This window comes from Tachyglossus aculeatus, chromosome 4 (genome assembly GCF_015852505.1).
Source record: "Tachyglossus aculeatus isolate mTacAcu1 chromosome 4, mTacAcu1.pri, whole genome shotgun sequence".
In the NCBI taxonomy this organism is placed as follows: domain Eukaryota; kingdom Metazoa; phylum Chordata; class Mammalia; order Monotremata; family Tachyglossidae; genus Tachyglossus; species Tachyglossus aculeatus.
In genome coordinates, this window is record NC_052069.1 from 62,604,598 (window position 1) to 62,748,776 (window position 144,179).

General features: G+C 44.5%; 1 protein-coding gene across 2 annotated transcripts; it reads left to right on the top strand.

Moving 5' to 3' along the window:
- Positions 1-11,971: 11,971 nt before the first annotated feature.
- On the top strand, positions 11,972-102,729 carry KIF14 (kinesin family member 14). Of its 2 annotated transcripts, none has more exons than XM_038746043.1 (29): positions 11,972-13,079; positions 14,576-14,830; positions 22,863-22,950; positions 24,447-24,545; positions 30,467-30,519; positions 31,097-31,127; positions 32,303-32,410; positions 33,149-33,265; positions 33,750-33,868; positions 36,796-36,968; positions 44,976-45,123; positions 45,651-45,714; positions 45,918-46,102; positions 47,325-47,427; positions 48,054-48,214; positions 53,871-54,018; positions 54,605-54,757; positions 56,458-56,581; positions 57,948-58,041; positions 60,226-60,364; positions 61,997-62,097; positions 71,601-71,695; positions 85,577-85,801; positions 86,076-86,260; positions 89,480-89,638; positions 90,438-90,560; positions 91,821-91,895; positions 99,328-99,466; positions 101,380-102,729. In XM_038746043.1, exons 1-29 carry the CDS (start codon positions 11,980-11,982, stop codon positions 101,769-101,771), a joined length of 4,956 nt encoding a protein of 1,651 aa, XP_038601971.1. In that variant the 5' UTR covers positions 11,972-11,979; the 3' UTR covers positions 101,772-102,729. The 2 variants fall into 2 exon arrangements, with proteins under 2 accessions (XP_038601971.1, XP_038601970.1); XM_038746042.1 differs by having other exon boundaries at positions 85,619-85,801.
- Positions 102,730-144,179: the final 41,450 nt, after the last annotated feature.

The following is a 144,179-nucleotide window of genomic DNA, read 5'->3' on the forward strand; positions in this document are numbered from 1 at the left end:
ATTCAGTCGTATTTATTGAGCGCTTACTGTGTGCAGAGCAGCCTCCCTCTCCCCCCTCCCCATCCATTCATTCATTCAGTCCTATTTATTGAGCGCTTACTGTGTGCAGAGCAGCCTCCCTCTCCCCCCCTCATTCATTCATTCAGTCAGTCGTATTTATTGAGCGCTTACTGTGCGCAGAGCAGCCTCCCTCTCTCCCTCCCTCTCCCCCCATCCACTATCCATTCATTCATTCAGTCGTATTTATTGAGCGCTTACTGTGTGCAGAGCAGCCTCCCTCTTTCCCCCTCTCTCTTCCCCCCTCCCCCCCCTCTCCCTCCCCCTCCCTCCCCCTCATTCATTCATTCAGTCCTATTTATTGAGCGCTTACGGTGTGCAGAGCAGCCTCCCTCTCCCCCCATTCATTCATTCATTCAGTCGTATGTATTGAGCGCTTACTGCGTGCAGAGCAGCCTCCCTCTCTCCCCTCTTCCCCCCATTCATTCATTCACTCGCATTTATTGAGCGCTTACTGCCTGCACAGCAGCCTCCCTTTCCCCCCTCCCCCATTCATTCATTCACTCGTATTTACTGAGCGCTTACAGTGTGCGGAACAGCCTCCCTCCCTCTCTCCCTCTCTTCCCTCTTCCCCCATTCATTCATTCATTCAGTCAGTCGTTCCCTCCTCATTCATTCATTCACTCGCATTTATTGAGCGCTTACTGCGTGCACAGCAGCCTCCCTCTCCCCCCTCCCCCATTCATTCATTCATTCACTCGTATTTACTGAGCGCTTACAGTGTGCAGAACAGCCTCCCTCTCTCTCTCCCTCTCTTCCCTCTTCCCCCATTCATTCATTCATTCATTCAGTCGTTCCCTCCTCATTCATTCATTCACTCGTACTTATTGAGCGCTTACTGCGTGCAGAGCAGCCTCCCTCTCCCCCCTCCCCCATTCATTCATTCATTCATTCAGTCGTTCCCTCCTCATTCATTCATTCACTCGTACTTATTGAGCGCTTACTGTGTGCAGAGCAGCCTCCCTCTCCCCCCTCCCCCATTCATTCATTCATTCACTCGTATTTACTGAGCGCTTACTGTCTGCAGAACAGCCTCCCTCTCTCCCCTCTTCCCCCATTCATTCATTCATTCATTCAGTCGTTCCCCCTCATTCATTCATTCACTCGTATTTATTGAGCACTTACTGTGTGCAGAGCAGCCTCCCTCTCCCCCCCTCATTCATTCATTCACTCGTATTTACTGAGCGCTTACAGCGTGCAGAACAGCCTCCCTCTCTCCCTCTCTTCCCCCATTCATTCATTCATTCATTCATTCATTCATTCATTCATTCCGTCGTATTTATTGAGCGCCTACTGTGTGCTGAGCGGCCTCCCCCCTCCCCCGCCCCGCGTGAGGGCGGGGCCGGAGCGGTCCGGGGGCGTGGCCTGCCGCGTGACGCAAGCGCCCCTGGGCCAATCAGAAGGCGCGGCGCTGATTCGAATGTGGGGCGGCGGCGGCGGCGGCGGCGGCGGGGGGCGTCCAGCTAGTTGCCCCGGCGGCCGCTGTGGTGGCCGCTCCTGCTGTGAGAGGTGAGTGATGCGCGGGGCGGGACCCCCCCACGGGACCCGAACCCACCGACAGACCGACCGTTGGGATATTCGCCGTGGGGGGACCCGCTTGGGCGCTCAGTACAGTGCCCGCCACCTTGTAACTCATTCATTCCATCGTACTGATCGAGCGCTTCCTGCGTGCGGACCACTCGACTAAGCGCTTGGGAAGGACAAGTCGGCAACATCGAGAGACGGTCCCCACCCACCACTTATTCATTCATTCAGTGGTATTTATTGAGCGCTTACTGTGTGCGGAGCACTGGACTAAGCGCTTGGGAAGGACAAGTCGGCAACATCGAGAGACGGTCCCCACCCAACATTTATTGAGGGCCCGGAATGCCCTCCCTCTGCCCATCCTCCAAGCCTGCTCTCTTCCTCCCTTCAAGGCCCTGCTGAGAGCTCACCTCCTCCAGGAGGCCTTCCCACGCTGAGCCCCTTCCTTCCTCTCCCCCTCGTCCGCCTCTCCATCCCCCCATCTTACCTCCTTCCCTTCCCCACAGCACCTGTATATATGTTTGTACGTATTTATTACTCTATTTATTTATTTATATTATTTTGTTAGTATGTTTGGTTTTGTGCTCTGTCTCCCCCTTTTAGACTGTGAGCCCGCTGTTGGGTAGGAACCGTCTCTATGTGTTGCCAATCTGTACTTCCCAAGCGCTTAGTACAGTGCTCTGCACATAGTAAGCGCTCAATAAATATGATATTGATTGATTGATTCATTCATTCAGTCGTATTTATTGAGCGCTTCCTGCGTGCAGAGCGCTGCACTAAGCGCTTGGGAAGTCCAAGCTGGCAACATCTAGAGACGGGCCCTACCCAACATTCATTCATTCAGTCGTATTTATTGAGCGCTTACTGTGCGCAGAGCGCTGGCCTTTTAGACTGTGAGCCCACTGTTGGGTAGGGACTGTCTCTATATGTTATTTTGTCTCCATATGTTGCCAATTTGTATTTCCCAAGCGCTTAGTACAGTGCTCTGCACACAGTAAGCGCTCAATAAATACGATTGATTGAGTGATTGATTGGGCTAAGCGCTTGGGAAGTCCAAGTGGGCAACATCTAGAGACGGTCCCCACCCAACATTCATTCATTCATTCAATCGTATTTATTGAGCGCTTACTGTGTGCAGAGCGCTGGACTAAGCGCTTGGGAAGGACAAGTCGGCAACATCTAGAGACGGTCCCCACCCACCACTTATTCATTCATTCAGTCGTATTTATTGAGCGCTTACTGTGTGCAGAGCGCTGGACTAAGCGCTTGGGAAGTCCAAGCTGGCAACATCTAGAGACGGGCCCTACCCAACATTCATTCATTCAATCGTATTTATTGAGCGCTTACTGTGTGCAGAGCGCTGGCCTTTTAGACTGTGAGCCCACTGTTGGGTAGGGACTGTCTCTATATGTTGCCAATTTATACTTCCCAAGCGCTTAGTACAGTGCTCTGCACACAGTAAGCGCTCAATAAATACGATTGATTGATTGATTGGGCTAAGCGCTTGGGAAGTCCAAGTTGGCAACATCTAGAGACGGTCCCCACCCAACATTCATTCATTCATCCAATCGTATTTATTGAGCGCTTACTGTGTGCAGAGCACTGGATTAAGCGCTTGGGAAGTCCAACTGGGCAACATCTAGAGACGGTCCCTACCCAACATTCATTCAATCGTATTTATTGAGCGCTTACTGTGTGCAGAGCACTGGACTAAACGCTTGGGAAGGACAAGTCGGCAACATCTAGAGACGGTCCCTACCCAACAGCGGGCTCACAGGCTAGAAGGGGGAGACAGACAACAAAATAAAACATATTAACAAAATAAAATTAATAGAATTCATTCATTCCATCGTATTTATTGAGCACTTACTGTGTGCAGAGCACTGGACTAAGCGCTTGGGAAGTACAAGTTGGCAACATCTAGAGACGGTCCCTAACCAACATTCATTCATTTGTTCAATAGTATTTATTGAGCGCTTACTGTGTGCAGAGCACTGGACTAAGCGCTTGGGAAGTCCAAGTTGGCAACATCTAGAGACAGTCCCTACCCAGCATTCATTCATTCATTCAATCGTATTTATTGAGCAGTTACTGTGTGCAGAGCACTGGACTAAGCGCTTGGGAAGTACAAGTTCCCTGCTTGGGAAGCAGCGTGGCTCAGTGGAAAGAGCCCGGGCTTTGGAGTCAGAGGTCATGTGTTCAAATCCCGGCTCCGCCAATTGTCAGCTGTGTGCCTTTGGGCGAGTCACTTCACTTCTCTGGGCCTCAGTTCCCTCATCTGTAAAATGGGGATGAAGACTGCGAGCCCCACGTGGGGCAACCTGATCACCTTGTAACCTCACCAGTGCTTAGAACAGTGCTTGGCACATAGTAAGCGCTTAATAAATGCCATCATTATTATTACAAGTTGGCAACATCTAGAGACGGTCCCTATCCAACATTCATTCGTTCATTCAATCGTATTTATTGAGTGCTTACTGTGCGCAGAGCACTGGGCTAAGTGCTTGGGAAGGACAAGTTGGCAACATCTAGAGACGGTCCTTACCCAACATTCATTCAGTTGTATTTATTGAGCGCTTACTGTGTGCAGAGCACTGGACTAAGTGCTTGGGAAGTACAAGTTGACAACATCTAGAGACAGTCCCTACCCAACAACTTTGTAATAATCATAATAATGATAATAATGATGGCATTTCTAGACTGTGAGCCCACTGTTGGGTAGGAACTGTCTCTGTATGTTGCCAACTTGTACTTCCCAAGCGCTTAGTACAGTGCTCTGCACACAGTAAGTGCTCAATAAATACGATTGATGGTGATGATGATGACTAAGTGCTTGGGAAGTACAAGTTGACAACATCTAGAGACAGTCACTACCCAACAACTTTGTAATAATAATAATAATGATAATAATGATGACATTTCTAGACTGTGAGCCCACTGTTGGGTAGGGACCGTCTCTATATGTTGCCAACTTGTACTTCCCAAGCGCTTAGTACAGTGCTCTGCACACAGGAAGCGCTCAATAAGTACGATTGAATGAATGAATGAATTTTCCTGTCCCGCTGTCGACCCCCGGCCCACGTCCTCCCCCTGGCCTGGAATGCCCTCCCTCTGCCCATCCACCAAGCTAGCTCTCTTCCTCCCTTCAAAGCCCTACAGAAAGCTCACCTCCTCCAGGAGGCCTTCCCACACTGAGTCCCCCCCTTCCTCTCCCGCTCTTCCCCCTCCCCCCTGCCCTACCTCCTTCCCCTCCCCACAGCACCTGTGTATATATTTGTACAGATTTATTACTCTATTATACTTGTACATATTTATTCTATTTATTTGGTTTATATGTTTTGTTCCCTGTCTCCCCCTTCTGGACTGTGATCCCGCTGTTGGGTGGGGACTGTCTCTATATGTTGCAAATTTGTACTTCCCAAGCGCTTAGTACACTGCTCTGCAAACAGTAAGCGCCCAATAAATACGATTGAATGAATGAATATGTATATATATTTGTACGTATTTATTACTCTATTCATTTTACTTGTACCTATTCTATTTATTTTATTTTGTTTTGTTCTGTTGTCTGTCTCCCCCTTCTAGACTGTGAGCCCGCTGTTGGGTAGGGGCCGTCTCTATATGTTGCCAACTTGTACTTCCCAAGCGCTTAGTACAGTGCTCAGCACATAGTAAGCACTCAAAAAATACGATTGAATGAATAAATTTACTAAGAGCTTACTATGCGCAAAGCACTGTTCTAAGCGCTGGGGACGTTACCAGGTGATCAGGTTGTCCCACGGGGGGCTCACAGTCCTCATCCCCATTTTACAGATGAGGGAACTGAGGCCCAGAGAATAATAATAATAATAATGATGGCATTTGTTAAGCACTTACTATGTACAAAGCACTGTTCTAAGCGCTGGGAAGGTTACAAGGTGATCAGGTTGTCCCACGGGGGGCTCACAGTTTTAACCCCCATTTTACAGATGAGGTCACTGAGGCCCAGAGAATAATAATAATAATAATAGCATTTATTAAGCGCTTACTATGTGCAAAGCACTTTTCTAAGTGCTGGGGAGGTTACAAGGTGATCAGGTTCTCCTATGGGGGGCTCGCAGTTTTAACCCCCATTTTACAGATGAGGTCACTGAGGCCCAGAGAACAATAATAATAATAGCATTTATTAAGTGCTTACTATATGCAAAGCACTGTTCTAAGTGCTGGGGAGGTTACAAGGTGATCAGGTTGTCCCATGGGGGGCTCACAGTTTTAACCCCCATTTTACAGTTGAGGGAACTGAGCCCAGAGAAGTTAAATGACTCCCCAAAGTCACACAGCTGACTGTTGGCAGAGCCAGGATTTGAACCCATGACCTCTGACTCTAAAGCCCGTGCTCTTTCCACCGAGCCATGCTGCTTCTCCAAAGTGAAGTGACTTGCCCAAAGCCACACAGCTGACAATTGGCAGAGCCGGGATTTGAACCTATGACCTCGGACTCCAAAGCCCATCCTCTTACTACTGAGCCACACAGCGCTGAACAAATACCATTCATGCATTGAATCATTCATTCAATCGTATTTATTGAGCGCTTATTGTGTGCAGAGCACTGGACTAAGCGCTTGGGAAGTACAAATCAGCAATGGATAAAGACAGTCCCTACCCAACAACGGGCTCACAGGCTAGAAGGCGGCGACAGACAACAAAACAAAACATGTAGATGGGTGTCAAAACCGTCAGAATAAATAGTATCAAAGTTATATGCACATCATTAACAAAATAAATAGAATGGTAAATATGTATAGGGAAAATAGTGATAGATCTGTACAAATATATACAAGTTCTGCGGGGAGGGGAAGGAGGCAGGGCCGGGGGGATGGGGAGGAGGAGAAGAAAAAGGGGGCTCAGTGTGGGAAGGCCTCCTGGAGGAGGTGAGCTCTCAGTAGGGCTTTGAAGGGAGGAAGAGAGCCGGCTTGGCGGATGTGGGGAGGGAGGGCATTGAAGGCCAGGGGGATGACGTGGGCCGGGGGTCGACGGCGGGACGGGTGAGAACGAGGTACGGTGATGAGTTTAGCGGCAGAGGAGCGGAGGGTGCGGGCTGGGCTGGAGAAGGAGAGAAGGGAGGTGAGGTAGGAGGGGGCGAGGTGATGGACAGCCTTGAAGCCGAGGGTGAGGAGTTTCTGCCTGATGCACAGATTGATTGGTAGCCACTGGAGATTTTTGAGGAAGGGAGTAACATGCTCAGAGCATTTCTGCACAAAGATCTGGGCAGCAGAATGAAGTATTGACTGAAGTGGGGAGAGACAGGAGGATGGGAGATCAGAGAGGAGGCCGATGCAGTAATCCAGTCGAGATAGGATGAGAGATTGAACCAGAACGGTAGTGGTTTGGATGGAGAGGAAAGGGCGGATCTTGGCGATGTTGCGGAGGTGAGACCGGCAGGTTTTGGTGACGGATTGGATGTGTGCGGTGAACGAGAGAGCAGAGTCGAGGATGATACCAAGGTTGCGGGCTTATTAGACGGGAAGGAGGGTAGTGCCATCAACAGTGACAGGAAAGTCAGGGAGAGAGCAGGGTTTGGGAGGGAAGATAAGGAGTTCAGTCTTGGACATATTGAGTTTTAGGTGGCGGGCAGACATCCAGATGGAGAGATCCCGAAGTCAGGAGGAGATACGAGCCTGGAAGGAGGGAGAGTGCGGGGGCGGAGATGTAGATTTGGGTGTCATCAGCGTAGAGGTGATAGTTGAAGCCGTGGGAGCAAATGAGCTTACTGAGGGAGTGAGTGTAGATAGAGAACAGAAGGGGACCAAGAACTGACCCTTGAGGAACCCCTACAGTAAGGGGATGGGAGGGGGAGGAGGAGCCCGCAAACGAGACTGAGAATGAATGGCCGGAGAGATAAGAGGAGAACCAGGAAAGGACGGAGTCTGTGAAGCCAAGGTTGGAGAGCGTGTTGAGGAGAAGGGGGTGGTCCACAGTTTCAAAGGCAGCTGAGTGGTGGAGGAGGATTAGGATAGAGTAGGAGCTATTGGATTTGGCAAGAAGGAGGTCATTGGTGACCTTTGAGAGGGCAGTTTCGGTGGAGTGTAGGGGACGGAACCCAGATTGGAGGGGGTCGAGGAGAGAGTTGGCGTTGAGGAATTCGAGGCAGCGAGTGTAGACGACTCGTTCTAGGAGTTTGGACAGGAAGGGTAGGAGGGAGATAGGGCGATAACTAGAAGGGGAGGTGGGGTCAAGCGAGGGTTTTTTTAGGATGGGGGAGACGTGGGCATGTTTGAAGGCAGAGGGAAAGGAACCAGTGGAGAGTGAGCAGTTGAAGATGGAAATTAAGGAAGGGAGGAGGGAAGGGGCGAGAGATCTCATAAGGGAATGGGGTCTGAAGCACAGGTGGATGGAGCAGCACTTGAGAGGAGGGAGGAGATTTCATCTGAAGATACTACTGGGAAGGATGGGAGAGTAGTGCAGAGGGTTGAGAGCAGGGGGGATGGAGAAGGGGGAGGGGTGACTTTGGGGAGCTCAGACCTGATGGAGTTAATTTTACTAATGAAATAGGAGGCCAGATCATTGGGGGTGAGTGCCACCAGTGGTATTTTTCAACGTGGCCCCAGATCACAGCCCTGAACTATGCCATTGAGGGAAGACAACAGAAGTGAAAAACACATTACCTCTCTCCTGCCCCCTTTTTATGATATCCGTTAAGCGCTTACTATGTGCCAGGCACTATACTAAGTGCTGGGGTAGTTACGAGTTCTTCAGGTTTGGCACAGTCCATGTCCCACATGGGGGTCACAGTCTTGATCCCCATTTTTTACAGAGGAGGAAACTGAGGCACAAGAAAGTTAAGGGACCTGCCTAAGGAAATCGCCTTAGAAGAATGCCCTGATCCAATGCTGGGAAACGGAGGAAACATTGTTTTATGAACTTGGTGTGGCCAGGGAATGTGTCTGCCAACTCAGTTGTACTATTTCAAGTGCTTAGTCCAGTGTTCTACACATAGTAAGCGCTTAATAACATCGATCGATTACAAGTAGTGCAACATAAGTACAAGGATTTAACGTGAAATTGGCCACCTGTATCAGAATGAAATAGCAGAATAAGTAATATACATGTGTATGTAGGTGCTAAGGATGGTTGTTGGGTTGTTGCCACCAGTGGGTTTTGAATTATGGGGGGGAAGACTTCCTGAAAGAGGTGGGATTTTCAAAAGTTTTCAGAGGATGGTCAAACAGATTTGTCAGTGGTAAAGGAAAACCAGACCAGGGGAACGGCAACTAGGGGAATGAATTCAAGAAAGTCAAGCTCGAAATGCAGAAGAAGATCTAGTTAGTGCCTTAGCTTTAAGATTGAAAAATAGTTTGATTTCTGCTCTCTGGAAATGACACTTGAAAAGCTATTAAGGGGCCCCAAAATTCTCCGAGTTTTTTTATTTCCTCAAACTTTTAAGGACTTTCAAAGTCTTTCAGGAGAGAAAGGTCATTTTTAAATGGTATCTGCTAAGTGCTTACTATCAATCATATTTGATAAATTTGAATGAATTTATTAATAAGTTAGATTGAGTACTATATTGAGTGTGCAGAGCATTGTATTAAGTGCTTGGGAGAGTAAAATATAACAGTAGACATGTTCCCTTAAGGTCTAGAGGGGAAGACAGATATTAATATAAATGAACAAATGATGATTATGTATATATGTGCTGTGGGACTGAGGGAGGGGTGAGTAATAGAGCAAATTCAAGTGCAAGGGCCTTGCAGAAGGGAATGGGAGGAGAGGAAATGAGGGTTTAGGGAAGGCCTCTTGCAGGGGAAGTGCTTTCAATAAGGCTTTGAAGGTGGGGGGAGTGATCATCTGTCAGATAAGAAGATTGTTCCAGGCTAGAGGCAGGATGTGGGTGAGAGGCGGGTGGTGAAATAGATGAGATTGAGATGCCCAGTGCTTAGAACAGTGCTTTGCACATAGAAACCGCTTAACAAATACCATAATTATTATTATTAGATACAGTAAGTAGGTTGGCATCATCATTATTATTATTAGAGGAGTGCATTGTGTAGGTTGGCTTATGGTAGTAGAGCTACGAGGTAAGGTAGGAGGGGGCAAGGTGATTGAGTGTTTTAAAGGCAGTAGAAAGTAATTTTCTGTTTCACGTAGAGGTAGATGGGCAACCACTGGAGGTTCCTTGAGGAATGGAGAAACATGGAATGGATGTTTTTGTAGAAAGATGATCTGAGCAGCAGAGTGAAGTATGGATGGGAGAGAGAGAGGAGAGAGATATCATCAAGGTGGGTTAGGATAAGTGTGTGAATTAGCGTGGTAACCGTTTGAATGGGGAGGAAAGGAGGATTCGCAATATTGTGAAGGTGGAACTGACGGGATTTAGTGACAGATTGAATATGTGGGTTGAATAAGCGAGATGAGTCGAAGATAATACCAAAGTTATGGGCATTTGAGAGAGGAAGAACGGCGGTGCTGACTTCATTAGTGCATTGATGCAGATGCATTTTTAAAAAATCTGTACAATTTTAAGATAATCTCTCCTTCAGGAGGGCTGATCCCTTCCTTGTACCTCTCTGTGACTACTTTACTTCGATTTTATGCAATGAGAAGTCTCTCATTAAATCCTCTGATCGCACTGGTTGGGGGCACACCAAAAACCAGGGGAAATTGGCAAGATATTAGTGGTTTTCAGGGTTTTCTTTCCCCATATGACACTCCCAGAAGCTCCTTTCAGAGCAGGGATCATGTCTGTGAACTGTATTATACTCTCCTAAGCACTTAGAGCTGTGATCTGCAAAAGTAAGGGATCAGTAAATACCAACGATAGGTTGACTAGGTTGATAGGTTGAGGAGATGAAGCAGTAGGTGCTCAGCTAGACTGGAGGAGAAGAGCTGACGTACATCACAGAGAAGCAGCATGGCTCAGTGGAAAGAGCCCGGGCTTTGGAGTCAGAGGTCATGGGTTCAAATCCCGGCTCTGCCAGTTGTCAGCTGTGTGACTTTGGGCAAGTCACTTCACTTCTCTGTGCCTCAGTTACCTCATCTGTAAAATGGGGATGAAGACTGTGAGCCCCCCGTGGGGCAACCTGATTGCCTTGTAACCTCCCCAGCGCTTAGAACAGTGCTTTGCACATAGTAAGCACTTAATAAATGCCATCATTATTATTATTATTATTATTATCCACCAGGAGATAGGATGCTATTCTACCTCAACCATCAAACAGCCTGCTCAGAGTCTTCCAACTTTGCTCTCTAAAATTAAAATTACTGAGAAATAGTACACATTTCTCCCCTCCTCCCAACTTCATTAATCAATGAATCAATGGTATTTATTGAACTCTTACCATATGCAGACCCTGTACTGAGCCCTTGAGAGAGTACAATGCAACAGAGTTGGTAGACACATTCCCTGCCTACAGTGAGCTTACAGTTTTAGAGGACTTCATTGAGAAGCAGTGTGGTTTAGTGGAAAGAGCACGGGCTTGGGAGTCAGAGGTCATGGGTTCTAATCCTAGCTCTGCCACTTGTCAGCTGTGTGACTTTGGGCAAGTCACTTAACTTCTCTGGGCCGGTGACCTCGTCTGTAAAATGGGGATTAAGACTGTGAGCCCCACGTGGGACAACCTGATTACCTTGTGTTTACCCTAGCACTTAGAACAGTGCTTGGCACATGGTAAGCGCTTAACAAATACCATTACAATTATAATAATTATGATTATTATTCATTCCACCAGTCTCATAGCCAACAATTGGCGAATCTTTAAAAATAAAAAGGCAGGGGACAAACACTGTTTGTAGTTACATTAAGAGCAGGAGAAGCTAGCAAGCTGAGGTTCAGCATTATAAGGGAAGGCCACAGGGTAGCCTGTCTTCCTCTTCAGAGCAATCAATCAGTGGTATTTATTTACTGTACAGAGCACTGTACTAAGTACCTGGGAAAGTACAGTATAACAGAGTTGGCAGACCTGTTCCCTACCCACAACAAGTTTACAGTCTCAAGGGAGCAGGGAGGGACAATTATTAAAACATGTAATTATTCTGGCCTGCACCTTGACTTCCAGCTCTTTCCTGAATCCTGATGTTCTCTCTTCTAAGTGGTGGTTGCACCTCAGGAGTCCTTGTGACATTTCTGCTTTTGAGTTTTTGTTTTCTTTTTTTAGACCTTTACCAATTCGTGATTGAAACGTCCTGTCCCAAACTATAATGATCAATAATTGTTTTTGTTGGAAATATTTATTCATTAACTAGTAAATTCATTGTAGGCGGGTTTACATATCTGGAGCCCAATTCTTGGTTTGATCTGGAAAATTAACTTTTTACATTTTTTCCTTTAACAGATTTCTCTGAAAAAGTCTAAATATAATGCATATCCAAAGAAGAGCTTGGGCTCTGTACTTTGACTTCCAACATTAAAGCTCCTTTATCAGAATGTCTGTGTATACAGCTTCTATTCGAAATCCCACTAATGCCCTGGGAATTCCTTCTTCACGAAACAATTCTTCAGCAAATATCGTCACCAAGAGCGGCCGGCTTGGGCAGCAGTTGAAGACGCAAATCTCAGTGTGTAAAAATGACGATCTATTATCCCAGTCTATGAATAAAATACGAGATGTGAATCGGACCTATGTTGTTTCAGCCTGCAAAAGAATCGGTGACAATCCTGTCACCCCTAAGACTGATGGCAGATTAACCCTCCAGAGAAGGACTGTGAAGAGTACAGAATCACCATTTCCTGGCGACCAGTTGGCGAAGGAACCCGAGAAAACAAGAGAGAGACCTCTTACATTACAGCATCGTGAAAGGACAGATTCCCTGGAAAAATGCAAAATAAATAAGAGTGTGGGAAGCGGAGGAAAAAATACGATCTCTGTTGCCCAGCAGAATTACAAGGAAAAGGTAGCAAATGCCGCTAAAGATTCATACCCCAGATTGACCGGTCCTTCAGTTGAAACCCAAAGCTTAAAAGTGAAGCCTAATCCGAAAAGCACAGAGTCCTCTTCTGCTCCCAGAGAGGAAAATGGGACTGTTTCCTTAAAATCCTTAACAAACAAGGTATCTACTTATTTACCAAACCCAAATGAGGTTGTTCGGTTAGACCATTTAAATGCAACAAAATCTATTGAAAATACAGTAGAAATACAAATACCGCCCCGGGGAACGATGAATGACAGAATCCCTGGGGAGGAAACTGCGTGCACTCCAGATAATAAATACGGCAGCTTGGAAAGATCAAGAACACCTCGCCAGCGTGTAACAGGACTCAAGATTTCCTCGAAGAGGAGTGCTTCTCGGGTTAATAGCCCAGCTACATCATGTCTCAAAAGCAGGGCTTCTTGCCTTCAAGTTATGACAAATAAGAAAGGTAACTCCAAGTCTCTTTCGGCAAATAAAAGCGGAATATCACAACACAGTACACTGCTGGATCAAGAAGAAATCGCCAGTCGGATCTCCAGTACTGAAGCAGGTCTTGTAAAAGTAGAGAATAGTACAGTGACGGTGGCTGTTCGCGTAAGACCTTTCAGCAACAGGTATGTGCCAGACGGCCTTAGGTACTAAATGATAATAATAATAATAATAATAATAATTATGATACTTAGTGCTTGGTATGTGCCAAGCACTGTTCTAAGCACTGGGGTGGATACAAGTTGGACACAATCCCTGTCCCACCTGGGGCTCACACTCTTATCCCAATTTTTTACAGATCAAGTAACTGAGGCACAGAGAAGTTAAGCGATTGGCCCAAGATCACACAGCAAACAGGTGGAGGAGTCGGGATTAGAACCCAGGGCCTTCTGACTCCTAGGCCTGTGCTCTGTCTATTAAGCCACAAGCCGATACATTTGAATGCCTCTAATATTCCACCTCCTAAGAAAGAAACATATGTTATACTTTCAATTGATTGGTCACTGTTTACGTAGTGAGGAAATAAATCGTGTTTGGCTAAATTCATTTGTAGGACTATGTTTTTGAATCAGGTTTGTACTAAAATTTCATATGAAATATGACATGCTTTCTAGGTTCCTAACCCAGTAACTATCATCCTCTGTGTTGAGAGAGACTCACCTGATTAAAAAAATCCAGGAGTTTGTTGTCTTTGGGTTCCTAGGAAAATTAAGGGAGGGGGAAAAAAACTCAGACTCTATAAAATGGACTTTAAATATTTCCCAGAAAGCACGTGAAGAAGTGGTGAATAAGCATAAGGATTTTATAGAGTGGGAGTTTAGCAAGAAAATGTGTTTGAAGTGTTGCTTTAATAATGCATTTGTAATGTCCTACTTTTAACAGTTTACAGTAGTATTGTCAAATGTAAACTTGAAGAAGTTTAATGCTGTCAATGTCTAAGCTCCTAAAATAATTGAGCTAATTTAATGGACTAAAGCTTTGTACCAGTTTGCAATATAAGATAATGGTTACATGAATATAAATATGCAGCAAATGTGCATGATTTAATTAACATCCACAATTGAATGTTGGCTTCACTTTAAAGTTACAGAAAGCCTTTCTGACCTGACAAAATCAGCTTCTTTAAATGCAGTGCTGATTAGCACTTTTAGTACTACATAAACAGGATAATTTGTCAGACACTTTTGCCTTTCTTACAGCAAGGCTTTTAATAGAGATATATAGTGGGAGTCTCATGTTATGAATACGTGATTGCTCTTAGTATCATGTAAAAAACTTTTCTCAGTGTTGTCATAAAAGTGAACTGTAAAACAATTTGCCCAAAGTAGATTTCTGAAGTGTGCTGCTTTATTTTGTTCACTTACTGAATTGAAAAATTTCAATGATCCGCCGTCCCCTCTCCAGTCTTAAAACTAATCTTTGGAGGAGATGTTTGCACAACATTTCATGAATAGTCATCTATTGTGAATTGTAAATAGGGGGAAAATACATTAAAATACATTGTCAGTCATCTTTTGTGTCCAAGACACTTGAAAGTTTCTTAATATTCAGAAGGCTCATGAGAAACTAACCAAACAAAAAAATTATTATTTCTCTTTCTGTCTCTCCTTTTGTTTTCTAGAGAGAAAACCGATAAAGCATCTCAGGTAGTTTTCATGACTGGCCAGGAGACAACTGTGCAACATCCCGACAGGAAACAAGTATATAATTTTATATACGACTTCTCATTCTGGTCTTTTGATGACTGTCATCCTAACTATGCAAGCCAGATGACAGTTTATGAACAGTTGGCAGCTCCACTCTTAGAAAGAGCTTTTGAAGGATACAACACCTGTCTCTTTGCTTATGGACAGACTGGCTCTGGAAAATCATATACGTAAGTTTCCTTGGCAGTGCAATTTTCCAGAAATTGTAAAAAAACTTCTGCAGGTAGTACATGTGACTTTTTGCTAGTTTTTGAGATTAGGCTTTAGAATGGTTTGCAGAAAATTACGCTGTTGGATTTCTGTAAATGTGATAAATAATTGATTCATAATTATTTCTACTTCTATTCTTTAAAGAAGTATTTTTTTCCTAAACATAATGGCTGGGAGCTACTGCAAAATGTATCCACATTACTACTATATTTATTATATATTATATCTCTTTATTCTGACGGTTTTGACACCTCTCTACATGTTTTGTTGTTTGTCTCCCCCTTCTAGACTGTGAGCCTGTTGTTGGGTAGGGACCGTCTCTATATGTTGCCAACTCGTACTTCCCAAGCGCTTAGTACAGTGCTCTGCACACAGTAAGCGCTCAATAAATACAATTGAAAGAATACTATAATTTTTAGGCTCCCTGTGGGCAGGGACCATTTTGTACCTATTCCTTTCTATGGTACTCTCCCAAGTGCTTAATACAGTCCCCTGCACGCAGTAAACACTCTATATATACACCACTGATTAATTGATAGAGGAGTATTCTATTGTTGTATCAAATAATAACACAAGGACAGTGTTGGCTATAACATAAGTAATACTAATGGGGAGACTTGTGGGGACGAATGACTACATGTAGTCAGTCACTCAGTCGTATTTATTGAGCACTTACTGTGTTCAGAGCACTGTACTGTGTTAGTACACTATAACAGAGTTGATAGTTTCCTGCCCAGAACGAGCTTACAGTCCAGAGGACATTACAGTCTAGTTACGTACGGAATATTAAAGCATGGTGGATTTTCTTCATGTAGTATTTGAATGTTCCAAAGTTTTAAATGGGAATATTTTAAAATATCAAGTTGCCTCAGTGCACCTGTGTAAATATTGTGAAACTAAAGACCTAGGGTTTAAGGAAAATCCGACTGTGGGCAAGAATTTTAAGAAAACATGGAAACTATAATTTGTAGCACTATGCTCCTGGTGTCTGCTGCTGTCAGGCATCAACTGCGCCGTGGCCATGGCGTGAATGAAAATATCTGTCATGCTGTTGGAATTTTGTGAGCTAAAATCACATCTTTTTTAACAGTGACAATTTTCTTCTATTCCTGCAAATGAGTGACTAGGTTAACATTTGGATTTTCAGCAGAAATTTAAAATCCACTTGGTTATAAACTGGACCGAGGAATTCAATTAACTGTATTTTTCCGTGTTAGTGTAATATGGAATTGAATCCAGCTGCCTCCGCTCTTAGAGACCAGATCAGATCTAATTCAAGCCCATACGTTTTCTAATGTGATGCAGGGAAAATTCCACATATTTGTTGAAATGACTGATATTTGGACAGTGACGTGAACTGAAAATACTTTAAGAAATGGACTTGGGAGGGTATTTTCCTGCTTAGCTGTTTGTTTACTTTGTGTCTTACGTAATCAGTCAGTACTATGTATTGAGCTCTTAATCTGTGCTGAGAACTGTACTAAATGCTTGGGAGAGGTCAATATAATTGAAAGGCACAATTCTTGCCCTCAAGGAGCTAGTTTACAATCTAGAGGGAGGGACAGACGCTGTAATGGGGAAACAATCAAGTACGAAGATGTGTTCATAAATGTTGTAGAGAAGCAGCATGGCCTGGTGGATATGACACTGGCCTTGAAGTCAGAAGGACTTGGGTTCTAGTCCCAGCTCTGCCACTTGTCTGCGTGTGACCCTGGGCAAGTCACTTAACTTCCCTGTGCCTCAGTTACCTCATCTGTCAAAAGGGAATTACGACTGTGAGACCCATGTGGGACACGGACTGTGTCCAACCTGATTACCGTATATAATAATAATGGCATTTTTATTAAACGCTTACTATGTGCAAAGCCGTGTTCTAAGCGCTGGGGAAGCTACAAGGTGATCAGGTTGTCCCACGGTGGGGCTCACAGTCTTAACCCTCATTTTACAGATGAGGGAACTGAGGCACAGAGGAGTTAAGTGACTTGACCAAGTCACACAGCTAAGTGGCAGAGCTAGGATTTGAACCCATGACCTCCGACTCCAAAGCCTGTGCTCTTTCCACTGAGCCATGCTGCTTGGTGCTTAGAACAGTGTCTGACATGTAGTAAATATTTAACAAATACCATAAAAAAATTCTGTAGGGAGAGGGAGGTACCTAAGTACTTAGAGGGTAAAGACTCAGGTGATTGGGATAAGGAAGGACATTGTGTGGGAAATTGAGGCTATTGAGGGCAGGCTTCCTGGAGGAGTTATCAATCAATCAATCATATTGAGCGCTTACTGTGTGCAGCTCTTCCGCCAGCTTCCGCCGCCCCGCCAGCTCTTCCGTACCCCCCGCCAGCTCTTCCGTACATTCAACTCCCTTCTCAGGCCCCCGGTTCCTCCCCCTCCTCCTTCCCTCACCCCCAACGATCTGGCCTCCTACTTCATTAACAAAATTAAATCCATCAGGTCCGACCTCCCCAAAGTCTCTTCCCCCCTTTCTCCATCCCCCCGGCTCTCAACACTCTCTGCTACTCTCCCATCCTTCCCAGCGGTATCCTCAGAGGAACTCTCCTCCCTCCTCTCAAGTGCTACTCCGGCCACCTGTGCTTCTGACCCCATTCCCTCTCATCTTATGAAATCTCTCGCTCCATCCCTTCTCCCCTCCTTAACTTCCATCTTCAACCGCTCACTCTCCACTGGTTCCTTCCCCTCTGCCTTCAAACATGCCCATGTCTCTCCCATCATAAAAAAAATCCTCTCTTGACCCCACCTCACCTTCTAGTTATCGTCCCATATCCCTCCTACCATTCCTTTCCAAACTCCTTGAACGAGTTGTCTACACGCGCTGCCTAGAATTCCTCAACAACAACTCTGTCCTCGACCCCCTCCAGTCTGGCTTCCGTCCCCTTCATTCCACGGAAACTGCCCTCTCAAAGGTCACCAATGACCTCCTGCTTGCCAAATCCAACGGCTCATATTCTGTCCTAATCCTCCTCGACCTCTCAGCTGCCTTTGACACTGTGGACCACCCCCTTCTCCTCAACACGCTATCTGACCTTGGCTTCACAGACTCCGTCCTCTCCTGGTTCTCCTCTTATCTCTCCGGTCGTTCTTTCTCAGTCTCTTTTGCAGGCTCCTCCTCCCCCTCCCATCCTCTTACTGTGGGGGTTCCCCAAGGTTCAGTGCTTGGTCCCCTTCTGTTCTCAATCTACACTCACTCCCTTGGTGACCTCATTCGCTCCCACGGCTTCAACTATCATCTCTACGCTGATGACACCCAGATCTACATCTCTGCCCCCGCTCTCTCCCCCTCCCTCCAGGCTCGCATCTCCTCCTGCCTTCAGGACATCTCCATCTGGATGTCCGCCCGCCACCTAAAGCTCAACATGTCGAAGACTGAGCTCCTTGTCTTCCCTCCCAAACCTTGTCCTCTCCCTAACTTTCCCATCTCTGTTGACGGCACTACCATCCTTCCCGTCTCACAAGCCCGCAACCTTGGTGTCATCCTCGACTCCGCTCTCTCATTCACCCCTCACATCCAAGCCGTCACCAAAACCTGCCGGTTTCAGCTCCGCAACATTGCCAAGATCCGCCCTTTCCTCTCCATCCAAACTGCTACCCTGCTCATTCAAGCTCTCATCCTATCCCGTCTGGACTACTGCACTAGCCTTCTCTCTGATCTCCCATCCTCGTGTCTCTCTCCACTTCAATCCATACTTCATGCTGCTGCCCGGATTATCTTTGTCCAGAAACGCTCTGGGCATATCACTCCCCTCCTCAAAAATCTCCAGTGGCTACCAATCAATCTGCGCATCAGGCAGAAACTCCTCACCCTGGGCTTCAAGGCTGTCCATCCCCTCGCCCCCTCCTACCTCACCTCCCTTCTCTCCTTCTACTGCCCAGCCCGCAACCTCCGCTCCTCTACCGCTAATCTCCTCACTGTACCTCGTTCTTGCCTGTCCCGCCGTCGACCCCCGGGCCACGTCATCCCCCGGGCCTGGAATGGCCTCCCTCTGCCCATCCGCCAAGCTAGCTCTCTTCCTCCCTTCAAGGCCCTGCTGAGAGCTCACCTCCTCCAGGAGGCCTTCCCAGACTGAGCCCCTTCCTTCCTCTCCCCCTCGTCCCCCTCTCCATCCCCCCATCTTACCTCCTTCCCTTCCCCACAGCACCTGTATATATGTATATATGGTTGTACATATTTATTACTCTATTTATTTATTTATTTATTTATTTTACTTGTACATTTCTATCCTATTTATTTTATTTTGTTTGTATGTTTGGTTCTGTTCTCTGTCTCCCCCTTTTAGACTGTGAGCCCACTGTTGGGTAGGGACTGTCTCTATGTGTTGCCAATTTGTACCTCCCAAGCGCTTAGTACAGTGCTCTGCACATAGTAAGCGCTCAATAAATACGATTGATTGATTGATTGATTGCAGAGCACTGTACTAAGCGCTAGGAAGGCTTTGAAGGTGGAGAGAGTAGTGATCTGTCAGTTTCTGAAGAAGGAGGAAGTTCCAGGCAAGAGGGAGTGTGTGAGCAAGAGATCAATGGTAATAATAATGATGGCATTTACTAAGCACTTACTATGTGCAAAGCACTGTTCTAAGCGCTGGGGAGGTTAGAAGGCAAACAGGTTGTCCCACAGGGGGCTCACAGTCTTCATCCCCATTTTACAGAGGAGGTAACTGAGGCTCAGAGAAGTTAAGTGACTTGCCCAAAGTCACACAGCTGACAAGCGGCAGAGGCAGGATTTGAACCCACGGCCTCTGACTCCAAAGCCCGGGCTGTTTCCACTGAGCCACGCTGCTTCTGCAATAAGTAGGTTGGTATTAGAGGAGTGAAGTGTTTGGGATGGGTTGTAGTTTAGCCAAGTAAGTAAGAGGGAGCGAGCTGATTTAGTACCTTAAAGCCTATGGTGAGGATTTTCTGTTAGATGTGATGATGGATGGGCAATCGTTGGAGGTTCCTTAAGGATTGGGGAGATGTGCACAGGACATTGTTTTAGAAAAATCACCCGGGCAGCAGAATGAATATGGACTGGAGCAGGGGAGAGGCTAGATTGTCCTATATTCTCTGCGATATTAGTTCTCATAAAGCAAGTGTTTTCAGTACACCAATAAATCAGTCAGTAGATGCATCGGCTAGATTGTTGTAAAGAAAGAGGGAATGCTCTTCCAACAACGTCAAACTGCTTGGATAGAGTGTGATCAATCAATCAATCAATCGTATTTATTGAGCGCTTACTGTGTGCAGAGCACTGTACTAAGCGCTTGGGAAGTACATGTTGGCAACACATAGAGACAGTCCCTACCCAACAGTGGGCTCACAGTCTAGAAGGGGGAGACAGAGAACAAAACCGGACATATTAACAAAATAATATAAATAGAATATATATGTACAAGTAAAATAAATAGAGTAATAAATATGTATAAACATATATACATATATACAGGTGCTGTGGGGAAGGGAAGGAGGTAAGGCGGGAGGGATGGAGAGGGGGACGAGGGGGAGAGGAAGGAAGGGGCTCAGTCTGGGAAGGCCTCCTGGAGGAGGTGAGCTCTCAGCAGGGCCTTGAAGGGAGGAAGAGAGCTAGCTTGGCGGATGGGCAGAGGGAGGGCATTCCAGGCCCGGGGGGATGACGTGGGCCGGGGGTCGACAGCGGGACGGGCGAGAACGAGGCATGGGGAGGAGATTAGCGGTAGAGGAGTGGAGGGTGCGGGCTGGGCTGGAGAAGGAGAGAAGGGAGGTGAGGTAGGAGGGGGCGAGGTGATGGACAGCCTGGAAGCCCAGGGTGAGGAGTTTCTGCCTGGTGCACAGATTGATTGGTAGCCACTGGAGATTTTTGAGGAGGGGAGTAACATTCCCAGAGCGTTTCTGGACAAAGACAATCCGGGCAGCAGCATGAAGTATGGATTGAAGTGGGGAGAGACACGAGGATGGGAGATCAGAGAGGAGGCTGATGCAGTAGTCCAGATGGGATAGGATGAGAGCTTGAACGAGCAGGGTAGCGGTTTGGATGGAGAGGAAAGGGCGGATCTTGGCAATGTTGCGGAGCTGAGACCGGCAGGTTTTGGTGACGGCTTGGATGTGAGGGGTGAGTGCAAGAGTGGAGTCGAGGATGACACCAAGGTTGTGGGCTTGTGAGACGGGAAGGATGGCACTGCCGTCAACAGTGATGGGAAAGGGTCGGGAAAAATGGTGTGTAGTCACGTCCACACACACATTTTCAGAATGGGTGAGAACTTTGTCCCGAGTTGGCCTTAACGTGGGGTTTTGCAAGAATGCTTCTTCAGCATTGTAGAACTGGGTTGCTGTGCATTTCATTAATGTCTTTTTTGAATTAGCCTTTTGATATCCTGTCTAGCTGTTTCTCAGAGTCAACTGAGCCATAAGATACATAACTGAGCCATCTTCCCCTTTCCTTTGGTTTTTCCAGAAACTAGATAGGATTGGCATTAAGGCTTGAAAAACATCATTTAATGTACTGGCCAGTGCTGATCCTTTAGGCAGAAATAGATTAGGGAGACAGTAATTTTGTTAAATTGATACATGAATGTCCTGGAATATAATTGAGGTCATCTGCGGTTCTCGGACTTTTGGTATCTGGTGAAGGGAGGTCTTCTTTCTGCCAGAGAGGAGTGGGGAAGACTTGGAGCTACCTTTTCAAGTGGTTCTTTGTGGTGTTTCCCGAGTGCTTACTATGTGACAAGCATCATCATCATCAATCGTATTTATTGAGCGCTTACTGTGTGCAGAGCACTGTACTAAGCGCTTGGGAAGTACAAGTTGGCAACATATAGAGACAGTCCCTACCCAACAGTGGGCTCACAGTCTAAAAGGGGCTCACAGTCTAAAAGACACAAGAACCATACTAAATGCTGGAGTAGATACAAGATAACCGATTTCCATTGGGGACTCACAGTCTTACGTAGGAGGGAGAACAGATAATAATAATAATAACTGTAGTATTTGTTAAGCGTTTACTGTGATGAACACTAATCTAAGTGCCGGGGAAGTTACCGGATGATCTTGAATCCTCGTAATGCAGACGAGGGACCTGAGACACAGAGAAGTGAAGTGACTTGTCCAAGGTCACACAGCAGACAAATGGCAGAGCTGGGATTAGATCTCAGGTTTTCTGAATCCCAGGCCAAGGGCTCTTTCTACTAGGCCATGCTGCTTCTCCCTGCAGCTCAGCTCACCCTCCACTGTTTACCATGAGAAAGGACAGTATGTTGGATAGCAGAGGATGGATCTAAAGTCACCTATGGAGCAAGCAGTGTGGCCTAGTGCATAGAGCACAGGCCTGAGCGTCAGAAGGACATGGATTCTCGTCCCGGCTCTGCTGCTTCTCTGCTGTGTGACCTTGGGTGAGTCACTTCTCTGTGCCTCTGTTCACTCATCTGTAAAATGGGGATTAGGACTGTGAGCCCCATGTGGGACATGGACTGTGTGCAACCTGATTACCTTTTCATTCATTCAATTGTATTTACTGAGCGCTTACTATGTGCAGAGTACTGTACTAAGCACTTGGGAAGTACAAGTCGGCAACATATAGAGACGGTCCCTACCCAACAGTGGGCTCACAGTCTAGATTACCTTGTATCTACCCCAGTGCTTTAAACAGTATCTGACACATAGTAAGCGCTTAACAAATACCATAAAAAAAAGAGAGAAGGCTGTGAGCCCACCTTTGGGTAGAGACTGTCTCTATATGTTGCCAATTTGTACTTCCCAAGCGCTTAGTACAGTGCTCTGCACACAGTAAGCGCTCAATAAATACGATTGGTGATGATGATGATCCCACGCCTTTGTCGGAGGACAAATAGGTGGTCCACTTCAAAGTTATGGATGTCCATCCATCAACTTCAATCAACAGTTTGAGTGGCTCTTCTCTCCATATTTGTGTTAGGGATGTGCTCAATTTTGATTGATTGAGAGCACCATGGTTTTGACAGAATCTCCTTAGCAGCCTCAGACTTAATCATAGGCCTTTTTTTTTTTAAGGATGATGGGATTTGGTGAAGAACGAGGAATAATTCCAAGATTTTGTGAAGCTCTCTTTGCTCGGGTAGCACAGCAAAAAACGCAAGAGGTATGTGTTTGCCCTTAATACTCTTTTATGTATTGAACCTCAAAAAGGTTCTCCCCCATAAAAATATTTCTATAAATCAGTGGTATTTAAACAGGGTGTGCAGGACACTCTCTGCAGGAATGCTTGTTCCAACTTTACAGCAGAGTTGGTAGACATGATCCCTGCCCTCAGTGAGAAGCAGTGTGGCCTAGTAGAGAGCACACAGGCCTTAGAGTCAGAAGACATAGGTTGTAATCCCAGTTTTGCCTCTTGTCTGCTGTGTGACCTTAGGCAAGTCATTTAACTCCTCTAGACAGCAGGCAGGGAATGTGTTTACCAATTGTATACTACTCTATTCACCCAAGTGCTTAGTGCAGCGCTCTGCACAGAGTAATAATAATAATGTTGGTATTTGTTAAGCGCTTACTATGTGCCAAGCACTGTTCTAAGCGCTGGGGTAGATAAAAGGTAATCAGGTTGTCCCACGTGGGGTTCACAGTGTTCAGCCCCATTTTTTTTTTACAGCTGAGGGAACTGCGGCCCAGAGAAGTTAAGTGACCCGCCCAAAGTCACACAGCTGACAAGCGGCAGAGCCGGAATTAGAACCCACGACCTCTGGTTCGCCAGACCGTGCTCTTTCGCTGAGCCACACTGCACTCAATAAATATGATTGATTTGATTGATTCTCTATGCCTCAATTACCACATCTGTGAAATGTGGATTAAGTCAGTGAGCCCTATGTAGGACAAGGACTGTGTCCAACGTGATCACCTTGTATCAGAGAAGCAGCGTGGCTCAGTGGAAAGAGCCCGGGCTTGGGAGTCAGAGGTCGTGGGTTCTAATCCCGGTTCCACCACTTGTCTGCTGTGTGACTTTGGGCGAGACGCTTAACTTCTCTGTGCCTCAGGTACCTCATCTGTAAAATGGGGATTAAGTCTGTGAGCTCCAGGTGGGACAACCTGATTACCTTGTATCTCCCCCAGCGCTTTGAACAGTGCTTGGCACAGAGTAAGTGCTTGCCACATGCCATCATCATCATCTACCCCAGCACTTAGTACAGTGCCTGGCACATAGTAAGCAGTCTTCAGTCGAGACTGGAAAGTAACCTGGAGAGTTTCCTACCTCTAGCCTGGAATGCCCTCTCTCCTCAAATCTTCCAATCACACTTCCCCCACTTCAAAGCCCTACTGAAGGCTCACCTCCTCCAAGTGGTCTTCCCAAACTAAGCCCCCCTTCTCCTCATCTCCCCCACCCTTCTGTGTCATCTATTTCATCTGGAAAATGGGGTGAAGACTGTGACTGTGGGACAACTTGATCACTTTGTAATCTCCCCAGCGCTTAGAACGGTGCTTTGCACATAATGCTTAATAAATGTTATTATTATTATTATTATTAGTCATCGACAAGGAATATGGGAATGAAGCCTTCCGATAGTAATATTTTAGGAGACTAGATTTTGGAACTCTGTTGCTTCGGCAATGCAGATTTGGCAGTTTATGTTTGTCTCTTTGCCCTAGATATCTTATCACCTGGAAATGAGCTTCTTTGAAGTCTACAATGAGAAGATTCACGACCTGCTCGTTGTTAAAGCTGAAAACGGACAGAAGAAACAACCGGTAAGATTTTTTAAAAATGCCTAGAAAATTTAATTGAGCTCTTTAGAAGTTTATGGAGTTACATTGCTCTACTTAGATGGCATGTAGAGATTTTGGGGAGGAAACAGACAGCACAGGTGGGAACTTCAGCTCCTTTGTTATTGTCCATTAGTGAAATAGTTGTTGCTATCCCCAGTGGAGTCCTGGACAGCATAGAAGACATGTTTATGAGAGACATTTGAATTCCAAGCTGAATTGAATCATGGATAACTGAATTTTTCATTGAGAAGGCAGTGACAAGAATTTTTAAGTATACTTTAATATGAGCCCTACTTTTAAAAGTTTTGGCTGGTTGGTCACATTCTCCCACCCTCTTCTGCGTCGCCCTTGTACTTGGATTTGCTCTCTCAGCCCCACAGTACTTAATATTCACGAAAAGCTGTTTAGCACAGTGGACAGAGCATGGGTCTGGGAATCAGAAAGATCTGAGTTCTAATCCTGGCTCTGCCACATGTCTGCTGTGTGACCTTGGGCAAGTCACTTAATTTCTCTGTGCCTCAGTTGCCTCATTGGAGATGAATAATGTGAGCCCCATGTGGGACACAGACTGTGTGCAACCTGATTAACTTGTATCTTAGAACAGCGCTCGGCACATAGTGAACATTTAACAAGTACCGTGATTATTATTATTATTTATATTAATGTCTACCTCCCCCTCTAGACTGTAGGCTCATCGTGGGCAGGGAACGTGTTTACCAACTCCATTCATTCAGTTGTGTTTATTGAGCATTCACTATGTGCAAAGCACTGTGCTAATCATTTGGGAGAGTACAATACAACAGTAAACAGACACATTCCCTACCCACAACAAGCTTACAGTTTAGAGGATGGGAGACAGACACCGATAGAAATAAATAATTTACTGGTAAGTATATAAGTGCTGTGGGGCTGGGAGGGGGAAGAGCAAAGGGAGCAAGTCAGGGTGACGCAGAAGGGAGTGGGAAAAGAGGAAAGGGATGGATTAGTTTAGGAAGGCCTCTTGAAGGAGATGTGCCTTCAATAAGGCTTTGAAGTTGGGGAGAGTAATTGTCTGTCAGATCTGAGGAGGGAGGGCATTCTAGGCCATGGACATGGCTAGCAGGACATGGGCTAGAGGTCGTTGGCACAGTTAGGCGAGATCGAGGCACAGTGAGAAGGTTAGCATTAGAGAAGGTTAGCACTGAGAAGCAGCGTGGCTCAGTGGAAATCAATCAATCAATCAATCGTATTTATTGAGCGCTTACTGTGTGCAGAGCACTGTACTAAGCGCTTGGGAAGTACAAGTTGGCAACATAAAGAGACAGTCCCTACCCAAAAGTGGGCTCACAGTCTAAAAGGGGGAGACAGAGAACAAAACCAAACATACTAACAAAATAAAATAAATAGAATAGATATGTACAAGTGAAATAAATAAATAGAGTAATAAATATGTAAAAACATATGTACATATATACAGGTGTTGTGGGGAAGGGAAGGAGGTAAGATGCGGGGATGGAGAGGGGGACGAGGGGGAGAGGAAGGAAGGGGCTCAGTCTGGGAAGGCCTCCTGGAGGAGGTGAGCTCTCAGTAGGGCCTTGAAGGGAGGAAGAGAGCTAGCTTGGCGGATGGGCAGAGGGAGGGCATTCCAGGCCCGGGGGATGACGTGGGCCGGGGGTTGACGGCGGGACAGGCGAGAACGAGGTACGGTGAGGAGATGAGCGGCGGAGGAGCGGAGGGTGCGGGCTGGGCTGGAGAAGGAGAGAAGGGAGGTGAGGTAGGAGGGGGCGAGGTGATGGACAGCCTTGAAGTCGAGGGTGAGGAGTTTTTGCCTGATAGGTTGATTGGTAGCCACTGGAGATTTTTGAGGAGGGGAGTAACATGCCCAGAGCGTTTCTGGACAAAGACAATCCGGGCAGCGGCATGAAGGATGGATTGAAGTGGGGAGAGACACGAGGACGGGAGATCAGAGGGGAGGCTGATGCAGTAGTCCAGACGGGATAGGATGAGAGCTTGAATGAGCAGGGTAGCGGTATGGATGGAGAGGAAAGGGCGGATCTTGGCAATGTTGCGGAGCTGAGACCGGCAGGTTTTGGTGACGGCTTGGATGTGAGAGGTGAATGAGAGAGCGTGGAAAGAGCATGGGCTTGGGAATCAGAGGTCATGGGTTCAAATCCCAGCTCCCCTGCTTGTCAGCTGAGTGACTTTGGGCTTGGAAATCAGAGGTCATGGGTTCAAATCCCAGCTCCGCCTCTTGTCAGCTGAGTGACTTTGGGCAAGTCACTTAACTTCTCTGTGCCTCAGTTACCTCATCTGGAAAATGGAGATTAAGATTGTGAGCCCCACATGGGACAACCTGATCACTTTGTATCCTCCCCAGCGCTTAGAACAGTGCTTTGCACATAGTAAGTGCTTAACAAATACCAAAATTATTATTATTATTAGAGTGAAGTGTGTGGGCTGGATTATAGTAGGAGAATAACATGTCAGTAGTAGTGAGGCAGGAGGGGGCAAGGTGATGGAGTGCTTTAAAGCCAATGGTGAGGTGTTTTTGTTTGATGTGGAGGTGGATGGGCAACCACTGGAGTGACATGTCCTGAACGTTTTTGTAGAAAAATGATCCGGGCAGCATAGTGAAGTTTGGACTGGAGTGGGGAGAGGCAGGAGGCTGGGAGGTCAGCAAGGAGGCTGATGCAGTAATCAAGGTGGGAAGGTGGGACAGGATGAGTGATTGTATTATTCATTCATTCAATTGTATTTATTGAGCACTTACTGTGTGCAGAGCACTGTACCAAGTGCTTGGGAAGTACACATCGTCAACATATAGAGATGGACCCTACCCAACAATGGGTTCACAGTTTAGAAATGGGCTCACAGTATTAACGTGGTAGTAGTTTGGAGAGGATGGGGTGGATTTTAGCGATGTTGGGAAGGTGGGACCAACAGGATTTAGTGTGGATTGAATATATGGGTTGAATGAGAGAGAGGAGTCAAAAGGTAATGCCAGGGCTTGTAAGACAGGAAGGATGGTGGTGCCATCTATAGTCGTGGAAAAATCAGAGGGAGGACGGGGTTTGGTTGGGAAGATAAGGAGCTCCGTTTTGGACATGTTAAGCTTGATGTGATGGGAGGACATAATAATAATCATTTTGGTATTTGTTAAGCACTTACTATGTGCCAAGCACTGTTCTAAGCACTGGGGGAGATGCAAGGTAATCAGGTTGTCCCAGTGGGGCTCACAGTCTTAATCCCCATTTTCCAGATGAGGTAATTGAGGTACAGAGAGGTGAAGTGACTTGCCCAAAGTCACACAGCTGATAAGTGGCAGAGCTGGTATTAGAACCCATGACCTCCGACTCCCAACCACATGCTCTTTCCACTGAGCCATGCTGCTTCTCTTGGACATCCAAGTAGAGAAGTCTTGAAGGCAAGAGGAAATGCAAGACTCCAGAGGTTGAGAGAGATTAGGGCTGGAGATATAGATTTGGGTATCATCCACATAGAGGTATTAGTTGAAGCCATGAGAGCAAATGATTCTCCAAGAGAATTTGTATACACGGAGAATAGAAAGGGTCCCAGAACTGAACCTTTAGGGACCCTCACAGCTAAGGGGTGGTAGACAGAGGAGGCACCCACAAAGGAGACTGAGAATAAAAGTCCAGAGAGATAAAAGAAGAACCAGGAGAGAACAGAGTCAGTGAAGCCAATGTTGGATAATGTTTACAGGAGAAAGTGGTGATTGACAGTGTTGAAGGCAGCTGAGAGATCGAGGAGGTTTAGGATGGAGTAGAGGCCATTGGATTTGGCAAGAAGGAGATCTTTGACCTTTGAGAGGGTTGTTTCCATGGAATGAAGGGGATGTAAGTGAGATTGGAGGAGGTCCAGGAGAGAATTGGAGGAGAGGAATTTGAGATGGCCTGTGTAGACAACTCCCTCAAGGAGTTTGGAGAGGAATGGTAGGAGGGAGATGGGATGATAACTGGAGGGAGCAGTGGGGTCAAGGGAGGGTTTTTTCAGGATGGGAAACATGGGCATGTTTGAAAGCAGTGGGGAAGAATCCATTGGAAAGCGAACAGTTGAAGTGGCTGTTGGGGAGGGAAGAAGCGGGGTTGGATGCGCAGGTGAAGGGGCTGGCTTTGGAGAGGAAACAGATCTTTTAGTACAGTGCTCTGCACACAGTAAGCACTCAATAAATGCGATTGAATGAATGAATGAATGGTACTGCTGGGAAGGGTGGGAGAGTTGAAGAGGGACCAGAACGGGGAGGGACTGAGGAGGGGCAGGGATGATTTTAGCAAGCTCGAGTCTGAAAGTGTCAATTTTCGTAATAAAATAGGTGGCCAGGTCACTGGTTGGCAAGGGATGGGGTGGGCACAGGGGGCCTGAGGAGGGAGTTAAATGTCTGGACCAACTGGCAAGGGTGATGGGCATGGGTGTCAATAAGGGTGGAGAAATAATTTTTCCAGGCAGAGGAGAGGGCAGAGTTAAAGCATGCAAAGAGAAGTTTGAAGTGGCCGAAGTTGGCCTGATCTTTAAGATTTCTTCTAGCAGCATTCTGCAGCTCGTGCACAAGCGTGAAGGAGGCAGATTGCGGAGGTGATCCAGGGAGGTGGGTTAGTGGTACAAGATGGACGAAGGGATAGGAGAGTGATCGAGTTGAGATCAGTAGAGAGGATGGTGTTGAGGGCATCTATTTGGTCATCGAGGGAGGGTAGTTTGGGCATGGAAACTAAGTGGGGCATGATGAGTTGAGAAAATTGGATGGAGTCAAAAAATCAGAGGAGGTCTCTGTGGGGTACAGGGAGGAGGCATTTAGGAGAGGAGGAGTTAAGTGAGGAGGTTGTGGTCAGATACATGGATTTCAGAGTTGGTGAGGGTAGAGATTGTACAGTGGTTAGAGATGATGATGATAGAGTGTACTATCCCAAGCACTTAAAGAGTGCTCTGTCCACAGTAAGTGCTCAATATATATGATTGATTTTGGAGAGTGAACCAACTGGATAAATTTTTTGGAATTTTTCAGTCAAATGTTGAATGCCCACTGGGGAAGTCATTAAGCAGGCATGAATTTTTTTCTGTAGTCCTCATTTTTCACTATGGGAGCAGCACTTATGTTTTAGGTTTTTACTTTCAGTATACCGATATTGATTGTGCGTGGAGTTAGTCTGTAATGCCACAAGAATTAAGTTTGGAAAAAAATAGGCAATGATGTTGCAGCGCTTAGAACAGTGCTTTGCACATAGTAAGCGCTTAATAAATGCCATTATTATTACTATTATTTCAAAGACCCCTCTGGTGGGTGGGGGGAATGGGTTAGCCAGTGGAACAAGCCAACATATTCTACCACAAGGCCCCTGCCCTCACTGGCTGTTTTTAACATGCCAGCCAGCTGCAGAGTGGATCCCACTGTGGTTGAACTCGTCATTAGTAGTTCTGCCTTGGCTTATAATTGCCCCGAAGTGTCAGTTTCCCAGTTCTTGAACTTAGGACCTGAGTCATTGATAGAGTAGAAAAATTTGCCACTTAGTTGGGAAGTCAATTGGGTAGTTATATCAAAACTTAAAAAAAAAATGTAAATGGGAAGCAGTGGTCTCATTAAATATTTCAGTCTGTTAATTGATGGTGGAACCATTGTCTGTCATTCTTGTTAAGCTCATTATGGGCAGGGAACTGGTCACAAATTCTGTTTTATTGTACTCTCCCAAGTGCTTAGCACAATACTCTCCATATAAAGAGTGCACAATAAATACCATTGATTGATTGATTCTTGCTCTTGTATTAGTAATGGTGGGAGTCTTTGCTATTTTTCCAGGAAAAATAAGGGGAAAGTTATTTTTGATCAGATTCAGAATCGTACATGGAAAAATGATCCTCTTCAGTTCAATTGTGACTTTGTGATGTTTTGCTCTCATATTTGTTTTCACCAGCTCAGAGTAAGGGAACATCCAGTGTCCGGGCCCTATGTAGAAGACCTATCTGTGTAAGTCTTTCCAAATGTCACTGTACTCTCCCAAGTGCTTAGGACAGTGTTCGGCATACAGTAAGTACGAGTGACTGACTATTTGAAATCGTGACCTGGGGCTAGAGATGTAATGTATTTGAAGAGACTGTCACCAGACCTGCCCATTTTTACTCATTAAATTATCTTGTTTCTTCAAATCCCCCACCCCACTTATATCTTCCACCTTTCCTACGTTACTTCTGACAAAGCTTCCAGATGGGGTGCTCATCTCTGCGCGGGGAGGAGGGCGGAGAAGAGAGAATCAGCATAGCTCAGCCAAAACCCTGGAGGCACCCCCAAAATAGAGAGAGAGAGGCTGACTTTTGCCTTTAGAGGTGACCCCTTTCTCTACATCACAGGAAAGAATTGCTGTCCCCGTAACACATTCTACTGTAGTAATCCTTAGGGATTTTTTTTTATGTACATGAGTGATGGAGACTCACAACTGTAGATAACCTGATTTTTCAGTTGTGTTAAATCATTGCTGTGTGGGAGCAAATGACATCGATTTCAATGGGCTCCCTCTAAATTTTTCTCTCTCTGTTTGTTTTGATAGAAATGTGGTCAGTTCTTCCTCTGATGTCCAGGTAAGAAGTCCACACTGTGGAAAGTGGATAGAGCACAGGCCTGGGAGTTAAAAGAACCTGGGTTCTAATCCTGGCTCTGCCATGTGCCCTTGGGCAAGTCATTTGACTTCTCTCTACTTCTACTGCAAAATGGAGATTAAGACTGGGAGCCCAGTTTGGGAGAGGGACTGTGTCCAACCTGATTATATTATATCTACCCAGTGCTTAGTTCAGTGTCTGGCACAAAATAAGTGCTTAGCAAATATTATTTAAAAAAAAAAGGTAAGATTGGGAAACTATTTTCTGTACTTTCTACTCATCATAAAGGATATCGATGTTAGTGAAATTTTGTTCTTAATTTCTCATTAAATGCTAAAGGACTATGCAAGAAGCTAATCTTGTTATTAGACTATCACAGATTCATGTCTTCATCTGTTTAAACTGAAGATGATAAGGAGATTTCACTCTTCACAATTACCATTTCTTTTTTGAAATTTATGGTGGAAATTTTTTTTGTATTTTTTTCTATCTAAGATTATTTTATTACCATATCATTGTATTTGTTATGCACTTACTATGTGTCGAACACTGTTCTAAGCACTGGGGTAGATACAAATTTGTTAGGTTGCAGACAGTTCCTGTTTCAAAAACATGGGGTTCACAGTTTAAGTAGTAGGGAGACCACAGTAAGTCTTCAATAAATCCAGTTGATTGATTGATTTAATCTTTGTTTTATCTTAGGACTTAGGTGTCTTCTTTAGCATAACCTAAGAGCACATGTCTGGAAGTCAGAAGGACCTGGGTTCAAATCCTGGCTCCACCACTTTTCGGTTGTGTGACATCGGGCAAGTCACTAGACTTCTCTGTGCCTCAGCTCCCTCATCTGTAAAATGGGGATTAGGACTGTGAACCCCATGTGGGACAGGGACTGTGCCTAACCTGATTAGCTTGTACCCATTCCAGTGCTTAGTACAGTGCCTGGCACATAGTGAGCACTTACCAAATGCCACAATTATTATTATTATGATTATTCCTGTGGAAGGAGCACATAGGTGTCAAGTCAAACTCCGACAAGGATAAAATCCATCAGTGTTAGGTTAACCAGTCTTGGTGAACTTATAGTTAAATGGATGTGTTTAACAGATCGGCTGGCCTCTGTGGATTTCATCTTCTTTTTACCTGTCATATTCTATTAGAGCTGGCTCGAACTAGGAAATAAACAAAGAGCAACTGCCGCCACCGGTATGAACGACAAGAGCTCCAGATCCCATTCTGTTGTTACCCTTGTGATGACCCAGACAAAGGTATTTTGGGGAGATAATGTCTTTATGAAAATACAGAGCTTTAGCAGCCAGTAGACTGAGTAAGGAGAATACAGTCTTAGTCCCCAGCCATGGAGTCATTCTACAGAATCACTCAGTAATTCTCAAATGTATTTTCATGCTTAACCTCTACACGTCCTTCGGTCCCCTGAGGCTGATTCCCCGGCTGTTCCCGAAACATATTATTCCATAGTGTTTGAGTACTTCTCATGTACAGAACACTGTATGTACTAAACGCTTGGGAGATTATAGAGAACCAATGACAGAATCAAAGAACGCTCTTCCCCCTGGTAGGGAAGAGATGAAGAGGGTGTTCACAGAGGCACATATTCAATTGAATATACTGAGTGCTCAATAAATAGGATTGAATGAATTGAATGTTACCTGTTCTTGATAACAAATTGTCTTGCTAGGTTCATTTTTGTCTTTCAAGTCATTCGATCAGCGTATGGGAGCGGTGAGAAGAAGGTGCTCTGGTTTGGGATTTCCTCTCCGGGGCTTATGTGATCGCTGCTCTATCTTTATTTATAATTTAGACTTCATCAGTATTTCTTCTCTTGGGAAATTTGCAATATTAAACCTACAAGCAGGGATTGCCTTTTACAGAAGTGGGCATGTCACAGAAATCTGCTTCTTTCGAAGGCTTTTATTTTGTGGCGTGCACTTGAAGAATCCGAATCAGTTTTTTAGACCAACAGGCTGCAATACCTTCTTCTGTAGACGGAGTATGTGGAAGAAGAAGAACACGATCACAGGATCACAAGCCGTATAAATCTAATAGATCTGGCAGGGAGTGAACGCTGCACTACAGCTCAGACCAGTGAGGAACGGCTGAAGGTAAATATCATCTCCCTTGAAAAAAAAAATATAGTACAGAGTTTTAATGTGAGGTGAAAAAATAAACTGCACACAAGTTTGGTTTGTAAGCTCATTGTGGTCACGGAACATGTCTACAGCCTCTGTATTATGCTATTCCAAGTGTTTTGTTCCGTGCTCTGCACAAAGTAAGAGCTCAATAAATACCACTGATTGTACTCACAGGCTTTAACAAGGGTTATGGTCTTTCATTGAACTGGTGTATTGCTGTCGCTCGAGGGGAGCTACTATTGGTACTTCTGAAAGCTTTTTTCACTTCCTAAAAGTCCAAGTTATTAGCTTGAGAACTTTTTCCCGAGAACATTGGTGTTACCAAAACCCTAAGATGACTGCATTGAAAACTTTGGGTAGTCTTAGGAGAGAGATTATGTAGATAGGTTTTTTTTTTTCCAATTAACAAAAAGAAATGTGTTAAACATAAAATGCATATTTTTCTTTATTTTAGGAAGGTGCTAGTATTAATAAGTCGTTATTGACTCTGGGAAAAGTGATTTCTGCACTCTCTGAACAAGTGTACAACCAAAAGAGGGTTTTTATTCCATATCGTGACTCTGTTCTTACTTGGTAAGTGTGCTTTAAAGTAAATGTTCTACATGACAGCTCGGTTGATTGTGATGAGAGAAAGAACAATATCTTCCCAAGTAAATATAAATTGTTTGCATTGTTTGTTACCTCAGGAATCAATCTGGGTAATGTCACCACATTTCAGAGTTGATACGTTTTGTGGATGTGTCCCAGTTTTTCTAAGTGTGATTTGGCGTGTGCCTGGTTATAAAGCCTTCCTGAAGTTGTATATGTATACATATATCTAAATGTATATGTGTGTATATTTACACAATCATAACTATTTTATTTTGTCTAATTTATTTTGTCTATTTTATTTTGTTAATATGTTTTTGTTCTGTCTCCCCCTTCTAGACTGTGAGCCCACTGTTGGGTAGGGACTGTCTCTATATGTTGCCAACTTGTACTTCCCAAGAGCTTAGTACAGTGCTCTGCACACAGGAAGCGCTCAATAAATACGACTGAATGAATGAATAATAGTAATTTTAATGCATATCTATATTTTCATACACACATACTCTGTGTGTGTGTGTATATACTTATATATAGGTATGCATTACTATCACTATTAGATATAACAAGAATAATAATAAATATGGTATTTTGTTAAGCGCTTACTATATGCAAGACACTGTACTAAGCACTGGGAGAGTTACAAGGTAATTGGGTTGGACACAATCCCTGACCCATATGGGGCCCATAGTCTTAATCCCCACTTTCCAGATGAGGTAACGGAGGCCCAGAGAAGTCAAATAATTTGCCCGAAGTCACACAGCAGACAAGGAGCAGAGGCAGGATTAGAACTCATGACCTTCTGACTCCCAGTCCCAAGCTCTATCCACTTGGCCATGCTGCGTGTGTGGGTGTGTGGGTGTGTGTGCGCGCACACTGAGGTCTGGGAAGCAGAGATGAGGAATTAAAGGTTGTGAAGTGAGAGTGGATATATGTAGATGTTGGTAGCTGTAAGGGGTGGATATGAAGAAAAACTGATGCTCCTGCCCATAATCCCTCCCCTACCAAATAAACAATATTAGAGAGGGGATCCTGTTGTTTTGTGTGTCTCCTCCTTCCCCCACCCACTTCTTGGAAGTCCACTGCTCTCCTGAGCACTCTGCCAGCCTCCTAGGTTATATCTCGCTTTTCCCGCCTTGTTCCAATTTTTGTCCTCACCCTCCACCTGAGGGGCCCAGTCTTCACCTCCAAGAGAGCAATGGAAGGAAAGGGCAAACTGGGCCAAGATTGAACTCCAAACATGGTTGAGTTCAGGGCTGCCATTTTAACTCCTCTCCTAGTTTTCTTTTGTCAGGGTCTCTGGGGTGTCTCTAGAGCTCATTGCAGGTCGGGAATATCACTGTTTATTGTTACATTGTGCTTTTCCAAGCTCTTAGTACAGTGCTCTGCACACAGTGAGCACTCAAATACGATTGATTGATTGAATGAATGAATGAATGGGTGGAGGATGTGGAGTGTGTTTGTGAGCCAGAAGCAATGTGGGCTCATTCATTCATTCATTCAATTGTATTTATTGAGCGCTTTACTGTGTGCAGAGCACTGTACTAAGCTCTTGGGAAGTACAAGTTGGCAACATATAGAGACGGTCCCTACCCAAAAATGGGCTCACAGTCTAGAAGTAGAAGGTTCAATTTTGATCAGGTCAGATAACAGGATTAAAAAACTGGGACCCCAGAATTTCTCCATCAATTCGGGCACAGGAACATAAGCAAGGGTTGCCCAGGGAGACTAGGATTTTTTTTTGCAGTATTTAAGTGCTTAGTATGTGTAAAACACTGTTTTAAACACTGGGGTAGATACAAGTTAATCAGGTCAGGCACAGGCCCTGTCCCATATGGGGGTCCCAGTCTAAGTAGGAGGTAAACCAGGTATTGAATCCCCATTTCGTAATTGAGGAAACTGAAGCCCAGAGATTTTAAAGGACTGAATACTAATAATAATTACGGTATTTTTTAAGCACTTACTATGTGTCAGGTGCTGTACTAAGTGCTGGGGTGAATACAAGCAAATCAGGTTGGACAGAGTCCCTGTCCCAAGTGGGTCTCACAGTCTCAATCCCTATTTTACAGAGGAGGTAACTGAGGTACAGAGAAGTTAAGGGACTTGCCCAAGGTCACACAGCAGGCAAGTGGCAGAGCCGGGATTAGAACCCATGACCTTCCAACTTCCAGGCCCGTACTCTTTCCGTCCCTCCCCCGAAGTGCTACCTTAGCCCTGATCCCTTTCTGTAGGGGAGGGGAGGGTCAACTGGGCTTATAATTGGGTTATTATTGTTATTATTATTGTTATTGTTATTATTATCATAATGGCATTTATTAAGTGCTTACTATATGCAAAGCACTGTTCTAAGCACTGGGGAGGTTACAAGGTGATCAGGTTGCCCCACGGGGGGCTCACAGTCTTATTCCCCATTTTCCAGATGAGGTAACTGAGGCCCAGAGAAGTGAAGTGACTTGCCCAAAGTCACACAGCTGACAACTGGCGGAGCAGGATTTGAACCCATGACCTGACTCCAAAGCCCGGGCTCTTTCCACTGAGCCACGCTACTAGATGAGTCCTGTAAACACCTCTGAAGTTATTGAGTCAAAGGGAGAACTGCTTCCAGAAGCCATTCAGCTCTTTGGGCAGGAAAATTACTTTTCTTTACATTTCCTAAGATTAATAGAAAGGAAAAAATACTGTTCTTCATAAGAGGTCAGCCTCTACCAATCAGCACTACTCTTTGGTAATAACTAGGCCCTGCTAGGATGCTAAAGTACCACATAAAATTAGAAAATTCATCCAGCCTTTTTCACAAAACCCAAGTCTATTCTTATGAATTTTGAGACTCCAGAAAAATTAATATGGCCCTGGGAACTTAGTTTTCCACGCAGTTTCTGTCAAGCTAAAGAAAAATTCTGTAACCCGTTTTAAAGGTTGTTAAAAGAAAGTCTGGGTGGAAATTCGAAAACTACAATGATTGCTACAATCAGCCCTGCTGCGAGTAACTTAGAGGAAACATTAAGCACGCTTCGGTATGCTAAGCAAGCGCGTTTGATCGTTAACATTGCCAAAGTAAATGAAGATATGAACGCTAAGCTAATCAGAGGTAAGCATCTTAATTAACATCTGATGGTATGACATTAAAATTTTCTGGTGAGTGACCTAAATTTTGAAGGTAGTTTCTATGTAAGAACATTTAGATTTTATTCAGTTATTCATTTTAATGATTTGTTGAGTCCCCATCATTGGTTCTGAGGCAGTTTGGCCCTAAATCCAGTGTCTGTCAGTTTGTGGGTAGATGAATAATGGAGTTTGTTTAAAAACGATTTGCAGGATAGCAGAATAAGATTATGAAGCTCCTTATGCTGAGAATAATAATAATTATGGTATTTGTTAAGCACTTACTATGTTCCAGGCACTGTTCTAAGTGTTAGGGCAGATACAAGATAATTGGATTGGAAACAGTCCCTGTCCCCTGTGGGACTCACAGTATTAATCCCCATTTTACAGATGAGGGAACGAGGGCCCAGAGAAATTAAGTAAATTGCCCAAAGTCACATAGCAGACAAGTGGTGGAGCCGGGATTTGAAACCGAGACCTTCTGACTCTGAGCGCAGTAAGCGCTCAATAACTGACCAACAAGTGCCCTGCCCACAACAAGCTTACAGTCTAGAGGAAGAGAATATCAATCAATCAATGGGATATATTGAGTGCTTACTATGTGCAGAGCACAATTCTAAGCACTTGGGAGAGTACAAGAGAAACTAGCAGACACGTTCCTTGCCCATAATGAGCTTAAAGTCTAGTGATATGATTAATGATTTTTAAAAATTGTATTTATGGTCTTTGTTAATTTGAGTTGGTAGCTTGTTGTGGGTAGGAAATGTGTCTGAAAAGGGAGACCTACAAAAACTGGTGCTGTGACTTGCAAATCAAAATAATAATGATGGCATTTATTAAGCGCTTACTATGTGCCAAGCATTCATTCATTCATTCAATCGTATTTATTGAGCGCTTACTGTGTGCAGAGCACTGTACTAAGCACTTGGGACGTGCAAGTTGGCAACATGTAGAGACTGCCCCTACCCCACAATGGGCTCACAGTCTAGAAGGGGGAGACAGACAACAAAACAAAGCATGTGGTCAGGTGTCAAGTCATCAGAATAAATAGAAGTAAAGCTAGTTGCACATCATTGACAAAATAAATAGAATAGTAAATATGTACAAGTAAAATAAATAGAGTAAAAAATCTGTACAAACATATATACAGGTGCTGTGGGGAGGGGAAGGAGGTAGGGCCGGGGGGGGATGGGGAGGGGAAGAGGAAGGAGGGGGCTCAGTCTGGGAAGGTCTCCTGGAGGAGGTGAGCTCTCAGTAGGGCTTTGAAGGGAGGAAGAGAGCTAGCTTGGCGGATGGGCAGAGGGAGGGCATTCCAGGCCCGGGGGAGGATGTGGGCCGGGGGTCGACGGCGGGACAGGCGAGAACGAGGCACGGTGAGGAGGCTAGTGGCGGCAGAGGAGTGGAGGGTGCGGGCTGGGCTGGAGAAGGAGAGAAGGGAGGTGAGGTAGGAGGGGGCAAGGTGATGGACAGCCTTGAAGCCCAGGGTGAGGAGTTTTTGCTTGATGTGTAGGTTGACTGGTAGCTCCTGGAGATTTTTGAGGAGGAGAGTAACATGCCCAGAGCGTTTCTGCACAAAGATGATCCGGACAGCAGTACGAAGTATAGACTGAAGTGGGGAGAGACAGGAGGATGGGAGACCAGAGAGGAGGCCGTTGCAATAATCCAGTCGGGATAGGATGGGAGATTGAACAAGCAAGGTAGCGGTTTGGATGGAGAGGAAAGGGCGGATCTTGGCGATGTTGTGGAGGTGAGATCGGCAGGTTTTGGTGGCGGATTGGATGTGAGGAGTGAGTGAGAGAGCAGAGTTGAGGGTGACACCAAGGTTGTGGGCTTGTGAGACGGGAAGGATGGTAGTGCCGTCTATAGTGATGGGAAAGTCAGGGAGAGGCCAGGGTTTGGGAGGGAAGATAAGGAGTTCAGTCTTGGACATATTGAGTTTTAGATGGTGGGCAGACATCCAGATGGAGATGTCCTGAAGGCAGGAGGTGACCTGCGCCTGAAGGGACAGAGAGAGAGCAGGGGCAGAGATGTAGATTTGGGTGTCATCAGCGTAGAGATGATAGTTGAAGCCGTGGGAGCAAATGAGTTCACCAAGGGAGTGAGTGTAGATAGAGAACAGAAGGGGACCAAGAACTGACCCTTGAGGAACCCCTACAGTAAGGGGATGGGAAGGGGAGGAGGAGCCCGCAAAGGAGACTGAGAATGAATGGCCGGAGAAATATGAGGAGAACCAGGAGAGGACAGAGTCTGTGAAGCCAGGGTCGGATAGCGTGTTGAGGAGAAGGGGGTGGTCCACAGTGTCGAAGGCAGCTGAGAGGTCGAGGAGGATTAGGATAGAGTAGGAGCCGTTGGATTTGGCAAGAAGGAGATCATTCGTCACCTTTGAGAGGGCAGTTTCGGTGGAGTGTAGGGGACAGAAGACAGATTGGAGGGAGTCGAGGAGAGAGTTGGCGTTGAGGAATTCGAGGCAGCGGGTGTAGACGACTCGTTCAAGGAGTTTGGGAAGGAAGGGTAGGAGGGAGATAGGATGATAACTAGAAGGGGAGGTGGGGTCATGAGAGGGTTTTTTTAGGATGGGGGAGACGTGGGCATGTTTGAAGGCAGAATGGAAGGAACCAGTGGAGAGTGAGTGGTTGAAGATGGAAGTTAAGGAGGGGAGAAGGGAAGGGGGGAGAGATTTCATAAAATGAGAGGAAATGGGGTCAGAAGCACAGGTGGCTGGAGTGGCACTTGAGAGGAGGGAGGAGATCTCATCTGAGAATACTGCTGGGAAGGATGGGAGAATAATGGAGAGGGTTGAGAGCAGGGAGGTTGGAGAAGGGGGAGGAGTGACTTTGGGGAGCTCAGACCTGTTCTAAGCCCTGGGGAGGTTACAAGGTGATCAGGTTTTTTCACAGGGGGCTCACAGTCTTAATCCCCATTTTACAGATGAAGTAACTGAGGCACAGAGAAGTTAGGTGACTTGTCCAAAGTCACACAGCTGACAACTAGTGGAGCCGGGATTTGAACCCCTGACCTCTGACTCCAAAGCCCGTGCTCTTTCCACTGAGCCACACTGTTTCTCCTTAAGATAAGAAATGTTTGACCAAAAATGCCATGATTGGTGAGATGCAGGGATATGCTGACTGGCACCAAATTAAGGATTTATATCTTCTTTAGTGACGAGTAAAATGCTGTCATACACATTATCCCAGCCCCACAGAAGAGAACAGAAGAAACTATTCTCTTTAAAGACAAAGAGGGAATCTTGCTCTGCTAGCACAGCGTGAGCCCTATTCATTTATTTATATTAATGTTGATCTCCCCCTCTAGACTGTGAGCTCACTGTGAGCAGGAATGTGTCTGTTGTTTTATTGTACTCTCCCAAGTGCTTAGTACAGTGCTTTGCACACAGTAAGCACTCATTAAAGACAATTGTATGAATGAATGGTATTCATTGGGCGCTAATGTGCAGATCACTGTACTCAAGGAAGGAAAATACAACAGAATAAGCAAATACATTCCATGCCCATAGCGAACTTGCAATTTCCAGTCTAGAGCTTACAGTCCAGACATTAATTCTGATAGTGGCCCTGGCCCTTAAGGGGCTCATAATATATGATATATTTTAAGAAACATTCCAGTGAACCATTGAGAAGACCCTGCAAATTGTAGAAAATCGCCTTTAGACTGTAAGCTTGTCCTTTTGACTCTTAGCCCGTTATGGGCAGGGAATGTGTCTGCTAATTCTGTTGAATGTGCTCTGCCGAGCACTTAGCATGGTGTTCCGCACATAGGAAGCGTTCAATAAATACCATTGATTGATTGAAGTCATAGCTTTTTTTATGGTATTTGTTAAGCACTTAATATGTGCCAGGCATTGTTCCAAGCACTGGGATAGATACAAGCTAATTAGGTGGACACAGTCCCTGTCCCACATGGGGCTCACAGTCTTAATCCCCATTTTACAGATGAGGTTATTGAAGCCCTGAGAAGTGAAGTGACTTACCCAAGGTAACACAACAGAAAAGTAGAGGAATAGGGATTAGAACACAGGTCCTTCTTATTCCCAGGCTCACGCTCTATCCACTCGGCAACACTGCTTCCGCATTTTTCTTCCACATCAATTCCACATTTTGAAAAAATCACTGCCACAATCAAAGCAGAGGAAAATGGTAAAAGCACCAGAATCTGATGCGTTTCCTGCAGAAATATACAAGCGAGGAGGGAACTATTCCTCAGATATCTGCCCAAGTTTATTCTCAATATATGCAACCCAGAATTTCAGAGACAACTCCTTAATCACCATCTTTAAAAAGGAAGGTCAGAAAATGGTCTGTGGAAACTCTGAGGGGGTGGGTTAGGGAACTTCTCTGCTGTTATCATTGAAGAAGCTATTAGTGCCTCTTAGGCTGCTAAAGAATATCATCAACCTGAATTGCAGTCTGGCTTCAAACTGAATCTTGGTAGAGCATACAATCTTTGCAGCTTGTCTAATAGAGAAGTGCAGGGAGCAACACTGAGTGTCACTACATCCAAAGACCTGAAATAAATCTTTAATTAAATCAAAAGCTGACAATATCTCCATTTTGCTTCTGAGGCGGAGACTCAATATCGGAGAGAGAAAACGTGAAATTTGCAAAAACTGACCATGAGTGCTAGTTACGTGAATGGAACTCCAGACTCTTTACAGAGTGGGGAAAATCCATCGATATTAACATTTATTAAATTCTTTCAATGCACACAACATTCCTCTAAGTGTTGGGGAAAAATGCCCAGATATTAATTTTGATGAGGGTCCTGGACCTAAAGGGACTCACAATTTAGAAGGGGGAGAGGACACACACAAGGAAATAAATGACAGGCTAAATTTAACACATTCTGAAATGAGATTAGTTTTTTCTGTATGGTATTTGTGAAGCATTTACTATGTGACAGGCACACAGTACAAGCTAATCAGGTTGAACATAGTCTATGTCCCACAAAACACTCACAGTCTGAGAGAGGGAAAACAAGTATTTTAATCCCCATTTTACAAATGGGAAATTGACACTCAGGATAAGTAACTTGTTCAAACTGAGAAGGCTATAAAATGGGCAAAAGCTAGTAACAGAGCCATCAATAAAGATGGACATGGCAAAGTGGCCACACTGGACGTAACCTGTATGGAGTTCATGACCTATTCTACAACCATTGTTTAAAAGAAATGTTGCATGGGTGAATACTGACATATTTTGAGAGTGGGGAAGTTTGTGTTTTACTTTATATTGCCAGATATTGTCACCTCTTTATTCAGTACTCCTCAAGCACCTAGTACAACATTCCACACCGAGTGCTCGATAAATGCTACTACAGCAATAAAACCAGCAGAAGCAATTCAGCAAAACGATTCAACTAATAGTAATTTCTCAAAGCACTCCCCTCCATTTAACCAATTAATATAATGTGTTTGCTAAAATAATTACCTCTGAAAGAACCTCACTTCTATCCCTTCTCCCTCTAGTGTGTTAATAACAATGATGGTATTGGTTAAGTGCTTACTATGTGCCAAGCACTGTTCTAAGCGCTGGGGTAGATACAAGGTAATGAGGTTGTCCCACGTGGGGCTCACAGTCTTAATCCCCATTTTACAGATGAGGTAGCTGAGGCACAGAGAAGTTAAGTGACTTGTCCAAAGTCACACAGCTGATAAGTGGTGGAGCCTGGATTAGAATCCACGACCTCTGACTCCCAAGCCCTTGCTCTTTTCACTAAGCCATGCTGCTTCTTGTGTTAGTGCCTTGTGGGCATGCAGGGTGTCTACTGACTTTGTTGTACTCTTCCAAGCGCTTAGTACAGTGCTCTGCACATTGTAAGCACTCAATAAATGCCATTGATTGCTTCACAGAGAAACAAATGTGGGAACAGGACTAGAACCTGCATCTCTTGATGAATGCATGTGCCAACTCTCCCAAGCGCAAAGTACAGTGCTCTGCACATTGTAAGCGCTCAATAAATATGATTGACTGATGACCAGTTTCATTTTCTTTTCAGTAGGTCATGTTTGCCCCCTACAATGGTGGAGATCATAACCCTCAGGCTACTTTTCCCCAACAAGAAATCTCCCAGAACAATATTCATTGCATTTAAAAATACCAAACCATCAGGAAGTCACATAGCAAAACACGGGTTGATTTTACGGCAGAGTGTAGAACTTGCCATTCATCATGCAAATATGGTAAATCAGTTGACCAACTGATAAGAATTGGTACAACTCTGTTGTACTTTACTCTCCTAAGTGCTTAGTACAGTGCTCTGCCCATAATGCTCAATAAATACCACCGATTGATCGATTCATAAGATCAATTTAAATCAGTTCTAGCAATGAACATTTTTAGAAAGTCTTATAGCTCTTTAAACTCTTTATAACGCTTTAGAGAAGCAGCGTGGCTCAGTGGAAAGAGCCCGGGCTTTGGAGTCAGAGGTCATGGGTTCAAATCCCCGCTCTGCCAATTATCAGCTGTGTGACTTTGGGCAAGTCATTTAACTTCTCTGTGTCTCAGTTCCCTCATCTGTCAAATGGGGATGAAGACGGTGAGCCCCCCGTGGGACAACCTGATCACCTTGTAACATCCCCAGCACTTGGAATAGTGCTTTGCACATAGTAAACATGTAATAAATGCCATTATTATTATTATTATTTAAACTTAAATTTTGCATTGTTAATTTTAGTTTAACCCTAATTAAAAAAAAAAATTCACATATTCAATGTATCAGTAAATCCTGTTGATTCTATGTTCACAATGTCCTCCCTGTCTTCTATGTCTGCCCACTTCAGTACTTACTTCACTCTGCTGCCTGGATCATTTTTCTATAAAAGTCATCAACTTCTTCCCACTCCTCACGAACCTCCAGAGGTTGCGCATTCACCCCCGCAACCAACAGAAATCCTTAACCATTGGCTTCAAGGTGCTCAAATCAGCTCTCTTTCTTCTACCTTACCTTGTCTATTTCCTACTATTACTACTAATAATGATGGCATTTATTAAGCGCTTGCTATGTGCAAAGCACTGTTCTAAGCACTGAGGAGGTTACAAGGTGATCAGGTCGTCCCACGTGGGGCTCTCAGTCTTAATCTCCATTTTACAGATGAGGTAACTGAGGCCCAGAGAAGTTAAGTGACTTGCCCAAAGTCACACAGCTGACAAGTGGCGGAGCCAGGATTTGAATATGACCTCTGACTCCAAAGCCCATGCTCTTTCCACCGAGCCACGCTGCTTCTCTACTACAACCCAGCTCACACAGTTTGCTCCTTTAACACCAACCTACTCACTATATCTCAATCCCATCTATCTCATCACTGCACACTTCCCCAATCCTCCCTCTGACCTGGAACTCTCTCCCTCCCTCTTCATCAATCAATCAATCAATCGTATTGAGCGCTTACTGTGTGCAGAGCACTGTACTAAGTGCTTGGGAAGTACAGGTTGGCAACAGTCTTCATGTCTGAGCGATGACCTCTCTCCCCATTTTCAAAGTCCTACTAAAAGCATATCTCCTCTAAGAGGCCTTCCCCGACTAAGCCCTCATTTCCCCTACTCCCTCTCTCTTTTCCTTCACCTATATACTTGAATCTGTACCCTTTAAGCATGTGATATTCACCCCCAGCTGAACCCCACAACACTTGGTACATATCCATAATTTATTTTAATGTCTGTCTCCCTCTCTAGACTGTAAGCCACTTGTGGGCAAGGAATGTGTCTTTCAACTCTGTTGCACTCCCCCATCACTCAGCTCAGTGTTCTCCAAACAGTAAGCACCCAACAAATGTGATTGAATGATCGGCTAGAAATTCAATTACGTTCAGTAAAAATTAAAATCCATTCCTTACATTAAAAATCTTAAGGCAGAATCCTCAAGTAATCTTTCCTTTAGAAAGCTGGACATTTTGAAATATGAAAGAATGCTTACATGTAACAGTAGGAAATGCCCGTTACATTTTATTAATCCTGATGTAACTTTTAAAAAAATTTAGAACTGAAAGCCGAAATTGAGAAGCTGAAAGCCGCTCAAAGGAGTACTCAAAACATTGACCCTGAAAGATATAGTCGCTGTCGACAAGAAATAACTTCCTTAAGGATGAAATTACATCAGCAGGAGAGAGATATAGCAGAAATGCAAAGGTGAGGCAGTTATTTTCATTTTTGACTGTACTGGGTGCTCTGACATAGAATCATACAAACAGCCTTTAAGAGGCCCAATTGTCTTTATATTTTTATTGAGGCAATCACTTTCAGATCCTTTTTTTCAGACTGTCACTGGTATTCTGGGCATTTTTGAATTCACCTTGGTACTAAACTTACAGGCTAAATTGCCTTGTCATCTTCCTCAGCTCTTAATGAGTTGAATTAGAGACCCCTCATGAAGGGGAGAATATAAGCGTCCAGATATCACAGAAGACCATGCTACTACTTTGAATACAATGGCTTCCATTGGTTTAAATGCCAAGCACCAAACTCAGTGGTAGCTGAGCACTGAACCCAATTTGGTTTAAAACCATCATTCCAGACTGTTCTTTCCCTCATCCCACCACCAGTGATTGAGAATCTCTTTTGCCTAATCCAGGGTCATGTAACTCCCTGTCTCTCAAGAAGTTCTTCCTTGAATCTAATAATGCTTCAAAATGAACTTTCTCATTTCTTTTGGGTAGGGCCTGGAAGCAAAAGTTTGAGCAAGCAGAATTAAGAAAAATTCAAGAAACGAAGGAACTGCAGGTACCAGTTTGTTTTACTTCTGAAAAAAAAGTGAAATCCCAAATTGCAAGTTAGTGTAGTATCTGGAGCTATTCTAGTTTCTCCCACCGTGAGCACTGCCAGCCCCAAATTAGCTTTAAATATGTGCAAGGCAAATTTTGCATTTTTACATTTTGAAACATCACAGCGACCTTTAATCACGTCTTTCTCTATCCTTCACCTAGAAAGCAGGAATTACATTCAAAATGGACAACCGACTGCCCAACCTTGTCAACCTCAATGAAGATCCTCAGCTGTCTGAGATGCTGCTGTATATGATAAAAGAAGGACAAACTACAGTTGGAAAGTATAAACCAAACTCAAATCATGATATTCAACTCACTGGGGTGCTGATTGCTGATGATCATTGGTACGTAAGGTCTCTAAAGTCTTTTTTTTTTCTTAGAAAGACTCCTGATATCATTTTCCTTCCCTTCATTTACTGTTTGAGTTCATGGTTACTAATTTTTTGTGGCTGTTTTGATACCTATCCTTGAGTTAGAAGGATAGTATAGATTGCTTTTAAGGTTGTTGTTATTCAAAACCCGACATTTCAATAGAATTCCTAGAAATTTTTTCCAAAAGTTATACTTGCTCTCCTTTGGTTGCTAGAATTAGTTTTCTCTTGGCCAAGGCCTGCAAATAATTCATTTTTTATTTGTGTAAGGGGATTCTTATTTAGTTCAGACTTTAGGCTACAAAGATTTTTTAAATGATATTTAAGCGCTTACTGTGTGTTCTAAGCACTGTAGGTTAATTAGGTTGGACACAGTCCCTGTCCCGCATGAGGCTCACAATCTAAGGAAGGAAGGAAATCAGGAGAGCTAAGGCACAGAGAAGTTGTGACTTTGCCCAAGATCAAGGACTTTGCTGAGAAGCAGCATGGCTCAGTGGAAAGAGCCCGGACTTGGGAGTCAGAGGTCATGGGTTCAAATTCCGGCTCTGCCAATTCAGCTGTGTGACTTTGGGCAAGTCACTTAACTTCTCTGGGCCTCAGTTACCTCATCTGTAAAATGGGGATTAAGACTGTGAGCCCCATGTGGGACAACCTGATCACCTTGTATCCTCCCCAGCGCTTAGAACAGTGCTTTGCACATAGTAAGCGCTTAACAAATGTCATCATTATTACTATTAACAAGCATTTGACAGAGCCCAAGATTAGAACTCAGGTCCTCTGACTCTCAGGCCTGTGGTTTTTCCACTAGGTCATGCTGCTACTCCTAGGGAAGAAAGAATGGTGATCTTTATTGTAATTTCCAAGGGAAACAGTAAAAATGAAGGGTCATATATCTGGATCCTAAGTTTTTTATTACAAAAATTTTGCTAGCAGATCCTTCATATAAAAGCATAATTGGGAGCTCTGTAACCGAGCACTGTTCTGGATGCTTGGGAGAATGCCATGCAATAAAGGTGGCAGAGGAGGAGACAGATTACAAATAAATTACAGATAAGGGAAATGGATATGCACAAATGTCCTGTGAGTGAGATGAATACCAAGAATTTAAGGATGCTACTTAACTGCAAAGTTTATGATCATATATATAATCAAAGCTATTAATGCTGTCATTATTTCTTTTGTTTCTTTTCAATAGTGTTATCAAGAATTTTGATGGCATGGTGACTATTACTCCCCTAGGAGAAGCAAAGACCTATGTAAATGGAAAACATATTTCAGAGCTAACAGTTCTTCATCACGTAAGTTTAGTGATACAAAAATATTTGTGTATTGTTTTAAGCCTAATAATAATATTAATAATAATAATAATGATGGCATTTCTTAAGCGCTTACTATGTGCCAAGCACTATTCTAAGGTAGATGCAAGGTTATCAGGTTGTCCCACATGGTGCTCAGTCTGAATCCCCATTTTACAGGTGAAGTAACTGAAGCACAGAGAAGTGAAGCGACTTGCCCAAAGTCACACAGCTGACAAGTGCTGGAGCTGGGATTAGAACTCATGACCTCTGACTCCCAAGCCCATACTCTTTCACTAAGCCACGCTGCTTATAATAATAATGATGGTATTTGTTAAGCGCTTACTATTTGTGAAGCACAGTTCTAAGCGCTGGAGGATATAGCTATTAAACATTTTAATTCTATTTAAAGCTGCTAAGAATTGTTTTCTTTTACTTCTTCATGTGATTATAAAGCAAAATACCTGTTCTCTCTCTCCTATTTAGACTGTGAGCCCTGTATGGGACAGGGGCTGTGTCCAACCTGTCTGATTTTTTCTACTCTAGCACTTAGAACAGTGCTTGACACATAATAAGCACTTCGCAAATACCATTTAAAAAAGAACTACATTTGTGCTTTTGTTTTTCAGAGTGACAGGGTGATTCTAGGTGGAGATCATTATTTCAGATTGAACCATCCTGTAGAAGTTCAGAAAGGAAAAAGATCAGCATATGGGACAGTTCTGACAAGTGATGGCGCAAAGGACTTTGAATTTGCAAAAAATGAACTTCTAATGGCACAAAGATCACGGTAAGTACTGATGCTTCTATTAAGTCATGAGGAATATTTTGATAATAAAGGCAAATAAATATTAAGTGTCCTGAGCTCTTCAGAAGAGGGATACTAAAGCTAAGTTATTTGCACCTGCTGACTCAAATTCTCTCCTTGATTCCCTGGAATCTAACTTCCTCCCCCTCCACTCCATAGAAACTGCCCCATCTCTCTCAGGTCACTAATGATCTCCTTCTGGCCAAAACCACTGGCCTCTACTCTATCCTAATCCTCCTTGACCTTAACTGCCTTCAACACTGTGGACCACCCCTTTCTCCTGGAAACAGTTATCTAAACATGGCTTCACTGTCCTCTCCTGGTTCTCCTCCTATCTGTCTGGCCACTCTTTCTCATTCTCTTTCATATTTATTACTCTATTTATTTATTTTACTTGTACATATCTATTCTATTTATTCTATTTACTTTATTTTGTTAATATGTTTGGTTTTTTTCTCAGTCTCCCCCTTCTAGACTGTGAGCCCACTGTTGGGTAGGGACCGTCTCTATATGTTGCCAACTTGTACTTCCCAAGCACTTAGTACAGTGCTCTGCACACAGTAAGCACTCAATAAATACGATTGATTGATTTCACAGGCTCCTTGTCTCACTCCCTCACTTTGGGAGTCCCTCAAGGCTCCGTTCTAGGTCCCATTTTATTCTCCATCCACACATGCTCCCTTGGAGAATTCATTCATTTCTACAATCCCAACCCCTATCTCTACACAGACGATTCCCAAATCTACCTCTCCAACTCTGTCTTTCTTTAAAATCTTACATTTTCCCCTGCCTTCAGGACATCTCCATCTGAATGTCCCTTGGACATCTCAAACTTAACATGTCCAAAAGAGAACTCCTCCACTTCCCACCCAAACCCTGTCCTCCCCTTGATTTTCTCATCACATAATTCTCCCTGTCTCACAAGCCCATAACCTTGGCATTATCCTCAACTCATCTCGTTTAATCAACCCTCATATACAATAGGTCAACAAATCCTGTAGGTTCTACTTTTCCAGAGCTTTAGAATTTAAGCCTTCCTCTCCATCCTTACTACCACTCTGATCCAAGCACATATATCCCACCTTGACTCTGCATCAGTCAATCAGTCACATTTATTGAGCACTTACTGTGTGCAGAGCAGTATACTAGGCTCTTAGGAGAGTGCAATATAGTAGAGTTGGTAGACACATTCCCTGCCCACAAGGACCTTACAGTCTAGAATGGGAGACAGATATTAAAATAACTTATGGTTATGCACATAAGTGCTGTGGGGGTGACCAAAGAGTCAAGTCAAGGACAATGCAGAAGGGAGAGGGCGTAGGAGAAATGAGGGCTTAGTCAGGGAAGGCCTTTTGGAGGAGATGCGATTTCAATAAGACTTTGAAGGATGGGGGAGAGTGGTGGTTTTTTGGCTATGAAGAAGGAGGGAGTTCCAGACCAGAGGAAGGATATGGGTGAAGAGCTGGTGGTGAGATAGATGAGATCGAGGTACAGGGAGTAGGTTGGTGTTAGAGGAGTGAAATGACCATGCTGACTTGTAGAAGGAAATCAGAGATAAGAAAGAGTTTGCAAAGTGATCGAATACTTTAAAGCCTCTAGTAAGGAGTTTCTGTTTAATGTGAAGGTGGAGGGCAACCGCTGGAGGTTTTTGAGCTCTTAGTGCTATATTCTGTACTCAAGTCCTCAGTAAATACTTTATTGCTTGATTAAGTGGGGAAACCTGGACTGAACGTTTTTGGGGAGAATTATCCAGGCAGCAGAGTGAAGTGTGGACTGGAGTAGGGAGGGACAGGAAGGAGGGAGCTGATGTAGTAAAGGTCTGATAGGATAAGTGCTTGGATCAGGATAGTGGCAGTTGCGATGGAGAGGAAAGGGTGACTTTAGCCATGTTGTGAGCACCGTAACTGAGCACTGTCCTAGATGCTTGGGAGAATACAATGCAATAAAGGTGGCAGAGGAGGAGACAGATTTCAAATAAATTAGAGATAAGGGAAATGAATATGCACAAATGTGCTGTGAGTGAGATGAATACCAAGAATTTAAAGGGGCAAATCAATGTGAAAATCAGGGAAAGCTTCTGGACAAAGTACAAGTAAAATAGAGTAATATGTCGCCGGACGACACGGTCTCTTCTGCTGCTCTCTGCAGTGCAGGCCTCTTCTTCTCCCACTCCCCCAGACTCACCGGAAAAGGAGGAGGTGTCGGTTTCCTTCTCGCCCCCCAATGTCGCTTTCGCACTATCCCTCCTCCCCCTTCCCTTTCCTTCCCTTCCTTTGAAGCCCACATTATTCGCCTCTACCACCCCCTCCAGATTCTTGTAGCCGTCATCTACCGCCCTCCGGGCCCCACTTCCAACTTCTTTAACGACTTTGACCCCTTCCTCACATTCCTTCTCTCCTTCTCCATGCCCACTCTGATCCTCGGAGACTTCAATATCCACATGGATATCCCTAACGACTCCTCTGCCTCCCGCCTTCTATCTCTACTTGACGCTGCCAACCTCTTCCTCCACCCCACCTCACCCACTCACCAACTTGGTCATACCCTCGACCTCATCATCTCCTACCGCTGCACTGTGTCCACCCTCACCAACTCTGTAATCCCTCTCTCTGATCATAATCTTCTCACCTGCCTCCTCACTCACACACCTTTCCCCCGTAAATCCGTATTACTCCCTCACAGAGATCTCCGCTCTCTGGACCCCCACCCATCTTTCGGAGCGCCTCACACCCCACCTCGCCGCCCTCTCCTCTCTACCCAGTCTTGATGATCAGATTACTGCTCTCAACTCTACCCTTTCTACTCAGCTAGACTCGCTCGCTCCCCTTTCCCTTCGCCGCTCTCGCACCACTAACCCACAGCCCTGGATCACTGCCACTGTCTGCCTCCTTCGCTCTTATGCTCGAGCTGCCGAACGCTGCTGGCGAAAGTCTAAACACCATGCCAACCTCGTTCACTTCAAGTTTATCCTTTCCTGCCTTAACTCAGCCCTCTCTTCTGCCAGACAAAACTATTTCTCCTCCCTTATTGACACCCATGCCCATCACCCCCGCCAGCTCTTCCGTACATTCAACTCCCTTCTCAGGCCCCCGGTTCCTCCCCCTCCTCCTTCCCTCACCCCCAACGATCTGGCCTCCTACTTCATTAACAAAATTAAATCCATCAGGTCCGACCTCCCCAAAGTCTCTTCCCCCCCTTTCTCCAACCCCCCGGCTCTCAACACTCTCTGCTACTCTCCCATCCTTCCCAGCGGTATCCTCAGAGGAACTCTCCTCCCTCCTCTCAAGTGCTACTCCGGCCACCTGTGCTTCTGACCCCATTCCCTCTCATCTTATGAAATCTCTCGCTCCATCCCTTCTCCCCTCCTTAACTTCCATCTTCAACCGCTCACTCTCCACTGGTTCCTTCCCCTCTGCCTTCAAACATGCCCATGTCTCTCCCATCCTAAAAAAAACCCTCTCTTGACCCCACCTCACCTTCTAGTTATCGTCCCATATCCCTCCTACCATTCCTTTCCAAACTCCTTGAACGAGTTGTCTACACGCGCTGCCTAGAATTCCTCAACAACAACTCTCTCCTCGACCCCCTCCAGTCTGGCTTCCGTCCCCTTCATTCCACGGAAACTGCGCTCTCAAAGGTCACCAATGACCTCCTGCTTGCCAAATCCAACGGCTCATACTCTGTCCTAATCCTCCTCGACCTCTCAGCTGCCTTTGACACTGTGGACCACCCCCTTCTCCTCCACACGTTATCTGACCTTGGCTTCACAGACTCCGTCCTCTCCTGGTTCTCCTCTTATCTCTCCGGTCGTTCTTTCTCAGTCTCTTTTGCAGGCTCCTCCTCCCCCTCCCATCCTCTTACTGTGGGGGTTCCCCAAGGTTCAGTGCTTGGTCCCCTTCTGTTCTCAATCTACACTCACTCCCTTGGTGACCTCATTCGCTCCCACGGCTTCAACTATCATCTCTACGCTGATGACACCCAGATCTACATCTCTGCCCCTGCTCTCTCCCCATCTCTCCAGGCTCGCATCTCCTCCTGCCTTCAGGACATCTCCATCTGGATGTCCGCCCGCCACCTAAAGCTCAACATGTCGAAGACTGAGCTCCTTGTCTTCCCTCCCAAACCTTGTCCTCTCCCTGACTTTCCCATCTCTGTTGACGGCACTACCATCCTTCCCGTCTCACAAGCCCGCAACCTTGGTGTCATCCTCGACTCTGCTCTCTCATTCACCCCTCACATCCAAGCCGTCACCAAAACCTGCCGGTCTCAGCTCCGCAACATTGCCAAGATCCGCCCTTTCCTCTCCATCCAAACTGCTACCCTGCTCATTCAAGCTCTCATCCTATCCCGTCTGGACTACTGCACTAGCCTTCTCTCTGATCTCCCATCCTCGTGTCTCTCTCCACTTCAATCCATACTTCATGCTGCTGCCCGGATTATCTTTGTCCAGAAACGCTCTGGACATATTACTCCCCTCCTCAAAAACCTCCAATGGCTACCGATCAATCTGCGCATCAGGCAGAAACTCCTCACCCTGGGCTTCAAGGCTGTCCATCACCTCGCCCCCTCCTACCTCACCTCCCTTCTCTCCTTCTACTGCCCAGCCCGCACCCTCCGCTCATCCACCACTAATCTCCTCACTGTACCTCGCTCTCGCCTGTCCCGCCATCGACCCCCGGCCCACGTCATCCCCCGGGCCTGGAATGCCCTCCCTCTGCCCATCCGCCAAGCTAGCTCTCTTCCTCCCTTCAAGGCCCTGCTGAGAGCTCACCTCCTCCAGGAGGCCTTCCCAGACTGAGCCCCTTCTTTCCTCTCCCCCTCGTCCCCCTTTCCATCCCCCCGTCTTACCTCCTTCCCTTCCCCACAGCACCTGTATATATGTATATATGGTTGTACATATTTATTACTCTATTTATTTACTTATTTATTTATTTTACTTGTGCATTTCTATCCTACGTATTTTATTTTGTTGGTATGTTTGGTTCTGTTCTCTGTCTCCCCCTTTTAGACTGTGAGCCCACTGTTGGGTAGGGACTGTCTCTATGTGATGCCAATTTGTACTTCCCAAGCGCTTAGTACAGTGCTCTGCACATAGTAAGCGCTCAATAAATACGATTGATTGATTGATTGATTGATTGATACAAGTGCTGTAGGGCGGGGGGGGTGATGGAGAGGGGAGGAGGAGGAGAGGATGAAGTGGGGGCTCAGTCTGGGAAGGCCTCCTGGAGTGTATATATCACATATGTAATATACATATATATATGATATATAATCTCACAATTATTGTATAACATTAACTCTAATATCTGAAAACTAAATAACTAATTTAAAGATTGCCACAGTTGAATTTCTGGACTAGGACTGACGTATACTGAGGGAAGGACTTTTTAAACAGGTGTTGTCTACCATGGTTAACTTGTACCTACTCCAGGGCTCAGAACAGTACTTTACACGCATTCAATCAATCAGTGGTATTTATTGAGTGCATATTGTGTGCAGGGCACTGTACTAAGCGCTTGGAAAAGTACAGTATAACAGTTGGTAGTCATGTTCCTTGCTCACAGGGAGGTTATAGTCTAGAGGAAGAGACTATTATAGGCTCTTGAAACAAATTGCACAAATTTTGCCTTTTTTTTAGACTTGAAGCTGAAATTGAAGAGGCCCGTTTAAAAGCTAAGGAAGAAATGATGCAAGGAATTCAAATTGCAAAGGAATTAGCTCAGCAAGAACTTTCTTCTCAAAGAACCGCCTATGAGAGCAGGATAAAAGCCCTGGAAGCAGAGCTGGTAGTTACTTCTGGGGGCATGTTACGTATAATGGGATGCAGAGAAGCAGTGTGGTCCAGTGGAAAGAGCCCAGGCTTGGGAGTCAGAGATCATGGGTTCTAATCCACTTGTCAGCTGTGTGACTTTGGGCAAGTCACTTCACTTCTCTGGGCCTCTGTAACCTCATCTGGAAAATGGGGATTGAGACTGTGAGCCCCACGTGGGACAACCTGATCACCTTGTATCCCCTCAGTGCTTAGAACAGTGCTTCGCACATAGTAAGCACTTAACATTATTATTATTGTTATTAAAAATGGAGAGGCTATTCTTTTTTTGTATTAGGAATTTCACCTCTGTTGTAAAGGGGACCTGTATGGTAACTCTGTCATGAGTATAACTAAATGCGAGCCCTCTAGACTGTGAGCTCATTGTGGGCAGGGATTGTGTTTGATGTTGTATTGTACTCTTCCAAGCGCTTAGTACAGTGCTTTGCACACAGTAAGCACTCAATAAATACGATTAATAATAAATCTAGGGGAATAGATCTTTTGCGGAGAAAAAGGCAAACCACTTTTTGACCTTGGTTTTTTTGTTTTGTTTTGTAAAGAAAGAGGAATCACAGCGGAAGAAAATGCAAGAAATGAATAACCGAACGGCTACTCACAAAATTCAGGAATTGGAAAAAGTCAAGCAACATCTTGAACAGGAAGTCCACGTTAATAAGAAGCGGTTAGAAATGGAAGCTCTGGCTACTAAACAAGTAATTTCACATTTGTTTCTCGAATTTCTGACCTCTGTTTAGTGTGTGGGATCTTTGCAGACTGGCAAGGAGATGGGCATACAGCCTGGAAAGATACTCGCTCACTATTGGAGTTAGGGCATTTTTTGCCCCTGCATACAACTGCAAGCAAGGGTAGAGTGCCGCTCTGTTGGCTATGAAGAGGGAGGGAATTCCAGGCAAGGAAGCAAGGAGTTGCTGGCAAGCTAGATAATAATAATAATAATAATAATAATAATAATAATAATAATAATAATAATAATAATAATAATAATAATAGCATTTACTAAGCACTTACTATGTGCAAAGCACTGTTCTAAGCACTGGGGAGGTTACAGTGGGATCAGCTTGTCCCACGTGGGGCTCACAGTCTTAATCCCCATTTTACAAATGAGATAACTGAGGCACAGAGAAGTTAAGTGGCTTGCCCAAGGTCACAGAGCTGAGAAGTGACAGAGCGGGATTCGAACCCATGACCTCTGACTCCCAAGCCCGTGCTCTTTCCACTGAGCCATGCTGCTTCTCGAAATGAGATCGAGGCACAGTATGACAAATACTTTTTTTTATGAGGTTGCAATCGGGCACATTTTTAAGGCACATTTGGAAAGCAGTGTTGCCTAGTGGGAAAAGCATAGGCCTTGGAGTCAGAGGACCTGGGTTTTAATCCCGGGTCCACAATTTATCTGCTTTGTGACCCTGGGCAAGTCATTTAACTACTCTGTGCCTCAGTTCCCCTATCTGCAAAATGGGGATTGAATACCTGTTCTCCCTCCTACTTAGACTGTGAGCCCCATTTTGGACCTGATTATCTTGTATCTACCCCAACTCTTAGTACAGTGATTGACACATATTACAAATAGTGAAATTATCATTATTACTAATAATGAAAACTGTTAATATTGCATAATAATAGTAATAATGATGGTATTTGTTAAGCGCTTACTATATGCAGAGCACTGTTCTAAGCGCTGGGGAGGTTACAGGGTGATCAGGTTGTCCCACAGGGGTGGTCACAGTCTCAATCCCCATTTTACAGATGAGGAACTGAGGCACAGAGAAGTTAAGTGACTTACCCAAAGTCACACATTCATTCATTCATTCATTCATATTTATTGAGTGCTTACTGTGTGCAGAGCACTGTACTAAGCACTTGGGAAGTACAAGTTGGCAACATGTAGAGACGGTCCCTACCCAACAGCGGGCTCACACATCTGACAATTGGCGGAGCCGGGGTTTGAACTCATGACCTCTGGCTCCAAAGCCCGTGCTCTTTCCACTGAGCCATGCTACTTCTATAATGATGGCATTTGTTAACCGCTTACTATGTGCAAAGCACTGTTCTAAGTGCTGCGGGGGGGTATAAGGTGATCAGGTTGTCCCACGTGGGGCTCACAGTCTTCATCCCCATTTTACAGATGAGGTAACTGACATCTTTTCCATTGCTGCTAATCCTCTCGAGTGATAATGTCAAAATAATCAAACAGAATTAACCTTTATTTTAAAAGTACCTAGTGAACCAGTGAATGGGCTGCAATATGAACAATCTAGTGGAATTTGAACGAAAATTTTGTGCTGATATAGTGAGGTGCAAAGGAGGAAACTGTGACCACATCATTATGTATCCTGTCATAATCATTTGCCTAACGTCTTTCTACATATCTTAATGAATGGATTTTATTTAGGCTCTAGAAGATCACACAATTCGCCATGCTAAGATTCTCGAAGCCTTGGAAGATGAGAAACAGAAAATTGCCAAAGAAGTACAAACTCTCCAGCAAAGCAGGAACAACCGAGACAAAGCCTTGAGTGAGTGTATGATGATTTTGTATGTATTTTCATTCATTCATTCAATCGTATTTATTAAGGGCTTACTGTATTTTCCTCTAAAGTGATGTGGTTGAGCACTTAAGTGAGAAGAGTTTAAGAGTCCCTATTAAAAATAGAGTTAAGTTTGCTCCTCTGTACACATGCTTAAAACGCTTTTCCACATTCACAGATACTTCACTGTTTTTGATATCTGTTACCTCCAATGCAGATGAGCTATCTGTAGAGTTCTTCCAGAGTTCTGAACCTCCATCAATGATCATAAGTACTCTGATGTTGTTGTTTGGTCAGACCAATGGTCCTTCACCCAAATGTCCTTTCAGCCCAATATTCCTATGATATCAGAAAAGCCTGTTTGGAGAAACTGTAAATGGTTGCATCAATCCTAAAGGTCAGGGATGGATAATTTAACTTTTCCCCTCTACATCAAGTAACTTTTCCTCTAGTAACCCATTATGGTCACTTTTCCATCAATTTATGCCAATGCCTCTTGAGCCTAAACTCTTTGCCTGCATAGCTTCATTGGTTAACAAATTCCATGTGCTTATCACCTGCTACGTGAATAAGTATTTTCATTTGTTTGAACTTGCCATCCTTTCCTGGTGTTTGTAAGATTTGGTGAACAAAGGTTTAGCATTTTCTTTGTCTACATCCTTTGCAAATCTGTAGCCTTCAATCATATCCAGCACTTAGAACAGTGCTTTGCACATAGTAAGCGCTGAACAAATACCATCATTATTATATGCCCCCTCAGCCTGTACCTTGCCGGACTAATGAGCCCTAACACTTTTAGTCTGTTCTCTAAAGAAGTGTTTTTATTCCCCAGAAGTGGAAGATAAATTTATAGTTTTGATGAGTTTTGAAAGCATTCACTTTTTCCCCTCAATTTGAGATGAGTTGGTAATGAAGAAAGTTAATTACCTTAATTGGGTGCAGTTCTTATTCAGAAGAAAAAGGAACACTTTTTCAATTGTATTTATTGAGTGTTTACTGGGTGCAAAGTGCATGGTTTATGTTCTGTGAAGTAGCCAAACCCAGAGAAGCAATTAATAATCTTTGACACTTCCATTCTAAATTCTCCTGTATTTCCATATAAACTTTCAGTAACAAACTACACTGAAAAAGATATTCATTAAGTTGGGAGACAACTGGCAACATCAATTTTTATGTCTAGATTTTCATAAAGAACACTTACTTGCTCCATTTTCCATTTCTCCATCTGTATTCCTCACTGAAATAACACTGAACATTTTCAAGAAAAGCAAGGAAATGCTGTTGCTAATGAAGCCTAATAGCAGCAACATGTTGCAGTGATTTCTTCAATAATCTGTTCTGTGTTTTAAATTAGTTCCGCCTAATTGGAATTCCATGAAACTCTCAATGATGATCCAGGAAGCCAACACCATTAGTAAGAAATTACAAAAGTGTACTGTGTTTTGCAGGTGGGTGATTTTTGTTGTTGTTAATGCTTTCTGTAAAGTGATTTCACCATTTAAATTAGGTTTTCTCTTGCAGATTAGTTTCCCATGTCCTCCCTTCTTTTTTTCTGCATTTTGTTCAGAAGTTAAATTTAGAGTTTGAAGTACATTAACGAGCAGATTGTTCAAGTAAATGTAACTGAGACTAATTCGGATTCTCCTAGTTCAGATAACCAATGATAATTGAATTTCACTAAGCTGGGCAGGTCTGTGCCTTTTTTTAGTTGTCTATCCAAATTGGTTTTTTAGGGATCTGAACTGATGTTAGGTAGAATAACTGGTCACTCTACTAATTGTGGCTCAGATAATCTGCTTTTGACTGAGCCTGGTAAACCACCCCAAAACTTTGATCATAAGCAGTGTGCGTAGAGTGAGCAGAAAGGGGAAAGGCAATGGGGGGAACCAGAGATGAAATCTTTTGGCATTGAGGGAGAGGCAGGCAGGAGAGATCTGGAGACAGTTTGATAACATGTTACTGGAACACTAGGGTTTGTATAATCATAATTTAATACCTGTTAAGCGCTTCCTAAGGGCCAAGCACTGTACTAAGTGTTGGGGTAGATTCAGGATAATCATATCCCACATAGGGCTCAGTCTAAGTAGGAGGGAGCACAGGGATTGAATCCTCATTGTATCCGTGATAGGCAAACATTTAAGAACCAACAATAAATAGATTTATTGAGACTCAGCATGGTTTAGCGGATAGAGCAGGGCCCTGGGAGTCAGAAGGACCTAAATTCTAATCCCGGCTCTGCTGCTCATCTGTTGTGTAACTTTGGGCAAGTCACTTAACTTCTCTGGGCCTCATCTATAAAATCCAGATTAAGACTGTGAGCCCCATGTGGGACAGGGACTGTGTCCAAACCGATTATCTTGTATCTACTTCAGTGCCTACTATAGTGCCTGGCACATAGTAAGCGCTTAACATTACCATAAAAGTATAGAAAAATTGCACAGCACAAGCATTATGAGCTATATTCAAGATATTTCAAGCAATGTTTTACTTGAAATTTCACTCTTGAATAAGTAGGCAGACTGGATTGAGAGGAGTAATATGGTTTAAAATAGAGCTACTAGTATCAGGCAGGCAGAGTCAGGAAGATCCAACTCAGCCACCTCACCTATCTGTACCACAGCAGCAGAGGAACAACATCATTCTATTTTGTTGGAGTTGTATTTTAAGTCTAGGTATTCCTCCTCAGGAAACAACTGAGCCCCCTTTTTCCTCTCTCCCTCCCCATCCCCCCCGCCCTACCTCCTTCCCCTCCCCACAGCACCTGTATATATGTTTGTACAGATTTATTACTCTACTTATTTCACTTGTACATATTTACTATTCTATTTATTTTGTTAATGATGTGCATCTAGCTTTGCTTCTATTTATTCTGATGACTTGACACCTGTCCACATGTTTTGCTTTGTTGTCTGTCTCCCCCTTCTAGACTGTGAGCCCGTTGACTGTGACCGTCTCTATATGTTGCCAACTTGTACTTCCCAAGCACTTAGTACAGTGCTCTGCACACAGTAAGTGCTCAATAAATACGATTGAATGAATGAATGAACTGAGAGCCATGAAACTTACTACAAAGTCATTAGCAACTCAAACAGGAGTACAAGCCCTGGCTCTGTTTGCTGCCACTGCAATAGTCACTGCTTAAAGCAGAGCTTGAAATGAGTTTGTTCACCGCCATTAGTGGTTAATATATACTAAACATCTAGAAGCCCACCCATTGGGGGCTTTGTAAAGTGTCCTCTAAAATTGAGTGTTTACACGTAAGTTTAAAATTGTTCAATTTGAGATCTTGAAAGAGAATGCTCCGTCTTTGAAGGGATGCCTTTTGGAGGAAGGTGGTTTATTCATTCATTCATTCATTCAGTTGTATTTATTGAGCGTTTACTGTGTGCAAAGCACTGTACTAAGCACTTAATATTAGTGTGCGCAATGTGGCTGGGCCTGTGGATCCCTCGTTGGCCATTTCAGCCAATTGAAATGTTGAATCGACTTACTAGTTGAATCGACTTTCATCTTCGCAGCTGAAGCATAAGTACTGCGGAAAGTCATTGGACTTTGTCCTTTTGAAGTTATCCTAACTAAAGCAAAGCTTCCTAGATTGGAGTTTATAATTGCCTTTTTCTTTTTCTAATTAGGCACGATGTACCAGACAAAGGAAACAGTACTGAGCCTTCTGTTCAGATCCAAGTTCGTAATCTCCAGCTGGGAATCTCCACCTTTTGGAGCTTGGAAAAGTTTGAGTCCAAGCTTCTGTCAATGAAAGAACTCTATGAGGTTTGTAATTCTGTGGGGGGAAGTGTATATTTTTAGATCCCGTGGAAGAGAAGGAGAGGAAAGAACATTACATTTGTATAGTCTGTATAATTTATCTTCTCCCTGCTAAGGGGTAAACCTGGCTTTATTACAAGAGAAGTGACTTGTACTTCCCAAGCGCTTAGTACAGTGCTCTGCACACAGTAAGTGCTCAATAAATACGATTGAATGAATGAATACAGATTATATGTCAATGGCATGAATGTTTGGTCCTCCTGTTCAGTAGATAGAGCCCAACCCCCAGGCACAGGCTGCAGATGGTTCACCATATTACATTTAATGCCTTACTTCTAATGGCTTCTCCTGTAGACATTTCTTCCGCTACATAGTAGGGGCTTTCCCTGATTAAGCCCTCCTCCCCTTTTCTCCCACTCCCTTCTGCGCCGCTCTTACTTGGTCAATCAATCAATCAATCGTATTTATTGAGCGCTTACTGTGTGCAGAGCACTGTACTAAGCGCTTGGGAAGTACAAGTTGGCAACATTCATTCATCCTCCTCCCATTCCCACAGCACATACGTATACATCTGCTTTTATCTGTAACATTTATTTATCTATTTATATTGACGTCTGTCTCCCCTTCTAAACTCTGAGCTTGTTGTGGGCAGGGAATGTGTCCATTTGTTGTTATACTGTGCTTTCCCAAGTGCTGGTTACAGTGCTTTGCACACAGTAAGTGCTCAATAAATACAATTGAATGAGGGGTGGGTGCAGTCTTGGTCTTGACAGGTCACCTGTCAACAAGCTATGGGAGGCGGGACGGTTCTCTCTCTGTTCACAAATAATAACAATAACAATAATAACGGCATTGATTAAGCACTTACTATGTGCAAAGCACTGTTCTAATAATAATAATAATGGTATTTATTAAGCACTTACTATGTGCAAAACACTGTTCTAAGCACTGGTGGGGGTTACAAGGTGATCAGGTTGTCCCATGGGAGGCTCACAGTCTTAATCCCCATTTTACAGATGAGGTAACTGAGGTCCAGAGAAGTGAAGTGACTTGCCCAAAGTCACACAGCTGACAATTGGAGGAGTCGGGATTTGAACCCATGAGCTCTGACTCCAAAGCCCGGGCTCTTTCCACTGAGCCATGCTGCGGGGGGGTGCCCCAAACTGGGGGTCAGTTGTCAGTAGCCATTAGTGTCTGGGGATTGGATTCCCGTAATATAGCAGGGAACAGGATTTTACTGGCCAAAGTATTGGGGAGGAAGAGGGATTAAACATTTAGGAAGGCTTTCTACTCATTGAGAAGAGTTACTATGCTGTCTATGGTCCAGAGAATAAGGGGGGAGGGACGTGAGTGAGAGTGAGAATATATATATATATATATATATATATATATATGTATGTGTGTGTGTGTGTACATCAATGGATTTTTTTTCTAAACTGTCGAAGTACATTGACAGTCTCCATTTCTACTTTTAACCACTTGGTTGCTGGTACCCCATCATCCATGTTAAAATTTTATCATCTTAAAACTTTCTGTAACTCAAGGCCAGAGTTATGAAGGACAGGTTTTGTAGGACTGAGAATTTTGTTGAGGGAAAGGTCGAACCTTTCTGTAAACCATTTCTTCTTTTCCATTTAGAGCAACAATAGCTCCAGGGATGATGATGTATTTTACGATCCTGGTGATGAATGGGAACCTGACTTAGCAAATACATCGATTTCTTCATTGTCTAGAAGGAGGTAAAAACTATACCATTGAACATCTATTTAGAATGCAAAATGATTTCTGATTTTAAAAGAACTGATCGTGCGTGTATGGTTATGGAATGGAATATGGTTCTAGCGCCTGACTAAATATAAATTTCTGAATCAATTCAGTCGTTTGAACTACAGCCATTTCTGCTATAACAAGGTTTTCATAGCATGATCTGGATAGATGACGATGGAGAATTAGAGAACATCATTCATCTTCCTCATCAGTGATCTCTATTGAGCACCATTCTAAACATTTGGGAGACTGCAGCAGAAGTAGGACACATTATCACTCTCTTCCGGGAGCTTACGGACCGAAGGGGTGAATAGTTAGATTTCCCAGAATACAGGTCTTTATGGGAATAACATAATTTGCTGTAGAAAGAAGCACTCGAGTGCATGGACGTGGCATCAGTTCTAATCCCAGCTCTGCCACATATCTGCTGTGTGACCTTGGGCAAGTCACTTAACTTCTCTGTGGGTCAGTTAACTCATTTGTAAAATGGGGATTAAGCTGTGAAACCCACATGGAACATGGACTGTGTCCAACCTGATTAGTTTGTATCTACCCCAGTGCTTAGTAAAGTGCCTGGCATATAGTAAATGCATAACAAATACCCTTAAAAAACAAATAAACAAGCACTTCTATGCTTCCCAGGCTCTATCTCAGCCTGATTGAATTCAACCAATCTGTACTCTGTGCTACTTTATATTTACAATTCTACAGTACTTAACAAGGTAAAACAACAATGAGTAGTAAGGTTATCAAGTATTTGGCTGGTGGTGGCCATAATGATATCGGAAACTGTATTGAAGTCAGTCATGGAGCCTCCAGTGATTTTCAGTGAATCGACAATTACTAAAACACGATTTTCCCACAACTGGAAGTTCTTCAAGAATATAATAATTACATTATCGTAGAACTGACTGAATTAAATTTCATTGAGTTGAAGATAAAATACAGGATGTTTATATATTAAGTCATAAAAGTCAAGTGTCTGATTTTAGTAGAAAAATTTGGCTAGCTTTCCAAAAACTAGGCCCCATGAATGATAATGCATTGGTAGAATGCTAAAATCATTACTGTGTAATCTAAACAAACTCAAAACTATAAGCTTAGGAGGCATTATGGCAAGTCCTAGGAAAATAGGTAGTGTTCCAAATATAAAGCTAATTTTTCTTCTCAAATATCTAGGGAGGAGTTATCATATGGTGTTCCAAAATCCTGAGCAAGATTTTAAAAGTAAGGAGTCTCTTTTGGGAACCACCACAGCAATCAGTCAATCAGTGGTATTTGTTGAGCACTTACTTTGTGCTGAGCATTATACTAAGCACTTGGGGAAAGTACACTTGGGAAAGTGTTTCCTATTGGATAGAGCATGGGCCTGGTAATCAGAAGGATCTGGCTTCTAGTCCAAGCTCTGCCACGTGTCTGCTGTGTGACCTTGTGCAAGTCACTTAACATCTCTGGGCCTTGGTTACGTCGTCTGTAAAGTGGAAACTGAGACTTGAGCCCCACATGGGGAAAAGGGACTGCGTCCAACCCAATTTACTTGTATCTACCCAGCGCTTAGTATAGTGCCTGGCATATAGTGCTTAACAAATACTACAATTAAATTAAAATTAAGCTAATTAAATTACAATATAACAGGGTTTTGTAGACAAGGTCCCTGCCTGCAAGGAGATTATGGTCTAGACGGGGAGGATGATTTTTTCCTGCAGCTTGTTGGCTCCCAAAGCTCTGGTGCCACCAGAGTTCAAGGAGGAAAAGAGTAAAGAAATCTTAAATTCTCAGGCACTCTTCAGATTACCTTTTAGACTGTGAGCCCACTGTTGGGTAGGTACTGTCTCTATATGTTGCCAATTTGTACTTCCCAAGCGCTTAGTACAGTGCTCTGCACATAGTAAGCGCTCAATAAATACGATTGATGATGATGATGATGATGATGATGATGATGATGATTACCTGATTTTTTCACTTCACACAGTCCGGATTCACAGTTGTCAGCTTCCATCAGTGCTGGATTGCCAACAGTCTGTACATTCACACAGCTGTGTCTGCTGCAGCTGCCCCCCAAAAAAACGGGGGCAGTGACACCCCGAAGCCTGCTGCTAGCCCACAAGTTAAAGATATTGAAATATTTTTATAGGCTTGAAGGGCAAGACCAATTATAACTCCCAGTTTTAACAAATTTAACAACCAGTTTTAGAAGCAGCATTCATTCATTCAGTCGTATTTATTGAGCACTTACTGTGTGCAGAGCACTGTACTAAGCGCTTGGGAAGTACAGGTCGGCAACACATAGAGACGGTCCCTACCCAACAACGGACTCACAGTCTCGGAATGAGTACAACGAACCTGGGAGTCAGTAGACCTGGGTTCTAATCCCGGCCCCTCTACTTGTCTGTTGTGTGACTTTGGACAAGTCACTTCACTTCTTTGTGCCAAGTCCTTCTTATCTCTGCAGGACAAGTATTATCTCCATTTTATGGATGAGTAAACTGAGGCACAGAATGATTAAGTGACTTGCTCCAGGCCAGTTAATGGCCCAGTTGGAAATAGAATGCAAATGGTTCTCAAACCCAGGAGACTGGGAGTCTTCTACATTGCACTGCTTCCATACAATATCTTGAGTCCATCGAATTTCTCTTTTGGTGGGAGGTCAAGGCGGAAATGAATATTTTTCTGTACATTAGCACACTGGCCCTGATGCCAAAATGAACCAGATCCCAAGTGTCAGCTCTCATTCATTTATTCATTCAATTGTATTTACTGAGTGCCTACTGTGTGCAGAGCACTGTACTAAGCGCTTGGGAAAGTACAATACAGCAATAGAGACAATCCCTGCCCACAATGAGCTCAGTCTAGAGTGGAGGGAGACAGACATCAATAAGTAAAGACATCAAAATAAAGAAAATTACAGGTCTATACATAAATACTCATTCACCCCACGTATCCAATCTGTCACCAAAACCTGCCGGTCTTACTTTCACAACATCACCGAGATCCACCCTTTCCTCTCCGTCCAAACCACTACCACGTTATTACAATCACTCATCCTACCCCGACTGGATTACTGCATCATCCCCCTTTTAGACTGTGAGCCCATTGTTGGGTAGGGACTGTCTCTGTATGTTGCCAATTTGTACTTCCCAAGCGCTTAGTACAGTGCTCTGCACATAGTAAGCGCTCAATAAATACGATTGATGATAATGATGATGATCAGCATCCTTTCTTATCTCCCAACCTCTTGTCTCTCCCCACTTTGGTCCATACCTGTTGACTTTACATGGTGGAACTACATTTTCATCATAGCTACATTTACAATACATTTCTGATTGACCTGTGGTTTAAACTTTTGCACCTATATGTAATACTCTTATGAATAGTAGTCTGGGAGTGGTGGGTTTTTTTTTTTTTGTCAGATTTTTTTTTTTGCATTTGGGGAGGCTTCATCTCCAAATAAATGTAACCTCTGCATAGATTATCTATCTGAAATGGGATAATTGGAGGTTGTGTGTAAGGGGAAATTAATTTGACTCATGGCAAAACCAAATCCAAAGCATAAGCCTCAGACTTATATGTGGCTCCAATTGTCTTCACGCTGATCATTTTCATATTCTTTTCACTGTTATGAACTTAAAATTGTAATAGCAGATGATCATAGGGATACATATATCAAATGTTTAAAAATACAAGGAAAATGATTCCTCTTTAATTGTACTTATGTTACCCTTGGTGATAATGTTAGTATGCAGGGGAAAATCTTGGAAAACATCAATAATGTAATATGTCATTGAAGAATCAAATCTTCTGTCCAAGCCTTCTAAATTGGGTGTTTTCATGTGACAAGGCTTTTTTTTTTTGACCACTTCTGTAATTTAAAAATATCGTGCTTAGGAAAAAAAATTGCTTTTGGACCGAGGCCTTGTATATGAAGTTTCATCCTTGTAGCAATGTTTATGACTAACTTGCAAACTCTGCAAATAGTAGCTTATAATGGAAACACTGACAGACTCTTAATTATAGCAGTGCTACTGGGTATGGTTGTTTTGCAGTAAAGCGGTGTGGTTTGGCTGATTGTAAATTTTGATATGCGCTGATGACAGTTCAAAGTAAATTCTTTCCTGGAGTTAAGAAAAAAAATATTTGAAAGGAATTTGTCAGCAGTTCTACTTTTAGCCTGGATATTGTTTGTGAAAGATAGTGTTGAAACTAGAGATCTGCACTGAATCTTGCCCCCATACCTGTCTATCAAACCACTGATTGATTGATTGATCAATTCTTTAATTCATGTCCTGCCTTTGGCCTGAAACTCCTGCCACCTTCATATCTGACAGACGATCACTCTCCTCTCCTTCCAAGCCACATTAACATTACATCTCCTCCAAGAGGCCTTCCCCGACCAAGCCCTCATTTCCTCTTCTCCCACACCCTTCTGCATTGCCCTTTCATTTGGATTTGGATCCTTTATGAGAAGCAGCGTGGCTCAGTGGAAAGAGCACGGGCTTTGGAGTCAGAGGTAATGGGTTCGAATCCTGGCTCCACCACATCTGCTGTGTGACCTTGGGCAAGTCACTTAACTTCTCTGAGCCTCAGTTACCTCATCTGGAAAATGGGGATTAAAACTGTGAGCCCTGCGTGGGACAACCTGATCACCTTGTATCCCACCCAGTGCTTAGAACAGTGATTTGCACATAGTAAGCGCTTAACAAATGCCATCATTATTATTATTATTTATTCACCCCACCTTCAGCCCCACGGCACTTATGTGCATATCTCTGCCTCCAACGTCCTTACTGTGGGGGTCTGGTTCCCCTTCTATTCTCCATCTACACCCACTCCCATTGAGAACTCATTCACTCCCATGGCTTCAACTACCACCTCTATGCAGATGACACCCAAATCTCCAGCCCTGATCTCTCTCCCCCTCTGCCGTCTTTCATTTTCTCCTGATCCGTCGTCTTCGTTACCTCAAGCTTAACATGTTCATAACAGAACTCCTTATCTTTCCTTCCCCTGGCTTTCCCATCACTGTAGACTGCACCACCATCCTTCCTAACAAGCCCGTAACCTTGACGTTATCCTTGACTTCTCTCTCTCATTCGGCCCACATATTCAATTTTTTCATTCATTCATTCAATCGTATTTATTGAGCGCTTACTGTGTGCACAGCACTGGACTAAGCACTTGGGAAGTACAAGTTGGCAACATATAGAGATGGTCCCTACCCAACAGTGGGCTCACAGTCTAGAAGGGGGAGACAGAGAACAAAACAAAGCATATTAACAAAATAAAATAAATAGAATAAATATGTACGAATAAAATAGAGTAATCAATCATATTTATTGAGCGCTTACTATGTGCAGGGCACTGTACTAAGCACTTGAATAAATAATAATAAGATAATAAATAAATAATAAATATGTACAAACATATATACAGGTGCTGTGGGGAGGGGAAGGAGGTAAGGCGGGGGGATGGGGAGGGGGAGGTGGGGGAGAGGAAGGAGGGGGTTCAATCCAACACTAAATCCAGAAGCAGCGTGGCTCAGTGGAAAAGAGCACGGACTTTGGAGTCAGAGGTCATGGGTTCAAATCCCGGCTCCTCCACTTGTCAGCTGTGTGACTTTGGGCAAGTCACTTCACTTCTCTGTGCCTCAGTTACCTCATCTGTAAAATGGGGATTAAGACTCTGAGCCCCCCGTGGAACAACCGATCACCTTGTAACCTCCCCAGCGCTTAGAACAGTGCTTTGCACATAGTAAGCACTTAATAAATGCCATTATTATTCCACCTTCGCAGCATTGCTAAAACCTGCCCTTTCTTTTCCATCCACACTACTACCGCTTTAATACAATCACTTAGCCTCTCCCACCTTGATTACTACTACATCAGCCTCCTTGCTGACCTCACAGCCTCCTGTCTCTCCCCTCTCCAGTGCATGCTTCACTCTGCTGCCTGGATCATTTTTCTACAAAAATGTTCAGTCCATGTTTCCTCATTCCTCTATAACCTCCAGCAGTTGCCCATCCTCCTCTGCAACAAGCAGAAACTCCTCACCTTTGGCTTTAAAACACTCAATCACCTTGCCCTCTCCTACTTCACTATGCTCTTACTGCAACCCAGCCCACACACTTTGCTCCTCCAAAGCTAACCTTCTCACTCTACCTCGATCTTTTCTATCTCACCGCTGACATCTTGCCCATGTCCTTCCTCTGGCCTCGAATGTCCTCCCTCCTCAAATCCTATAGACAATGACTCTCCCCTCCTTCAAAATCTTATTGTAGGCACATCTCCTCCAAGAGGCCTTTTCTGACTAAGCCCCCTTTCCTCTTCTCCCACTTCCTTATGTATCACCCTAAGTTGCTCCCTTTATTCGTCCCCCCCACCAGCCCCACAGCGCTTACGTACTTATCTGCAATTTGTTTATATTAATGCCTGTCTTACCTCTAGACTGTAGGCTCACTGTGAGAAGGAGCGTGGCTCAGGGAAAGAGCATGGGCTTTGGAGTCAGAGGTCATGGGTTCAAATCCCGCTCCGCCACTTTTCAGCTGTGTGACTTTTTTTATAGCATTTGTTAAGCGCTTACTATGTGCAAAGCACTGTTCTAAGCGCTGGGGGGATACAAGGTGATCAGGTTGTCCCACATGGGGCTCACAGTTATCATCCCCATTTTACAGATGAGGGAACTGAGGCTCCGAGAAGTTAAGTGACTTGCCCAGGGTCATACAGCAGACACGTGGTGGAGTCGGTGTTCGAACCCATGACCTCTGGCTCCAAAGCCCGTGCTCTTTCCACTGAGCCACGCTGCTTCAATTTACTTCTCTTTGCTTCAGTTACCTCATCTGTAAAATGGGGATTAAAACTGTGAGCCCCCCGTGGGACAGCCTGATCACCTTGTAACCCAGCGCTTAGAACAGTGCTTTGCACATAGTAAGCGCTTAACAAAACCATCATTATTATTATTGTGGGTAGGGAATTTCTGTTTATTGTTATAATGTGCTCTCCCAAGCTCTTAGTTCAGTGCTCTTCACCCAGTAAGGGCTCAATAAATATGACTGAATGATTGAATATCTGTAATTCATTTATACTGTTGTCTATCTCCCCCTCTAGATTGTATTCACCTTGTGGGTAGGGATGTGTCTACCAACTCTGTTACATTATTCTGTCTCCCAAGAGCTTAGTACAGTGCTGAGCACACAGTAAGCACTCAATAAACATGATTGACAGTTATCCAACCAGCATATTAGCCATCTGAATTTCACCTGTATCCACAAAGAAGGTTTCCTTACCTGGCCCGTAATAATCAATCAGTTAATCATATTTATTGAGCGCTTACTCTGTGCAGAGCACGGTACTAAGCACTTGGGAAAATACAATATGACAGAGTTGGTAGACACGTTCCCTGCCCACAACAAGCTTACAGTCTATTAGTGATGTCAATTCAGACTCCCTTGCAGTGATTCTAGTATATATTATTTTCATTTATTAAGCACTTACTATGTGCAAAGCACTGTTCTAAGCTCTGGGGAGGTTACAAGGTGATCAGGTTGTCCCACTTGGGGCTCACAGTCTTAATCCCCATTTTACAGATGAGGCAACTGAGGCACAGAGAAGTGAAGTGACTTGCCTAAAGTCACACAGCTGACCAGTGGCGGAGCTAGGATTTGAACCCATGACCTCTGACTCCACAGCTCATGCTGTTTCCACTGAGCCACGCTACTTCTCTATACCCTAAGTGGAACTCTGGGTTTTAAGATTTTTCTCCCAGGAGATATAAAATCAGCTCTCCTCCTCAATTCTTTTCTTCTTTGGACCCTGGAGAGGACTGGGATTTGCTCCTGGCAGGAATTTAACAATAATTACTGCCTGTCCTTGACTCGCAGTCACCCAGCCTGCAACCATTCTGTGGGTATCTGTGGGTCATGTCAGGTCTAGCTGGGACAGCAAATTTTCCCGTCTATTAGCCTGACGCAGAAACTGAGAATATTTGGAAAAAGCAGCGTGGCTCAGTGGAAAGAGCACGGGCTTTGGAGTCCTACAGAGAACTCACGCCCTACTGAGAACTCACCTCCTCCAGGAGGCCTTCCCAGACTGAGCCCCTTCCTTCCTCTCCCCCTCGCCCCCCTCTCCATCCCTCCATCTTACCTCCTTCCCTTCCCCACAGCACCTGTATATATGTATATATGTTTGTATATATTTATTACTCTATTTATTTTACTTGTACGTATCTATTCTATTTATTTTATTTTGTTAGTATGTTTGGTTTTGTTCTCTGTCTCCCCCTTTTAGACTGTGAGCCCACTGTTGGGTAGGGACTGTCTCTATATGTTGCCAACTTGTACTTCCCAAGCGCTTAGTACAGTGCTCTGCACACAGTAAGCGCTCAATAAATACGATTGATGATGATGTTGATAGTAAGTGCTCAATAAATGCCATTATTATTATTATTATCCGTTCAATTTGAAAGTCAATCAGTGGTATTTATTGAGTGCTTACTGTGTGCAGAAGACAGTACTAAGCAGTTGGCAGAGTATAATACACTAGAGAAGCAGCGTGGCTCAGTAGGAAAGAGCCCGGGCTTTGGAGTCAGAGGTCATGGATTCAAATCCCAGCTCTGCCAACTGTCAGCTGTGTGACTTTGGGCAAGTCATTTAGCTTCTCTGTGCCTCAGTTACCTCATCTGTAAAATGGGGATTAAGACTATGAGCCCCCTGTGGGACAACCTGATCACCTTGTAACCTCCCCAGTGCTTAGAACAGTGCTTTGCACATAGTAAGTGCTTAATAAATGCCATTATTATTAGTGCTGATAAATGTGATCCCGGCCCACGAGAAGCCACCCTTGATTATGTGGCCGTGGAGCGCTCCCATTTCGGATTCCTAGTGCCTTTCCCACTGTGAATTGGGGGCGTGGGGAGGGCTGCCTTGAGCTCCAGCCAAGAGGTTTGTAGTCTTTATGGCGAGAGTCACTGTTTCGAGCAGGGCTTGTGTGGAGAGCGGGCCTTCCTTGACTCCATATCTCTTGCTTTGAAGGGGAGGAGATTTTCAATTCAGGTGGTGAAGATTCAGTTCTGGGTCCCCCTCTATTCTCCATCTACACCCACTCCCTTTGAAGACTCAACTGGGCAGGGCCTCTCCAGACCCCACATAGAAAAAGTCTGAGTGCTCTGAGTCCCTTTGAGGTCATCCAATGTGCTTACTCGCTCTCTCTTTCTCCCCCCACCCCAAACCTTTCCTTCCCTCTGTCTCATTTCCATTCTTTCTCTCCCCGACTTCCCAGTTCTCTATTCTAAAATGATTTTACTAGCATGCCTTCAAGTTAGTCGTGTTGAAATTGAACGTGATAAAATTCTAAGGTTTATGGACATTTTTATGAGGGAAGTGTTTTATGAATTTGAAGGGTGGGATGTCTTTATCAATTTCTGCAGAGCCTTGTATTATGAGTAGGGTACAGTATCTAACCACTTGTGGACTCCCTCTTTTTAGGAGTAGAAGTTTGATGAAGAATAAGAGAATTTCTGAATGTTTACTTGACCTAAAAGTTCATCCAATCCAGAATCTTCAGCCTTTACACTCACCAGGTAATTGTCTTAATCGGCCTCTCAGAATAGTAATAAATGTGTTGTGCATAGAACCTTCAAAGTAAGTCTGAAATAAAATTAAATCCAGTTATCGATTACCCAGAATTTGAGATGATTCTGATTCGTGCTGACCACCTGCTTTCCCCCTGCCGTGTCTGTTTCCAAAGGAAGGCAGGTTTCTTCTAGTAGTAATATTGTTTATTGAGTCGCCACTGGCAACAAGGCACTATATTAGGCGCTTGGGAAGTACAGAATGTTGAAGTGGCACAGTCCTGCCCCAAGGAGCTTTCACTGCAACCAGGACCGAAGACAAAAAATATTTGTATCAAGGCTGATCTGGCCCAACCTTAAGGTATCTTGGTTCCTACTCGTGGTAGTCTTTATCTGGTTGTCATATATAACCTCAGTAACCTCCCAGTTTATGGAGATTGTTTGTCAGGGATTCATGGATAGATCCAATCTGCGGTATTCATTGAGTGCCTCCCTGCCATCTCTCAAGGAGACATCTCTTGCCTCCTTTCACAATCTCTCCCCTCAATTTGCGCCTTTAATCCCTTCGCATCTTATGGAAACACTTGCCCCCTTACAGTATTGTTTTGTTTTATGGTATTTGCTGAGCACTTACTATATGTCAAACACTGTTCTAAACACTGGAATAGGTACAAGTTCATTTGGTCTGACACTGTCCCTGTCCCACATGGGGCTCACAGTCTAAGTAGAAGGGAGAACAGGTATTTAATCCCCATTTCACAGTTGAGGAAAGTAAGGCACAGGGAAGTTAAGTGATTTACCCAAGGTCACACAGCAAGTATTTGGCAGAACCGGGATTAGAACCCAGGTCCTTCTGATTCCCAGGCCTGTGCTTTCCAGTAGGCTGTGCTACCTTATTCCCTCCCTGACCACTATCTTCAACTACTTACTCTCCAATGGCTCCTTCTCCTTCACCCCTTGAATAACCCCAGGGTTGCCCATCCATCTTCCATGACAAGAGAAACTCTTTATCATTGTCTTTAAGGCCATCAATAAGCTCTCTTACTCTTATTCATTCATTCACTTAATCGTATTTATTGAGCACTTACTGTGTGCAGAGCACTGTACTAAGCACTTGGGAAGTACAAGTTGGCAACATATAGAGATGGTCCCTACCCAACAACGGGCTCACAGTCTAGAAGGGGGAGACAGACAACAAAACAAAGCATGTGGACAGGTGTCAAGTCATCAGAATACATAGAAGTAAAGCTAGATGCACATCATTAACAAAGTAAATAGAATAGTAAGTATGTACAAGTTCATTCATTCAATCGTACTTATTGAGCGCTTACTGTGTGCAGAGCCCTGTACTAAGTGCTTGGGAAGTACAAGTTGGCAACATATAGAGATGGTCCCTACCCAACAGTGGGCTCACAGTCTAGAAGGGGGAGACAGACAACAAAACAAAACACATTAACAAAATAAAATAAATAGAATGAATATGTACAAATAAAATAAATAGTGTAATAAATACGTACAAACATATACATATGTACAGGTGCTGTGGGGAGGGGGAGAGGAAGGAGGGGGCTCAGTCTAGGAAGTCCTCCTGGAGGAGGTGACCTCTCAGTAGGGCTTTGAAGGGAGGAAGAGAACTAGCTTGGCAGATGTGCGGAGGGAGGGCATTCCAGGCCAGGGGGAGGATGTGGGCCGGGGTCAATGGCGGGACAGGAGAGAACGAGGCCCAGTGAGGAGGTTAGCGGCGGCAGAAGAGCGGAGGGTGCGGGCTGGGCTGGAGAAGGAGAGAAGGGAGGTGAAGTAGGAGGGGGTGAGGTGATGGACAGCCTTGAAGCAGAGAGTGAGGAGTTTGTGCCTGATGCGTAGGTTGGTAACCACTGGAGATTTCTGAGGAGGGGAGTAACATGCCCAGAGCGTTTCTGCACAAAGGTGATCCGGGCAGCAGCATGAAGTATAGACTGAAGTGGGGAGAGACAGGAGGATGGGAGATCAGAGAGGAGGCTGATGCAGTAATCCAGTTGGGATAGGATGAGAGATCGAACTAGCAAGGTAGCGGTTTGGATGGAGAGGATAGGGCAGATCTTGGTGATGTTGCAGAGGTGAGACCTGCAGGTTTTGGTGAGATTGGATGTGAGGGGTGAGCGAGAGAGAGGAGTCGAGGATAACACCAAGATTGCGGGCTTGTGAGACAGGAAGGATGGTATTGCCATCTACAGTGATGGGAAAGTCAAGGAGAGGGCAGGGTTTGGGAGGGAAGATAAGGAGTTCAGTCTTGGACATACTGAGTTTTAGGTGGCGGGCAGACGTCCAGATGGAGATGTTCTGAAGGCAGGAGGAGACCCGAGCCTGAAGGGAGGGAGAGCAGGGGCAGAGATGTAGATTTGGGTGTCATTAGCATAGAGATGACAGTTGAAGCCTTGGGAGCGAATGAGTTCACCAAGGGAGTGAGTGTAGATAGAGAACAGAAGGGGACCAAGAACTGACCCTTGAGGAACCCCTAAAGTAAGGGGATGGGAGGGGGAGGAGGAGCCCGCAAAGGAGACAGAATGAATGGCCGGAGAGATAAGAGGAGAACCAGGAGAGGATGGAGTCTGTTAAGCCAAGGTTGGATAGCGTGTTGAGGAGAAGGGGGTGATAGACAGTGTCGAAGGCAGCTGAGAGGTCGAGGAGGATTAGGATAGAGTAGGAGCCATTGGATTTGGCAAGAAGGAGGTCATTGGTGACCTTTGAGAGGGCAGTTTCGGTGGAGCGTAGGGGACGGAAGCCAGATTGGAGAGGGTCGAGGAGAGAGTTGGCTTTGAGGAATTCGAGGCAGCGGGTGTAGACGACTCATTCAAGGAGTTTGGAAAGGAATGGTAGAAGCGAGATAGGGCGATAAGTAGAAGGGAAGGTGGGGTCAAGAGAGGGTTTTTTTTAGGATGGGGGAGACGTGGGCATGTTTGAAGGCAGAGGGGAAGGAACCAGTGGAGAGTGAGCGGTTGAAGATGGAAGTTAAGGAGGGGAGGAGGGACGGAGCGAGAGATTTCATGAGATGAGAGGGAATGGGGTCAGAAGCACAGGTGGCTGGAGTAGCACTTGAGAGGAGAGAGGAGATTCCACTTCAACCCAGCCCTCACACTTCACTCCTCTAACAGCACCTTATTTCCTTTACCTTGTTGACCCTTTTCTCATGTCCCCTCTCCATCCAGGAACTCCCTCCCCATTCATGTGACAGAACCCCACTCTCCCCATCTTCAAAGCCCTATTAAAATCATATCTCCTGCAAGGAGCCTTTCTTGACTAAACTTTCATCTCCCTCCCTATTGCATTGCTTAAGTACTTGTGTTCATACCTCCAGCTATTTGATAGTCATCCCACTCCTGCCCTAGATCACTTAAGTACATATCCTTATACTCCTGTCTGAAATTTCTTTTATTGTCTGTCTTCCCCACTAGATTGCAAACTCCTTTAGGGCACGGATCGTGTCTACCAACTGTGTCGTATTGTACTCTCCCAAGTACTTAGTACAAGGCTCTTCTCTTAGAAAGTGCGCAATAAATAATATCGATTTAAAGTGTGCAAAGCATTGTACTAAGTGCTATCCACCCTCCCCTTTGCATCAACTCTGAATTTGGCTGTGTACCCCTTAAACACTCTGATACCCACCAATATACCTATAAATATTATTTTCTCTACTCTTTCCCCTATCCCTAATATATTTTAGTGTCTGTCTCTCCCTATATTCCTTGTGGGCATCTACCAACTCTGTTGTACTGTATTTTTCCAAGCCCTACACACAGTAAGCATTCACATGGCATAGCGGATAAAGCACGGGCCCGGGAGTCATAAGGTCATGGGTGCGTCATGGGTGCTAATCCTGACTCTACCATTGATCTGCTGTGTGACTTTGGGCAAGCCACTTACCTTCTCTGTGTCTGTTACCTCATTTGTAAAATGGGGATTGAGACAGTGAGCCCCTCATGAGACAATCCCTTATGGATTCTTCTAGACTGTGACAGTCTTCTAGACTGTGAGCACACTGTTGGGTAGGGACCGTCTCTATATGTTGCCAACTTGTACTTCCCAAGCGCTTAGTCCAGTGCTCTGCACACAGTAAGCACTCAATAAATACGATTGATTGATTGTGTCCAGCTTGATTTGCTTGTATCCACTCCAGCGTTTAGTACAGTGCCTGGCAGATAGTGAGCACTTAACAAATACCATCATTATTAAATACAACTGATCAGACTGATTGGGAGAGTTCAGAGCATCCAGTTTGGCAGTTTTCAAGCTGCCCTGAGCTTGGTAAGTGGAAGTGTTAGCCTGTCTATACTCCACTCTTTCCACCCTTGTCTTGTTTTGTTGTCTCTCTTCCCCTTTTGTTGTCTGGCTCTACCACTGATCTGCTGTGTGACTTTGGGCAAGCCACTTACCTTCTCTGTGTCTGTTACCTCATTTGTAAAATGGGGATTGAGACAGTGAGCCCCTCATGAGACAATCCCTTATGGATTCTTCTAGACTGTGAGCCCACTGTTGGGTAGGGACCGTCTCTATATGTTGCCGACTTGTACTTCCCAAGCGCTTAGTCCAGTGCTCTGCACACAGTAAGCGCTCAATAAATACGATTGATTGATTGTGTCCAGCTTGATTTGCTTGTATCCACCCCAGCGTTTAGTACAGTGCCTGGCAGATAGTGAGCACTTAACAAATACCATCATTATTAAATACAACTGATCAGACTGATTGGGAGAGTTCAGAGCATCCAGTTTGGCAGTTTTCAAGCTGCCCTGAGCTTGGTAAGTGGAAGTGTTAGCCTGTCTATACTCCACTCTTTCCACCCTTGTCTTGTTTTGTTGTCTCTCTTCCCCTTTTGTTGTCTGGCTCTACCACTGATCTGCTGTGTGACTTGGGGCAAGCCACTTACCTTCTCTGTGTCTGTTACCTCATTTGTAAAATGGGGATAGAGACAGTGAGCCCCTCATGAGACAATCCCTTATGGATTCTTCTAGACTGTGACAGTCTTCTAGACTGTGAGCACACTGTTGGGTAGGGACCGTCTCTATATGTTGCCAACTTGTACTTCCCAAGCGCTTAGTCCAGTGCTCTGCACACAGTAAGCGCTCAATAAATACGATTGATTGATTGTGTCCAGCTTGATTTGCTTGTATCCACCCCAGCGTTTAGTACAGTGCCTGGCAGATAGTGAGCACTTAACAAATACCATCATTATTAAATACAACTGATCAGACTGATTGGGAGAGTTCAGAGCATCCAGTTTGGCAGTTTTCATCTGTAGCTGGCCCTGAGCTTGGTAGGACCCCTGGAAGTGTTTGCCTTTCTATACTCCACTCTTTCCACCCTTGTCTTGTTTTGTTGTCTGTCTCCCCCTTTTGTTGTCTGGCTCTACCACTGATCTGCTGTGTGACTTTGGGCAAGCCACTTACCTTCTCTGTGTCTCAGTTACCTCATTTGTAAAATGGGGATTGAGACAGTGAGCCCCTCATGAGACAATCCCTTATGGATTCTTCTAGACTGTGACAGTCTTCTAGACTGTGAGCCCGCTGTTGGGTAGGGACCGTCTCTATATGTTGCCAACTTGTACTTCCCAAGCGCTTAGTACAGTGCTCTGCACACAGTAAGCGCTCAATAAATACGATTGATTGATTGTGTCCAGCTTGATTTGCTTGTATCCACCCCAGCGTTTAGTACAGTGCCTGGCAGATAGTGAGCACTTAACAAATACCATCATTATTAAATACAACTGATCAGACTGATTGGGAGAGTTCAGAGCATCCAGTTTGGCAGTTTTCATCTGTAGCTGGCCCTGAGCTTGGTAAGACCCCTGGAAGTGTTTGGCTTTCTATAATCCACTCTTTCCCTTTCCCCTTCCCTCCACACCCTCTTTACCCCCCCCACTTCTGGGTCAGCCTGGACACACCACAAACAGAAGTGGTCTGCTGCCCAAACCCCTTTCTAGAGGAAATGATTGCTCTCTACCCACTCTGGTTAGCAAAGCCTCTGTTTAGCCCAAGTTTCCAGAGATATTCAGAGGATTCAGAGAATCCACAGAGAGCAGAAGAGGAAAGACACAGCAATTTCCAGAATCTCGGACTTTCTTTTTTTTAAAGCCTTGTGCTAGGCACTGAACTAAGGGTAGATGTAAGATAATCAAATTGGATAAAATCCATGTCCCACATGGGCTCACAGTCTTAATCCCCATTTTACAGATGAGGGAACTGAGGTCCAGGGAAATTAAGTGACTTGCCCAGTGGTCACACAGCAAACCACTGGCAGAGCTGGGATGAGGACTCAGGTCCTCTGACTGCCAGGCATGGGCGTTTCTCCGTCAGACCACACTGCTATGCTCTAACTGCCTTAGGTAAATTTAAAGAAACAGTCAGAGGAGAAATCCCGAGCACTGGAAACATGTGCAAGCAGTACTCTTCCACTGTAAAGTTTAATTTTTAAAAATGACTTACAATTTAGACTTTTCAGAAATTTACAAAAGCTCATACCAAGATCGTGGCTTCGTGGAAAGTGCACCGGCTTGGGAGTCGATCAATCAATCAAATTTATTGAGCGCTTACTGTGTGCAGAGCACTGTACTAAGCGCTTGGGAAGTACAAGTTGGCAACATATAGAGACAGTCCCTACCCAACAGTGGGCTCACAGTCTAAAAGGGGGAGACAGAGAACAAAACCAAACATACTAACAAGATGTGGGTTCTAATCCTGACTCTGCCACTTATCTGTGGTGTGACCTTGGGCAAGCCACTTCATTCATTCAGTAGTATTTATTGAGCACTTACTGTGTGCAGAGCACTGTACTAAGCGCTTGGGAAGTACAATTTGGCAACATATAGAGACGGTCCCTACCCAACAATGGGCTCACAGTCTAGAAGGGGCTCACGAGAAGCAGCGTGGCTCAGTGGAAAGAGCACGAGCTTCGGAGTCAGAGGTCATGGGTTCAAATCCCGGCTCTGCCAATTGTCAGCTGTGTGACTTTGGGCAAGTCACTTCTCTGTGCGTCAGTTACCTCATCTGTAAAATGGGGATGAAGACTGTGAGCCCCCCGTGGGACAATCTGATCACCTTGTAACCTCCCCTGCGCTTAGAACAGTGCTTGGCACATAGTAAGCACATAATAAATGCCATCATTAGAAGGGGGAGACAGACAACAAAACATGTGGACAGGTGTCAAGTCAGAACAAATAGATGGTCTATCCTTAACGGTAGGAGATAGATCAAGGAAACCCACCATCACACACTTCCTCCCACATCCTCTTGCCTCTGATGGAGATCCAATACTAGACTGGACCAACTATTATAAGCACTCAATACATACCATTGATTGACTGGCCACTGGGCTATCCCAGTATTGACAGTGCTTATGTTCTTATTCCCTACCCAGAAACACCTTGCTTTTAACACAGTTATCCCGAAATCCCCTCCAAACTTCACTTCTCTGGGCCTCTGTTACCTCATCTGTAGAATGGGGATTAAGACTGTGAGCCCCAAGTGGGACAACCTTGATTACCTTGTATCTGCCCCAGTGCTTAGAACAGTGGTTGGCAAAGAGTAAGCGCTTAACAAATGCCATAATTACTATTATTAGTAGTATTATCTATAGTTAGTAAAATGCTATTAATTACAGGAATGAGGATGTTCGACTACATGTACTCATCAAAACATTGCACAGTACCCCTGTAATTAAAGGGCAAATAAAAAATCTTAATTTAAATATATTTGGGCCTGAACTAACTAAAGGCTAGAAGAAAATAAAGTTAGTTTTATTGATATTATAGGTATATTCTGAAAAAGAATGCCTCACTTTCTGTATTCCGTTCCCGAGAGGCCCGCCCGCCCCCATCACACCGCGGCCTTGCCGCTCCCGGAAGGCTCCTCTCCTCAGAGCGCCGCCATTGATGCCCGGGACTCCGTTCCCGAGAGGCCCGGCCGCCCACCCACCCGCCATCTCAGCGCCCCCACGGACGCCCCCCCCTGCTTCCACCCCCCCCACTTAGGAGGCCTTCCGTAAAGTGCCCCTCATCCCCCCCCCCCTTCCCGGTCCGGTCCTGACTGACTCCCCCCCCCCACCCCCCAAGTAAAAAGCCCTTGTTAGCACCTTGTTAGCACCATGTTAGCACCATGTTAACGACAACCTCATTCACGCCTCCTCAGCCCTCCCATGCTAGTTGACTGTTGGCTCCCCTCCCCAGGTATCTCTGCTCCCTGACCCCCCTTAACTGGCCCACCCTACTCCAGCTCTTAATAGTTTGTATCTGCTCTCTGTGGCATCATTGTCTGCCAATTCTATTATTGCCATAGCATATTGATTGCTCAACTACACCCTGTGATGCCATCGCCTACTTTTATCATTGCTACTGTTTTATTGCTTCTGCATCTCAATTGTTAACCCCCCGCGGTACTGTAACTCGCCCTGCTGACCTCACCATGAACTTTCAGTTCCCTTGCTCCCAACTGCCATTCCCATTCCTCACCTCCCCCTTCCCCTCTCCCACCCAGCTGTTTCCCTCCCTCTCACCCACCAAGACCGCTCCCCCTCGACCCCTACCAAGAATTCCTCTGTACCAGCGCAGGTCCTCCGCTTCTCCCTCCCGGCCCCCTCCCTCCCCTTCTCCCCGCCCCCACCCCATCCCAGTTCTCCTTTCCCATCGCCACCCCCCTTCCCACTCTCCCCGCCCAGGCCCCCCCCCAACTCATCCCAATCCAAACCCTCCCTACCCCTCGCACCCTTCCCCCTCCCTCCCCACCCTCGACAGCTGATGCCAAGTGTGGCCTCTGGAACCCCTGCTCCGTTTTAAGTAAGATCCCTTTCATCCTGGACCTTTTCTTTTCCAGTTCTCTACTCCTCCTCGCCCTAACTGAAACATGGCTGTCGCCGGACGACACGGTCTCTTCTGCTGCTCTCTGCAGTGCAGGCCTCTTCTTCTCCCACTCCCCCAGACTCACCGGAAAAGGAGGAGGTGTCGGTTTCCTTCTCGCCCCCCAATGTCGCTTTCGCACTATCCCTCCTCCCCCTTCCCTTTCCTTCCCTTCCTTTGAAGCCCACATTATTCGCCTCTACCACCCCCTCCAGATTCTTGTAGCCGTCATCTACCGCCCTCCGGGCCCCACTTCCAACTTCTTTAACGACTTTGACCCCTTCCTCACATTCCTTCTCTCCTTCTCCATGCCCACTCTGATCCTCGGAGACTTCAATATCCACATGGATATCCCTAACGACTCCTCTGCCGCCCGCCTTCTATCTCTCCTTGACGCTGCCAACCTCTTCCTCCACCCCACTTCACCCACTCACCAACTTGGTCATACCCTCGACCTCATCATCTCCTACCGCTGCACTGTGTCCACCCTCACCAACTCTGTGATCCCTCTCTCTGATCATAATCTTCTCACCTGCCTCCTCACTCACACTCCTTTCCCCTGTAAATCCGTATTACTCCCTCACAGAGATCTCTGCTCTCTGGACCCCACCCATCTTTCGGAGCGCCTCACACCCCACCTCGCCGCCCTCTCCTCTCTACCCAGTCTTGATGATCAGATTACTGCTCTCAACTCTACCCTTTCTACTCAGCTAGACTCGCTCGCTCCCCTTTCCCTCCGCCGCTCTCGCACCACTAACCCACAGCCCTGGATCACTGCCACTGTCTGCCTCCTTCGCTCTTATGCTCGAGCTGCCGAACGCTGCTGGCAAAAGTCTAAACACCATGCCAACCTCGTTCACTTCAAGTTTATCCTTTCCTGCCTTAACTCAGCCCTCTCTTCTGCCAGACAAAACTATTTCTCCTCCCTTATTGACACCCATGCCCATCACCCCCCGCCAGCTCTTCCGTACATTCAACTCCCTTCTCAGGCCCCCGGTTCCTCCCCCTACCCCTTCCCTCACCCCCAACAATCTGGCCTCCTACTTCATTAACAAAATTAAATCCATCAGGTCCGACCTCCCCAAAGTCTCTTCCCCCCTTTCTCCAACCCCCCGGCTCTCAACACTCTCTGCTACTCTCCCATCCTTCCCAGCGGTATCCTCAGAGGAACTCTCCTCCCTCCTCTCAAGTGCTACTCTGGCCACCTGTGCTTCTGACCCCATTCCCTCTCATCTTATGAAATCTCTCGCTCCATCCCTTCTCCCCTCCTTAACTTCCATCTTCAACCGCTCACTCTCCACTGGTTCCTTCCCCTCTGCCTTCAAACATGCCCATGTCTCTCCCATCCTAAAGAAACCCTCTCTTGACCCCACCTCACCTTCTAGTTATCGTCCCATATCCCTCCTACCATTCCTTTCCAAACTCCTTGAACGAGTTGTCTACACGCGCTGCCTAGAATTCCTCAACACCAACTCTCTCCTCGACCCCCTCCAGTCTGGCTTCTGTCCCCTTCATTCCACGGAAACTGCCCTCTCAAAGGTCACCAATGACCTCCTGCTTGCCAAATCCAATGGCTCATACTCTGTCCTAATCCTCCTCGACCTCTCAGCTGCCTTTGACACTGTGGACCACCCCCTTCTCCTCAACACGTTATCTGACCTTGGCTTCACAGACTCCGTCCTCTCCTGGTTCTCCTCTTATCTCTCCGGTCGTTCTTTCTCAGTCTCTTTTGCAGGCTCCTCCTCCCCCTCCCATTCTCTAACTGTGGGGGTTCCCCAAGGTTCAGTGCTTGGTCCCCTTCTGTTCTCAATCTACACTCACTCCCTTGGTGACCTCATTCGCTCCCACGGCTTCAACTATCATCTCTACTCTGATGACACCCAGATCTACATCTCTGCCCCTGCTCTCTCCCCCTCCCTCCAGGCTCGCATCTCCTCCTGCCTTCAGGACATCTCCATCTGGATGTCCGCCCGCCACCTAAAGCTCAACATGTCGAAGACTGAGCTCCTTGTCTTCCCTCCCAAACCTTGTCCTCTCCCTGACTTTCCCATCTCTGTTGACGGCACTACCATCCTTCCCGTCTCACAAGCCCGCAACCTTGGTGTCATCCTCGACTCCGCTCTCTCATTCACCCCTCACATCCAAGCCGTCACCAAAACCTGCCGGTCTCAGCTCCGCAACGTTGCCAAGATCCGCCCTTTCCTCTCCATCCAAACCGCTACCCTACTAATTCAAGCTCTCATCCTATCCCGTCTGGACTACTGCACTAGCCTTCTCTCTGATCTCCCATCCTCGTGTCTCTCTCCACTTCAATCCATACTTCATGCTGCTGCCCGGATTATCTTTGTCCAGAAACGCTCTGGACATATTACTCCCCTCCTCAAAAACCTCCAATGGCTACCGATCAATCTGCGCATCAGGCAGAAACTCCTCACCCTGGGCTTCAAGGCTGCCCATCACCTCGCCCCCTCCTACCTCACCTCCCTTCTCTCCTTCTACTGCCCAGCCCGCACCCTCCGCTCCTCCACCGCTGATCTCCTCACCGTACCTCGCTCTCGCCTGTCCCGCCATCGACCCCCGGCCCACATCATCCCCCGGGCCTGGAATGCCCTCCCTCTGCCCATCCGCCAAGCTAGCTCTCTTCCTCCCTTCAAGGCCCTGCTGAGAGCTCACCTCCTCCAGGAGGCCTTCCCAGACTGAGCCCCTTCCTTCCTCTCCCCCTCGTCCCCCTCTCCATCCCCCCATCTTACCTCCTTCCCTTCCCCACAACACCTGTATATATGTATATATATTTGTACATATTTATTACTCTATTTATTTATTTATTTATTTTACTTGTACATTTCTATCCTACTTATTTTATTTTGTTGGTATGTTTGGTTCTGTTCTCTGTCTCCCCCTTTTAGACTGTGAGCCCACTGTTGGGTAGGGACTGTCTCTATGTGATGCCAATTTGTACTTCCCAAGCGCTTAGTACAGTGCTCTGCACATAGTAAGCGCTCAATAAATACGATTGATTGATTGATTGATTGATTGTATTGAGGACAAAGTAGGACAAAATACTTTGCGTATTTTATATTTGCCTATAAAAGGCCATATGAGTGGGTTTTCTCCTATCTGTATGATTTTTGCATTAAATATAAATATAATATATTTATATAATAAATATAAATATAATAATAATAAATATAAATAAACTTACATATTATTTAGCCACAAAATAACTTATGATTATTTTGATTATTCAGCCATTTAACCATCCTACAATTGCCTCCCCACCATTTTTTGCTTATCATTAGGATCTCCACCAACAGCGAGCAGAAAGAAATGAAACGATAAGAAATTGAAATATAGTGTCCTGTTAGAGGCTTTTGTAGGTGAAGGAATTGGCTAAATAGCTTTTGGATTATTGATGGATTTCAGTTGCTCAGTGCTGTCCCTGTTGACAGGAGTGTAAATACTTTACAATGCCTGTGAAGAAATACTTATATCCTGATTGTGATACAATTTTAAACAACTCATCAGGAGAATTTTTTTTATAACCATACCACCCCTTTAAAAGAATGTTTCTATTCGAAAGACTAATATTCTATGTAACAGCTAATTTCTAAACAAAAGTCTTCTTTGTACTACAGCAGGTGGTAGGCATGTGGAATTTATCAGATGAAGCCATTTAGGCCAAAACTTTCAAGTTTATAGGTGAATATTCCCTAATTCATTACAAGAGAGAAAACTGCATGTAGGAGGAAAAAAGTTAAGGGTATTAATAATAATAATGATAGCATTTACTAAGCGCTTACTATGTGCAAAGCACTGTTGTAAGTGCTGCAGAGGTTACAAGGTGATCAGGTTGTCCCACGGGGGGCTCACAGTCTTAATCCCCGTGTTACAGATGAGGTAACTGAGGCGCAGAGAAGTTAACTGATTTGCCCAAAGTCACACAGCTGACAAGTGGGGGGGGGCCAGGATTTGAACCCATGACCTCTGACTCCACAGCCCGGGCTCTTTCCACTGAGCCACGCTGCTTCTCCAATGGTTCTTAGATGGTTCAATCTTAACCACTAAGATTGATGTCAAAGAGGGCAAACGTCATAGTTCCTTCCTGCACTCCATGTCAGAGAATTACTGGGCTGGATGGATCATTTTTCTCAAAAAAAAAAAAAAAAGTTCAGTTCATCTTTCCCCATTCCTCATGAACTTGCAATGCTTGCCAGTCCACCACCACATCGGCTTTAAAACATTCAATCGGCTCTCCCTGCTACGTTACGTCCCTGACCTTCTACTACAACCCAATCTGTACACTTCACTCCTCTAACACCAGCCTACTCTCTCTGTACTTCAATCTCCTCTATCCTGCCGACGACCCTTTGCCCGTGTCTCCTTCCTCTGGCCCGGAACTCCTTCCCTCTTCATATCCAACAGACCACCACTCTCCCCACCTTCAAAGCTGTTCTAAAATCACACCACCTCTAAGAGATCTTCCCTGACTAAGCCCTCATTTCCACTCCATTCTCTCCCCCTCTATATCACCTCGGGCTGCATCACCCTTAAGCCCTTGATATTTACTTCAGGCCCAGACTTCTTTACACTCTGCCATTTCCCCTCTCTGTCAGCGCTTAGAACAGTGCTTCAGCGCTTAGAACAGTGCTTTGCACATAGTAAGCGCTTAATAAATGCCATCATTATTATTATTATTATTTTAAAGTCTGTCTCCCCTTCTAGACTATAAGCTCCTTGTGGGCAGGGAATGCGTCTACCAATTATGTTGTCCTTAACTTCTCTGTGCCTCAGTTCCCTCATGTAAAACGGGGACTAAGACTGTGAGCCCCACCTGGGACAACTTGATCACCTTGTATCCCCCAATGCTTAGAACAGTGCTTTGCACATTGTAAGTGCTTAACAAATTCCATCATCATTATTATTATTATTATTACTCTCCCAAGAGCTTGGAACAGTGCTCTGCACATGGTGAGTATTAATGATTGATCGGTTCTTAACTCAGTAATGCTGCCTATCTTCCATTAAAATAGGTTCACCAAATAATTCACCTAGTATTTACTCATACTCAGCAGAATCATTCCTACCTGGAATTTGCAAAGACTTCATTGGTTCAGCATTAAATTGCCTCGGACAAAGTTATGAGGAGGAAAAGACTTTGGCAGACAGCATTATAAGTAATTTTCTTAAAATTCAAATTGGAGTCACTATGATTTCAAATGCACATGAAAAACAAGATGAAGAAAGTCAAGAAAACTGTAAGTAAATTTCAATTCTGAACGCATTTGCCCCACTTCCTCCTCCTCCATTGAGTGAGCTCTCATTGCACCTAGAGAAAGGTGTTACAACAGTACCTTATATTTATACAGCTTTTTTATTTTTTAAACTTCTTTCACATCAATTATTCGTTTAGCTTCACAATATCCTGGTGACATAGGGAATGACAGATATTAAAATGCACAAATGATCACAGTAAATTTGATTTTATTTGGAGATCATTGCTTCTCATCAACTTTTTACTACCTTTTTCAGTTTTCTCTCTGGATCGTGCCACTCAGTCCTTTAGCATCCAGATGACTTCATCTTTTGAACAGCTTGTGATTCTGAGCAAGCACTGGCTTGACAGTCTTCCACAATGCAGTGGTACTTCAAGACCCGATGAAGACTTGAGACAGGAAATTAAAAACCTGGGAGGATTCTTGCAGTTATTCTTGCAGGTACAGTGATTGGTCCATTGCCATTTCGTGGACATGAAGTTGTTCACTGTCAATCAAATTTTAAGTTTGTTTAACACTTGGAAACTTTCATTTTTGAGAGACTTGAGCTCTAGGACTCTCTTCCAAAGTTTCATCATAATAATTATGATGATAACAATTTTGGTATTTGTTGAGCACTTATGTGCCAAGAACAGTACTAAGCACTGGGGTAAATAGAAGATAATCAGATCAGACACAGTCCCTGTCCCACATAGGGCTCACAGTCTAGGGGGAAGGAGAACAGGTATTTAATCCTCATTTTACAGGTGAGGAACCTGAGGCTTAAAGCAATTAAGTGACTTGCCTGAGGTTACATTGCAGCTTAAGAAATGGTACAAGCCTTCTCCTTACCTAAATTGAATTTTGATTGAAGTAAGAGCAAGGAAGATTATGTGATTTTTCTTGTCAAATGCCATTTGTCAGGATGGTTTAAGATTATGCAATAGATGTTATGGAAGTGCACATATATGAGGATAGCTAGACATTATGAAATAGGGTTCTGATATGATGGGATAAGTATTTAGTTCCCTCTGTCACTTCATCTTCCTCTCTTCTACTTAGAAGTAGTAGTACCATTAGCACTTAGTAGTAGTAAGTACTACTAAATAGTAGTACTTAGTAGTAATAATAGTACCATTAGTCAATCATTCATATTTATTGAGTGCTCACTATGTGCAGAGCACTGTACTAAGTGCTTGGGAGAACACAATATAAGAGAATTATTCCCTGCCCACAGTGAGCTTTCAGTGTAAAGGGGAAACAGACATTAATATAAATAAATAAATTGCTGATATGTACGTAAGTGCTAAAGGCCTGAGGGGGGAATGAATGAAGGGAGCAAGTCAGGGTGATCAGAATGGAGAGGGAGAAGAGAAAGGAGGACTTAGGGAAAGGCTCTTGGAGGAAATATGCCTCCAATAAGGCTTTGAAGAGGAAGAGAGTAATTGTCTGCTGGATATGAGGAGGGAGGGCATTCCAGGCCAAAGGCAGGACGTGAATGAGATGTTGACAGTGACATAGATGAGATCAAGTAAGAGTGAGAAGATGACAAGGTAGAGTGAAGTTAGTGGGCTGGGTTGTAGTGGGAGAGTAGTGAGGCGAGGTTGGAGGGGGCAAGGTGATTGAGTGCTTTAAAGCCAATGGTGAGGAATTTGTTGTGTAGGTGGATGGAAAAACCTCTGGAGATTCTTGAGGAATGGGGAAACACAGCCTGAACATTTTTAGAGAAAAATGATCTGGGCAGCAGAGTGAACTGTGGACTGGAGTGGGGAGAGACAGGTGGCTGGGAGGTCAGCAAGGAGACTGATACACTAATCAAGGCAGGATAGGATAAGTGCTTAGATTAACATGGGAGCAGTTTGGATGGAAAGGAAAGGGTGGATTTGTGCAATGTTGTGAAGGTGGAACCAAAAGGATTCAGTGATGGATTAAATATAAGGGTTGAATGTAAGAGAAGCATCAAGGATAACTCCAAGGTTACGTATGGGCTTGTGAGACAGGAAGGATGGTGGTGTCATCTACAGGATGAGAAAGTCAGAGGAGGGCAGGGTTTGGGTGGGAGGATGAGAAGTCCTGTTTTAGACATGTTAAGTTTGACTTGATGGGAGGACATCCAAGTAGAGATGTCTTGAAGACAGGAGAAAATGTGAGACTGCAGAGAGGGAGAGAGATCAAGGCTGGAGATGTAGATTTGGAAGTCATCCACATAGAGGTGGTAGTTGAAGCCATGTGAATGAATCAATTCTCCAAGGGAGTAGGTGTAGATGGAGAATAGAAGGGGACTCAGAACAGTTAAGGGTTGAGAAGCAGAGGAAGAGCCCGTGAATGGACTGAGAATGAGCGGCCAGAGAGATAACAGGAGAACCAGAAGAGAACAGTGTCAGTAAAGCTGATGTTGGATAATGTTTTCATTTGGGGGTGGTTGACAGCATCAAAAGCAGCTGAAAGGTCGAGAGGATTAGGATGGAGAAGAGGCTGTTGGATTTAGCAAAAAGTAGATCATTTGTGTCCTTTGGGTGGTTTCTATGAAGCGAAGGGGACAAGCCAGATTGGAGGGGCTCAAAAATAGGAACTTGAAACAGCGGATGTAGACAACTTGCTCAAGGAATTTGGAGAGGAATGGTAGGTGAGAAATGCGGTGATAACTGGAGGCAGTCATGGGGTCAAGGGAGAGTCTTTTAGGATAGAGGAGACGAGCATTCCTGAAAGTAGTGGGGAAGAAGCCGTTGGAGAGTGAACAGTTGAAGATGGCTGAGCATTTGAAGATGGCTGTTAGTGAGGGAAGAAGGGAATGGGCAAGTGTTTTGATAAGGTGCGAAGGAATGGCGTTGGATGCACAGGTGGAAGGGATGGATTTTGAGAGAAGACAGGAGCTCTCCTCTAGAGATACTCCTGAGAAAGGTAGGAGAGTCGAAGAAGGGGCAGGAGGAGGGAGGGAATGGAGAGGATCAGTGGACACTTTAGGTTGATCACACTTGATGGTTTCAATTTTCTCAGTAAAGTCGGGAGCCTAGTCATTAGGGGCGAGATGGGGAGGTGGCAGGGGTGAGGGGTTTGAGGAGGGAGTTGAACATCTGGAACAGCTGATGAGGGCAGTGGGAAAGGGTGTCACTGAAGATGGAGAAATAATTTTGCTGGGCAGAGTTAAAGCACACAAGGATAAATTTGAAGTGGACAAAATCAGCTTGATATCTAGGTTTCCTCCAGCAGTGCTCTGCGGCTTGTGCACAAGAACGAAGGAGTTGGGCTGTGGAGGTGACCCAGGGCTGTGGGTTAGTGGCACCAGGTTGATGAAGAGATAGGGGAGCAAGTGAGTTGAGTTGAGAGGGTGGTTTTGAGAGCATCAATTTGGTCACCTAGGGAAGGTAGTTTGGGTATGGAGGCTAAGTGGGGCATGAGGAACTGAGAAAATTGGATGTGGTCAGAAAATCAGAGGTCTCTGTAAGGGAACAGTACAGATTTATGGGAAGGAGGTGTGTGGGAGAGGAGGGAAGTAAGAAGGTTGTGGTCAGATAGAGGGATTTCAGATTTTGTGAGGTAGAGATTGTACAGTGGTTAGAGACGATGAGGTCGAATGTGTGTCCAAGTTGGTGAGTGGGCAAGCTGGAGGTAAAACGTTGGATTTTATTCCCCAGTACAGAAATCCTTAATCTAACTGAAATACCCAACTCCATTTTTCAGGGGTGTTGTTCAGATATTTCCTCAATGGTAAAAGAAGCACAATATAAAGTTGTTCAAACAGTACAACAAGCAGTGAAATGTGTGGGACAGTTGGCTATCCTGAAAGGAACTAAGCTGCATTTTTCAGAGTATGATGAGGAGAGTGAAGCCGGTGTCCAGGTAAGAAGGGTTAAAACAATTATTTTTTTCACAGCTTTGTGCAAATTGGACATGTTATTTTCTGAATGGATATCATTTTATGACAAATTCTTTTCAGAATAGGAAGAAAGGCACAAAAACTTCAGTTAGATTTTAAATTGTTTTATTGCCTAAATACAGCTTCTTGACAGGTAGCCCTTATATCTGGATTGGCAGTGTGAAAGTGGGGTACTTGATTAGGTTTGCTTTTGCTGTTTTATGAGGAGGCACATGTGACAATCAGTATATGTTCAATTGTTCACAAATGATTTTGGATATGGTAACTTGCCTTATCGATGGAGAAAGACATTTCTCCTATGCTTCCAGCATGAAATGCATCTGATAGAAGCTTTCAATTTCCTTCATTGTTTCATTTTCTCAATCAGATCAAACCTTACTGTAAAACTGGAATTTGTTATTGAAAGAGAATTTGGGACAAGTATGTTGACAGAATTAACACTCATTTTGTTCTGCATCAAGCAGAAACTCCTCACCATTTGCTCTAGTCATTGGTCAGCTCTCCACCAGTGGTTTTTCTTAATTATCCATTTCTTCACCTACTTTTCACAATCTAAGTCTATTTTGCTCTCAGTTCTCTCATCTTCTTTCCATTGCATTTCCTCCCCTGACCGGAATTCCTATCTACTCCCTCAAGTCTGCCATATCCACTTTGAAAGCCCTCCTAAAAATTCACTTCAGAAAGATCCTAATTAGTTAAAATTGACAGTTGAGTCTCTCTTGCGTTTAAAAAAAATTGAGTAACATATGCATCTCTCTTTAGATGGGTTTCAAAATTGCCATTTTTGATGGAGTAAGAGCAGAAATGAAGTCTCTTTTAGAGTCTGGGCTAGAAAAAACAAGGGACCTTCAGAAGGAACTTTTAAGACAGAATCCACAAGATGAGGTAAGATGAAAAAATGTTCTTATGATTCGATGATGCTTACTAGATAGTTGATATCCCAAAACTCAGCTTCCTATTGATAGTTTGGGATGGTGTTGGTGGAGGATTCTGAAATTAAGATATTTCAGATCACGTTCCAAGGCCAAAGGACTGTAGTATTCAGAGAGGAAGATTGAGAAAAGTTCATGGTACCCTCAAAATATTTCTAAATACTTAGACACAGAAGTTTAATGTACAAGGGAAGGAAAGAGGGGACCCAAATAAGTATTTTTTCATGTTTAGCATGTAGAGTAGAACTTTCAGTAAGTCTACCAGCCTGTCCCTGTGGAGAGAGAGAAAGAGAGAGAGAGGGGGAAGGAGAGAGACAGTGAGAGAAGGAGGGAGACAGTGAGAGAGGGAGGGGAAGAGAGGGAGAGAAAGAGCAAGAGCACTGATCCAGGGATACCTCTACCAGGTTTTAAAGGCCATGCTAATTGACTCTCTTTCCCAGACAATTTTGGGACAGGTAATAATAATAATAATAATGGTATTTGTTAAGTGCTTACTATGTGCCAAGCACTTGTCTAAGCGCTGGGCTAGATACTAGGTTATCAGATAGTCCCACGTGGGGTTCACAATCTTAACCCCCATTTTACAGATGAGTTAGTTGAGGCACAGGGAAATTAAGTTACTTGCCCAAAGTCACACAGCTGACAAGTGACAGAGCTGGGATTAGAACCACGACCTCTGACTCCCAAGCCCTTGCTCTTTCCTCTGAGACACACTGCTTCCATAAGCCATAGACCTTATGGCTTCTGGGAAACACAGTTCCTAGGATGCTAAGGTACAAAGGACAGCAATGAATCCAGCGACGCTGGGATCCAGCAATGCTGGGATTGAAGCAAGCATTGCCTCCTTTAGGAATTGGGAGTGAGATTATGCCCCACTGCCATTCTGAGATCTGGGGGATCATGGATGACAGCAATCCACAGAGCAGAACCTGCTTCCTGTGCTCTACACTGAAAAAAGCTGGGTCTTTTCTAGAGAAAAGACCAGATTAGGCTAGCATTGGGGATGCTGGGTTTAGGAGCAGGCTGTGGGCTTCAAAATCAAGTTTCAAGGTGGGGCTGAGGAGGCTAAGTATTGGCAGTTCCAGAGCAGAGGTTCTTAGTGTCAAGGGTGATTCAATATTTAACATGTAGATCCGTAGAGCGCTAGGGTGCTCTAGAAGTGTATTAGTTGAAATATGTAATTGTGTAACAATGAATTAAAATCTCCTGATAGGTTCAAAAGGAGATGAAAGCTAAAGCTGCGAGTCTGATTAAATCACTTGAAAATATCATGACTGAATGGAACAAGGTAAGGGTACTCGCTCAGGGTAATGCTTTTGATCCTTTAGCCAGAATATACCTTATTTCCTAAACATCCTCTATTTGTGATCTTTCTTTGTAAGCTCTCTAGCAATATCTTTCTGTTCTGTATCTAGCAACAACTGTTTTTGTCTAAATTAAGCAATGTCATCTCCAGCGGGGGAAGGAGTCAAGGAGAGGTAAGGAGAACTGAATAACAAAACTATATATTTGTGAAGAAGTGTTGGGCTTTTTTTATAATTTCCTCCTCCTACCTCTCTATATACTTTGTCTCCAGCCTTTTTATAGTGTGTCTCCCCATTCTAGGCTGTAAGGCTTTGTGGGCAGGGAACGTGTCTACCAACCCTGTTTTTAATTATTATGGTATTTGTTAAGTGCTTACTATGTGCCAAGCACTGTTCTAAGTACTGGGGTAGATACAAGGTAATCAGGTTGTCCCACGTGAGACTCACAGTCTCAATCCCCACTTTACAGATGAGGTAACAGGCACAGAGAAGTTAAGTAACATGCCCAAGGTCACACAGCAGGCAAGGGACAGAGACGGGATTAGAATCAACGACGTCTGACTCCCAAGACCGTGCTTTTATATTGTACTATCCCAAGTGCTTACTACAGTGCTCTGTGCACAGTTAGTGCTCAGTAACTATGATTGATTGATCCTGTATTGTTCTCTCCCAGTCACTTAGTACAGTGCTCAGCACACAGTAAGGGCCCAATAAATACTATTGATTTGATTTGGAACTGCTTGTTAAATAGCTTCTTCCTCTTTGGCATTGCGACTTTCATCTTAGCAGAAGAACAAATCTCTGAGTCACTGAGAACAATGTGCCCAGCGCAGCTGTTCTTCCATTTGCAGTCATTTAAGCAGGCAGAGATGCATGCTTTCTGTGTTTAGTAATCTTCCATTTGATAGCTATAATGGTTCCCAGAACCCTGTCGTATAAACAAATCAGCATTTACGAGTTTATTTATGCCTATCTTCAACATTTTTGAATATATGTTGTTTCAATTACTAATCTCAACTGCTCATTTGTAAATATTTTTATCTGTCCCTGTTGAATATAAGCTACTTATGGGAGGGATATGGGTTACCTCTGTTTTTTGGTAATTCCCAGGAGTTTTGTATAATCTGTTACACCAAGTGGGTACCCAACAAAGCCTTCTTGAATTACTAGGCAGTATTTTTTTTATGGTATTTAAGAGTTTACTATGTGCCAGACACTGTATTAAGCTCTGAGGTAAGCTAATCAGGTTAGACACAGTCCCTGTCGCCCATAGGGCTCACAGTCTTAATCTCCATTTTACAGATGAGGTAACTGAGGCACAGAGAAGTGGAGGGACTTGCCCATGGTCACACAGTGGACAAGTGGCCAAGCTGGGATTAGAACCCAGGTCCTTCTGACTCCGAGGCCTGTGCTCTATCCACTAGGCCAAGCTGCTTCTATTCTGGAATTATTTCATTCCATAGTCACTGCAGTTTGAAAATCAAATGTTTGAGATGTATTAGTGGTATCAACCTTAACCTTGGTGTTGTCCTTGACTCATCTCTCTCATACAACCCACTGTGCCCAACTTGATTAGTTTGTATCTACTCCAGTGCTTAGCACTGTGCCTGGCACGTAAGCGCTTAACAAATACTTTAAACAAACAACTAACTCACATGTTCAATCTGCCACCAAAACCTGTCAATTCTGCCTTGACAACATCACTAAAATCCATCCTTTCCATTCCATCCGAAGTGCTACCAGGTTAATCCACGCACTTATCCTTGACTACTGCATCTGCTTCCTGGCTGACCTCCTTGTCTCCTGTCTCTTCCTTCTCCAGCCAACACTTCACAATGCTGCTTGGATCCATTTAAAAAAAAAAATCATTCAGTCCATGTTTCCCTCTTCCTCAAGAACCACCAGTGGTTTTTCCGTCCACCTCCCCATCAAACAGAAATGCCCTACCATTGGCATTAAAGCACTGAGTAAGCTCTTTCCCACATCTTACCTCACTGATCTACTACAGACTAGTCCACATAATCCACTCCTCTAATACCCATGTCTCTCACAAAACCCCAAACTTGTCTATTTCACCACCAAACCCCGTTTCCATGCCCTCCTTCTGGTCTAGAGCTCCCTCCCCCTACATCTGTGCTAGACCACTACTTTCCAGTGCTTAGAACAGTGCTTTGCACATAATAAGCACTTAACAAATACCATCATTATTATTTCCCCACCTTCGAAGCCTTATTAAGGTCACAGCTCCTCCTCCATCAAAATCATCAGTGCCATTTATTGAGCACTTAATATGTGCAGAGCACTGTACTAAGCTCTTAGAAGAGTACAATACTGAGAAGCAGCATGGCCTAATAGATTGAGCATGGGCCCTGGGAGTCAGAAGGACCTAGGTTTTAATTTTGACTGTCACTAGTCTGCTGAGTGACCTCGGCAAGTAACGTAACTTTTTTCTGTGCCTCAGTTACCTTGTCTGTAAAATGGAGATTAAGACTGTGCCCCATATGGGATATGAATGTATCCAACCTGATTAGTTTGTTTCTAGATAGCATGGCACATAGCAAGCACTTAATAAATAATCTAAGAAACAAAACAAAACAAAAAACCCCAAAACAGACTTCCCCGATTAAACCTTTTTTTTCCCAGCTTTGCCTCCCTTCTATTTCTTATATGCACTTGGATCCATATCCTTTGGAAATTTGGTATTCACCCCACCCTCAGCTCCAGAGCACTTACATACATATCTGTAAATTATTTATGTAATGTCTGTCTCCCCATCTAGACTTTAAGCTCACTGTAAGCAGGGAATGTGTCTACCAATTCTGTTGTACTCTCTGAATAATAATAATTATGGTACTTCTTAAGCACTTACTATGTGCCAAGCACTGTTCTAAGCACTGGGATAGATACAAGGTAATCAAGTTGTCCCATGTGGGGCTCACAGTCTAAATCCTGGCCCTGCCAATTGTCAGCTGTGTGACTATGGGCAAGTCACTTAGCTTCTCTGTGCCTCAGTTACCACATCTGTAAAATGGAGACTAAGACATGTGAGCCCCCCGTGGGACAACCTGATCACCTTGTAACTTCCCCAGTGCTTAGAACAGTGCTTGGCATATAGTAAACGCTTAAGAAGTACCATAATTATTATTATTATTTGGAGAGTACAATACGACAGAGTTGGTAGACACATTCCCTGCTCACAGTGAGCTTAAAGTCTAGACAGGGAGACAGACATTATATAAATAATTTACAGATATGTATGTAAGTGCTCTGGAGCTGAGGGTGGGGTGAATGCCAAATTTCCAAAGGATATGGATCCAAGTGCATGCCATTATTATTATTATTTATTATTAATCTCCATTTAACAGATGAGGTAATTTAGGCACAGAAAAGTGAAGTGACTTGCCCAAGGTCACCCAGCAGACAAGTGGCATAGTTGGGATTAGAACCCACAACCTCTGACTCCCAAGCCCGTGCTCCTGCCACTAGGTCATGTAGTGGTCTGCACACAGTAAGTGTTCAATCAATACATTAATTGATTGATTGACCAACAAATTATTAAGGAAATTGAACTCTTCCCCATGAACCAAGAGAAACAAGAATAGACTGACTAGATAATTGAAAAGGAAAATAGCTTTTGCTGATGTTGAGGAGCAACATGGCATGGTTGGACAAGTATCTTAACTTCTCTGTGACTCAGTTTCTTCATCTGTAAAATGGGGATTCGGTCTGGTTCTCCCCACCACTTAGATTGTGAGCCCCTGATTAACTTGTCCAACTTGATTAACTTGTATCTACCCCAGGACTGTCAGCAAGGTGCCTAGCAACTCTGTTACATTGTACTCTCCCAGGCACTTATTGAATAAATGCTCAATAAATACAATTGATTAACTGAGGGGTCATCACTGAGATAGATTGAATTGAGGTACAGTGTTGGCATTAGAGGAGATAAGTGTGAAAACTGGATTGTAGTATGAAATCATTGAGGTAAGATAGTATGGCATAGTGGATAGAGCACTGGCCTTGGAGTTGGAAGGTCAGAAGGGTTCTAATCCTGGCTCCATCACTTGTCTGCTCTGTGACCTTGGTGAAATCACTTCACTTCTCGATGCCTCAGTTACCTCATCTGGAAGATGGGGATTAAGACTGTGAACACCCCATGGGACAGGAACTGTGTCCAACCTGATTTGCTTGTTTCCATCCCAGCTCTTATTAGAATGCCTGGCGCATAATAAAGGATTAACAAATACCACAATTATTATTATTATTATAGGAAGGGGCAAGGTGATTGAGTATTTTAAAGCCAATTGTAAGGGGTTTCTGTTTGCGGAGGTGGATGAGCAACCACTGGAGGTTCCTGAGGAGTGGGAAAATATGAACTGAAAGGTTTTGTAGGAAAATGATCCAGGCAGCAGAGTGAAGTGTGGACTGGGGTGGGGAGAGACAGGAGGCTGGGAGGTCAGCAAGGAGGCTGATGCAGTAGTCAAGGTGCGATAGGAGAAGTGCTTGGATCAATTTGGTAGCAGTTTGGATGGAAAGGACGGGGCAGATTTTAGCGATGTTGTGAAGATAGAAAACAGAAACCCATTCATTCATTCAGTCATTCATTGAGTGCTTAATGTGTGCAGAGCACTGTACTAGGCACTTAGGAAGTACAAATCGGCAACATATAGAGACGGTCCTTACCCAACAACGGGCTCACAGTTTGAAGCGCTGGACCATTACCATTGCATTTCAGGCTGGTAGTTGGCCAGAGGGTGGTTTCTGTGGAACTGCCAAACAATGGCCAGATCTGCCTGGGGCACAGATGAGTCACCTTAGAAAAAACAAACTACAATTTACCTGTTTCTTCGCGGTGTAAATTGAAATGGCTACAATTTCGGTCAACAAATAGGGCCTTTCCAGTTGTTTTTGATGTGGTTGTCCAGTCATGGTTGAGAGCAGTTTGTTTCAACCAGCGCAGCCTGCGCCTTGAGCTGCATTTCCTGCCACTCCAGGTTCCATCTGATGGACAGCTGCTACCTGGTGGTGCTAGGGACTCTGTGCCAACTGTCAGTCAATCAATCATATTTATTGAGCGCTTACTGTGTGCAGGGCACTGTACTAAGCTCTTGGCAGAGTACAGTAAAACAGACACATTCCCTGCCCGCAGCGAGGGGGAGCCTGCCCCTTATTCAGCAGGGAGAGTGCTTCCCTCTTTTTGGAGACTGCTTCCAATTGAGGACCCTCTTGATCATTTTTCTGTGGTATTTAAGTGCTTACTATGTGCCAGACACTGTATTAAACCCTGTTGTAGATACAAGCTAATCAGGTTGGACACGGTCCCTGTCCCACAAGGGGCTCACAGTCTTAAACTCCATTTTACAGATGAGGCAACTGAGCCACAGAGAAGTGAAGTGTTAATATGTTTTGTTGTCTGTCTCTCCCTTCTAGACTGTGAACCCGCTGTTGGGTGGGGACCGTCTCTATATGTTGCCAACTTGTACTTCCTGAGCGCTTGGTTCGGTACTCTGCACACAGTAAGCACTCAATAAATACAATTGAATGAATGAATAACTACCTGATCACCTTGTCCCCATCCCCCCCCCCCGCCTTACCTCCTTCCCCTCCCCACAGCACCTGTATATATATATATATATATATACACACACACATACATACATACATATGTATATATATGAATATGTATATATATGTGTATATATATGTATATATATGTATATGTGTATGTACATATTTATTACTCTATTTTACTTGTACATATTCTATTTTTTTTATTTTGTTAATATGTTTTATTTTGTTGTCTGTCTCTCCCTTCTAGGCTGTGAGCCCGTTGTTGGGTAGGGACCGTCTCTATATGTTGCCAACTTGTACTTCCCAAGTGCTTAATACAGTGCTCTGCACACAGTAAGCACTCAATAAATACGATTGAATGAATGAATGACTACCTGATCACCTTGTCCCCCTCCCCATCCCCCCGCCTTACCTCCTTCCCCTCCCCACAGCACCTGTATATATATATATATGTATATATATTTGTACATATTTATTACTCTATTTTACTTGTACATATTTATTCTATTTTTTTATTTTGTTAATATGTTTTATTTTGTTGTCTGTCTCTCCCTTCTAGACTGTGAGCCCGTTGTTGGGTAGGGACCGTCTCTATATGTTGCCAACTTGTACTTCCCAAATGCTTAATACAGTGCTCTGCACACAGTAAGTGCTCAATAAATACGATTGAATGAATGAATGAATGAAAGTGACTTGCTGAAGGTCACATAGATGATGAGTGGCAGAGCCGAGATTTGAACCCAGGTCCTTCTGACGCCCAGGCCTGTACTCTATTCGATAGGCCACACTGCTTCTCCTGGTTGGGAACTGTCATCAGATGATTGTGGTTGAAGACGAGACTCCGGTTTGGTTCAGGATAAACTATGAGCAGATGGAGAAGGACCTAGGCAGCTTGATGAGAGATTGTCCATGCCTCAGTGCCCTCTCGGATGGAAGGGAGGGGTGGTGTCCTTGGGAGTCTTGGAGGTGGGATAGGGCCAGAGCTTCCCAAAGATGCTCCTGTTGGCTTGCCAGTCTCCATGCCAGGGGTGTTTCATTCATTCATTCATTCAATCGTATTTATTGAGCGCTTACTGTGTGCAGAGCACTGTACTAAGCGCTTGGGAAGTACAAGTTGGCAATATATAGAGATGGTCCCTACCCAACAGTGGGCTCACAGTCTAGAAGCACTAAGGTATTCACCCCAGCCCCTCTCTCCACAGTACCTATGCATATAGCTTTACACTCAGTTCATTCATTCAATCGTATTTATTGAACACTTACTGTGCGCAGAATACTGCACTAAGCACTTGGAAAGTACAATTCAGCAACAAATAGAAACAATCCCTACCCAACAACGGGCTCACAGTCCGGTGGGGGCCGGGGGGGAGAGACAGACATCAAAACAAGTAAAAAGGCATCAACAGCATCAACATTAATAATCAGAATTATAGTTGCTTCCCCTACCTGTAATTTATTTTAGTGTCTGTCTTCCCCGACAGATGGTGAGTTTCTTGAGGGCAGGGATCAGGTCTACTATTGTACTCTCCCAAGCATTCAGCACCAAATAAGTGCTTAATAAACACTACTGACTACTGTCTACATGTTTTGTTTTGTTGTCTGTCTCCCCCTTCTAGACTGTGAGCCCGTTGTCGGGTAGGGACTGTCTCCATATGTTGCCGACTTGTACTTCCCAAGCGCATAGTCCAGTTTCACCTGACACAGCCTCGAGGCTGATTTGGGACAGACAGATTTTCGGGTGAAAAATTTCCCTCCAGAAACAACCTTGCCCCGATGACTTGACCCAGGTCTTGTTGCTCTCCCTACTTCTTCTACTTGTTTGAAACTCTTCATTTCTTAATGCAGAAAGTCATCAGAGCTGAGGCAGCAGAAGAGGCTTTGGGACTCCAAGACCTGGAGAAGATAATCAGTTTTGCTGTGGATTTTGTGAAGTTTAATCACTGCACAGACCAAGCAGGGCAAATCATCACTTCTACCCTGCAAGGTACTTACGACCATTGAACTCCTTTGTCCAGTCAGAATATTTTTCAATTGATCCTGGCTATAATGAGTTTGTGGGGTCTCTCTCTTCAGTCTTACTACTGGTTCTCACTAGAGTTGGATAGGAGAGGGCCAGGCAAGAAGGCGGTTTACATAGGATCACATATTCACCCCTCTCCCCCACCAGGCCCACAGCATTTATGTACATATCTGTAATTTAGGGACCATCTCTATATGTTGCCAACTTGTACTTCCCAAGCGCTTAGTACAGTGCTCTGCACACAGTAAGTGCTCAATAAATACGATTGAATGAATGAATAATTTATTCACGTTAAGGTCTGTCTCCCCCTCTAGTCTGTAAGCTACTTGTAGGCAGGGAACATGTCTACTAACTCTGTTGTATTGTACTCCCCTCAGTGCTGAATACAATGCTGTGCACACAGTAAGCGCTCAGTAAATACTATTGATTTATCAGTTGTAAGTGCTCAGTAAATATGATTGATTTATCAGCCAATGGTATTTATTGAGCACTTACTGTGTGCAGAGCACTGTACTAAGCGCTGGGGAAAGTACAATGTAACAATATAACAGACACATTCTTTGCCCGCAACGAGCGTGATGGATTGATAGATAGGAACTGGGAAGGATGGAAAAGTGAGCAGGGCCCAAGAACAGAACACAGGCAGGAGAGGAGGGGGAGATTGTGAAGGATTCGTAATCGTCCTTCTGTCTACTTTTTTTTTCAAAAGCCCGCTGTAAAAATCATAGGGAAGTTTGAGGTGATTCAAGCAAGTTGTTTCATTTCTTGAAGCCTAGAATCATGTTTACCTGCACCCTTGTACTCTAAGTGCTTAGTACAATGGTCTGAACACAGTAAGCATTTAATGAATTCCACTGATTGATTTCCTTTCATGATTAACTGATGCCGAAGCATTACTAGCCTATTCGCTTGAAGAACATGAAATTATCTCTATTATTAATTATCTCTATTATTAGACATTATATTTTCATGTATTACCCTTCTGCATGCAATAACCAGCTCCAGGATATGTAAAGGATGGGCTGCCAATGTGCATTACGTGATTAGTAAAACCTTGCTATTAAATGGGCTTTCCATTGTTAGTTTTGTTTATTCTGGGCATTCTCCTTGATCACTATTTTATGGTTCCCTTCCTCTTTTTCTGGGGATTGTGTCTCTAAACCATAAAATCAGTGATCAGAGAAGTCACCAGCAGTGCTCAGCTGGAATAGGACTTTTCTACAGCTCTGAGCTTCCTCCATTGCCTGTCTGGAGTTGAGGCCGTCTGGGAGGTAGAGGGCATTTGAATCCTCTTTTTATCCAATATTGTAGTGGGCTCCAGGGGCGAGGCAAGAATCCATTTGTCTTTCCTTGAAAAGTTCCATTAAAATTCAGACATCTGTAGACTTTGTGGACACCCAAAAGAGTTATATTTATTCAAATGTCTGATACCCGTAATGTTTTAAAACACAGGCACCTGGAGAAAAAGCTGAGTACATAGAGTAGATTGTTATTTGTATATAGCTAGAGAAAATACATTCACTTAAATGTGCTAACAGAAATGATGAAAACATTGAACATTCCTTTTGAATGGTCTAACTCTCACCAACAGTGCTCTGCACATAGTAAGCGCTCAATAAATACGATTGATGATTCATGCTTTTGAGATCCATGACAGCATAGTCTTTGGAGAATGGCAAGGGGTTCTTGAATGGTGCTTAGTTGGTACTGAGCTACAGAGGTGAGCTTTTCTTGGATATACCTTTGGTTGAAGGCAAGTAGAAATATTTCATCCTTTCATTCTGTGCCCTACTTATAAAATAAATCCCTACAGGTATGTAAAACGCCTTGGAAAACTAACAGGAACTGATTTTTAATTTACTTTCTTTCCTTTGTAGGTTCCTACAGTGATTTAAGTCTTCTCAAGAATTGTGTGGAAGATATTTGCAATTCCGCTGGCCATTTTCATAACTATTTCAGTTGGTTTTCAGCATATTCCTCTTCATTAAATAGCTCCAGTAGTAAACTGTGTGAACCCTTGGGTGACTTGAAGGAACTGGAGTCTATAGCCAAGTCATTATTAACCTTAAGTTTTGAACCCAACGAAAGGCCTGATGTGCTGAAACCCTGGGAAACTTGTGTGCAAAATATGGAAGGTAAAGAAAGGCATCATAAATCAAATGGGACTGAATCAACCAGGAAAAAAGGTGTACCAAAACGGGTATATGAGCTTCATCCTCCATCTCAGAGCTCAGCTGAACGCTCCTCCAGAAGAATACAATGGGTCTAAGTACTTCTAAATATTTATTTTACTATGACTGAAAGAAAGAACAAATTTGATAGCCTGTTTTCTCCAGTGTAAATAAAATATATTTTGTAAAACCATGTTAAAATGCCTCACTGAAGTTCCAAATAGGTCTGTTATCTTACTTGGATTTTTACAAAACCTTACGTGGAATCCTGAAATTTGAAATGGGCTTATTCAAGATACGCCAAAAGCAACTCATCTATTTTGACACAAAAGTTTGTATGTTTGTGTTTCTACCTGTAAGCTGGGATTGGAGTCCTTTCAGTATCGGATTTGTTGGTCAAGTGAAAAAAGGAATTCCATGTTGTGGAGATAGTGTCTCCAGGCCCTGCTCTTGTTTTGCAGTGCTGGAAATAACCACTTACATGGATTCATCACCTCTGGTTGGTTCATCAACCCATGTTCTTTAGGTAGTTTAATTGTCTGCTTTCCCTTTAAGCAATCCAGTTTAAACAAAACAAAACAAAGCGAAGAAAAAGAACCACATAGAAATAGAAATGAACTAGTAAACATGCCCTTTTGTTATGGATTTCGATGGGTTATTGGGTTTTATAATGGAAATGCTAATGAAACAATGGGTGGTTTGAATTGCACTATTGCTCCATGTTCAGTGTTTTCATCATTTCTGTTAGCACATTTAAGTGGATGTATTTTCTCTAGCTATACACAAGTAACAAACTACTCTATGTACTCAGCTTTTTCTCCAGGTGCCTGTGTTTTAAAACATTACGGATATCAGACATTTGAATAAATATAACTCTTGGGTGTCTACAAAGTCTACAAATGTCTGAATTTTAACTTGAGGAGGGGATATGTATTGTTTATGCCTGTGTGAATCAGATCCCTCTCAATAGCTTATCCTCTTGTTTTCTGTCAGACTTTCTATTTATCATTTAATTTTTTAATTATCAATAACCATAGTGCTAAGAATTTGCAAACAGCAGCGGAACTCAGTCTTCAAATCAGCTACTGCTTCAATCAAGGCTAAGATTATGTATACATTTCATTTTTCAATCCTAAGGAATGAGCTGGTAAAACTTGTGATTGGAATTCAAGTTTCAAGTTTGTTTATTGCAAGTTTCTTTTGCTTCTTTAGCCGTTTTCTTCCCCCCATCCTCTGTTACCAGAGTCCTCATTCACGGCTGAATGGATTGAGGTCGAGGGTCAGTAAGGAAGGTCTTTCTGATGGCAAAAGTTATTTGTAAAAGGAATATTTAGTCACCTTTACTCGTGGGCAAGTAAAACAGCTACTTAGGCCCCTCTTGGAGGATCTGACGTTGCAGGATAAATGTTGACAGTTGACATTTTCTGTTGAACTTGGTGCAATTTCATGATTTTTGTTTTTTACTCCACCTAATGTGCAGCAAGGCTTGGAAAGGAAATTTCAAATATATCAGAAACCTTCCAAACTTCCACCGTTTGACTCCAGGGAGTCCTTCCTCCTGGTTGGTTGCAAGTTTGTCGCTCTTAAATAGTGAGTAAGCAGCTGTGGGGTGGGCAGAAGCAATCAGAAAAGGAGATTCCAACTCTTCCTGCTGTGAGTGTCAGGATTGGGCGTAGCGGCTCGCCTGTGTGGACAGAACACCATGACCCATGTTGCTCGTAACCAAGGAGGAAGCTTCTCAGCTTTAGGAGTGTCACCTCCCTCTGCCAGAGGGAAGGACACCGCTAATCCACAGCACAGATAGCCCACCACCAGTTCATCTACAGTTTACTGTATTTTTAATATCTTTAAAAGGTATTTTAAGTCATTTGGATGGACTAACTTGGTTCCCAGAATTTATATAACTTTTTCTTAAGATGACGGTATTTTCCATAAATATCCTGCACTGCAATAGTTTTGCAGATGTTTGGATGTGTTATATTGTGTGTTATATTGATATTGTTTGCCGTTTAATAGATTAATGGCTTCAATACTTTCCCATTTTCTATAAGGCAGCTTACATTTTTATATTTATCAGTCATTTATCAGTTATTCCTTACTACCTTCTTATTCCTTACCACCTTCCTCTTAGTAAGCACTTCTTACATTCTGTTGGTTGGAAATTTCCTGTCTTTTTAAAACACGAGCTGAACCAGATCCTTTGTATAGTTACGCTTAAAAAATTTGTTGTACTGTTTTTGATTGAGGTTTGAAAAAAATATTTTCTTCAGAATGATATGCATAATTGCAAAATATTGTAAAGAGAGTGCAGTTAATAAATTTTGTCTGACACCTGACTTATTTATAAAATAATGTCCATTTTATTGATGTCCTGCTTCCTATTTCTCTCTATTTCCATTGTCCACAGTGGGGAGAAGAGTGTGGGATTGAGAGTCTGAGAGAGTGGGATCTGGCCTGTTTTAGGAGGTATGTTTGAAGAACGCCGGTCTGCACTAGTGACTTGTCTTATGCTGTCGAGTGTCATCTTCAATCCATAGCGACTCCTTGGACACCTCTTTCCCGGAACACCCCACCTCCATCTACAATCATTCCGGTATATGAATTCTGGTATATCCATAGTTTTCTTGGTAAAAATATGGAAGTGGTTTACCGCTGCCTTGTTCCTTGCAGTAAACTTGAGTCTCCACCCTCGACTCTCCCACTTGCTGCTGCTGCCCAACACAGGTGAATTATGACTTGTAACAAATTGCCTTCCACTCACTAGCCACTGGCCAACCTAGGAATCATCATCATCATCATCATCAATAGTATTTATTGAGCGCTTACTGTGTGCAGAGCACTGTACTAAGCACTTGGGAAGTACAAGTTGGCAACATATAGAGACAGTCCCTACCCAATAGTGGGCTCACAGTCTAAAAGGGGGAGAGGAATGGAATGGGTAGGCCGCTGCTTGGACTCTCCCTCCCATAGCCAAGACTGGTAGAGTGCTGGAAACTCTCCAGGAGCATTTCTGAGAGGGGGGCACTACCAACTACTGCTTGGTAAAAATACATATTCTTGTGGTGTTAAACAACCCCCCCAAAAAAGTTAACAAGGAGTTAAAACAAAAAACAAACAAGTGACTTACAAGAAAAACCTGCTGATGCTAAAAGCAACATTTTAGATGCTCAGGTAAAATGTGTGCCAGCTGAGTAAAAAATAAACTCCCCACCAAAGCAGGCAACTAAGCAGAAACTCTTCACAGTTAATTGGCAGGGGAAAGAAAGGAAAACATCCTTCTTGGCCCATACATGGATTCCACATGGGGAAACTGCTCTGCCAATCTGCTGAAGGAGTTGGACGGAGTCAGTAATAAAGTTGGACTAAAGGGACAATATATTTAGGTTTTTCCCACAGCCTTTGGCAAAGTTCTATACCATAGTAAGCGCTTAATAAATGCTACCATATCATAAAGATCCTCTAATTAAGGGATTGGAGAGGCTGATCAGTCATAGAAAACGGGCTAAAAGAAAGAGAACAAAGAACCATTTTTCAGGATGGAGACATATAAATAGAGAGGTTCTCCAAGGATCTATTCTAGAGCCAGTATATTGTCCCATCCTTGTAAATGATTGGGAAGAAGGGATGTGCTGTGAAATCTCACAATGATTCTAAACTTTTGGGTTATGAATGCCAGACAGGTGGGGATAAGCTGCAAAAATCTTCATAGAGCTGAGTGTGAGCAGGGAATGTGTCTACCAACTATGTTGTACTCTCCCAAGTACTCAGTACAGTGCTCTGCACACATTAAATGCTCAATAAATACCTTTGACTGAGTGACAAAAAAATGGCAGAAGAACTTCGCAGTGAATATATGCAAGGAAACACTCCTAGGAAGTAATTGAATTACTAATCAATCATATTTATTGAGAGTTTACTGTGTGCAGGGCACCTTATTAAACACTCGGGAAAGTGCAATATAACAGAATTGATAGACATGTTCCCTGCCCAAACGAGCTAATACATGATGATGGGATCAAGAGTGACCAGTCACGATACGGGAAAGAGATCTGTAGTCATTGTAGACTATTATTTTAGATGATTGATCTAATGTGACCTCCACTCATTCCTTCACTATCAAAAGAAGTATTAGAAAGAACTTTCTTAACTTTCTGCCAATGGTCAAAGCCGATTGCGAATTCCTTTCTGACTGGGAAAGTACAGTGCAATAGAGTTGGTAAAGTGCAACCCTGCCCACAAGGAGCTTATAGTCTACAGGGTGTGGAAGCACAATGGTCAAGACCCTGCATTTGTCTCCCTTTCTCTCTGACCTCCCCCTCTGCCCTAGGCTTGCTTGACTGCTCCGGATGTGCCTGATGGCGTGATCTGCTCAAGCCAAGCCTGGCTATTTAAGTTAGAAAGCTCCATGACTTGAATAGCCAAGGTCGATTTTGAGATGAGATGAAATTATGTATGTATATATGTTTGTACATATTTATTACTCTATTTATTTTACTTGTACATATCTATTCTATTTATTTTGTTAATATGTTTGGTTTTGTTCTCTGTCTCCCCCTTTTAGACTGTGAGCCCACTGTTGGGTAGGGACTGTCTCTATGTGTTGCCAACTTGTACTTTCCAAGTGCTTAGTACAGTGCTCTGCACACAGTAAGCGCTCAATAAATACGATTGATGATGATGATGATGAACTAGACTCTTAAATTAATCAAGACCCTTGGTCCTGCTAATCAGTAGTATCAGATCACCTAGAACAAAGTAGGTCCAGGGCTGAATGGAAAACTCCCAAGGGATTCACTGCTTTCTATCCTAAAGTATTTCTCTTGTATCATATTCTTCTGATCATTATGACTTCTGCACCAATGGTATATAAAGAAACTCTGAATTACTTGAAGCAGCACGGCGTAATGGATAGAGCACGGGGCTGGGACTCAGAAAGTCTTGGGTTCTAATCCCGGCTCTGCCACTTGTCCGCTGTGGCACCTTGAACAAGTCACTTCACTTTTCTGTGCCTCAGTTACCTCATCTGTAAGATGGGGTTTATGACTGTGAGCCCCACTTGGGACAACCTGATTACCTTGTGTCTACCCCAGCGCTTAGAACAGTGCTTGGCACATACTAAATGCTTAATAAATACCATTATTATTATTATTGAGCTGGGGAGCTCCCACTCCATCATGAGGAAGCTTCCCTTCATCCTCGACCTGTTGACTAGCAGGGGAATCTCTTCCGCTCAACCACCTCTCCCTACTATTGCTGGAAGAAGCACTAGTAGTAATAACCTTGTCTTTTACATACCCTTCTTTAAACACAACCCAGAGTTTGTGAAGTTTTTATTCCTCCACAAGGGGAAGATGGACATTAAAATAAATTGGATATGGGTAATTGTAGCATATTAAGGATATGTACATAAGTGCTGTGAACAGGCCTTAGCGGGGACTATCTATTTGGTCTTTCATGATTCCAGAGAAGTTGCCTTCAGTAAAAAAACCAACATAATCATTCCGGTAGCCAAATGCTATGAAGTGGCTTCTGACCATCCCCTGCTCCTATATGGAATGGAATCATCTGTCACAGTGATGAGCAGCCGGATGGGGAAGTTTATGTACCTGGCTGGTTGGAAGTGGGGGCAGTTTGGGCCTCTGTCTGGGACTCTCAATTTGCCCCATTAATTATAATTGTAGTATTTATTAAGTGCTTACTATGTGCCAGACACTGTCCTAAGCGCTGGGGTGGATACAAGCAAGTCGGGTTGGACACAGTCCCTGTCCCACGTGGGGCTCAATGTCTCCATCCCCATTTTCCAGAGGCGGTAACTGAGGCCCAGAGAAGTGAAGTGACTTATCCAAGGTCCCACAGCGGATGAGTGGTGGAGCTGGGATTAGACTCCCAGGCCTGTGCTCTTTAGCCATGCTGTTTCTCAGGTGAGTTGCAGAATGAAGTGACCGGCTTCATCAATCAATCAATTGTATTTATTGAGTGCTTACTGTGTGCAGAGCACTATACTAAGTGCTTGGGAGAGTATTGTGTAACAGAGTTGTTAGTCACATTCCCTGCCTACAGTGAGCTTGCAGTCTAGAGGATTGATGATGTAGCTCTTCACCTCTGACACCCAGATAGAATCTATGGCAAGGGACCAGTAACTCAAGGAGTGCCTCGGATGGGTTCTGAACCCAGAACAAGTCGTTTGGAAACCTCTCCTGGTGTAAGAAACGGGTGCTGGCAAGCTCCGCCTAGGATAGAACTTTTTGTTCATTCATTCAATTGTATTTATTGAGTGCTTACTGTGTGCAGAGCACTGTACTAAGCGCTTGAGAAGTACAAAGTCAGCAACACATAGAGACGGTCCCTACCCAGCAAAGGGCTCCCAACCTAGAAGGGGGAGCCAGACAACAAAACAGAAGTAGACAGGTGTCAATACCATCACTCATTCATCCAATCGTATTTATTGAGCGCTGACAGTGTGCAGAGCACTGTACTAAGTGCTTGGGAACTACAAATCGCCAACAGAGAGAGATGGTCCCTACCCAACAACGGGCTCCCAGCATAGAAGGGGAAGACAGACAGCAAATCCAAACAAGTAGACAGGCGTCAATACCATCACTCATTCATTCAATCGTATTTACTGAGCACCAACTGTGTGCAAAGCACTGTACTGAGTGCTTGGAAAGTACAAGTGACTTTGGGCAAGTCACTTAATTTCTCTGTGCCTCAGTTACCTCATCTGTCTTCTAGACTCACAGTCTTCTAGACTGTGAGCCCACTGTTCGGTAGGGACCGTCTCTATATGTTGCCAACCTGTATTTCCCAAGCGCCTAGTACAGTGCTCTGCACACAGTAAGTGCTCGGTATCACACCGAGCTCTATTCCACCTCCAGGAATGTGAAGAGGACAAGGGTCAGGAGAAATTGACTGGAGATGAAATGGGACAGCTGGATATGACGGGACATGTAACTGGCTTGTTATGGGCTGGGAATGTGTCCACGAATTCTGTTGTCCTCTCCCAAGTGCTTAGTATTCATTCATTCATTCAACTGTTTTTGTTGAGCACTTACTGTGTGCAGAGCACTGTACTAAGTGCTTGGGAGAGTACAATATAACAATGAACAGACACATTTTCTGCCCACAGTGAGTTTACAATCTAGAGAGGGAGACAGACATTAATATAAATGAATAAATTACAGATATGTGCATTCGTGTTGTGGGCTGGGTGGTGGAATGAATGAAGGGGGCAAATCACGGTGATGCAGAGTGGAGTGGAAGAAGAGGAAAGAAAGGCTTAGTCAGGGAAGGCCTCTTGGAGTAGGTATGCCTTCAATAAGGCTTTGAACAGGGGGAGAGTGATTGTTGGATTAGAGGAGGGAGGGTGTTTCAGGCCAGGGTTAGGATGTGGATGAGGGGTCGGCAGTGAGATAGATGAGATTGAGTTACAGTGAGGTTAGGATTAGAGGAGCGAAGTGTGTAGGAGAGTAGTGGGGTGAGGTAGGAGTGGGTGGGGAGCTTTGAAGAGGGAGTTAAAAGTCTGGAAAGAAGGAATGTGAGAAAGGAATCCAACAGATTAAAGAAGTTGGAGGTGGGGCCTGGGCGTGATAGATGATCGCCACTAGAATCTGGAGTGGGTGGTACCTTTCATTCAATCATATTTATTGAGTGCTTACTGTGTGCAGAACACTGTACTAAGCACTTGGGAAGTACAAGTTGGCAACAGATAGAGACGGTCCCTACCCAACAACGGGCTCAAAGTCTAGAAGGGGGAGACAGGCAACAAAACAAAACATGTGGTCAGGTACCTGTAGATGATTTGGGCTTCGAAGGAAGGGAAAGAAAGGGATAGGGGAGGTGGAATAGTGCAAAGCAGCCCTGGGGCGTGAGAAGGAAGTCAACACCTCCTCCTTTCCCAGTGAGTGGGGGAGTGGGAAAAGATGAGGACCCCTCTGGAGGGAGCAGCAGGGGAGACCTTGTCATCTGGAGAGAGCCAGGTTTCATGATGGCAAGGAGTAGGGGGGACTGAGACAGGAACAGGTCAAGGATGAAGGGAAGCTTCCTCATGATGGAGTGGGAGCTCCACAGGCCACACTTGGTTGAGGCTGTTATAAGGGTTTTGGTGGGGGGAACGGCGCCAAGGGTGGGGAAGATTTGGATGGGAGTGAGTTGGTGGGGCCTAGCACAGAGGAAAGGGGGAGGTACAAGGAATGGCTTTGGAACAGGATGGCAGGGATAGGGCAGGTACAGGGCAGGGACGAGTGGTGGGAATGACGCAAAGGGTGGGGAGGAGTAGGGTGGAGGAGGGGGCACAGGAGTGTTTTGGGAGCAGAGGACTGGGATGGGCTTGACTGGGGGTAGGCGGGGATTGCAGGGTCATGGTAGGTTCGGTGAAGTTTAAGCATCGCAGTCGAGGTAAAAACAATAACTACTAAAGCCGGTGATACCCTGAGGAGATGGTTAAATTGTCCTTGGGTCCTTGCCAGTGAAGAGGCCAGCGATTAGGAGAACCCTGAGGAGGTGGTTGAGTCTTCCTTGGGTCCTGGAGGGTGAAGTGGCTATTGTTTCGGAGAAAACAAGGTTACTTATCAGGCAACCCTTGATTAGTAAAAATGTTCGGCACATTATGGTAAGCGCTCAATAAATACAACTGAATGATTGGTGTACGACCTTGCTTTAGAAAATTTCATTTCAAACTAACAGAGGGGTCAATTTTAGCGAAATGCTTTGGGGGAGATTCAAACCAAAATTAATTCTTAATTTTTTAAAAATAATAATTATCATCTAAAGAGAAACATGGTGTTCATTGGAAGGCTGAAAAAAGGTGTTTGGACCAGGATGGGTCAGTTGTACTTCAAGTTCAAAACACTTTGAAGTTGTTCTCCCTCGTTCGGTTGCCCTTGTTACAGTTATACATCACGGAAGGGCTTCTCTCTGACGATGTATTACAGCTATATATCAGCGAGGTGAGCTAGTGCTTTCATAATGTATTGCCCTTATATATCAACAAAGCCCGCTGTGGCTCCAGTAATGTATTAGCCGAATACACTATCAGGGTGAGGCATATTGATAGAGGAAAGCAGGTCGATCCATGAATTGTGGATATCCTGGAGTTCAGGTCAAGAGAGTAATGCAGATTTCAGCTTGGATTGATATGGTTATAAATGGTGTTTTCAATGTAAAGCTCACCTCCGATTAAGAAAGTAATTTAATGTGGGTGACAGATCAGGTTCAGGTTAAGAGAAGCTGATGTGGTAGATAACTGCAGAGACTGGAAGATGAATTTCAGGGCCAAATTCAGTCTGAATACTTTGATTTCTATTTTGGCTGGGTCTAGGGGTTACAACAGAATAGGTCGAGGGGGAAAGTTGTGCACAAAAGCAGCTTTGCTTTTTTGCAGGACTGTAAGCTCATTGTGGGCAGGGTACATGTCTGCTTATTTTGTTATACTGTACTCTCCCAAGCGCTTGGTATGATTCTCTGCACATAGTTAGTGCCCGACAAATACCATTGATTGATTGACTGTACCGGCCCAGATATGTCCTAGTGCTGGACCAGCCCAAGAAGGAACTGGAGAATCAATGTGGTCTAGTCAATAAATACGATTGAATGGATGAATGAATGATTGACTGATCACCCCAGCGCTTGGCACAAAGTGAGCACTTCAACAAGGTCCCTTACCAGAAGTGATGTGGCTTTGTGGAAAGAGCCCAGGCTTGGAAGTCAGAGGATGTGGGTTCTAATTGGGGCGGGCCCAGAAACTCCCCACAGCACCTATATATATGTATATATGCTTGTACAGATTTATTACTCTATTTATTTTACTTGTACATATTTACTATTCTATTTATTTTATTTTGTTAATATGTTTTGTTTTGTTGTCTGTCTCCCCCTTCTAGACTGTGAGCCCGCTGTTGGGTAGGGACCGTCTCTATATGTTGCAAACTTGTACTTCCCAAGCGCTTAGTACAGTGCTCTGCACAAAGTAAGCGCTCAATAAATACGATTGAATGAATGAATGAATGGGAGTCAGAAGGACCTGGGTTCTAATCCCAGCTCCGCCTTTGTCTGCTAGGTGACCTGGGACAAGTCACTGCACTTCTCTGTGTGATCCCCCTTCTAGACTGTGAGCCCGTTGTGGGCAGGGATTGTCTCTATTTGCTTCTAGACTGTGAGCCCACTGTTGGGTAGGGACCATCTCTATATGTTGCCAACTTGTACTTCCCAAGCGCTTAGTACAGTGCTCTGCACACAGTAAGCACTCAATAAATATGATTGAATGAATGAATGTTGCTGAATTGTACTTCCCAAATACTTAGTACAGTGCTCTGCACACAGTAAGCGCTCAGTAAATAGAATGAATGAATGTGTCTGTTACCTCATCTGTAAAATGGAGATTAAGACTGTGAGTCGCTTAGTACAGTGCTCTGCACACAGTAAGCGCTCAATAAATATGATTGAATGAATGAGTGAATGAGTCTGTCTCCCCCTTCTAGACTGTAAGCCCATTGTAGGGTAGGAACTGTCTCTACATGTTGCCGACGTGTACTTCCCAAATGCTTAGTACAGTGCTCTGCACATGGTAAGTGCTCAATAAATATGAATAAATGGATGAAATGTGGGACAGAGAGACTGTGATCAACCTGATTAGCTTGTATCTACCTCAGTGCTTAGTAAGCGCTTAAGAAGTACCATAAAAACACCCAACAAAAACCAAAAATAAAACCTAGTGACTATCGCTGTTGATTTAAGATTTGAGAAGCAGTGTGGTTCAGTGGAAAGAGCCCGGGCTTTGGAGTCAGAGGTCATGGGTTCAAATCCTGGCTCTGCCAATTGTCAGCCGTGTGACTTTGGGCAAATCACCTAACTTCTCTGTGCCTCAGTTACCTCATCTGTAAAATGGGGACTGTGAGCCCCCTGTGGGACAACCTGATTGCCTTGTAACCTCCCCAGAGCTTAGAACAGTGCTCTGCACATAGTAAGCATGTAATAAATGTCATTATTATTATTATTTAAGAGGTAAGTGTCATCCCCCCCCCGCGCCCGAGGTCCAGTGCAGCCCCTGGTCTATGCTTTCTTAGGGGCTGCTTATGAGCAATGCCCAGAGGATTTGTCTGAAGCAAGTGGCTGATTACAGTAAACTTCAAACTTTATCTATTCGAGCAGGCAGGCACTGACTGGTTTCAAAAGGGTCATCGGTCTGCTTGCCTGAGAGCTGAGAGTCAAGTCTGACGAGGTGATGTCCCTTTGAATGAATACAATTTGTGTCAGGCTGTCTCCCTCATGGGATTATAAATCAATCAATCATTCAATCATTAGTATTTACTGAGCCCTTACTGGTTACAGAGCACTGTAACAAGCGCTTGGGAGAATACAGTACAAGAGTTGGTGGACACGATTCCCGACCTAAAGGAATTTAAAAGGGGAGGCAGATATTAAAATAAATAAAGGATATGTTCAGGAGTGCTGTGAAGCTGGGGTGGGGTGAGTATCAAAGTGCTTAAGGGGGATGTGGGGCTGGAATCCGGAGAGAAGCACAGCCTAGTGGGTAGCTTGAGAGTCAGAAGGACCAGGGTTCTAATCCCTGCCCTGCCACTTGTCTGCTGTGTGACCCTGGACAACTCACTTAACTTCTCTGTGCCTCAGTTCCCTCATCTGTAAAATGGGAATTAAGGATGCGAGCCTGATGTGGGACGGGGACAATGTCCAACCTTATTAATTTGTATCTATCCTGGCACTTAGTACAGTGCCTGGCACATAGTAAGTGCTCAACAAATGCCATTAAAAAAAATCTAAATGCTTAAGGGGAATAGACCCAATTGCATAGGTGAGGCAAAAGGGAAGGTGGGTAGTTGGGGAAATGAGGAGTTAGCTAGGGAACCCCTATTAGAGGAGGTGTGATTTTAGTCAGGATTTAAGGATGGACAGGACAGTGATCTGTAGGATACGAAGGGGGAGAGAGTTCCTGGCCAGAGGGAGGACAAGAACAAGGGGTTGTCGGTGAGACGATCAAGTGAGCAGATTCATTCATTCATTCATTCAATCGTATTCATTGAGCGCTTACTGTGTGCAGAGCACTGTATTAAGCGCTTGGGAAGTACAAGTTGGCAACGTCTAGAGACGGTCCCTACCCAACAGTGGGCTCACAGTCTAGAAGGGGGAGACAGATAACAAAACAAAACATATTAACAAAATAAAATAAAAAGAATACTAAATATGTACAAGTTAGAGTAATAAATCTGTGCAAACATATATACAGGTGCTGCAGGTAGGGGAAGGAGATAGGGCGGGGGGGATGGGGAGGGGGAGAGAAATGGGGGGGCTCAGTCTGGGAAGGCCTCCTGGAGGAGGTGAGCTCTCAGTAGGGCTTTGAAGGGAGGAAGAGATCTGCTGTGTGACCTTGGGCAAGTCACTTAACTTCTCTGAGCCTCAGTTACCTCATCTATAAAATGGGGATTAAGACTGTGAGCCCACGTGGGACAACTTGATCACATAGTATCCCCCCAGTGCTTAGTACAGTGCTTTGCACATAGTAAGCGCTTAACAAGTACCATTATTATTATTATTATTGAGTAGATTGCAGCAGGGTGTAGTGGCCTCCTCCATTTTTCTGCCGTGTGACCCTGGGCAAGTCACTTCACTTCTTGTGCCTCAGTGACCACATCTGTCAAATGGGGATTGAGACTGTGGCGCATATTAAAGGCTTAACAAATACCACAATCATTATTACTGGTGATCTAATTATTGGTGTTGAATAAGCAAAATATGCAGGGTGAGCTGTGGTGAGAAATTAACAAAGCTAGATAGGAAGGGGGAAGCTGATTGAGTGCTTTAAAGCCAATGGTAAGGTGTTTCTGTTTGATGCAGAGATGGAAGAGAAATCACTGGAGGCTTTTGAGGAGTGGGAAGAAGTGGACTGAACTTTTTTTAGAAAAATGATACTGGTTACAGTGTGAAGTGTAGACTGGACTGTGGAAAGACTCAAGGTAGGGAGACCAGTGAGGAGGTTAATGCAATAGTCAAGAAGGGACATGATAATTGCTTGGACTAGCTTGGTGGCGGTTTGGATGGAGAGAAGAAGGTGAATTCTAGAGACGCTGTGAAGGAAGAATTGACAGGCTTTGGTGGCAGACTGAATAGCTGGATTAAAAGGGAGAGATGAGTGGAGGAAAATGTCTAGGCTATGTATGGGCTTGTAAGACAGGGAGGATGGTTGTGGTGCCTACAGTGATGGGAAAGTTGGTGGGAGGACAGGATTTGGGTAGACGTATGAGGAGTTCTGTGCTCTGAATGCGGGAGGAATTAAGTAAAGGATTCTGTGCATAGTGGAGGGGTGTTCTCAGAACAGTGCTCTATCAATCAATCAATCAATCAGTCAATCAAACAGCATGGCCTAGTGGAAAGAGGATCTGTGTTCTAATCATTCATTCATTCATTCAATCATATTTATTGAGCACTTACTGTGTGCAGAGCACTGTAGTAAGTGCTTGGGAAGTCCAAATTGGCAACATATAGAGACGGTCCCTACCCAACAACGGGCTCACAGTCTAGAAGGGGGAGACAGACAACAAAACAAAACATGTGGACAGGTGTCAAGTCATCAGAATAAATAGAAGTAAAGCTAGATGCACATCATTAACAAAATAAATAGAATAGTAAATATGGACAAGTAAAATAAATAGAGTAATGAATCTGTACAAACATATATACAGGTGCTGTGGGGAGGGGGAGGTGGTAGGGCGGTGAGGATGGGGAGGAGGAGAGGAAAAAGGGGGCTCAGTCTGGGAAGGCCTCCTGGATGAGGTGAACTCTCAGTAGGGCTTTGAAGGGAGGAAGAGAGTTAGCTTGGCGGATGTGTGGAGGGAGGGCATTCCAGGTCAGGGGGAGGATGTGGGCCGGAGTCGATGGAGGCACAGGAGAGAACAAGGACCAGTGAGGAGGTTAGCGGCAGAGGAGCGGAGGGTGCGGGCTGGGCTGGAGAAGGAGAGAAGGGAGGTGAAGTAGGAGGGGGCGAGGTGATGGGGAGCCTTGAAGCAGAGAGTGAGGAGTTTGTGCCTGATCCGTAGGTTGACTGGTAGCCACTGGAGGTTTTTGAGGAGGGGAGTAACATGCCCAGAGCGTTTCTGCACAAAGATGATCCGGGCAGCAGCATGAAGTATAGACTGAAGTGGGGAGGGACAGGAGGATGGGAGATCAGAGAGGAGGCTGATGCAGTAATCCAGTCGGGATAGGGTGAGAGATTCCAGCAAGGTAGAGGTTTGGATGGAGAGGAAAGGGTGGATCTTGGCGATGTTGCAGAGGTGAGACCGGCAGGTTTTGGTGATGGATTGGATGTGAGGGGTGAATGAGAGAGAGGAGTTGAGGGTGACACCAAGGTTGTGGGCTTGTGACGGGAAGGATGGTAGTGCCATCTAAAGTGACGGGAAAGTGAGGGAGAGGGCAGTGTTTGGGAGGGAAGATAAAGAGTTCAGTCTTGGACATATTGAGTTTTAGATGGTGGGCAGACATCCAGATGGAGATGTCCTGAAGGCAGGCGGTGACCCAAGCCTGAAGGGAGGGAGAGAGGGCAGGGGCAGAGATGTAGATTTGGGTGTCATCAGTGTAGAGATGATAGTTGAATCCGTGGGAGCGAATGAGTTCACCAAGGGAGTGAGTGTAGATAGAGAACAGAAGGGGACCAAGAACTGACCCTTGAGGAACCCCTACAGTAAGGGGATGGGAGGGGGAGGAGAAGCCTGCAAAGGAGACTGAGAATGAATTTCCAGAGAGATGAGGAGAACCAGGACTTACCTGCTGTGTGGTTTTGTAAAATCACTTTACTTCTTTAAGCCTCAGTTTCCTCATCTGAAAATGGGGATTCAATACCTGTTCTCCTTCTTATTTGTACTGTGAGGTCCACATGAGACAGAGACTGTGTCTGGCCTGATTATCTTGTATTGACCTAGTGCTTAGTCTTAGTTTGGCACATAGTAAATGCTTAACAAATACCAATTAATCGTATTTATTAAGTGCTCTCTGTGTGCAGAGCACTGTAGTCAGTGCTTGGGATAGTACAATATAATGGAGTTGGTAGACATGTTCACATACCACAGTTATTCATCTAAACTGTACATTTTTTGTTGGCAGGAACGCACCAACCAACTCTGTTAACGTCCTACTCTCCCAAGTGCTTAATGCTATGCTCTGCACACAGTAAGCACTCCATAAATGTGATTGATGGGTATGCATTGTGCACTTGCTTAGTACGTAGCACAGTACTAATCACTTGGGAGAGTGCAACGGAAAGAAGCGAATCATAAGATCCCTACCCTCAAAGGATGGGTGTTTGATTCTGTGCTCTGAACACAGTGTGGGTGCTTGATAAATACTGATCGTGTTGATGATGGTGATGATGATGAAGACGATCAATGGATTGAACTCAATTCCCAGTGTTCATTCCCATAGAGCTAATTTCTCAGGGATTTTGCCAATAGTGACTCTCCAGAGTGTAATGATTTAGAATGACTAATGATCCTTCCTTTTGCATCATCTACACACTTAAATCTGTGCCCTTTGGGAACTTGATATAACCCCACTTCTGTACATATCTGCAACTTTTTTATTTATATTAATGTCTGGCTCCCCTTCTAGACGATAAGCTCACTGTGGACAGGGAATGTGTTACCAACTGTGTTGTATCGTACTCTTCCAAGCACATAGAACAATGCTCTGCACACAGTAAGTGCTCAATAAATATCATGGATTGATTAATATAATTAACTGCAGAAAGTCAAAGGTCCACCTGGCTTTGTCGCTGCCTGGGGGTAACTGGGTGTGGAATGTTCCCCAACCACCAGCCCTGATACTCGTGATCCATATTTGTTTTATGCAACTGCAGCTCCTGGCCATGCTTTAATTATATATTTGTTAAAGCACTTATTCCGTGTCAGCACTGGTCTAAGTGCTGGGGTAAGTATGGAAGCAACATGGCATAGTGGATAGAGAATGGGCCTGGAGTCAGAAGGTCATGGGTTCTAATCCCAGCTCTGCTGCTTGTCTGCTGTGTGACCTTGGGCAAGTCACTTCACTTCTCTGAGCCTCAGTTACCTCATCTGTAAACTGGGGGTTGAGACTGTGGGACAGGGACTGCTTCTAACCCGCGTTACTTGTATCCACCCCAGGGCTTAGTACAGTGCTTGGCACATAGTAAGTGCTTAACAGATACCATAATTATTATTACAAAAATCAATCAGAGTCAGATGCAGTCCCTATCTCACAGGGGGCACATAGTTTAGGTAATACAGTGCTTTGCACACAGTAAGTGCTCAATAAATACGATGGAATGATAGCCCGGCATTAAACGTCTGTTTAAAAGATGAGGAAACTGAAGAAAAGAGAAGTGAAGTGACTTGTCCAACAGACACACACAGAAGGCAACTGTCAGAGCGGAATTAGTAAGCGCTCAATAAATACTATTGAATGAATGAATAAATTAGTACACAGGTCCTCTAACTCCAGGGCCTGAGCTCTTTCCATTAGTCTGCTCTGCCTATATTTTAAATGCTGCCCTTGGACCTGATTATCTTGTATCAGTGCTTAGCATAGTGTTTGGCACATAGTTAACCGTTAACAAATACCACAAATACCATTATTATTTTAATTTAAAATGAATATTTGACTCAGCTGTGGACAGGGAACACCAACTCTACCAACTCTGTGTGCTTAGTACAGGGCTCGGCACACAGTAAGTGGTTAATAAATATCACTGACTGATTAATTAAGATTTCTTTCAGGCTTTTTGTCAGGCCAGGTGGAAAGTGACTCTATTGGATTTCTGTTGTCCAGGCTGGGCAACAGGTTTGTGTGGTACTCTGCGGTCATTGCATAGCAATGAGTTTGGCAGTGAGAGCTCCTTTCAAATGTAAATAGACAAGGAATTTGGAGACCAACGCCCCAGAATGAATTCTGAAGAAGCTCCCACAAGTGACCAAGAAATTGGCCCAGAATTGGTTGGAGTCCTGATTTCCCCTGACTTAAGTAGATAAGCATTTTAATTTCTAATAAACAAAATTGCAGAAAAAAGTGTCTTTTATAAATGTCAAGGACACCTGTGTGATTTAAAGGTAATTATGTTAGGTGAAAAGAATCTAACAAAGGGTGGAGAAGCACGGCTCAGTGGAAAGAGCCTGGGCTTTGGAGTCAGAAGTCTTGGGTTAAAATCCCGGCTCCACCATAGGTCAGCTGTGTGACTTTGGGCAAGTCACTTCACTTCTCTGTGCCTCAGTTACCTCATCTGTAAAATGGGGATTAAGACTGTGAGCCCCTCGTGGGACAAGCTGATTACCTTGTAACCTCCCCAGGGCTTAGAACAGTGCTTTGCACATAGTAAGCGCTTAACAAATACCATCATTATTCTTCTAACTACAGAGAAACAACGTGGCCTAGTGGAAAAAGCATGGGCTTTTGAGTCAGAGGACCTGGGTTCTAATCATGACTCCACCACCTGCCTCCTGTGGGACCCTGGGCAAGTCACTTTACTTTTCTGTGCCTCAGGTCCCATGTCTGCACAATGGGAATTCAATACCTGTGATCCCTCCTACATAGAACGTGAGCCCCACATGGGACCTGATTATCTTGTATCAGTGCTTAGCATAGTGTTTGACACATAGTAAACGGTTAACAAATACCACAAATACCACTATTATTTTAATTTAAAATGAATATTTGACTCAGCTGTGGGCAGGGAACACATCTACCAACTCTGTGTGCTTAGTACAGGGCTCGGCACACAGTAAGTGGTTAATTAATATCACTGACTGATTAATTAAGATTTCTTTCTGGCTTTTTGGCTGGCCAGGCGGAAAGTGACTCTATTGGATTTCTGACATTTTAGGCTCTTGTGAATTTTGTGCCTCCTGAGAATACCTTTGTTGCCATCCTGCTGTGAATCTGTCAGTAATGCCTGTTGGCAGCTCTCATTCGATAATCTTATGCAGCTTCTGTCTTCTGGGGAGAGTGGGAACACAACCTCTCTCACAACAATTTGCCTGCTCAAATGAACAAGAACATTTTAACAAGTAGCCACTCTCTGCCAAATTTGATATCTGATAAAGGCAAAACACATTTGACGGTTAATCCATATTAGTCACACTTCAAATAGCCTAACATCATAAATCCCTTTGAATAGTCATTAATCTTTTCTTAATCGCATGGTTTGTGGAGTGAAGTCAGATGGTTGATGTTATTAAAAGATGCCAACTGCAATAGAAATGGCATGTCTCCTCAGAGGAAAGTTGCAAGTACAAAACTTCCAAAATTTCCATTCCAAAACCTTCTCCTTGAGGTATGTCAGGCTGGGAGAACAGGCTAATTCACCCATGTTACTTAGGCCTTTAGCATTTTATGGTGGTTTGCTACAAAATGCCAGTGAGGGTTGGGATTAGTGGCCACAAGAACCATCAGCTTGTTGCGGGTAGGGAAGATGTCTGTTAGATTGTTATACTTTCCCAAATGCTTAGTACAGTGCTGTGCACACAGTAAGCACACGAAAAATACAATTGACTGACTCATTTCTTTTCACACTAGAGATTTCTCAAGGGTGGCAGTTCCTGACCTGTCTCCATCTTTCTAGTATAAAACCTTTCATTCATTCATGTATTTATTTATTATTTATTCATTCATTCATTCAAATCTACATCTCTGCCCCTGCTCTCTCTCCCTCCCTTCAGGCTCGTGTCTCCTTCTGCCTTCAGGACATCTCCATCTGGATGTTCACCGGCCACCTAAAACTCAATATGTCCAAGACTGAACTCCTTATCCTCCCTCCCAAACCCTGCCCTCTCCCTGACTTTCCTGTCACTGTAGACGGCACTATCATCTTTCCCATCTCACAAGCCCGCAACCGTGGTGTCGTCCTCGACTCCGCTCTCTCGTTCACCCCCACATCCAATCCGTCACCAAAACCTGCCAGTCTCACCTCCGCAACATCGCCAAGATCCGCCTTTTCCTCTCCATCCAAACTGCTACCTTGCTGGTTCAATTTCTCATCTTATCCTGACTGGATTACTGCATCAGCCTCTTCTCTGATCTCCCATCCTCCTGTCTCTCCTCACATCAGTCTATACTTCACGCTGCTGCCCGGATCACCTTTGTGCAGAAACGCTCTGGGCATGTTACTCCCCTCCTCAAAAATCTCCAGTGGCTGCCTGTCAACCTATGCATCAAGCAAAAACTCCTCACTCTCTGCTTCAAGGCTGTCCATCACCTCAACCCCTCTTACCTCACTTCCCTTCTCTCCTTCTCCAGCCCGCAGCCTGCACCCTCCGCTCATCTGCCGCTAACCTCCTCACTGTACCTCATTCTCTCCTGTCCTGCCGTCGACCCCCGGCCCACGTCCTCTCCCTGGCCTGCAATGCCCTCCCTCCACACATCGGCCGAGCTAGCTCTCTTCCTCCCTTCAGAGCCCTACTGAGAGCTCACCTCTTCCAGGAGGCCTTCCCAGACTGAGCCCCCTTTTTTCCTCTCCCCCTCCCCATCCCCCCCCACCCTACCTCCTTCCCCTCCCCACAGCACCTGTATCTATGTTTGTACAGATTTATCACTCTATTTTACTTGTACATATTTACTATTCTATTTATTTTGTTAGTGATGTGCATTTAGCCTTAATTCTACTTGTTCCGATGACTTGACACCTGTCCACATGTTTTGTTTTGTTGTTAGACTGTGAGCCCGTTGTTAGGTAGGGACCATCTCTATATGTACTTGTACTTCCCAAGTGCTTAGTACAGTGCTCTGCGCACAGTAAGCGCTCAGTAAATATGGTTGAATGAATGAATCAATGAATGAATTCATTTAATCATATTTATTGAGCACTCACTGAGTGCAGAGCACTGTACTGGGCTCTTGAGAGAGTACAATACAACAATAAACAGACACATTCCCTGCCCACAACAAGCTTACAGTCTACCTTTTCCATTCCTTTTCATTCAATCATTAATTCATTCAATCAATCGTATTTATTCATTCATTCATTCAATCGCATTTATTGAGCACTTACTGTGTGCAGAGCACTGTACTAAGCACTTGGGAAGTACAAGTTGGCAACATATAGAAACGGTCCCGACCCAACAATGGGCTCACAGTCTAGAACGGGGAGACAGACATCAAAACAAAACATGTGGACAGGTGTCAAGTCATCGGAATAAATAGAAATAAAGCTAGATGCACATCATTAATAGTAAACATGTACAAGTAAAATATAGTAATAAATCTGTACAAACATATATACAGGTGCTGTAGTGAGGGGAAGGAGGTAGGGCAGGGGGATAGGGAGGAGGAGAGGAAAAAGTGGGCTCAGTCTGGGAAGGCCTCCTGGAGGAGGTGAGCTCTCAGTAGGGCTTTGAAGGGAGGAAGAGAGCTAGCTTGGCGGATGTGCGGAGGGAGGGCATTCCAGGCCAGGGGGAGGATGTGGGCCGGGGGTCGACGGTGGGATGGGTGAGAACGAGGTACAGTGAGGAGGTTAGAGGCAGAGGAGTGGAGGGTGCAGACTGGGCTGTAGAAGGAGAGAAGAGAGATGAGGTATTTATTGTATCCTATTTATCGTATTTATTGAGCCCCTACTGTTTGCAAAGCACTGTGTACTAAGCACTGCCTTTTGAGGGAGAGTCCATTAATAAGAATAATGTTGAAGCAAGCATGGCCTAATGAATTGAGCACGAGCCTAGGAGTCAGACGGTCATGGGTTCTAATTCCAGCTCTGCCACTTGTCTGCTGTGTGAACTTGGGCAAGTCACTTCATTTCTCTGGGCCTCGTTTACCTCATCTGTAAAATGGTGATTATGACTGTGAGCCCGTGGTGGGACAGGGATTACGTCCAACCTGATTTGCTTGTATTTCCCCCCAGAGTTTAGTACAGTGCCTGGCACATAGTAAGTGCTTAACAAATACCACCATTATTATTAATAATAATTTGAGGGGCAATTTTCTTTCAATGCATTTAGTGCCTGATACTACTACTACTACTAATATCTGTTAAGTGTTATGTACCAAGTGTGATTAACTCTAGAAGATTTATATATGGACTCAACCAATCAATCAATCAATGGTATTTAATGAGAAGCAGCATGACCTAGTGCTGAGAACACTGGACTGGGGGTCAGAGGACCTGGGTTCTCATCCCTGCTCTGCCACTTGCCTACCGTATAATCTCGGACAAATCACTTTCCTTCATTATGGACAAGGAATGCACCTGCTAATTCTGTTGCATTGTACTTTCCCAAGTGCTTGGTACGGTGGTCAGCATATAGTAAGTGCTCAATAAATAGCACTGACTGATTGATTGAGTCTCTGTGCTTCAGTTTCTTCCTCTGGAAAATAGAGATACAATTTTGTTCTCCCCCTTATATTGTAAGCCCCATATGCGACAGAGACTGTGTCTGAAATGATTATCTTGTTTCAAGCAGTGTGTTCTAAGTGGCAAGAGCCTGGGCTTGGGAGTCAGAGGTCATGGGTTCTAATCCAGCTCTGCCACTTGTCTGCTGTGTGACCTTGGGCAAGTCATTTAACTTCTCTGTGCCTCAGTTACCTCATCTGTAAAATGGGGATTAAGACTGTGAGCCCCATGTGGGACAACCTGATCACCTTGTATCTATCCCAGCGCTTAGAATAGTGCTTGGAACATAGTAAGCGGTTAACAAAAAGCATTATTACTATTATTATTATTATTACTTGTCACATAGAACACGCTTAACAAATACCACAATCATTATTATTATTGAATGCTTACTGTATACACCGACAGGATCCCCAGAACATGAAGAATTTTCAGTCTAGCGGAGGACCTTACAGTCTAGCAGAAGGTTTTAATGGAAGATTTAATTTCAATCAATCAATCAGTTTTATTTATAGGACTTGGGTTCTAATTCTGCCTCCGTCACTTGTCTCTCATATGATTTTGGACCAGTCACTTCATTTTTCTGTGCCTCAGTTAGCTCATCTGTAAAATGGGGATATAGACTGAGTCCCATCTGATTGGCTTGTATCTACCAATGCTTAGTACAGTGTCTCACACAAAGTAAGTGCTTAACAAACACAATGGAACAAACAAACCAAAAAAAACCCCACTTACTGTTTGCAGAGTACTGTATTAAGTACTTGAGAGAGTACAATATAACAGAGTTGGTAAACAAGCTTCCTGCCCACAATGAGTTTATTTTGTGTGCGTGTGTGTGTCCTGTCCTCAGAAAACCAGCTATTTAGAGCCTGTGGGGTCTTAGTTGTCACTGCCTATATCTGTCTAGCAGATGTTCATTTTGGTTCTTTGTTCAGAGAGGGAGGCGACCCTCATCCTCGCCACCTGTATATATGTATATATGTTTGTACATATTTATTACTCTATTTATTTATTTATTTATTTTACTTGTACATATCTATCCTATTTATTTTATTTTGTTAGTATGTTTGGCTTTGTTCTCTGTCTCCCCCTTCTAGACTGTGAGCCCACTGTTGGGTAGGGACCGTCTCTATGTGTTGCCAACTTGTACTTCCCAAGCGCTTAGTGCACTGTTCTGCACACAGTAAGCGCTCAATGAATACGATTGATTGATTTTACTTGTACATATCTATTCTATTTATTTTATTTTGTTAATATGTTTGGTTTTGTTCTCTGTCTCCCCCTTCTAGACTGTGAGCCCGCTGTTGGGTAGGGACCGTCTCTATATGTTGCCAACTTGTACTTCCCAAGCTCTTAGTACAGTGCTCTGCACACAGTAAGCGCTCAATAAATACCATTGATTGATTGATTGATCAGAGAAGCAGCATTGCCTTGGGGTTAGAGCATGAGCCCAAGAGTCAGAAGGACCTGACTTCCAATCCCGGCTCTGCCACTTGTCTGCTGTGTGACCTCAGACAATTCACTTCACTTCTCTGTGCTGCAGTAACCTCAGCTGTAAAATGGGGATTAAGACTGTGAGCCCCATGTTGGGGTAGGGACTTTGTCCATCCCAATTTGCTTGTATCCACCTCAGCACCTAGTATAGTGCTTGGCAAATGCCACAATCATCATCAACATCAAGAATGCCACCAGGCTGGGCTGTCAAGTGCCTTCTAGCCTGTGAGCCCACTATTGGGTAGGGACTGTCTCTATATGTTGCCAACTTGTACTTCCCAAGCGCTTAGTACAGTGTTCTGCACACAGTAAGCGCTCAATAAATATGATTGATTGATTGGCTGCCTGGTGTGAATGCCCTCAGCATCGCCAGACCATGTGGTTGTTGTTAGGTTTAGGCTCTTAAACGTCTCCCATTTCCACCCCTCAGGCCTTCGCTGAAGCCCCGGTGCCATGGAACGAAAGCTGCACTGTCGGGTTCATGGTGAAAGGACCGTGGAAAGATCTAGGGGGAATCCAGATAGTCTTAAATCAGTTTGTGCAGCTCAGACACAGACTTGAGATTGAACACTGAAAGGAAAGGGGGTGAAGAAAGCTGAATTCAAACTATCCCACTTTATTAATTTCACTTATATTCTCGGACAACTGCACTTGTATGCGTGTCCTAATACTTGGTTGTAATGCATTTTATAGCTGTCTTTCTAGCTGTCATCTAAACTCCTTGAGGCCAGGGATCCCGTCTACCAACTCTTTTGTGGTCTCCCACGTAATAAATATAATGCTCTGACCACAGTAGATGTTCAATAAATTCCTCGGATTGATTGAAGCAAATGAGGAGGAATCTTCAGGGCTGAGAATAATAATAATGATGATGGTATTTATTAAGCACTTAGTATGTGCAAAGCACTGTTCTAAGCGCTGGGGAGGTTACAAGGTGATCAGGTTGTCCCACGGGTGGCTCACAGTCTTAATCCCCATTTTATAGATGAGGTAACTGAGGCCCAGAGAAGTGAAGTGACTTGCCCAAAGTCACACAGCTGACAATTGGCAGAGCCGGGATTTGAACCCCTGACCTCTGACTACAAAGCCCATGTTCTTTCCACTGAGCCATGCTGCTTCCCCACAAGGGCGAATAGCAAGGGCGCACCAGAAAATCCACAGTGACAAGGCAGCTGGCAGATAGTGACTTGTCCCACAGGGCTGGTGAGGAATCAATCAATCAATCAATCAATCATATTTATTGTGCGCTTACTGTGTGCAGAGCACTGTACTAAGCACTTGAGAAGTACAAGTTGGCAACATATAGAGACGGTCCCTACCCAACAGTGGGTTCACAGTCTGGCTTCCCCACCTGACAAGTAATGAAACCTTGTTTGCCCATGAACAGCAATAATAATTATGGTATTTATTAAGCGCTTACTTGATTAATACTGTGAGCCTCAAGAGGGACAGGGATTGTGTACAACCCAATTTGCTTGTATCCATCCCAGCACTTAGTACAGTGCTTGGCAGACTGAGCCCCCTCCTCCCAGACTGAGCTCCCTCCTTCCTCTCCCCCTCCTCCCCCTCCCCATCCCCCCACCTTACCTCCTTCCCCTCCCCACAGCACCTGTATATATGTATATATGTTTGTACATATTTATTACTCTATTTATTTTACTTGTACATATTTATTCTATTTATTTTATTTTAATATGTTTCGTTTTGCTGTCTGCCTCCCCCTTCTAGACTGTGAGCCTGCTGTTGGGTAGGGACCGTCTCTATATGTTGCCAACTTGTACTTCCCAAGCTCTTAGTACAGTGCTCCGCACATAGTAAGTGCTTAACAAATGCCACAGTTATTATAATTTTTACTATGTGCCAGGCACTGTACTAAATGCTGAAATAACACGCGCCCCTTGTCTTGGATATCTTCATGTACATAACTGGGGCTGGTTCTAAATGAGCAGGTCTCAGATCAATTAATCAATCAATCAATCAATCGTATTTATTGAGCACTTACTGTGTGCAGAACACTGTACTAAGAGCTTGGGAAGTACAAGTTGGCAACATATAGAGACAGTCCCTACCCAACAGTGGGCTCACAGTCTAGAAGGGGGAGACAGAGAACAAAACCAAACATATTAACAAAATAAAATAAATAGAATAGGTAAGTACAAGTAAAATAAATAAATAGAGTAATAAATATGTACAAACATATATACATATATACAGGTGCTGTGGGGAAGGAAAGGAGGTAAGACGGTGGGGATGGAGAGGGGGGCGAGGGGGAGAGGAAGGAGGGGGCTCAGTCTGGGAAGGCCTCCTGGAGGAGGTGAGCTCTCAGTAGGGCCTTGAAGGGAGGAAGAGAGCTAGCTTGGCGGAGGGGCAGAGGGAGGGCATTCCAGGCCCGGGGGAGGACGTGGGCCGGGGGTCGACGGCGGGACAGGCGAGAGCGAGGCCTAATGGTGAGGAGATTAGCGGCGGAGGAGCGGAGGGTGCGGGCTGGGCTGGAGAAGGAGAGAAGGGAGGTGAGGTAGGAGGGGGCGAGGGGATGGACAGCCTTGAAGCCGAGAGTGAGGAGTTTCTGCCTGATGCGCAGATTGAGCGGTAGCCATTGGAGGTTTTTGAGGAGGGGAGTAATATGCCCAGAGCGTTTCTGGACAAAGATAATCCGGGCAGCAGCATGAAGTATGGATTGAAGTGGGGAGAGACACGAGGATGGGAGATCAGAGAGAAGGCTGATGCAGTAGTCCAGACGGGATAGGATGAGAGCTTGTACGAGCAGGGTAGCGGTATGGATGGAGAGGAAAGGGCGGATCTTGGCAATGTTGCGGAGCTGAAACCGGCAGGTTTTGGTGACGGCTTGGATGTGAGGGGTGAATGAGAGAGCGGAGTCGAGGATGACACCAAGGTTGCGGGCTTGTGAGACGGGAAGGATGGTAGTGCTGTCAACAGTATTGCTGTTGGTGCTGGGTCCCTCTAACACAATAAATATTTACTCACTCTCAATGGAAGACATGAATGTCTAACAGAAGGTTTTCCTTTAGGGCTAAGGTTGCTCAGGTAGGTGTGAGCAAAGACTTGCCCCAGGGTGACTCCTTGGAGTGATTCCTTTCAGAGACCAGTGATGGCAGGTTAAGCAAGCCTCCTGAGACAAGGCCTGAAGGTTGTTTCTTAGGTTCTAGAACCTTCTATGTGCCCATCTGTCCATATCCCTGGGCTAGGTTGGGCCTATTTCTGGAGCATTTGCTCTCATTCTTACCGGATGAGGCACTAGAATTCCTGGGCTCATCTTCCTTAGTAAAGGTAGGGGATATTCAGTCACTGACATGCTCCCAGATATCCTTATAGTGATCAGAGTCCTTTAAGGATTTGGCATCTTTTTTTTTTTAAAAAAAGTTATTTATTAAACATTTACTAGGTGCCAAAGCAAACCTTGGTGTCATCCTTGCCTCCACTTTATCATTCAACCCACATATCCAATCTGTCACCAAATCCTGTCAGTCTCACCTTCACAACATCACCATGATCCTCCCTTTCCACTCCATCCAAACTGCTACAATGTTAGTACAGTCACTCATCCTATCCTGCCTAGATTACTGCATCAGTCTCCTTCCTGACCTCCCAACCTCCTCCCCACTCCAGTCCATATTTCACTCTGCTGCCCGGATTATCTTTCTACAGAAACGTTCAGGGCACGTCATGCCACTCCTCAAAAATTTCCAGTGGTTGCCTACCCATCTCCGCATCAAACAAAAACCCCTCACTATTGGCATTAAAGCTCTCCATCACCTTGCCCTCTCCTATCTCACCTCCTTCTCTCCTACATCCCAACCTGCACACTCTGCTCCTCTGGTGCTAACCTCCTCACTGTGCCTTGTTCTCACCTGTTCCGCTGCCTACTCCCAGTCTATGTCCTCCCTCTGGCTTGGAACACCCTTTCTCCTCAAATCTGCCGGATAATCACTCTCCCCTACTTCAAAGCCCTACTGAAGGTGCACCTCCTCCAAGACGCCTTCCCAGACTAAGCCCCATTTTTCTTCAGCTCCCACTTCTTCCACATCACCCTGACTTGCTCCCTTTGCTCTCCCCACAACCCTACAGCACTTATGTATATATCTATAATTTTATTTATTTATATAGATGCCTGTTTACTTGTACTGATGTCTGTCTCCCCTCCCCTAGACTGTGAGCCCATTGTGGGTAGGGACTGTCTCTCTTTATTGCTGTATTGTACTTTCCAAATGCTTAGTACAGTGCTCTGCACACAGTAAATGTTCAATAGAATGAATGAATGAAATATAAGATGACCAAATTGGACACCATCCCTGTCTTCACAAAGGATTCATAATCTAAGAAGTGGAGAGAGCATGTAACTTATCCCTATTTTACCTCTGAGGAAACTAAGATTCAAAGAGCTTCAGTGACTTTCTCAAGGCCAAACATCAGGCCAGTAGCTGAGCTGGAGCAGAACCCCTTCTAGACTATGAGCCCATTGTTGGGTAGGGACCGTCTCTATATGCTGCCAATTTGTACTTCCCAAGCACTTAGTACAGTGCTCTGCACATAGTAAGCGCTCAATAAATACGATTGATGATGATGATGAGGTAAGAGAAGCAACGTGGCCTAGTGGCTAGAGCATGGGCCTGGACGTCAGAGGGACCTGGGTTCTAATCCCAGCTCTGCCACTTTGTTGTGTGGCCTTGGGCAAGTCACTTCACTTATCTGTGTCTCAGTTATATCATCTGTAAAAAGGAGATTAAGACTGTGAGCCCCATATGGAACAAGGACTGTGTCCAACCTGATTAACTTAAATCTACCCCCGCTCTTCATACAGTGCCTGGCACACTGAAAATGCTTAACAAATACCAGAAAAAGAAAAGTCCCAATTCCAGGCTGTTTCCACTAGGCCACACTACCTCCCAAGCATCTTTCTTGCAGAAGGAATATCCGTCAAGAAATTCCTCCAGGAGGAATTCTTTAAAATATTACTCTGCTAGTGTCTGACAATGGAATTCTCTTTCGCTACTAAGAAGTCATAGGGAACGGTATCTCCGGTTGTAGCCGCGACCCATACCTTCTTGAAAACATCTAAGCCCAAACGGTCCCAGCTGCCACAAACGATGTTGGCGGTTCTGCAGGGACGGCGGGTCATTCCCACGTCAGGAGTTAGATGGATAGAGAGGGAGAAGCCATTAGCGAGCACCGTGGCTGGTGCATTTTCAGTCAGCTCGGAAGTTCAACTCGGTAAACTACTGGCCTGTTCCGGCTACCTAATCAACCGGCTTGGGTAATGGGAAGCATATGGGCAGTTCCAAAGGGTCCATTTTACATGTGCTAAGAATTTCCTGGTTTATCCTTAGTGCCTCCAATGCATATGTGCAATTACTGGAACGTTCGATGGTTTCTAGAACAATAAAACATCAGGTCGGTTTGGGGGTTTTGGCTTTGCTAAGACCCACGGGACCTTAGTGTCCAATCCCAATAACGCGTGTGGCTCGGCACATGACGGGGCCAACGCTTCAGTGCTTGGACTGCCTTGCCCTTCTTTCTGCAGAATGGCACGGATTGAGACTGACATTGTTTAATCTACTACCACAAAAACATAACCCTGGAAATAATTGCTGGGAAATACAAGTATAATGACGTAGCTGATTTTTTCCCCCTCACTCGGTATTTACTAAATCCACAGGGCAGGCACGGTCCCCTTTAAAGGTACTTGCAGCTGATGGAAAATGACCTGACTCTTGCATGTTGCTATTGTAATAAGCTTACAGTTTTAAAAAGCATTTGAAAAAGGAACCTAGATATCTCCTCCCTGCTGGGTATTTTGGGGCAATGTGATTCCTTAACTTGAAAGTGAGTAAGGGAAATGGGAGAAGCAGAAGGTTTCTTTTTTCTGCTTGGCCCAAAAAGCCAATTTCAGAATCAATTTATGAGGAGAAAGCACAGGTCAGTGGTTTCTGCAGGGGAATCGACTGTGGGCTGCATAGTCTCCTGTTGTCGAGTGAATGTGCTACATATTCACCTTTTCTGGAAAAGTTTCTTAATGCTCAGGCAGATCATTCTCCATTTGTACCATTTCTTTAGAAGAAGATGTGTCAGTCCCTTGATGCCTGAGAAGAAAATGCTAGCCTCTTCCATTGAATAATAATAACTATAATGATGGTTTTTATCAAACGCTTACTATGTGCCAGGCACAGTACTAAGAAATGAGGTGGATACAAGCAAATTGAGTTAAACACACTCCCTGTCCCATGTGGGGCTCACAGGCTCAATCCTCATTTTACAGATGAGGTAACTGAGGCACAGAGAAGTGAAGTGATTTACCTCAGTGGGGGATGCAAGATTAGAACCCATGACCTTCTGGCTCCCAGGCCTGTGTTCTTTCCACTATACCAATCATCTTCTCATTTTAAGACCCCAAACACTGACATATCTTCCAACTGTTGCTACATCTAACGGTCTCCACTCCATCCTAATCCTCCTTGACCTCTCAGCTGCCTTCAAGCCTGTGGACCATTGCTCAGTACATGTGTGACCTTGGGCAAGTCACTTCACTTCTCTGTGCCTCTGTAACTCTAAGTCCCACGTGGGAAAGGGATTGTGTCCAACTGATGATCTTGTATCTACCCCAATGTTTAGTTCAGTGCCTGGTACATAGCGAGCACTTAACAAACAGCAATTTAAAAAAATTGGATTGATGGATCGACCTATTTTGATTTTGCTGTTCTTCATTCATTCATTCAGTCATATTTATTGAGCGCTTACTGTGTGCAGAACACCATGCTAAGCACCTGGGAGGGTACATTATAACAATTAGCAGTTTTGTTCCCTGCCTACAATGAGCTTACAGTCTAGACCACAGCACAGAGTCCCAGAATTTAACTGCGAGGGGGAGAGCTTCAAACTGCAGTCGACTGCGGTTCAGCTTCGCAGTGCGAAGTCTTCCAGGTATCTCCAGTGGGACAACTGTCATGTAGACTGATGAAGCCTAATCCACCTCTACAGAGCCTTTCTATGCCCCATTTAGAAGTCAAAGGCCACGGACAAGCAGCTGCAGGGAAAACTTTTATGTGTGGAGGAGAAAAGACTAGAGTTGAGTACCTTCAACACCCACTTCCTTGAATGCCCTTCTTTCAGCTCCTTTCTTCTGTTCGCTACCATCACTACAAGAGGGTGAGCTGGCAAAGGGAAAGGATCAAAGTCAAATGAGTCAATTTTCATACATTTTGGTAGTTCTAGAGTTAGGGTTAGTAGAGGGTGAGGAGTGAAAATATTGGCCAGCGTGGACTTGGTCGAGTCCAATCTTAGGCTCCTTCAGGAGAGGAGCAGTGTGAATTAGTAGAAAGAGCACAGGCCTAGGAGACAGAGGACCTGGGATCTAATCCTGGCTCTGCCAGTTGCCTGCTGTGTGAACGGGGGGAAGACACCTCACTTCTCTGAGCCTCAGTTCCCTCATCTGTAAAATGGGGATTAAGACTGCGAGCCCCATGTGGGACATGGACTGTGTTCAATCTGATTAGTTTGTATCCACCCCAGCACTTAGCACTTAGTAAGTGCTTGACAGATAGTACAGATAGTGCTCTGCACACAGCAAGAGCTCAAAAAATATGATTGAATGAATGAATGAATATCACACACACAAAAAGGAACAGGAGCTTGGACTAGTGCAATTAGGCAAGTCATTTTACTTCTCTGTGCCTCAGTTCCCTCATCTATAAAAGACTGAGTGAGAAAAAGACAGAACACCCCATGTGGGATATCTGTCTCGTACCTACCCCAGCATTTAGTAGAGTGCCTGCCATCAGTTCCCTCATCTATAAAAGACTGAGTGAAAAGAAGACAGAACACCCCATGTGGGATATCTGTCTCGTATCATCATCAATCGTATTTATTGAGCGCTTACTAGGTGCAGAGCACTGTACTAAGCGCTTGGGAAGTACAAATTGGCAACATATAGAGACAGTCCCTGCCCAACAGTGGGCTCACAGTCTCGTATCTACCCCAGCATTTAGTAGAGTGCCTGGCATGTAGTAAGTGCAAGACCGCATGTTTGTTGTGGACAGGGAATTTGTCTGTTTATTGTTGTATTGTACTCTCCCAAGCGCTTAGTACAATGCTCTGCACATAGTAAGCGCTCAATACATACAATTGATTGAATGAATGAATGGTTGAATGAGAACAGTCGCGGAGTGGGAAGTTGATTTTGACAATGAAACTGTGAACTGGTGAACTCTTGGAAGTCTTAGAACTTGTCCCTGCCTTGGGGAAGGTTGGAATTCCTTTTAGATGGATGTGAGATGACATGAGAACCCAGTGTTCTTGAAACTTTCATTCAAATCGAGATGCAGGAAAAGCAGAACAAATGATTCCCTCAAAGTATCCAATTTTACGCTGGTTTCCTGTGGTGCTGGCCACTGATTCCGGGCAGTGGAGGGCTCTCACCACCCGTGGGATATCAGGCCAAGTCTTGGGCGGGCGAGCCCTTCTTGGCAGTCCTGGCCCATTCTGGCTGGTTGGGGAAGAGAAGCAGCGTGGCTCAGTGGAAAGAGCACAGGCTTTGGAGTCAGAGGTCATGGGTTCAAATCCCGGCTCTGCCAATTGTCAGCTGTGTGGCTTTGGGCACGTCACTTAACTTCTCTGGGCCTCAGTGACCTCATCTGTAAAATGAGGATTAAGACTGTGAGCCCCCTGTGGGGCAACCTGATCACCTTGTAACCTCCCCCGTGCTTAGAACAGTGCTTTGCACACAGTAAGTGCTTAATAAATGCTATTGTTATTATTATTATTATTATGATCGCTCCTGAACATTGCAGTGCCAGGGGCAGCTTCAGACCTACGGCTCTATTGGCCAAGATGCCAGCCACGAGATCGTGCCCTCATCTTCCCCTGAGTTTAGAACCCATAAGGAGTCAAATGCAGTCATCTGGAGGAATGCTTTTTCAATGACAAGAGAACTTGAAGTGGATTTCCACACCCTCACATGCCCCCCCTCAACGTGCATGCACTCACTCTCATATCCTTCTGCAGATGGATGCAGTTTCTTTTCCTCCAACGGTAAATTTTCATTCCTCTTCTGCTCGGCCCCATCACTCCACAGCCCCCAGGCCCATGCAGAGGTTTCTTTTGGTGACTCTTCTGGACATCTCTAACTGAGACAAAGCGGCCAAAAATTGGTCAGAACTCTGAAGTGATTGGAAATGCAAATATGAAACTGATGTGTCTAAATGGTGAACCTGAATGGCAATTCTGCTGTACTCTTATAAGCACTTAGTACAGTGCTCTGCACACAGTGCTCAATAAATTCCCTCCCCCTGGACTGTAAGGTTCTTGAGGGCAGGGAATGTGTCTGTTTATTGTTATATTGTAATAATAATGATAATAATAATAATAATAATAATGGTATTTGTTAAGCGTTTACTATGTGCCAAGCACTGTTCTAAGTGCTGGGGCAGATACAAGTTAATCAGGTTGTCTCACGTGAGGCTCACAGTCTTAATCCCCATTTCAGATGAGGTACCTGAGACCCAGAGAACTGAAGTGACTTGCCCAAGGTCACAAAACAGACAAGCGCTTAGTACAGTGCTCTGCACCCAGTAAGCGCTCAATAAATATGATCGAATGAATGAGTGAATACCAGTGATTGAAAAGAGTGGGATAATAATAATAATTATGGTATTTGTTAAGTGCCTACTATGTGCCAAGCACTGTTCTAAGCTCTGGGATAGATACAAGGTCATCAGGTTGTCAAGGTAATCAGGTTATCCCACCTGGGGCTCACAGTCTTAATCCCCATTTTAAGGAAAGTGAATGCAGTCACCAGCCGCTTCATGATGATGATGGTGGTATTTGCTAAGTGCTTATAATGTGTCAGGCACTGTTTTGAACACTGGGATAGATACAAGGTAATAATAATAATGATGATGGCATTTATTAAGTGCTTACTATGTGCAAAGCACTGTTCTAAGCACTGGGGAGGTTGCAAGGTGATCAGGTTGTCCCACGGGGGGCTCACAGTCTTAATCCCCATTTTACAGATGAGGTAACTGAGGCATAGAGAAGTGAAGTGACTTGCCCAAAGTCACAAAGCTGACAATTGGCGGAGCTGGGATTTGAACCCATAACCTCTGACTCCAAAGCCCGAGCTCTTTCCACAGAGCCACGCTGCTTCTCAGGTTGGACACAATCCCTTTTCCTTAAGGGGTTTACAGTCTTAATCCCATTTTACAGATGAGGTCACTGAGGCACAGAAAAGTTGTCTAAACAGCCCCCTGTGCACAGGCACATTGTCTTGCCCAAGGTCACACAGCAGATAAGTGGCAGAGCCGGGAATAGAACTGACTTCCAAGCCTGTGCTCTTTAGATTAGTGGGGACAGAGCTGGTTGTGCTTTTTTCTTCAGCAGAAGTCATTTTCTTCTTGGGCTTGGGGTAATTCCTGAATATGCCTTTAGACGGATGCGTTTCCTAATGGCACAGGGACAGCAGTGTACAATTATTCTCTTAAGCAGGAAAGCTCTTCTTGAGATACTCCTGGAAAAGACCGGACAATTAAAGAAGGGGCAGGAGGAGGGAGGGAATGGCTTGAGAGGAGCAGAGCAGATTTTAGGCAGATAAAGCCTGATTTTTTTCTATTTTCTATCAGTGAGGTATGTGACCAGGCTATTAGGGGTAGGAAATGACAGGGGCTGAGGGACCGGGTGTTTGAGAAAGGGGTTGAACATCTTAAACAACTGGTGATGATGATGGTGGTATTTGTTAAGTTAGAGAAGCAGCGTGGCTCAGTGGAAAGAGCACGGGCTTGGGAGTCAGAGGTCATGGGTTCAAATCCCAGCTCGGCCAACTGTCAGCTGTGTGACTTTGGGCAAGTCACTTAGCTTCTCTGTGCCTCAGTTCCCTCATCTGTAAAATGGGGATTAAGACTATGAGCCCCCTGTGGGACAACCTGATCACCTTGTAACCTCCCCAGTGCTTAGAACAGTGCTTTGCACATAGTAAGTGCTTAATAAATGCCATTATTATTATTATTTTTATTATTATTATGGTCCAAGCACTGTTCTAAGTGCCGGGGTACTTACAAGTTTAACGGATTGGATGTAGTGAGGGCAATGGGAATTTCTAGACTGTGAACCTGTTGTTGGGTAGGGATTGTCTCCATTTGTTGCTGAATTGTACTTTCCAAGTGCTTAGTACAGTGCTCTGCCCACAGTAAGCACTCAATAAATATGATTGAAAGAATGAATGAATGAATGAATTGCGGTCAATGAGGATGGAGAAATACTATTGCCAGGTGGAGGAGAGATCAGAGTTATGGCAGGTGAGGAGGAAATTGAAATGAAATTGGCCTGATAGCTGGTTTTCTGCCAGCAATGCTCTGCAGTTTGTGCACAGGAGCAGGGGGGAGCGTATTGTGGAAATAATCCAGGGCTGTGGGTTAGTGACACAAAATTAGTGTAGAGATAGGGGAGTGGGTTATTTTAGGTCCATGGAGAGTGTTGAAGCAGTCAATTTGTGCATCAAGAGAAGGTAGTTTGGGTATGGAGAACAAATGAGTTCTGCCAATGGAGCGGGTCAAAAAAATCAAAAGTCTCTGTGGGGGAACACGACAGATCTGCAGGGAGGGTGTTTGTGGGAAAGAAGGCAGGTGAGGAGGTCGTGGTCAAATAGAGGGACTTCAGAGTCGGTGAGAGTTGAGATGGGACAGTGACTAGAGATGATGAGATAGAGAAGCAGCGTGGCTCAGTGGAAAGAGCACGGGTTTTGGAGTCAGAGGTCGTGGGTTCAAATCCTGGCTCCGCCAACTGTCAGCTGTGTGACTTTAGGCAAGTCACTTCACTTCTCTGTGCCTCAGTTACCTCATCTGTCAAATGGGGATTAAGACTGTGAGCCCCACATGGGACAACCTGATCACCTTGTAACCTCCCCAGCGCTTGGAACAGTGCTTTGCACATAGTAAGTGCTTAATAAATGCCATCATTATTATTAAGAATAGGTGTCCAAATTGGTGAGTGGGTGAGTTGGGGTAGAGCAGGAGGTCAGTGGAATTGAGGAGTGAGAGGAAACAGGCAGCGAAGAGCCATTGGGAACATCTACATGATTAGTTATGTTACCAAGGATCAGTGTAGGGATGGAAAAAGAGAGAATGTTACCCTCTTTTAGGCTATAAATCTCTCAAAATCAACCAAAAAGGTGTCTATTGAGCTATGAGTTTTGTGCCTGGGCCCAGTGGACACCCCCAGAGTCTTTATGGTCTTTTTGTACCTTTTTCTCTCAGTCCCCATGTCTGCCATTTTTCATAACTGTGAATCTGAAAGGCCATTGTTTGGAGACAGGTGGTGAGGGAAGGAGCTTCTGCTGGAGGATGCCCTGGAAAGGTCATCATCATCAACATCAATCGTATTTATTGAGCGCTTACTATGTGCAGAGCACTGTACTAAGCGCTTGGGAAGTACAAATTGGCAACATATAGAGACAGTCCCTACCCAACAGTGGGCTCATGGTCTAAAAGGTCAAGATCTTTTAGCCTAGGTAAATCCCAGCTGAGAGGGGACAGGACCGAAGGATGTACAATCATGATGAGGATCTCACAGAATGTATTTCTCCCCACATCCCACAGCAGCAAGATGAAGAGGGGCCACGGGAGCTGGAGGGCGGCAAGACAAGGAATGACCTCCTCAGGGGGCAGTTAGCCCATGCATAGCCTAGTGGATAGAGAACAGGCCTTGGAGTCGGAAGGACCTGAGTTCTAATCCCAGCTCCGCCGCAGACTGTGAGCCCACTGTTGGGTAGGGACTGTCTCTATGTGTTGCCAATTTGTACTTCCCAAGCGCTTAGTACAGTGCTCTGCACATAGTAAGCTCTCAATAAATACGATTGATTGATTGATTGATTGATTGTCTGCTGTTTGACCCCGGGCAAGTCACTTTGCTTCTCTGTGCCTCAGTTACCTCATCTGTAAAATGGGGATTAAGACTGCGAGCCCCTTGTTGGGACATGGATTGTGTCCAAACTGATGATCTTGTGTCTACCCCAGCACTTAGTACAGTGCCTGGAACATAGCAAGCACTTAGCAAATGGCATAAAAAAAAATTGTTCCCACAAGAGGCCGCACAGCTGGAAACATCAGCAGGTCCAAGAGGGGTTTGGGTAGATCCATGGAGGAGTGATCCATGATGGAGCTCTGGGGGGAAAGTTAGGAAAAAGGTGGGATAAGGGTGTTGGTGATCCACTTCTAACCAAGAGGAGGGGCCGTCTGGAATCACAACCATGTTTCCTCCAGTCATCCCAGTGTCCATCCCAGGGGCATAATCTTTCATTCATTCAATCGTATTTATTGAGCACTTACTGTGTGCAGAGCACTGTACTAAGCGCTTAGCACTGTACTAATCTTGGACTGAGCCACTGGCTAGCTAATGGGCTTCCTCCAGACCCTCCTGCCACAATTCCTGCCTGGCTCCGGCTGGCCGCTCTGAACTGACAGGCCTGAACTGGCCTGTCTATTTATTTTATTTTGTTAGTATGTTTGGTTTTGTTCTCTGTCTCCCCCTTTTAGACTGTGAGCCCACTGTTGGGTAGGGACTGTCTCCATATGTTGCCAACTTGTACTTCCCAAGCGCTTAGTACAGTGCTCTGCACACAGTAAGCGCTCAATAAATACGATTGATGATGATGATGATGGTCCAGAACCGTATGGTGGATCAGGGGTGCGCATCCTCAACTAGCAGTGGCTAGAAGAGTCGTCCGAGTCTCTGGGAGATTTCTAGTCAGGCCCGCTCCTTTACTGGGCTCGTCCAGCTGGGTTGTACAGAGACCTACCTGTGAAGGGCTCCGCCGCTTGTCTGCTGGGTTATCTTGGGCAGGTCACTTCACTTCTCTGGACCTCAGTTACCTCATCTCTAAAATGGGGATTAAGAGTGTGAGCCGCATGTGGGACAGGGATGTGTCCAACCTGATTCTCTTGTATCTACCTCAATGCTTAGTGGAGTGCCTGCGTTTAATGAATGCCACAAAAAAATAAGGTGGGGGATGAGAGGCCTTGAAGGCTGAGGCCCCGCAAGTCCTGGCCTGGCTCGGCCTGGGCTGGCTGTTGTGCCCCTGCAGCTCTGCCTAGTGACTTGTCAAGTCAGACAATTGTATTTATCGGGTGTTTACTGTGTGCAGAGCACTGTACTAAGTGTTCAGGAGAGTACAACATAACCATATGACAGACACATTCCCTGCCCACAGTGAGCTTACAATTTAGAGGGGGAGACATACATTTATATGAATAAATCAATTACAGATATGTACATAAGTGCTGAAGGTCTGGGACGGGGGTGAGGATGAATAAAGGGAGAAAGTTAGGGTGACATAGAAGGGAGTGGAAGAAAAGGAAAAGAGGGCTTAATCAATGAAGGCCTCTTGGAGATGTGTCCTCAATAAGGGTTTTAAAGTGGGGGGAAAGTAATTGTCTGTCGGTTTGAGGAGTGAAGACATTCCAGGCTAGCGGCAGGATGTGGGCCAGAGGTCAGTGGCAAGATAGATGAGATCGAGGTACAGTGAGAAGGTTGGAATTTGAGGAGCAAAGTATGCAGGTTGGGTTGGGTAGTAGGAGAGTAGTGAGGTGAGGTAGGAGGGGGGCAAAGTGATTGAGTGCTTAAAGGATCCAGGATTCAGGCCCTTTCCTGAGCTGGCCCACAGCTCTTAGTTGGAACTAGTGACTGTTTCTGGGTGTCAATGAGTCGCAACTGTGATTGCCGCCGGAGGCTGCCTGCTGATGTGGGACTGTCCATTTTGGGGACCCTGAAAATCAATCAATCAGTGGTATTTATTGAGTGCTTATTCTGTGTAGCGCTTCGGAGAGTCCAGTACAACAGGGTTACTTTCTCCAACCACCAAGGTCAAGATGGGAACCATTCCCTACCTTTTTTATGGTGTTTGTTAAACGCTAACAACGTGCCAGACACTATATAGTAAGCGATGGGGTGGATACAAGGCCGGACACAGTCTATGACCCACGTGGGGCTCACAGTCTTAATCCCCATTTTACAGATGAGAGAACTGAGGCCCAGAGAAGTGAAGTGACTTGCCTAACGTCACACAGCAGACAAGAGGTGGGGCTAGGATAAGAAATCAGATCCTCCTGACACCCAAGCCCGTGTTCTCTCCACTAGGCCATACTGCTTCCCTGTAACATATTAGTTCAACATTCCTGGTGATCCTGCACAGTGAGAATTTAAGAGCTTAATGGGATCTCTAAGAAACCACCTACTTAGTGAACAAAGGAGCAGCCCTGCTCCCCTGGACTCCTCTGCCCACTGACATTGGCAGGTCACCAGGCAGGTGGGCAGCATTGCCAGAAGGAACATACCCACCTCGTCTCTGAGCTAGGCCCCCGGATATCCCACCCCTTTCCATTTTTATATGTCCGAACTTGCCCAGGTCGGTTGGGATCCTGTTTAATAGATCTGTGTTTGTATAAATCCAGGTCTATAAACAGTTCCCTTGGAAACCCCCGAGCTGGTGTTTTTTATGGCCTGAGAGGATGATAAAATCCACTTCCAACCGGCTGCAGCACTAGTTTGGGGACTCAGTTGTTCAGCTTTTGTTAAATTCAGCCCCTTTTGATGCGCGATGCCTCTCTTCTGGCATCCGGTTTCTCTTATGAGTAAGAGCGGGGAGAGGAACGTCCATCAGCAAGGAAGCCGAAATGCTCCATGAGGTCTGGTTTTGTAAAATGGAATCCCTGATGGGATGGATTGGGGTGAACACGGGATAACTGTCCCCCCAAATCCCACCCTGATCAGGACATCTGTTGGAGCATGAAGGTGGCAGCTTGAAAAAGCAAAATGAAAGACTTCTTCTCCCAGGGGTGAGGTTGAGGAGCAGAGGGAGTTCGTGTCTTTAGGAAGCTATGCCCCTGGGATTATTAGCAGGTTCAAGGGGAGATTGGAGCAACTTGTGGGAGAGAGGATTGCTGGAGTGGAAAGTTAGGACGGGGAGGATGTTCAGGAGACAGAATCCTGGCCTGGATGGACTTTGGAGCTGAAATAGCACAGTCATGCTTTTATGCTCTTATATGAATGCTAATCAATGTTTCTAATGGCTAGTCTGGGGTGGATGTTCTGGTGGATCTTCTTACGAACACGTTTTGCCATGAATGGCAATGATCAAAGTGATAGCCCCAGGCCATGTGCGGAGCAGTGGTGTGAGAGGATGAAATGTGATCTTGGGCAAGCCACTTAACTTGGGGATTTAATAATAATGGTGATAATAGCAACAATAATAACTGCCATTATTATTATTGTAATATTTATTAAGAACTTCGTGCCAAGCGCTGCACTAAGCACTGGGGTAAATTTGAGATTATCAGTTCAGACACAGTCCCTGTCCCACAAGGGGCTCACAATCCAAGTAGGAGGGAGGATTAATACCCCTTTTTACAGAGGCACGGAGAAGTGACTTACCCAAGGTCACATAGCAGGGAAGCAGAAGAACTGGGATTGAATATCTGATCTCCCTCCCCCACTTAAGCTGTAGGCCCCTTATGGGACAGGGACCACGTCCAGTCTGATTATTTTGTACCTATTCTAGTGCTTAGAACATAGTAACTGCTCAACAAACACTATAATTATTAGGAAGTCCAGGGCCCAATTACAGTATGTTAGCCCTGAAAATCCAGTCAGCCAACCTACCTAGCCCCATCTTTCACATTGCTGAGCCAATCAATCAATCAATCGTATTTATTGAGCACTTACTGTGTGCAGAGCACTGTACTAAGTGCTTGGGAAGTACAAGTTGGCAACATATAGAGACAGTCCCTACCCAACAGTGGGCTCACAGTCTAGAAGGGGGAGACAGAGAACAAAACCAAACATATTAACAAAATAAAATAAATAGAATAGATATCAATCAATCAATCAATTGTATTTATTGAGGGCTTACTGTGTGCAAAGCACTGTACTAAGTGCTTGGGAAGTACAAGCTGGCAACATATAGAGACAGCCCCTACCCAACAGTGGGCTCACAGTCTAAAAGGGGGAGAAAGAGAACAAAACCAAACATACTAACAAAATAAAATAAATAGAATAGATATGTACAAGTAAAATAAATAAATAAATAGAGTAATAAATATGTACAAACATATATACATATATACAGGTGCTGTGAGGAAGGGAAGGAGGTAAGGTGGAGGGGATGGAGAAGGGGAGGAGGGGGAGAGGAAGAAGGGGGCTCAGTGTGGGAAGGCCTCCTGGAGGAGGTGAGCTCTCAGTAGGGCCTTGAAGGGAGGAAGAGAGCTAGCTTGACGGATGGGCAGAGGGAGGCATTCCAGGCCCGGCGGATGACGTGGGCCAGGGGTCTACGGCGGGACAGGCGAGAACGAGGCACAGTAAGGAGATTAGCGACAGAGGAGCGGAGGGTGCCGGCTGGGCTGGAGAAGGAGAGAAGGGAGGTGAGGTAGGAGGGGGCGAGGTGATGGACAGCCTTGAAGCCGAGGGTGAGGAGTTTCTGCCTGATGCGTAGGTTGATTGGTAGCCACTGGAGCTTTTTGAGAAGCCACTAGTGTGGAGACAGGTAGGGTGGCTCTTACGGCTGCTTGGAGCTGGAAAGTTGGTCCCCTCTTTCGGTGGATAGTTCAACTGATAACTGGTCCCCTCTTTCGGTGGACAGTTCAGTGGATAATCTAGAGGGTTGAAACATCAGGCCCACAGTCTTCAAGGTCAATGGTGCAGTACTGCAATTCACCAGAAGATGTGGCTAGTGTACAGTGCAAGATAGTGCCTGCAGGTTGGGAGAGAAATGCTTTAAGGGACTCTCTGTTGGTCCTGTTTCCATTTATGGGACCCTATGTCTTCTTTGCCTGGGGAAAATACAAGAAACTCCTTTTCTCTTCTCTTTGCTTCTTTCACATATAATAATAATAATAATAATAATAATAATAATAATAATAATAATAATGGCATTTATAAAGCGCTTACTATGTGCAAAGCACTGTTCGGGGCATTTTCATCATCATCATCATCATCATCATCATCATCATCATCAATCGTATTTATTGAGCACTTACTGTGTGCAGAGCGCCGTACTAAGCGCTTGGGAAGTACAAATTGGCAACATATAGAGACAGTCCCTACCCAACAGTGGGCTCACAGTCTAAAAGGGGGAGACAGAGAACAAAACCAAACATACTAACAAAATAAAATAAATAGAATAGATATGTACAAGTAAAATAAATAAATAAATAGAGTAATAAATATGTACAAATATATATACATATATACAGGTATATATATACATATATACATATATATTGTCATAATCTACTCTGTATATTCATACCTGTAAGCTGCGTGGCTCAATGGAAAGAGCGCGGGCTTTAGAGTCAGAGGTCACGGACTCAAATCCCGGCTCCGCCACTTGTCGGCTGTGTGACTTTGGGCAAGTCACTTCACTTCTCTGCGCCTCAGTTCCCTCATCTGTAAAATGGGGATTAAGACTGTGAGCCCCACGTGGACCAACCTGATCACCTTGTAACCTCCCCAGCACTTAGAACAGTCTTTTGCACATAGTAAGCGCTTAATAAATGCCATCATTATCTTCCAGACTGTGGGCCCGTTGTTGGGTAGGGACCATCTCTATATGTTGCCAACTTGTAGTTCCCAAGCGCTTGGTACATTCATTCAGTCGTATTTATTGAGAGCTTACTGTGTGCAGAGCACTGTACTAGGCGCTTGGGAAGTACAAGTTGGCAAATATAGAGATGGTCCCTACCCAACAGCGGGCTCACAGTCTAGAAGGGGGAGACAGACAACGAAACAAAACATATTAACAAAATAAAATGAATAGAATAAATATGTACAAATAAAATAAATAAATGGAGTAATAAATACGTACAAACATATATACATATATTCAGGTAGTTCAGTGCTCTGCACACAGTAAGCGCTCAATAAATATGATTAAATGAATGAATGAATGTAGTTCCTGAGTCTCCTGCCATTAAACCCCATAAAAAGTTTCGACTGATCAAAAAATCATCTTTGGAGACCACCCCTGGGCCCCCAGGTGGAATTTTTCCAAAGTCCTCAGTGAGGTTGGAGGGGATAATGTGTGCTTTGAAGTTTTTCAAAGAAATCTAGAGTTGGCAGGATTTTCATTTGTGAGGTGAAATAATTAGGGGTTAATTACTCAGTGTAGCTCTGTAACTTCTTAAGTGGTCACACTGATTGTGCCCAAGCCCTGGAGAGGAGAAATTTTTTCTCTTTTCAGATGCAAGTGATGGTATGCTGAGAATTGCTGAATTGTACTTTCCAAGCACTTAGTACAGTGCTCTGCACACAGTAAGATCTCAATAAATATGAATAAATGAATGAATGAATGAAATGAATGAAGCAGTAGCCTAGTGGAAAGGCTATGCATCTGAAAGTCAGGAGACCTGGGTTCTAATCTCGACTCTACCAATTGCCTGCTGTGTGACCTTGGGCAAGTCACTTAATTTCTCAGTTTCCTCAGCTGAAATTTGGAGATTAAATACCTTCTTTCAACCCTACAGCCCCGTGTGGAACAGGTACTGACGGACCTGATTATCTTGAATCTGCCCCAGTGCCTGGTGCATAGTAAGCATTTAAAAATACCACAATAATAGTAATATTAGTTATTATTATTTGTCATGGGGATTTAGAGTTATTAGGGTCTTTTAGG

Bases quoted from the DNA above. Each gene is read 5' to 3' on its own strand.
- KIF14 (XM_038746043.1), top strand. From the start codon at position 11,980: ATGTCTGTGTATACAGCTTCTATTCGAAATCCCACTAATGCCCTGGGA. The intron at 45,715-45,917 runs GTACCAGTTTGT...TCCTTCACCTAG, and splicing joins AAGAAACGAAGGAACTGCAG to AAAGCAGGAATTACATTCAA. The intron at 89,639-90,437 runs GTAAGAAGGGTT...ATCTCTCTTTAG, and splicing joins AGAGTGAAGCCGGTGTCCAG to ATGGGTTTCAAAATTGCCAT.